Here is a 144,179-nt window from a genome sequence, read left to right as displayed (position 1 = left end):
GCTACCAAGGAAATAAAGAAGCATTGTCCTTCATATGTATAAAACATGAATTACCAATTAAAGATGCTATTGGCAAATTGCTCTACAATAAAAAACACAGAAATGTTGTTTAAGGCAATTAGAATAATTGTCGTGTGTTAATTATAGTTTGATGGATCTTGCACACTGCCAGTAATTATCTTTGGAGGATGAGTTTTTCTGAATAGAATCCAAATCCATAAAGCCACTGATATAATAAGAAATGCCTTCCTTGTTGGCACACCTCCTGCCTTCTGAGTGTCTCTTAAGGTTTGCAATTAGTTTTAATTAGGTTTCTAGAAGAAATGTTCTTCGTAGTTTTTTCATTAGCTCATCCTTAAAGAAGCTCACAACCGTTATTAAAAACAGAAACAATGGTTGGCTGAATCATAATGGTTTTCTCTTGAAAGATTGGAGATATCTTCTCATTTTTGAAGGTAAATGAAGTCGGGGTAAGATTGAAAACACAACTATCCAGAGGATCAGTATTATATCTGGGACTAGAAATATAAGTTTTTCCTTAAGTCACAATGATAATTTATGTTTATGGATGTGGTAGGGGCTCTATGCCTCGGGTCCAACCCTGTTTATGAAGCCTATGTAGGTAGGAATTTCCAGAAAGCTGAGATGCTGCAAAAACAAAACAATCCCCCACACACATACACACACACAAACCCTACAGCTTAGGGAGGAAATGAAGCAGATGTACTTTGAAGGACAAGGGAAGTAGGTTGTCCAATTTCTCTCTGTCTCTGTCCTGCCCTTGTCCACTAAAGATGAGTGAACTTTGGTGAAGACAGTTGGGAGTCCTGGCAGACACAGAGAAGAGAAGCCTTGGTTGACTCCAAGAGCTTCTGCCTATACTGAAGGTTCTCCTGAGACCCAGATCTAGACTGACTTTACTGGATACTGTGAGTCAATCATCATCTCAGAACTTGTAATGTGCCTCATATACTCCTTTGCCCACTCACAGAGACATAGCAGTGGGGAGCTAAGCAAATCTAGGAACTCCTGGAGTCAAAGCTACCTATGTATTGGTTGTGAGGAGTAGTGATTTTTATTCTTTTGATTGACTCTATACAAAAAGAGTAAAATTATATATGTATGTATGTGTATATAGATATATATATATACATATAATCCAAACATACTCATTTGTTCCCATTGAAGGCCAATTCCATTATGCCAAGATCACATGACTAGGAATTAATGAAAAAGAGTATATTTTGTAGGGGGGACATTTTGGTAGGTGGGGGCTAAGAGCTAATCTGACTGGGTATATCCACATTAGTCATACCTTTAGACTAATGAGACATCAAAACTGCCTCATAAGAGGCAGAGTTGGGGAATGAAGATGTCACAAACTTTCTGAGAATCATATAAATTGGGTGCTTCCCTAAGACTCCCCCTTCCCTACAGTTCAGTACGATGGAAGGGAATGAGTAACTTCCAGCAGGAGTGAGGGGCTTTTCAGGGCCTGATCCTTTTTGGGGAATACAATCAAGTAAGGGGCTAGCAATTCCACATGGAAGTTAAACACCTCATTTTGCTCTCAATAACACTGAAAAGTAGGTAGTGAAAGTAACCATACCCCCATTTTACAGATGAGAAAATTGAGGGTCAAAGGAGTCATTGGTCCAACGTCACACAACTAGTAAAGATGTGTGGCAGGATCAGCAGCTGGGTCTCATGACTCTGGGTTCATCATTTGATCCACAAAACCACATCACCTCTCATCTGGATACATCTTGTCATTGTCCAGATTTGTTATTTCTACTCATCCATCCTGTGAAAATGTTCCTAACGGTTACATGTAATTTGCAAGTAACTCACTGATACATTGGTAAAATAATTCACATTTATGTATCATGGCTTTATAAAAGTTTACTTTTTTTCCTCTTCTTGGGGGTATTTGCATTTTAATATATGAGTGATTGTAATCCAAAGAAATAGCTATCTAATGGTGGAATCTGAGGCACCATGGAAGGTCTGTGAGGAAGATTTGGGTGGGAGGAGGGGCAGGGAGGAAAGAGGAAGAGAGCATTACTTTTGCCACAAACTTTCAGTTGTACTATATGCATAGCTACCCACAATACCCACATAGAATCGGGTGTCTTAGGTCATCTAATCTAACTTTTCATTCCATTCAATGACTTTTTCTATAGCATCCCTGACAGGGGGCCATCCAGACTCTGATTAAACACTTCTAGCGATGGGGAGCTCACTAGCTTCTTCAGTGGCTCTTTCTCCATGAAGCTTCTCCTGATCCCTCAATATAAAGTAATATTTAAGAAGACTGACTGCAGTCAGAGGACCTGAGTTCAAATCCCACCTTTAGCACTTAATACTTGTGTGAGCTTAGAGGTATCACCTGACTCTTCCCAGACCTTCCTTTCTTTATTTATAGAGTGGGGATGTTGGCCTACTTGGCTTCTAGGGTTCTGTCCATCTCTGGAGCTATGATCCTCTGAATTCCCAAAGCACATGATGCCTCTTTTATTGAACTTCCTATATGCTGCCAATTATTCTAGATATTGATTTTGTCTTATTTCTCCTTTTACCTCCCATGTTTGAAGTGAGGATTAAATGAGATAATATTTGTACAGTGTTTAGCATCACGTCTGGCAGAGTAGGTGCTGTATAAATGTTAGCTGTCATTATTATCTATTATACTATAAACTCCTTGAGAATAGAGAACATTTCTTACCAATTCTTACGTCGGTCAATAAACATTTATTAAATATCTGCTATGTGGCAGGCACTGTGCTAAGCTCTTGGGATACAGAACAGAGCATACTAAACACCCAGAAAATATTTAAATAATGAATTCAATTAGATAAGCAGCTATTGAGTGCCTCTTGTAAACATGTGGTATGGTATATAACAAGACAGATAAAACGCTCCCTGCCCTCAAAGACTTATAATCCTCTGATTATTAAGTAAGTAAGAAGGGAACTCCTTATGTAGAAACTCTCTCCACCATGACCAGTCAGCAACTTGTCTGTAACTTAGAGGCTTAGAGAGTAGCCTCAGGCCTTGAGAGGTTACGGCTTTCCCCTTGTAAATCAATGATCACCCCTCCCCCACCCCCACAGGCTCAGTGAGTGTCGGGGCAAGGCTCGAACCTGACTCTTGTAGACTATAAAAGCAGTCAGTAGGCTGAACTGCCCCTCAGTAGGATAAGGTATGCATATTGATACACAATCCCCTGCTTCATAATATATATGTATATACATGTAATACAAAATGGATGATGATAGGTACAAGAGAAGGGCAAATTAGTCCTAGAGATCCAAGCAGAGAGAAGAAAATATTCGATCATTCTCCCATTCATTCCCAACATCACAAATGTTGACCTTGGTGGTCATCTACTCCAACCCATACATAAAAGGAGTCCTCCCTCAAACACACCTGGCAAGTGGTGATGCAGCCTCTGCTCAGAGACTTGGGATGAGAAAGAACTCTTTACTCCCTGAGTCAATCCATTCCATTAAGGAGGATAAGTACTAGGAAGGTCTACCTGAAATCAAACCTAATTTGCCTCTTTACAGCATTTGCCCATCTGTCCTGGTTCTGCCTTCTGGGGCCAAAGACAGTAAGTCAATTCCCTTTGATAAGACAATCTTTCAAATATTTGAAAATAGGCATCACTTTATGCACTGCCCTGTCCCATCCCCCACCCACCCACCAAGTCTGCTCCACGGTAACCATCCACAGTTACACCAGCCTATCTCACATGGATGGCATGGACCTGAGGCCTTTTACTAGTGTTATTACTCTCTTCTAGATGGTCTCCAAATTTTTCCATGTCCTTCCTGTGGTGCCAGAAGAAAGAAAGAAAGAAAGGAAGGAAGGAAGGAAGGAAGGAAGGAAGGAAGGAAGGAAGGAAGGAAGGAAGAAAGGAAGGAAGAGAAAAAAAGAAGAAAAGAAAAGTTCTGCCAGAATAGAATACATCAGGATTATCACCTCCTTTCTCCTAGAAGCTATGCCTCTCTTAATGGAGCCCCAGATTTCATTAGTTTTTATGGAATCATAGAATAATCAGTTTAGAGTTCCAAAAAAAAAAACAAGTATTTCAGAGACCATCCTATCCTTTATTTTACATATAAAGAAATGAGGACCATAAAGCTGCGATGACTGGTAGATAGATAGATAGATAGATTATAGATAGATAGAAGGATAGATGTCAATATACATAGAGATACAATACACACATATGTATGCATGTGTAAATACACACATATACATGTATGTGTATATACATATACATACATATATACATATATGTGTCAGTGATAGGATTTGAACTCAAGTCCTCTTACTTGGAGGCATTTTTTTTCCTTCTGCCCCACACTGAAACTTCTTTTTATTCATATTTATTCCTATTCATTCGTTTACTCAATAGCAATTTATTGTGTGCCTACTATGAGCAGAGTACTCTGTCAGGCACTGTGGGGAGATTCAGAGAGAATTAAGACATGATCCTTGAAAAGAGTTGAGAAAATATAGTTCATTCCCTTCTTTTCAGAGGTGGGGGGCTATGGGTATGGAATACTGTATATACTGTTAGACTTAGTTGGTGAGTTGGTTGATTTTCCTCAACTTTTTTCCATCTATTTTTAAATTCTTTGTTATAAGAAATGGCTGTAGGAGTAAGGTGGGAGTGTGAGAGATACATTCAGAAATAAACTGCATGAAAAACAAAAGATATCTATAACTTCTTTTTAAAGGCATAGTACCTAGCATGGGAGAAGAGGTAACAAGAATAATATATCAGATTTATAATAGCATATTACAGATTACAAAGCACCTTCTTCATAGTGACCCTCAGGTAGGTAATACAATTATATCATCTTTCTCTTTACAGATACGGAAACTGAGGTGCAAAAATTTTAAATGGCTGGCCCAGGTTGACAGAGTCACTAAATGTGAGAACTGAGATTAGAGCCCACATCTTTCCTGATTAGAATTCTAGAGCTTTTTTCACTATCCCACAGTAGGAGAAGGTGATGCTGGGCTAAAAAATTGAACTTAGTTCAACTTCCTTTTTATTGTGGTGGTAGAAATTGTTCTAGGGATTCTGCTCATTTCACTCTGTATCAGTTCATATAAGTCTTCTAAGGTTTCTCCAGAATGGTCCTTTTTCTCATTTTTTACAGTGCCATAATATCTCATTACATCTATATACCATAACTTACTCAACCATTCCCCTGAGTTTCCAGTTATTTGCTTTGACTAAAAGAGCCACTATAAATATTTTTAAAATTTTATTTTATTTTTTCAATTAACATGAATTTTTTTCTTTTTCATATTACCCACTTAAAAAAAGAAAAAAAAAACCCTTGTAATATGCTCACTCAAGCAAAACATACTGGCCATTACCAAAAATATATACTGTGTTCTGCATTCTGAGTTCATCACTTCTCTGTCAGGAGCTGGGTATCAGTCTTCTGAAATCGTTGCTGGATAGAGTTCTTAAGTCCTTTGAAATTTTTTACCTTTGAAATGCTGCTGTTATTATAACAATTTTCTCCTAATTCTACTTGCCTTACTCTGCATCAGTTCATTCAAGCATTCCAGGTATCTTTGAAAACATCCCTTTTGTCATTTCTAACTGCACTATAGTATTCCATTAAATTAATAAATCACAAATTGTCCAGTCATTCTCCAATTGATGAGCACCCCCTTGGTTTCCAGTCCTTTGCCACTACAAAAAAACTGCTATAAATATTTTTTGTACATTTAGAACTTTTCTCTTTCTTTTATCTCTTAGGGGATACAGACTTTGGTGCTATCACTAGACCAAATGGTATGCACAGTTTAGTAATTTCTTGGACAGTTTCAAATAGTTTTCTAGAATGACTGTCAATTCACAGCTTCTCTATGAGTGCAACAGTGTTTAGACTACTTCCTAATAATACAAATAATAATAGCTGACATTTATAAGAGTGCCTTAAAGTTTGCAAATCACTTTACATACATGATCTCATTATTCCAAGGTCAAGTCAATATTGGAGTTGAAACAAGGAAGAAATTCTCAATGAAGTTTCATGAAAGGGGTCAGGCTAGAAGACTGAGTAGGATTTGGGAAGATAGGGAGGAGTTTGGAGTGTTAGATGTCTGTGGTTTTGGAACTTCTTTGCCCTCCATCTCTCAGGAGTAAGCCATACAAAGAGTGGAAATGTTTCACAGCTAACAAATCCGTTTCCATACTTGAGTCAGAAAAAAAATTTCCAAACCATCAGAACTGTCCAACAGTGCAACAAGGCTGCTCTGGGAAAGAGCAGCCTCCCTCCCTCCCTCCCTGCTTCCTTCCTTCAGTTGGCCTTTAAGTAAGGGCAGGAAGGACCACTTGTTAATTATGTTGTAGTGGAACTTCTTTGGGGGCATTGGTTGGACTCGAAGAACGTTGAGGGTCCGGCCAACTCTGAATTCTGTGGTTCTGTGATACTTTTTTCCCCAAGAGCTCCTGGAGATTGCCTCATGAAGTGTCCTGGAACATGGCTTGGAAACCACTGCTTAGGTAAATGTACACAGTGTGTGAAATGTGTGAGTTGTGCCAAATCTCTTCCCCTTTTTCCATGGTTAGTCAGTTCTCTTACAAGAGACAGGTTTCAAAGAGTAACAATAGCTGACATTTACCTAAAGCTTTAAGATTTTCCATGTGTTTTCTTTGCAATAACCCTAGGAAGTAACAAATGTGAGCATTTTCACCTCTGTTTTACAGAAGGGGAAACTGAGATTCAGCTTTGGTGATTGCCTCTGGTTAGTCAGTCATGCAGCAAGTAGATGGAGGAGGTCCAAGATTTGAACCCAGGTCTCTCAACTTTAGGTCCAGTATTCTCACCACCACACCATACTGCCTTTGTGTTTTGAAGACTGATTTCATATAGTACAATCTTGTTTATCCTACCCCCTTTTCTCCTCCTGCACTTTGTGGCCGTTCTGCTCTTCCTGATAGCTGGGCAGCCTCTCTCAAGCCAGGGGAAATCCTCAACCTTATCTATTGATCTAGGAGGTATCAGTATTTCCTCTCTACTCTTTGCAATCAAGCTCTTGTTCACCCCCTTTGCCGTATTTATCACAGCATGAGTATCTCTCCAAACCTTTCTCCATCTTCTGTTCAATAAACAGGGAAGACAAAACTCAAATGGGGTAGATGATTTGCAGATATTTCTTATTGTGACGGGGGTACACCTGCCTAAAGGACAGCGCAATTGTCAATTTTTTTTTCATTCTAATTTCTTTTTTTTTTGCTTTTTTGGTGAGGCAATTGGGGTTAAGTGACTTGTCCAGGGTCACACAGCTAAGTAAGTGTCAAGTGTCTGAAGCCAGATTTGAACTCAAGTCCTCCTGACTCCGAGGCTGGAGCTTTGTCCACTGCACCACCTAGCTTCCCCTTTCATTCTAATTATTTTATTCTAATGGTCCACTGTATTTGTTTATTATGCTGTTAACAGAGGCCATAGAATTGCCCCCTTCTGATAGTGGACTGATAGCGTATATTCTCTCATGCAAATGTATAAATTAACAGTGAGGTTCTTAACATCCTGCAAGCTATATACGAATAAAGATGACAAATAGATACAGAGAATAGTATCTATCTAAGGTATTACAACTTAAAATGATATTAAGACTTTGGGGACACTTCTACATTGACTGATTATTTGGGCAGAGGGGAATACGTATTTTTAGCATACGTTTTCCCAACATACTCGTGCACAGCTTTCAATAAATATGCCAAGCGACCTTACTTGGGTCCATGGTGTAGTGGGTAGTATGCAAGACTTGGACACAGAAAGATCTGGGTTCAAATCCTGCCTCTGATGTTTCCTTGTATGTGACCACAGCAGGTCGTTTGCCTCTCTCTCTTCCCTATCTGTAAAGTGAGACAATAATTCTCTGAATTATTGGGGGGGGCTAGGTGGCTCAGTGAATGGAGCACTGGCCCTGGAGTCAAGAGGACCTGAGTTCAAATCCAGCCTCAGACACTTGAGGCTTCCTAGCTGTGTGACCCTGGGCAAGTCACTTAACCCTGATCGCCTCACAAAAACAAAACAAACAAAAAAAATCAATAATCCCCTGGAGACCTCCTTCACAGGGTCAAAAGAGAGAGTGGCTGGAAAGCACTTTGTAAATGGTCAAGTCTATTCCTTTGGTGCCGTGTTTATTATTACCATGATCCACAGATTCATGGAGAGGAGAGGGTCGCACAAAATCCATGCATTAATCAGAACCTTCATTCCCCAAGAACTTTAAACCTAGCCCTGGGACTCCATGGGATGCATCGAATCAAAGTCATTGGCTAATTGATGTCAAGAGGGTCAAATGATAGGGCTAATTTTTTACACTCCCAATGACAGGTTTTTTTTATTTTATGTTTGCAAGAAGTTCACTCCCACGTTTTACCACATTGTCTCCTGGCCCTGTTTGCCTCCTTGTAATCCAATCCATTGAGCTAGCTTCAAAAAAAATTGCAGACAACTGTAGATTTGTCTTTCTTTTGGGGGGTGAGGGGGAGGTAAGAGGGGCAGGGTGTGTAAAGGAATAACATTTTCTTGAATTATGTTCCAAAAATCCAAGAGGAGAGCCAGGAATTTCACGAGGGAATGAGGCTCATGAAATGCCTTTCATCCTGGGAGGAACCTTTTTAAGTGATATGGATGGTATATGGAAATGACATCGAGCAGCAGAGATAATTGTACGTATCTGTGACATGTGTTATCATCTTAACTGTTATTTTGGAAACAAATATAACTGGCCATAAAATACTCAGATGCTCCTGATTAGGACTGACTGCCCCAAAAAGAAAGAGAGAGTTCAAGTCTTAAGACACTTTAGCAAACCCCTGCTTCTAGGCAACATATGTTTCGAATGCTACTTGAGTTAGGGTCAATAACGGCGACCACATGCTTTCCTTTATTTTAGAAATTATTTTATTAAGGGCTTATGAAAATATGAAAAAGGAAAAAACCCACAAATGCATATAAAAAGCACACGGAGGACATAGGACAGATTCTGTCCGCATGGCTTCAATGGAAACAGCATCTCCATATGTGGAGGGCATGTGGTAGACACATAGTGAGGTGGCGGAAAAATACGTAGAATCGCCTCCCTCTCCGCCTTTGGGAGAGTCGGTGCTTATGTGTCAAGGCAAACACTAATGTGGTCTCTGTCAGCTTTGAATAACCTGACCTGGAGTTAGGAAACAGTGATTGATCTTAAATCTTGTCTCAGTTACTTATGAAGAGTTGCAAGGCTGGGCAAGTCCCTCTGAGCCTCAGTTTCCTCATCTGTCCTATGCGGAGGATAATCACTACCTCAAAGAGTTCTGTGAGGGGCAAATGAGATCATGTACTGTGCTTTGTAAATTTTGTAAAAGTGTTGTTTAAATGCTCCATGTTATTATTGCAATTAGTTTATTAACTGCAGAAGAAATTAGGGAAACACTAATAGAGGGAAAGAAGTGACTTGGGTTTCACTGTATGCTAAAGAGAGAGGCAGCCAGAATCAATTTATGATTACTTTCAGGGAGCTACTAGTTCAGATGGAATCAGTCATGTGATACCAAGTCCAAAACTGGGGGGAGGGGAATACGTATTTTTTAGCATACATTTTCCCAACATACTTACGCACATCTTTCAATAAATATGTCAAGCAACCTTACTTGGGTCTATGGTGTGGTGGGTAGCATGTAAGACTTTTACATTAAGATACACAGTGCAGGTAGGTGGTACGGTGGATAGAATGCTGGTCCTGGATTCAGATAGACTTGAGTTCAAATCTGGTCTCAGACACTCAGTAGCTGTGTGAGACCTGAGGCAAGTCACTTAACCTCTGCCTGCCTCAATTTCCTCAACTACAAAATGTGGATAACAACAGCACCCATCATGCAGAGTTAAAAAGCACTTAACACAGAGCCTGGCACAAAGTAAGTGCCCTTCTTCTCTTTCCCTTCCCTTGCCTAGTGTCCAGGATTATGGACTCTATTCTGCCCTGGTCAGGTCACATTTGGGGCAGCTTCTATAGTAAATAGTGTTTTCCACTTGGAATCAGAAGGACCTGAGTTTGAATCCTGCCTCAAACATTTAATAGCTGTGTGACCCTGGGTAAATCATTTAACCTTTTTGGGGCTGAGTTTCTTCTTTTGTAAAATGAGGGGGGTCAGATTTGATGACCTAAGGCCCCTTCCAGGTAAATCTAAATCTATAATTCTATGAGTGTTGTCTTCAGTTCCGGGCACCACATTTTAGGAAAGACACGACAAATCGGAGTGAGTAGAGAGGAGGACAATCACTTTCAGTGTAGCAAGGGTTTGTTTGTTTTTTTTAATCAATAAGCACTTATTAAGAATCTCTGATGTGCCAGGTACCAAGCTAAGTACCAGGGGAACAAAGGCAAAAATAAATGGAATAGGGGCTTACATTCTAAGGGAGAAACATGTACAAATATAAGAATAAGCAAAACAAATACAAGGTTATTCATGGAGCACTAACAGCTTGGGGGGTCATCAGGAAAGACTTGACAATAGGAGGTGCCATTTACATAGCTAAAGTCTTGTCACTCCCTTCACAGTTGTCACATCTGTCTCTCCCCACTCACTTGGCCACTACTTCTCAACGGTTTTAATAGAGCAACCTCCTAATCTGTCTTCTTGTCTCCTAGCTAACCCCTCTCCAGTCCAACCTCCACACAACTACCACAGGTCTGACCTCAAACTTCCCCTACTCAGGAAGCTCCAGGGACTCCCTATTGCCTTAGTATGAAATACAAACTTCTCTGTTTGGCATGTAAAAAGCCCACCACAGACAGTCCCCTTCCTCCCTCCCTCCCTTCCTTCCTTCCTTCCTTCCTTCCTTCCTTCCTTTTTTTCATGACAGATATTTATATAGTGGTTTGAAATCTGCAAAACACTTGAAATCCAAAGATTTGTCCTAGACCCTGCCAGGTGGATGTACATTTTGAATTACTTTGCTAGCGGTGGGGATGAATTTCTACTCTTTCCCCATATCTTGTCCTCATTTTTTAACTAGCAAGATGGTACCACAGAATCAGAAGGGCAGGCTGCTGTCCGGAAGAAGAGTGAAGGTAATTATTAGCTTAGGGCTACAATATTTACCTCCTTTGTTCTATCGTCTCATCAGCTAAGTTAAATGGACCTCTTGGCCCTTGGGCCAGGAGAGTAGAGTTTCTTCAGATTGAAAATTCATAGATTTATTGCAAACATGAAAAATGCGTGTGGGACTCCATTAGTGGATTTTCTCCATGTAGAGAACCCACTTAAAGTTCAAGTTTGAAACAAACAAAAAGAAGGACAAATGCCTAGACTCCATTTTCAATTTCACCATTCGACAGAGAGTTATTCAACGCTAGGCACTGTGACTACAAAGAGAAAAACTGAAAAGGTTCCTGCCCTTGTGGAGCTTATATTCTGCCTGGGGGAGGGGCAGTAAGTGGGAGGAGACAGAACATATACCCATATTTGTTGTTATTGTTATTGTTCAGTTGTGTCCAACTTTTCGTGACCCCATTTGGGGTTTTCTTGGCTGAGATACTAGAGTGGTTTGCCATTTCCTTTTCCAGCTCATTTTACAGATGAAAAAACAGAGGCAAACAGGGTTAAGTGACTTATCCAGGGTCACACAGCTAGTGTCTCAGCTCAGATTTGAGCTTGTCTTCCTGACTCCAGGCCTGGCACTCTTTCCACTGAGCCACTTAGAAGTAGAGACAAAATATATGCAGAGCAAATGCGAAGTAATTCCCTGAGGCTGGGTGGAGAAATAACGATTGCGGGGATTAGGAATGGACTAGGCTGGGAGGTGACATCCAATCTGACTCTTAAGAGGTCAGAGGATTCTAAGAGGGGGAGGTGAGGAGGAGGAAGAGTGTGGCTAAGCCTGGACATGGCTAAGCATGCAGGCAGAAGAGGGAAAGCTGGGCGTGGAGATTATCCAGAATGGACGCAATATAAGGGTATAAGGGAGAATCATGAAAAGGGACCTTTAACTTTTACCAAGGGAAACAAACCAAAATGTTTTCATTCCTGGTTAGTACCTCATCTACACAAGGTGGGAGTCTGAGTGTTATGGATTTCGAGTAGAGGAACTTGGGTTTGGATTCAAATTTTCCTCCCTGCTCTCTGAGTCTTCTTGGGCAAGCTCTCCGGATCTCAGCTTCATCACTGTATGAGGAAGGTGAGTGATGGATTGAGTCTGGGGATCTTTCTCCTTTTTATGAAGGAAGGCTCAGTATATCAGATGATCTTTGGTCATTAAGAGAGCCAACCTTCCCATTGTGTTCTCACTAATCAATATCTGCAGATTCTTGGAATGAAAAGGAACATTTCTTTTTCCAATGAGAAAAATGTAGAGTAGGGGCCAACACACCTAATGATGCTTCTTTATCCTCCCCATGCCCTCATTAAAAAAATCTTGGCTCAGCTGCTCCCCTCTGTCATGCCAGTCTTTATGACAAGATTGTTAAGAGGAGCTAATGAGTACACACCATTTTATTTTTCTTGATTGAAGACCTAACACAAACACAAAGTAGGGCGATCATCAGAACACAAGGGGATGGATGTGTAGGCAACTATTAGCCATTGGAGAAGACCAGGAAGCAAACTCAACTTTTGGGCATCTTCCATGTGTACTAAAGGCTGAACTCTCAATCCATCAATCAATCAACATTTATTAAGCACCTGCCATGTGCCAGGCAAGGATGGATCTGATGAATTCAAAGACCTATTTAGCTGTTTATCCCCAGCCTCCCTCCCCTTTTCAGGTTCGGTTTTGTGTGATGTCTTTCCTTATTACATTGTAAGCTTCTAGAGGGCAGTCATTGTCTTTCTTTTTGAATTTGTATCAGTGCCTAGCACATAGGAGGTAGTTAATAAATGTTTATTGACTATTAACTAAATGTCCATACACACCAGACATAGATGACAAATTTTCAAAGAATTCAAATACAATAAAATAGAAGCAATGATTAAAAAATATGGTATCCCAAAAGTAGTTGGGCACTTTCAAGCTATAAAAACTATAGCTTGAAACTGTCCTGTGATTAAGCTATAGCTTTTATAGCTTAAAGCTGCTCAACAACTTTTGGGACACCCTATCAAACACAGTTTAATCAGTGGAAAGAGCTGCGAAGTATAGAGGAAAGAGTACATCGAAAATCAAAGATCTGGGTTAAAATCCTATATTGGTCACTTATGTAACCTTTTACAAGGCTCTCTGGGCCTCAGTTTCTCCATTTGTAAAAGAAAATAGTTGGACTAAAGTCCCTTCCATTTCTAAATCTATGATTCTAAGATGCTGAAAACATTTCATAAAAATGTGTGATGTGTATTGATCAATCAATAAGTATTTATTAAGTATTATATCAGACATTGTGCTAGGGCACTGGGGAATTGAAATAGGAAGAATTCAACAACTCTTACTATCAAGGAGCATACACATACATGTGTATATGTGCATATATGCATAATGCATGTACATGTATTATATGTATAGACACATTTAAATGTAGAAGTATGTGATATATAATAAATACAAATACATACAACAGAATGAAATGAAAACAAATAAATACAAAGTAGTTAAATATAAGGTGATTTGAGATGGAGGTCACTAGCAGTTGGGGGAGAGGGGATCAGGAATGGCTTTCTGTAGAAGGTGATTTTTGAGTTCCATTTTGAAGGAAGAGAAGGATTCCATGAAGTGGATGGAGATATATTCTAAGCATGAGGGATGGTTGGTTCAAAGTCAGGGAGGTGGGGGATGAAGTACTGTGTGGAAGGTTTGGCTAGATTGCAGAGTGACAGAAGGAAAGTCATGAACAATGAAGCCAGAAATATAGTCAGTTTGTAAGGGACTTTAATTTAAACAATTGTCATTGTTGTTCTGTTGAGTTGGACTCTTCGTGACCGAGTTTGGGAGTTTTCTTGGCAGAGATACTGGAGTGGCTTGCCATTTCCTTCTCCAGCTCATTTCACAGATGAGGAAACTGAGGTAAACAGGGTTAGGTGACTTGCCCAGGATCACACAGACAGTAAGTGTCTGAGGCCACATTGAACTGGATCATCCTGACTCCAGGTCCAGCACTCTATCCACTGTGCCACCTAGCTGCCCATAATAGCTAAACAGAGGAATTTATATTTGCTCCTAGGGGCAATAGGGAGCCATTGGAGATGATTGAGTAGGGGAGTGAAGTGGACAGATCTGAACTTAAGGAAAATCACTTTGACAGCAGTGTGTGACCAGACTGGGGAGAGTCTTGAGGCAAAGAGGCCAATTAGGAGGCTTTTGAAATAGCCTACGTATGAAGTGATGAGCACCTGTCCTTAGATGGCAGCTGTTTTGAGATTTAAGAGAGGTAGTGGAGGATGGAATAGCAACATGGTGATTTACTGGATAGATGCGATGAAGCACAGTGAGGCGTTGTGGAGAATGCTAACGTCATCCTGGGAAAAGGTGGTACAAAAGAAATGAGGAGAAGTGTGGGGGAAGATGTTGACTTCTGTTTTAGACACGAGGAGTTGGAGATGTCTTTGGGAAATGCAATTTGAAATACCTAATAGCCACTCAGTGATGCAGGACTGAAGTTCGAGGGCTAGACAGAGCTGGGAGTCATCTGCATAAATAGTCAATAATGTGCCAAGCACCATGCTAAGCAATGGAGATACAAAGAAAGGCAAAAGACAGTTCCTGCCCTCAAGGAGCTCACAGTCTAAATAAGGGAGGCAATGTGCAAACACTGATGTATAAACAAGACATACATATATGTATATAGAATATATAGAAATATATGCATAAACATACACCCACATATACATATATACCGCAGATTAGAGCTAGCTGACAGAACAGCACTAGATTTAAGGGGGATCAGGAAAGGCTTCCTGTAGGACGTATGATTTTAGCTGGCACTTGACGGAAGCCAGGGAAGTCAGGAAGGAGGTGAGAAGGGAGAGAAATCCAGGTGTGGGAGATAGCCAGTGTTCGAGGAATTGGGGGATAGAGTGTCTTGTGTGAGGAACGGCAGGGAGGCTGGTGTCTCTAGATTGCAGAGCACACAGGGAGAAAGGTATCAGACACCTAGAAAGGTAAGAGGGGGTCAAGGCTACAAAAGGCTTTGAATGCCAGACACAAGAGTATAGAGTTGATCCTGGAGGTAATAGGGAGCCATTGGAGTCTATTAAATAGGTTAGAGAGAATTATTAAACCCAAAGGAACTGATGAAGCCACTAAGGGAGACTCTATAGAGGGAAGAGGGGCCAGGACAGAGCCTTCAGGAATAACCACAGTTAGGGGTATTCTGATTTCATGAAGGCCCTTTGTCAACCATAGAACACTAGATGAAGGGTCATTTATATGTGACTAGTGCTATTATTGTTAATAGTAATAATGATAATGATAAGCACTGAAACGTGTATAGTACTTTGGAGTTTCAGAAGTCCTTCACTTATGTTATCTGTTTGGATCTGTCCTGCCCAGACCCAATCCCTTGAGCTCAGTACCATATTGTTATTCCTGTTTTACAGAGGAGGAAATGGAAATTTACAGAGGAAAACTTAAATATTGTCACACAGCTAGGAAGTATTGGATTCCATACATGCCTGACCCCAAGCCCAACAGCCCTTCCTCATTGCTTCTCCTAGGACATACCAGGCCAAGGTCTCCCACTGCATCCTGGGCCATCTGCAGTCATCCTGATCTATATCTGGCCACTGGACCCAGCAGGTTCCCGAGGAGAAAGTGAGGCTGGTGACTTTGCACTGCCCTCCCTCACTTAAACCAATTCACTTGCATGCCATGTCATCACCTCCCTGATGTCACTGATCTCTTTGAGAACAAAGGACAAACAACAATAACCCTAGAGATTAATAAATAAACAAACCCTTGCATCGGAAGAAAGGGAACAAGCATTTATTCAGGTCCTACTATGTGCCTGGCACTGTGCTAAACTCTTTACAAATAATATTTCATTTGATCTTCATGCCAACCCTAGGAGGTCAGTACTGTTATTATGCCTATTTTACAATTCAGGAAACTGAGGCAGACAGAAATCAAGTGGCTCACCCAGGCTCACACAGTTACTAAATGTCTGAGGCTATACTTGAACTCAGGTCTTCCTGACTCCAGGCCTGGTGCTCTCTCCACTTTGACATCTAGGAACCCTATCAGATTTTCCATTTATCATTTTGATTCCCTTTATAAAAGGAAAGGCCAATAGGGCATCAGGGAGAGCTCTGGTTATTTGGACTTTCTGCTTGTCATCTGTTCATTCATTCATTTTAAAAAATTGTAATATTTTTACAATTGATTGGATTTTGGATACCTGGGAGCTTATTGTGATGGGGTCAGAAAGGAGCTGCGATGATTTCATTCAAAAGACACCCTTGGGTCCCTCCTGATGCAGAATTAAATTTCCTTCTATAGGCTGGATGGTGTACCAAGATCAGGAAAGAATTGGCCAATTTGATTCTAATCAATTCCATTTCCTTCAAAGACTAGGTCCTGATATTAATCAGGACAAATCCCCTGAAGTAGTCACATTTATTCTAATTCATACTGCATATTTCCACCAGCCAGGCATCAATTACCATTATTTTACATAATCCTAACTTTGAATAGTGTGAATTTGAACATTTGAGACCATTTTTGTGGCACTAATCAGGACCTAGCTGTACTTCCGACTAATGACAGTCCAGCTAGAGACTTAGCTGAAATAACTTATAACCAGTTAAAGTTGTTAAAACATTGTCCAGGAGAGGAGAAGCTGTAGGTAGCCCAGCAATCCAACTGTGTTGATCCAGGGAGGGCTTTTCTCCCCAGCGGCCCATAGAATTCGAGGTTCAGGCACTTAAACCTGGCCTGTAGACCCCTAAACCCTATCATTTCCAAGCCTTTGGTTCTTAGGGTGATGCCATTTGGGCTCAATTACAGGTCATTTCCCCCTGTGCAGGGCCATGACTGTTCTCTCAGCAAATACTCAAAGCAATCAGAAGTAGGCCATTAGTGGGTGGGCAAAGTTCCACAGATGGTATGAGGAGTAGACATGACTTCATTGCTGTACCATAGACTAGGGGAGCTGCCAAAGCCTCACTCCTCTCCCCCCCACCCCTGCCCCCACCCCAGTGTTATGGGAGAGATCCTAGCTTTTTAATAGCATACCCCTGCTTTACCATAACAAGACCACTAGAGTCACTTAAACTTAATAATTTGGGAACATCGTCAAGTTTGTGATTTCTGCTAGCTAGAGGTTTTCATAGAATTGAGTTCTCTGACTTCTGGATGCCCAATATTTCTGTTGAAAAGCACAAAACCAAAATACCTCATTTTCTTTCTTTTTTTATTTCCTTTTTTTTATAAAGTTATTATCAGGTGGAGGGGCTGGCCTTGGTGTTAGAAAAATCTTGCTCAAATTCAGCCTCACATTTATGGTGTGGTCACGGACAAGTCACATTACCTGGCAGTGGCAACAGGTAACTCTCTAAGACATAATGAGTGGCTGAGCTGTATCGGTGGGAGGAGTCTCTACACAAAGAAGTCGCTGACACTGCTTAAATTATGGGTTCAGCCCTTCCCCCAGCCAAAGGTACATCATGAAAGTGCTATAGAGACAATACCTAGATTCAGGAAAGCTTCTGACAAAGTCTCTCACACTATCCTTAAACTTTCTTAAGGTCACTCACGCCTGGACACTCTCTGGAATTCTCACCTTGCACATCTCCCTTTCTGGTTCCCCTTTATGTACTGTATTTTCCCTTTTAGAATGTAACCTCCTTGAGGTCAGAGACTGTCCTGCTTGCTTCTGTGTATATCCCTAGCACTTACCAGTATCTGGTATATCATTATTGTTTAGTCGTTTCAGCGGCATTCAACTCTTTGTGACCCCATTCAGGGTTTTCTTGGCAAAGATACTGGAATGGTTTGCCATTTCCTTCTCCAGATCATTTTACAGATGAGGAAACTGAGTCAGAGAGGATGAAGTGACTTGCCCAGGGTCACACAGTTAATAAGTATCTGAGACCAGATTTGTACTTAGGAAGATGAATCTTCCTGACTTCAGACTGGACACTTTATCCACTGTACCACCTAGCTGCCCTACCTCTGGTATGTAGTATGCCCTTAATACTTTTTTTTTCTCTCTTTCCTTCTCTCTCTCACCTCCTTACCTGTCTACTTGTCTGTCTGTCTATCTATCTATCTATCCATCATGGTATATAAGATGGAAGGATGTGGGCTAAGCAATAGTTAGGTGTGCTTGGGAGTAGTTGAATGACTGGCCCCAAAGAGAAGCCATTAAAGTCTTGATATCAGCTTGGAGGAAGGTCCCTAGCAGAATGTCCCAGGAATTTTTCCTTGGCCTCTTGCCTATCAATGCCTTAGTGGAAGGCATAGATAGTTTGCTTATCAAATGTCCATGTGACACAGGATTGGGAGGGATTGATTGGTGGAGGAGAGAATCAGGCCCAAGAAAGATTTCAAAAGGCCAAATCTAAGGAAATGAAATATAATTGGGATAAGTATAAACTCCTGCATTAGTGGGTTAAAAAAAAAAAAGCCACTTCAAAAGACAAGATGGTAGAGATGTGACTAGGCAGTTGCTCATTTAATAGGCTACAAACTCAACAGGAGCCAATAGTAAAATACAGCAGTCTAGGAGGAAAGGTGATCCTTTGGAGAATTCACAGAGGCTCCAGTGTCCAGAATGAGGAAGGTGTTGGTCCCACTGAAATCTCTCTGCTCTGGGCAGACCACAACCGGGATATTGTGATCACATCTGGGTGCCGAATTTTAGGAAGGATGTTGATAAGGATCAAATGAGATAATACATGGAAAGCTCTTGGCAGCTTTAAGGCTCAAGGGATACATATATGCCAGCTATTAACTTTTAAAAATAAGATTGAGTGTCCAGGGGCTGCAACCAAGCAACCATGATATCAACAGAATCATAGGTTTAGAACAAGAAGGTGACCTTAGACATCCTTCAGTCCAACCTCCTTATTTTACAGAGGAGGAAACCAGAGGAGCACCAGGGAGGTAAGAGGATGACAGATCTATACCCCCATTTTAAAGATAAAGAAACTGAGGCCCAAGGGTATGACGTGACTTCTTCAAGGTCATCCAGGTATTAAGTGCCAGAGATGAGATTTGAAGCCTAGGCTTCTTCCTCCATTCCTCCCCACCCCCCCCAATCAGTGAATGCTCATGCCAATATGAGGAATTGTTCAAGGAACTGGAGACATTTATCCTGCAGAAGAGAAGAGTTACAGGGGACTTGTCACATGTGACAATCCTACATGTGTTCTATTTGGTCCCAAAGAATAAGGAGCAGTGAGGAGAAGCTGCCAAAGGACCAGATTTAGCTTTGGCCTAAGGAAAAACGTTCTCACTCGTGTAGTGGTCAAGGGTTAGGGTAAGCTGAACAGTGGAAGAGGTGGTGGATTCCCCTTTGGCGGGGGCTATCAAGTGAAGGTGGGATGGCCTCTTGTTGGATATGTGGCAGAGGAGATCCCTGCTCAAGTAGGGATGGACTCTTCTGGTTCTGAGATTCTGTCATGTGTTTATCTGCGTATCTAGTTACTTACATGTCTTTTCCAGTAGAAAACTGAGCTCCTCAAAGGCAGAGAACAGCCTTTGCGTCCTCATCCCTTAGCACAGTACCTGGTACATATAGTGGCTGGGCCTGGAGTCACGAAGACTCCAGTTCAAATCTGGCCTCAGATATTTAATAGAGTTGAGACCCTGGCCAAGTCACTTAGCCTCTGTTTGCCATTTTTTCATGCTGATGATACTGCACAGACCTGCCTCACTTAGATCCAATTCACTTGCAAGTCAAGACATCACCCTTCTGATGTCATTGAACGAATAACAACAATCTGTGAGGATTCCATGTGCATAGAGCCTAGCACATAGTAAGCGCTGCATAAATGTTAGCTATTGTTAATTATTATTATTGTACATGCTAATTGACTGACTGGAGGTTCCCAGTGCTGGGGATACAAGGACAAAAACGAACAGTCCTGTCCTCAAGGACCTTACAGTTTATCAGGGGTGTTACTATATGTATTCAGTTAAATAAAAAGCAATTTCAAGAACTAGTGATGGTATCACAAACGGACAGAAATGCTTTTAATTGGATTACCAGGAAGAGATGGGGTGTGTGTGTGTGTGTGTGTATGTTAAACCTGAGAGGCAAGCCTATGACAGTGGGGAATTCCATGTATTTTGTATGTTCCCTTAAAGCAGACTCTGGGGGTAAAGCTAGAAAATTAACCACAGGAGGACTGCTTTTTTACTTGCAGCGGAGCTGAGCTTGTCTCACTAAGATTTAATCTGCAGAAACAAATGTTTTTCAACAGACATAACCTGCTTATTTTCAATATTTATATGTAAACAGCAAATTATGACGGTGTGCAGTTATGCTGGAAACGTGCATCCTCGGGGGATGGATGTGAGACACTAGAGGAAGCCAAATATCTGGAGGCGGAGATGATATATACACACGACGGAGTGGGTGCCTTAACAAAATCTGTGTGTTTTTTAATTTGCTGTTGTAGCACATGGCTACTCCATCCAGACCTGTACTAAAGTTAGAAACCGCCTCCAAGAAACTGCGCTTTCTTCTTTGATACCTTCTTTATTACAAGCACTGTTATCTAGTCTTCTCCAGAGCTGGTGGAGAACTGGATTTTTTTTTTTTACTAGGGTTCGGAGAAATATCCTACAGCTAAGACTTAGAAGGGGGAGGGGGGTAACCGCGGTCTAGACTTGGTTTCTGCAGCACAAGCTGATTATGCAAATCCAGTCCCCTTGTAAATCATGGAAATATGATTGGGTTTCAAACGCTTAGCAAGTTGGAAACAAAGCCAGCCTCCGGGACCAACTACGATTTATGTGGCGCTTCACCCCCACACAAGCACAAAGAAACAAACAGAACCGGACCCAACGCCCTCAACCAAGGCCAAGGGGCCATAAACACGTGGCCTCGACCCCCCCCCCCATGGTGGGCACCTGGAAGGTGGGGAAGGGGCAGGCTCGTTACATATTTCGGGAGCTGCTCCTCTGGGAAGGAGGAAGAGGCGGGGGTCTGGGGGCCTCCACAGATTGCATCCAGCCGCAAGAGTTTTGCCTACTTTCCCAACTTTGCAGGTCTCCCAGACCTGGAGGAGGACTCTAGGAGGGACTCCCCCGGGCCCCAGTCCTCCGCCTAACATCACCGGGCTGAGCCTGCGATTCTCCTTTAAGAAGCAGGGGGTGGGGATGGGGGAGAGTCCCTCCCCATTCCCCAGCCTTTCACACCTTGGGTGGGAAAAGAGAATGGGGGCTCCGAGACCCAAGGTGGGGAAGGGAGGGGGTGGGGCTCTGGCCGGGTGGGGCGGAATCGGCGCCCGTGCCCGGGCCAATCGGACGGCCCTGGGACGCGGCGGCCTCAGGACCCTCTGCCCTGGGCCAATGGGGAGCGAGCTGGGGGGCGGAGCCAGAGCATGTTGCAATGTATCCAACGTGGGCCCGGCCCGGGCGCGCGGCGGCGGCGTTTGCGGCGGAGGGGGCGGGGCTGCGGTGACCTGGGAGAGTTGGGAGAGCGATTGTTTGGGCGCGCGGGGCTAGCGCAGCGGGGCTGGAGCTGAGCGGTGCGAGGATCTGAGCCGTGCAGAGCGGTGCAGAAAGGAGCTGAGCGGCGCGGAGCCGTGCTCGGAGCGGAGCTGAGCCTAACTGAGTGGTGCAGACCCGTGCACCGCCGAGGCGAGCGGTGAGCCGTGAGCGCTGTAAAGTCGAGCTGTGCCAGGAGCGGAGCGGAGCTGAGCTGAGCCGTGCAGAGCCCGGTCCGGGGTCGAGCGGATCGGAGCTGAGTTGAGCGGTGCAGAGCGGAGCCAAGCCCGGCCCGGGGCTCTGTCGCTAAGAGAGGCGAGGCGTGCGTGCCCGACGGCCGGGCTGGAGCCGAGAGCCTGCGCGCGGAGCGAGGCGATGCCCGTAGCAGCTGGGCAGCTGCGGGGCTGAGCCACTTGTGCGGGGGCCCTGTCGGACGCAGGAAGGGGACGAGGACCGGCATTCGCCCACTCCGTTTGCAGCAGCTTGTGCTGGGGACTACCCTGCCCGGATGGGCGCGGACCACCCCCCTTGCCCGAGGCGGTGGGCTAGTTGAGCGGCGGAGCCACTGAAGCAGCCCCGGGAGGAAGAAGCAGCAGAGGAAGAGGAGGAGGAGGAGGGCGCGGATCCCGCCCCCGCATCCAGCCTCGCTTGCTCGCTCTGACTCCGGGCACTCCGGCCCGGCCACAGAACTTAGGTCCGGCGGAGATGCTGGGCGCTTAGCGCCAAGGGGCCGAGCCACAGACCTCCCAGCAGCCCTCCCGTCCGCCCCAGACCTGTGCCTGCGCTCCCCCGCGAGCTTCCCGAAGTTCCCACCGGCCGCCCCCCACCCCCGCCGGGCCGGACCGGACCGCGCCGAAGCCAAGATGGCGGGGCGCAGTTGGGGAGGCCTCGGGGCCCCGCGGTGGCCGCTCCCCCGCCTGCTACTGGCTCTCGGCTTGCGGCTGCTGTTGGCCGCGGCCGCCCCGGGGCCCGACGCTCCCTGCGCCTCCAACTGCACTTGCACCGGGGCCCTGCTGGACTGCAGCGGGCTGGGGCTGGCCGCGCTGCCCGAGGAGCTCCCCGCGTGGACCGTCACACTGTAAGTGCCCCCTGTTCCCCGCCACGGGCAGTGAGGGTGGGGCCCACGGGGGTGCAAACGTGTGTGCATGCAAGTGTGAGTGTGTGCGCGTGTCTGTTCGACTGTCTGTGGCTCCTGTAACCCGACCTTGCTTGTTCCGCTAGTGGGTAATGAATCAGGGTCACCCTACTCTTCCCCACCCCACTCCCCTTTTACATTATTTATTAGAGCGTGACTGCGTCTCTCTGGATTAGTGGAAGCGGGCGCCTTGATTTAGGGCTGGGGGTTGCACGTCCCAGAGACTGCGAGCTTCCCTGGTCCGGGACTGCGTCCCCGCCCCAGTGATGATGAGATGATGACTCCTTAGGGTCCTTTACTCTAAGGTGGGTGTCCCCCTTTCAGTGTTCTGCTGGTTAGTTTCATGCTCTGTCCTGGACAGCTGTGACTCTGCTAATTTAAGTCTGTTGTCCCGCAAAGAAAGTTGTCTCTTCTCCTTTCTAGATGGTACCCTGACGCCGCGGGGAGGTTATAGAGAGGTTGCTGGCTGATTCGTGACCCCTGTTAATGATCTCCCTCAAGGCCGATTGAAACTTAAGGGGGTATAGCTGTAAAATGAAAAAAAAATCCATATGAATGGGAGCAAAGGCTTGCTTTAGCTTTAAGAAAAAAAAATCTTCCATCATCTGGGGTTGAATGCTGATGCCCTAATCACCAGTACTTGGCATTTCTATAGTTACCTCTATTCTCTGAATGGTTCAGCCCTTGGGTAAACTGGCTAACTTGCCATGTACCTATTCTTCTCTGGAATGGATTGAAACATTTTCTTGAATATAAAAAGAGGTGCTAATAGAAATTCCTATCCACTCCACATTCGTATATTTAGCAGCTTCTGGCTGAGGGAACGAACTCGGTGCCAGAAACTCAAAGACAACCCCCCCCCCAAACAAACAAACAAACAAACAAAAAACAGAAACCTGATTTTTTTTTTTAAATGGAAGCAGAGTTTTAACACCTGTAGATCGACCTGAGAGAAAGTCTTAGTGTGATGGGGAATAAAAAGTGTTTCTAGAGGTAATCTGAAATGGAACGCCCAGTTAAGTCTGGAGAAGTTAGAGTCAGTCAGGGGAGTACTGTCCTGGTATTCCCAGTAGTGCTTGAACTATTGACTCACTGAATTCTACCGAGAATTCAGTAATTATGTAAATTATGTAAATTATCTCTCATATATACATGTATGTATGTGTGTATGCCATGCATGCATGAATATATACAAATAGATACAAATAAATGATAACTAACATTTAAGAGTTTATAAAAACCCTGTGAGGTGTATAGGGCAAATCTTAATCCCATTTCACAGAAGAGAAAACTGAGGCACAGAAGTTAATGCCCAACTCTTGAGTGTTAAGAGTCAGGACTTAAATCCAGGTCCTTCTTGTAGTCTTTTAAAAATAATGTGTTTGTGAAGAGACAGGGAGTGCAGGGGAGAGTTGAAACCGTGCAAAGGCTAGACTTAACTAAAGACATCTTCCCCACTCCTGCAGAAATGACCAGTCCATTGAACTGTGCCCCTCACCTTTGGCTCCTGATCCAGTACCCCTTTGCAGCATGCCAAAATGACTTTCAATTTGGGTTTGTGTTAAATAAAGTGAAGTAAAACGCACCTTTATTTCTTCCATATCTGTGTTCATGTCCAGGTCATCTCAATAATAAGTATTGAATATCTTTTGTTGTTTACTTGGGTCTTGCTTTCTGCACACATAGTTAAGTGAGCAGTTAGGCTTCTGGAGCAGCCAGCCATCCATCCATCCATCTAGCAAATGACTTGAATCCTAAGTTCAGTTTGCTCTCTTTGGCGAGATGCCGGCTGGCCAGCCCAGCAAGCATATATTAATCAGTGACTGTGTGTAAGAGGCTTCACTTATGTGCTGAGAACTCAAGCACCTGCTTCTCTGATAGAGAGAGAGAGAGAGAGAGAGAGAGAGAGAGAGAGAGAGAGAGAGAGAGAGAGAGAGAGAGAGAGTGTGTGTGTGTGTGTGTGTGTGTGTGTGTGTGTGTGTGTGTGTGTCTCAGTTGCTGGGGGCGGGGAATGCCTCCAACCCGGAGGAAAGATGAGTCATAATTAAGGGCATAGGAGGTCAAAGAGCAAGGGATCACTTATAGCCTGAGAGCTGGAAGGAACAGATCAGGAAACTGAGGTCAGGAGACGAGGGACTTGATTAAGATGACACAGGTAACAATTAAAGCCAGGATCTGAACTCAGGTCCTTTGACTCCAAATATTGTCCATTACCTGGGGGAACAGGGCATGCCATAGTTGTTAGGTTTTTTAAAATTATTTTTAAAAAATGAAACAGAGTTTGCAAAATTGATGCTAATTTACTTGGTTTGACACCTGGCATAGTGCAAAATACCTGTTTGATCTTGGGTTAGGAGGACATCAGCTTAAAAGAAAAGTTTCGTGTGATCACAAGACTTACTCTGGTCACGCCTTGTCCATTTAATTTTAGAATAAACCACAATTATGTCCAATAGCTCAGGGGTGTCATTCATGACACAAATATCTGTTAACATTTTTTTTTAAAGTCTCAGTTTTCAATGCCTGGTAGTGTGGCAGTAAGGATAGAGGACTGGCCATGACTCCAATCTATGATGCTAACTGCCTAACTGTCTCTCCCTAGTGTCCCACTAAGCTCTCTTGGCCATAAATTTCCCAGGGTTTGCTGACCTTCCTCCTTCAGGACTAGTCCTTACGCTTCGATAGCTACTGGCAGTTGTGGCCACGTGGAAGCCATATTCTGGACTTGAGAGTCTGGAATAAAAGGTCTGGGTTCTAATTGTACCTCTGAGATTTTTAATAGCTGTGTGATCATGGGCCAGTCTGGAGCAGTGCAGACTGGATTTGGAGGGACCCCTGGGTTCAAAATTGGCTCAGTCTCATACTCCCTTGTGTAACCTTGGGCCACAGTTCAGCCTTTTTGGCCTCAGTTTCCTCATCTGTGAAAAGGAGGATTGATTAGATGGCCTCTGAGCTCTTTCCAACCTTAAATTTTATTTTCCTCCAATTTCAAACCACTGACACCCAGAGCCCTTATCTACTACATTAAATTATTGCTATCGTACTTGGTGAAGACCACACATTGACTCTCAATAATAGCTCCTATTTAAATGGCACTTCGGTACAGGTCTATTATCTTTATTTCACACCTGAAGAAACTGAGACTCGATTAAGTTGTATGTTCCCATAGTTACCCACTTAGTAAGGAATTGATTTAGGCCTTTCTACCAAAGCCTTTCTGGCTCCAAAACTGGGACAGGGCTTTCTGACGTTAAGTTTTTGTTTCGTTTTAAGTGGGTTGGTGGGTTTTTCTTTTTTTTTTTTTGGCAGAAAAAAAGGGAGGTGGTTTTACCCTATGTTATCTGTCTTGATTAGACTGTAAGTTCACAAGTAGTTTTTTTTAAAAAGCCACTTTCTGAAATTTTCAATGTATAGTTCATAATCTTGTTCTTTAAGCAAGCTCGTGACAGCACCTAATTTAGGAAGGGATTAAAACAGTAGAATTGTCTGTGAGGAGTTATTCTCAGCAGCTAATAGTAGTTATCTGTAATGTCATAGTTATCTTCTACTATGCTATGACTTTACACCCTTGAAAGCCTTGTGTCCGAAGAGGCTTGGAGCTGGTTTATAAGCTCGAAATTCCTTTTACAGTCACTCAGGCAAACAGTCCAGAGGCTATGGGTCAGAAACAGCAGGGGCCTCATGAATCTTTGGACTTTGGCAAAGACTGCATTTCGAGTTAGGAGGGAAGATTGGGCCCATGGAAAGAGCTGAAGGATTGGGAGTCAGAGGGACCCAGTTCAAGTCTGGACTGTGGCATTTAATGCCCATCTGACTTTGGGCAAGTAATTTGAACCTCTCTGGGTCTCAGTTTCCAAATCTGGAATTAAACTCCAAGGTCTCTCAATGATCTTATTAAGGAAAGTAAAACTTGCCTTACTAATAGAAAAATGAAGGGGCAGCTAGGTGGCGCAGTGGATAGAGCACCTGCCCTGAAGTCAGGAGGACCCGAGTTCAAATGTGTCCTCAGACCAAACACTTGACATGTACTAGCTGTGTGACCTTGGGCAAGTCACTTAACCCCATTTGCCTCACTTAAAAAATAAAAAAAATAGAAAAATGAGATATCAAAAGGGGTTGTGTGTGTGTATGAATTGGTATAATGAAAAGCTTATATGTATTTCTGATTTCCTGAGGGACTGACTGTGACCTTTGTAATCATGCTACATTCTTAGGGGTCAGGAAGACCTGTTTAAAATCTGAGCCTCAGTTTCCCCATCTGTCCTATAGAAGGCAGTATCTTTTGCTTTTCCCAGTCTTTAGCAGTGCCTGGCACGTAGTAGGGGCTTACTGACTGACTGAATAAGAAAGCTGACCTTCAGACCCACTTGTGACATCTTTTGTGTCAGAATGAATAGCTCTTGTGAGGATCAAATGTGATGTGACTACAGGGTTTTGCCAGCCTTAAAGAGTTAAATAAATGCCAGCTGTTAGTAGTAATCACTTTGTGGTTTTTCTTACACTTTCTAAAAATGTTGATGCTTTTTCTCTCATCCCAGTCATTTCAGAGAAGTCTACCTTTTCACTCCAGAGGGAACTTTGAATGAATGAGATGAATGAAAAAGGCATTTATTATAAGCACTGAGGTCTGGGAAAGAAAAGCAAATACATAGAAATACCCTACATACTATATTTCTTTGCATCTTGTGATTTTCATCTGTCTGAAAACTATTCTCACCAACTTGATTTGAACTCAGGTCTTTCTCTGATAACAAATAATAATAGCTTATATTATTAATGGTGCAATAGTAGCATTATAATAGGAACAGGGACCTTGCACAAAGTAAGTGATTAATAAATTTTTTTGTTGTTGTTGTTTAGTCATTTTTCAGTTGTCTCTGACTCTTTGTGACTCCATTTGGGATTTTCTTGGCAAAGATACAGGAGTGCTCTGCCATTTCCTTCCCCAGCTCATTTTACAGATGAGGAAACTGAGGCAGCGAGGGTGAAGTGACTTTTCCAGGGTCACCTAGCTAGTAAGTGTCTGAGGCCAGAGACCAACTTTGAACTCTGGAAGATGGGTCTTCCTGACTCCAGGCCCAGCACTCTACCCACTGTGCCACCTAGTTGCTCCTAATAAATGCTAGTTGATTGATTTTTAATTACCAGGAAACTAAATCTGTGGAATGAAAGACTTATGAAAAAGAGAGATCTAGCAGAAGTCATAAGAATTGTGTAGGAATATGGTGAGGCACATATAATCTTTGACTTTCTGCCTGCTATGGAAGTTGGTGTGGTACTTTTAGTGAACCTACATATTTCCCAGCCACCAAAAAGTAATTTTGTCCACCTGTGTCTACAGTACATCAACTGTGGAAGAAAAAGAGCCAGACAGCAGCTTGTTCCCCAGGACGTTTGAACTGTATTGTAAAAGATTGGAACTAGATGAGTAGCAGTAATGGTGATGATAAGAACTTGTAGCGAATGAGTGAACGTGGTTCACGCGTACACACACATACCCATACTGTTCCTTCAAACAGGCTGGCAGAACCAAACAGGCCAAGGAATCACTGACCCTGGGCAGGAAGCCAGTGGCCAGACTTCTTCTCAGAACTTGGGAAGCGGCTGAACTACTCAGCCTGTTGAATAATTGGACTTGAAGCTCTTCTTTCTAGCACTCACTTTGAAGCTGCTTGATAGGACGACTTCAAAAGCTATTTAATAACTCCTGAGTCTGATTCACATTAGAACACTATCTGTGGTTGTAAGCTTCAGTGCTGAGCTCTGAGTAGCAAAGGCTTTTTACTTAAATATGCCAGGTGCAGATGTGATGAGCTCTCTGAACCGGGTCGGGGGCTGGAGTCCTGAGCAAACCCCACTCTCTGTTTCTGATTAAAGACAGAGCTTAAGGACAGGATTTCTACACAAGTTCACTTTGGGGAGATGACATTGAAAGTAAACATTTGTGAATTTCATCAACGCTGCATGAGTTCCTGCTGTAACAGTGCATTCAAATGAAAGAAAAGCCCTAGTGGAAATGTCTGTATTTTAAAAGTACTTAAATGCCTTCAGGCAGCTAGGTGGCTCAGTGGATAGAGTTACCCTCCTGGTCTTCCTGAGTTCAGATCTTGCTTCAGACATTTGCTAGCTGGGTGACCCTGGGCAAGTCACTTAATGCTGCTTGCCTCAGTTTCCCCATCCGTAAAATGAGCTGGAGAAGGAAATGGCAAAACCACTCCAGTGTCTCTGCCAAGAAAATCCAAAATGAGGTCACGAAGTGTCAGATACGGCTGAAATAACCGAACAACAAATAAATGCCTTCACCCCCGTTGTCCGTGATGTTACAGAATCTTAGATTTGGAGCTGGAAGGCCATCTAATGGTCCATCTCCCTCATTTTGCAGATGAGGAAACTGAGGCCCTGAGAGATTTGAGTGACTTGCCCAAAGTCATGCAAGTATTTAGTGGTCTAGCTAAAATGTGAACCCAGGTCCTCTTTCTGACTCCATGTTTTCTACTGCATGCCTCTGGTGTGGCTGGATTGCTAATGAACAAATGAATGAGAAAACTCGAGTCCTAGAGAGGACAAATGACTTACCCCAGAGGTAGGAAGAGAATAGTCAACGGCAGAACCAGAATTCAAAGCCTGGTTAAATTTGGACACCTCTCCTTTTTAAAAACGGTTCTTAACTGTTTCCACCTCTGCAATAGCTCTGCAGATTACTATTTGAAACAGGTGTTTGTCTGAAATTTCAGTTCTAGTTAAGAGGCAGAGCAACCTTCAGTCTTTCAGATGGGCTAAATGGGTATGAAGGTATGAATGGAGGGGGTTTAGAAGATTGCTACATTGTTCCAAACCTTGCTACATTGTTCCTAACCGTCAATTGAGGTTTTGCTTTAAACAGTTGCTCTCTGGGATGACTTTCTGTGGGGAATTGGTTTAGGCATCACTTTGAAATATAGTTTCTCAAAGTAAGTTAGGGGGAAAAATCAGCTGCTCCACTCTTAACCCACCTTTCCTAACTTAATTATACAGACTCTCCTTTCTTGTTCTAGAGCTGAGTGGGAGGGCATTCTCGGGTATAGGGGAAGGTGCAGAGTGGGCACCCCCACCATTTCTGTTAGGGGATTGTCAGCTCACCTCCTCTGTGCCTTGCCATCACGCCATCATCAAATTCTACCTTCCATGTGAAGTTGCCCTTTCCCCAGTTCATTTATTTTGTATTTTGCATATATGAAGTTCCTTATATATGTTGTTTTCTGATAGAATGTAAGCTTCTTGAAGGCAGGGAATGTTTCATTTTCGTTTTCGTATTCCCAAGCCCCTCGTAGGTGCTTGAGAAATGATTGCTAATGGATTGATTAGGAGGAGATGCTCTCCAACCTTTGGGAAGCCTCAGGTCCAAGAGCAGAGCCACTTTGGAAAAGTGGATAAAACCCATTTCAGTCTAAAAGGTGTCTCCGCTTGTGGATTGATTCGGTGTCTCTGGGGTCACCCTGCTGTGTGTGAGAGTGCAAGCCACCCATGATATGTATTCTAGAGCCTTCTGTAAGACTGGGAGAAAATGAAGAAATGCCCCAAGGCTTGGGACACAGTACAAATTGGCCGACTTTCCTTTGGCAAACAAAATTGCTTCTTTCCCCAGTTGTTACCGCCTCCTTTCTACTCCCTAAGTGTTTTCGTTGTTGTTGTTTTCTCTTTGTATAAGACCAAACACTGGGGTCTGACTCCTAAGAATCCACAGGAGTTTGGAGACCTGGGAGTCCCAGCAGTGAAACTTTGGGCAGATCCCTTAACTGCTGGGAGCCTCACCTGTCCTGCCGAAGGTGTTGGCTGGCTAGATGAGCCCTTTAAGCTCTGGGCTCTAGGATTCTGAATTGGGTGCAGCCAGCCCCTGCTGTGCTGAAGGGTCAAGGTCTGAAATGTAAATGTGTTCCTTGTCAATCCACTAAACCCCTTTGGATTTTAGATGATGACAGAAATGATATACCATTTACTAGTAGAGTTTGTAAAATCTGTACCTTTTATCGCTGATTCTCTTTGAAAGAATCTCAGCCCAGCTTCCAGAGATAGGCCCCACAGTTCTAATTAACCCTAACAGATAAGAAAACTAATTGAGGCTTAATTAAAGCGGTAAAATGGCTAACCCAGGGGATCACTCAATGTATACTCTTTGTACGCTCCTTGAAGGCAGACCCAGTGTTTTTGTTTTTGTTTTCTGTTGGTTTGTTTTTGGCCTCTCTTAGAATCCCTAATTCAGTGGTGTAGTGTAAGTGTTCAATAAATGCTTGTGGAGGGGCTGACTAGTTAGCAAGCATGGGAGCAGGATTCAGACCCAGGCCCTGCTGACATCAAACCCCACACTGTCTCCCGTATGCAAGTAGCTCGGTGACTGGAATGCTGGCCGTGTTCAGCTTCAGTTTCCTTATATGTAAAAATGGGGATGATAGGGTTCTTGTGAGGATCAAATAAGGTAACATATGTAAAGTGCTTTGCAAACCTTAAACTCTATTTAAATAAGAGCTTGCTTTGTCTTTAGGTTCCTCAGTTGCTTGTGTGTCTTGGCCTCAATATTCCTCATCTGTAAAATGGAGGGCTCAGATTAGTTTAGTTAGCTGGTTAGTTACCTGCTCTAACGCTAATCCTTGTGATGGAGATAAAATGAGATATTTGTTAAGCTCCCTGCAAACCTTAAAGTACTATGTAAATGCTAGCTATTATTATTGTTGTTATTCTAGAGAACTGAATAATCTATTGGAGGGAATCCAAATACCTTTGCTGTTAGAGGCCACGACACAATGTTGAACAAGACTGAGAATTCCTTCTGATTTCAGTTCTTAGGTCAATGACCTTGCTGGGTTAACTTTTTACCAGTTTGTGTGGTCATTAGAAACAAATTTTAAGATCTGTTACTTGCCCCATTCTCTCCTAGAAATAAACACAAAATCCTGGCACATTCCAAATACTAGGAACTAGGAAGACTGGGAAGGGGTGGTGAAATGTTGGGACATTAAGGATATTAGGTTTTTAGAGGTGAGATTTTTTTTTGAGGGGGAAAGGATGAACTGGAGAAGGGGGAGGAGAGTCAGAAGTCCATGTGGCTGGCCTGGGGGAGACCTGAGCGAGACCTGAGCAGTAACTAGTGACCAGTTGGATGATTATGTGATGGAAACCATTGGAGAGGTTTTTTTGGGGGAGGGGCAGCACAGCCTTGGTACCCAGCTAGGGTAAAAAAAAAAATTTGGGAAATAGTGAGAAGTGACTTTGTGGATGGTGTTGACTGAGATACTAATTTGTGTTTAGGGTATATATTTTTCCATCTCTATACAATGTTCTTTCTCTGTTACTTTTTTTCCCCCCTCTCTCCTGTAACAGAAGTAATGAAAAACTGGAATTTACTATAATTATAGCATTCATTTATGTAGTGAGGTATTTGGTAATTTGCAAAGCACTTTACTTACCGCCCTGTGAAGTAGAGAGTGTAAGAATTTTTCTCTTCATCCACAAAAGATGAGGAAACTGGGACCCAGGAGGGTCAAGTGACTTGCTGAAAGTCAAGCTGCTTTTGAGTGGTGGGATAGGGAGGGACGATGGGGAGAGGACTCACTTCCAAGTCTCAGGGTCAGAGATTTAGAGTTGGAATCCATTTAGTCCAAAATCCTCATTTTATCTCAGCTGAGGGAAACTGAGGCCCAGGTCTACAAAGGTAGACAGCAGCTGCCCACTCCCATGCTCTTTCATGAGGCTTCTCCCTCAGACAGCAGGTTGCGTCTCTGGGAAAGTCATTATGCTTTGAGATATTCTGTCCTCTCTATCCCTTCCTTTCTTGGCCATATCTCTTTTATGTTTTCCCTCTCATGTCTGCTTTTTCCTTCTGCTTATTTCATCAGTTGGGCCTTACAGGGTAGCTTTCAAGTCTGGCCTGATACAGTGGAAACCAAAACGGGGCTAGAGTCGACACCTGGCTTCAGATTTGGGCTTGTTCAGTTCAGCGTGACTCTGTGGGCAAGTCCTTCGTGGGGCCACATTTCCTCTGTGATCTCCTGGATGGTGTGTCCGGCTGAGGATTCTATGACTGCATCTTTGTTAAGTTCATCTGGAACATGAATAAAGGGGGAGGTTTTTGTTTGTACTCTGTGCAGGTCCGAGCTCCTCTTCCTGTTGGTGTCAGGGTGGTAGCCCCCTGCTGTTGGGCCTGAGGGGACAACACCTCATATCCTTGGCAAATAAGTGGATGGCGTTTCAAGGCAGAGTCCCAGGGAGAGCCAGGGACTCCCCGTGTCATATATTGTCAGTGGCCTGTCTCCCATAGGCAGTTTTCAACTTGTTGACAAAGGGGAAGCGTAGCGCTTAGAACGTTGAGGACTTGTTTCTCTTGGGACATTCTGGGCTGGAAACCCAGGCAGGCTTTTTCCGTAAGTGATTTAATATCTAAAGAGAGGGAAAAAATAACCCCAAACAAAACTTCTCAGGGCCCTTTGTTGGAAATCTGGCAAAGAGCAGAGGAGTTATGGACTATTGTAGTGAAGCATAATGCTGTTGGCTATCCCTTGTTTGGTGCTTGAAGGCCTGCAATGCGCTTTATTGACTTTAATCTTCAACAATCCTGTGAGGTGTTCTTATTGAAATGGAAACTCTTGGACAATGCAGATTGCTTCTTTCCTTTCCTTTGCATCCTCAGAGCCTAGCACAATGCTTGGTTACATAGTAGACCCTTACTAAATCCTCTTGGTTGATTGATTATCCGTATTTTACAGATGAGGAAAGTGAGACTCTGAGAGGATGACTGCTTGTGATTACAACCCACCAATTGTAAGGGAGGGCTTTTAGGTGAGATTTGGATTCAGGTCTTTCTCATTCACAAGTCCCTCTCTTTCCACTGATTGGGCAGGGGGTCTTTTTAAAGATCTACTATTTGAGGGAGGGGAATCATATGTCTCTGGCTTTCCTCTTACCATTGCCTAGGTCGATATGGGTATTTTAGTTTGTTTTTTTTTTTTTTTTTTCCTTGGTGGATGGCCACAGTAGGGAACTCTACCTCATGTAATGGGGTAGTGTTCTGCACCTCCCTCCTGTTTTTTAACCTGGCATAACTGGTGTAAAGCCCAAGGTACAAAACTGATTGGGGCATTACAATAAATGTTTGTCTTCTTCTGAGCCAGGATGCAGATGGCCATCAGTGCTCTCTGGTAGCTTGTTTTGGCAGGAATGGAAACTCAGAAGATTGAATGGAACTGTGTGATACCTCTTAATTGTAAATATCTGCTGTTTATCACTTTTTAAAGTGGACTTTTGGGGTATTCTGATCTAATCTTTTACAATCTTTGAATGTTTTTCTAAAGGTTTCAAAATGCTGGGGGGAAATGAATGAAGTAAGTAAATTTATATCATGTAAGCAGAATTAGTTGAGCTCAAAGAAGCTTTATCCCCAAGACAAGCTTTTTAAACTGCTATTTAAAAAGCACCTGTTCTAAAGCATTCGACCCTGAGCATTTGGGAATGATTCCTGGTGCACTCTTGAATTCCTAAATAGCCACTTAGGGACTATGTCTGTTTCCTTAGTTTCAATGTAAATTTCACTGGCATCTCTCAGCTATTTTTGTGGGAAAAGCACAGGACCTAGAATTAGAGGTCCCACAAAGTCTTGCCTTTGTTATATGCTCCCCACCCGAAGTTGGACAAGGTTTTATCTTTTTGGGTGGACAGTTCATGGAAAATGATTTAGATTTAGAGCTGGAAGGGCCTTCCGAAGCTACCAAGTCTACGGGTCTCTTCTAGCTCTACATCTGTAGTCTGTGATAGACTTTTTCCTGATCCAAGTAGCTAAGTATGTTGCATTGCTTTTTTTTTTTTAAAATAAGCTTGCTATCTATGTACCCCTGAATCCTGAATGGCTTCTGCCTCTCTTAGTAGAATGGAAGCTCCTTGAGGGCAGGGGCCATTTTTTCATTTTCTTTTGTACCCCGAGGCCTAGCACTACACTTTTAATCTCAATAAATGGATGATCTAATAAATATTTGAACTGAACATAGATGACAGATATTCTCCCCCCCCCCCCGTATTGAAGAAGTGAAGATTTATTGTGCTGTGACACATACCTACTGCATAGCATTCTACTGAAAATTCTAATTTCTCTCTCCTTGTTGGGGAAATTGCAGTTAGCATGTTGTTTCTCTCCTGATAAATTAAAAGAAAATTTTTTCTCAAATAAGAAAAATCTTTATTTTCTCTCTCCTACCCCACTCGCTCACCTTAGAAAAAGAAAAGTAAAAACAAAACCCATGTAACAAATACACAGGTAAAACAAATTCCTTAATTGATGATGTCTAAAACAATGTCTCATTCTATACACCTTGAGTCTCACCTCTCATAGCATGAGGTTAACAAATTGTTTGTCCTTGGAGTATGCAATGACAGCAGCCCACTAATTTTAAGCCCTTGAATTTAGGGATGACAGTTCCATATGAGAAGATCTGAAAGCCTATTTTTTATTCCTAAATGGTTCCGTAGGTAACAGTGGCCTCATTAATAGATAGTTAAATGGCCAAACAGATGAGCAACTGCCATTCCTGGGCATGGTGTTAAGTGCCAGTCTTCTGCCGTAGCAGCTGAATGAATGATCTGCTCTTTAAGTATACATTTTTAATGAAGTACTTACTGGTCAGGGTAGCTTTGATTAGCTGGGGATTCATTAAGCCCTTCTAACCAAGTAGGAAAAACAACATGCTTTTGTTTAAATTCTCTGCCCCAGAAAACTATGAATTTTCACTCGAGTGCTGCTACACATTTGAATCCCCCATAAACTTTCCTGGCTCTCTGGGCAGCTGTTAGTTGGTTTTTCTGTTGCTTTATTAATTGTTTGAAATCCATTAGCAAACAATAAATGCAATTAGGGTTTTTTAAAAAATGAAACTTTAAAAATGAAGCTTTGAGAGATGCCTGGTTAAATAAATCTTAGTTTAAGTAAGTGCTGCTGGTCTTTTGTCAGTGTGGGGTTTGAGGGGAATTAAATGTGGTTGACCATCCAACTAGGGGTGCTTGAAATTGAGCTGTAACTGAGAATAATTGACAAAAGGTACAAACTAGCATTGTAGGGTTAGAGCTGACAAGGACTTTAGAGACCACTGGGTCTGATCCCCTCGTTTCACAGATGGGGGAACTGAGGCTCACACATGAGGAAAGCAACTTGTCCTCTTAGGGACAGGGGCAGGATTTGAATCTGGATCTTCTGATAGTAAATCTCTAATACCATGCAAATGGGGGCTACTGGAAATGACAAGGCTTTCAACACGTTCGTTTTGAAAATGCTTTTAAGTGGCAGACGAACCTTAATGTTCTGTTTATTTCTCTGTCTCTGCCTCTCCATCTTTCTCTCCTTCTCTGTTTCTCCATCTGTCTCTACCTCTTCATCTGTGTGTCTCTGTCCTTTCTTCTGTTTCTGACTCTGCCTCTCCATTTATTTCTCTCTTCTCTGTCTGTTTCTGTCTCTGTCCATTTGTCTCTGTCTCTGCCTCTTCATCTATCTCTATCTCTTCCTTTCCATCTCTCTGTTTGTCTCTGTCTCTGCTTCTCCATCTGTCTCTGTCCTTCCCTCTCTTTGTCTCTCTTCCTCTCTTTCTGTCTCTGTCTCTCCACCTGTCTCTCTCTGTCTCTTTTCATCTTTCTTTCTGCCTCTCCATTTGTCTGTCGCTGTTTCTGTCTCTCTCTCTTTGTCCATTTCTCTCTGTCTCTCTTCTTTTCCATCTCTGTTTCTGCCTCTCTTGTCTCTGTCCTTCACTCTATTTGTCTCTCTTTCTGTCTCCATCTCTCTCGCTCTCTTTCTCTTCATTTGTCTGTCTCTGTCTCTACCTCTCTGTCTCTCAAGTTTATCACAGTCTGCAGATTGCTTTAATTTGACATAGCTCTGTTAGAAACAGGGCGGGAGTTTGCTTGTACAAGTTCCAATTACTTCCACTCTGGTTTCCTGCTTAAATCGGACTCGTTGGTTTTGCAAGCTGTCTTTAACAGGACACAGGAAGCCCCCGCCCTCGCCGGGGGACGATGGGATTTTCCCGACGTCTTCTAACTCTTCTGCCATTTTCTCCACCTGGGGTAGGTTGTGCTCCTAGCCTGTGGGGAGTCTTCTAGCACAAACTCTTCCCAAAGCTTTGAGAGCTTGTAAACAACCAAAGGAGGAGAGACTGTTCCTTCCAGGAAATTGGTTTGTTGATGCTGGGCTGCGATCGACATCAGACGCCCAGTCTTGAGTTGGCCTGGCCGGTGTTTCATTAGGTCTTTGAAGAGTGGTCAGAGACAGACAGATGGAGAGGCAGAGACAGAGAGACAGTGAAAGTGCACCCAAAATACCAAGGAAATGTTCTGGGCCAGCCACCTCCCAAATCCTTTTCCTAGTGAGCCCTGCCTTGGTTTCTGCATTCCTTTATCTTTCAAAGTACCCAAAGAAAACTTGCTTTGGGAAAGGAATCTTCCCTGGGAAGAAAGCAGGACTCCTGGAGATGTGGGTACTCTTGCAGGGGTTCAGTTGAGAATGCAAACTCAAACTTGATTTCATTAACTTGGGATTAATCCCTGTCAGCCACAATTCCTTTTTTTCCTCACCATTCATAGGATGATAGGTCCTGAAGGGACCTTAAAGATCATCCAATACAGAGGATCTCAAAGTGTGGTCCTTGAGACGTTTCTGAGCCATCTGGGCTGTCCAAACTGTTTTCATGATGATGCTGAGATGCAATTTGCCAATGAAAATACTGCCTTTTCCAACTATCTGTCTGTGTGAAGGATATCTCAACAGATAGATGCAGAAGCAGATAGGAGAATTCAACTGTTTTTTAAATCAGACAGTAAAGATATTTGTAAATATATGTAATGTTTTTGTCTAGAAAAATCATTTTTTTGTGTTATATTGACAAATATGTTATTTATATTGACATGTAGTGGGTTTATTGTTATTTTTAACGGAATAAATATTTTAAAAATATGTTATTTATATTGACATGTAATGGGGTTTATTATTTTTAACTGAATTAATATTTTAAAAAAGTATCAGTTTTAATTTCTAACCCACATAAACAAAAACTCTCTGAGGTCCTCATTAACTTTTAAGAGTCTAAAGGGTCCTGATATCAAAAAGTTTTAGAATTGCTGATCTAATCCACACCTGCCCCCAATTTTTACCATTATCCCTGAAGGTAACTAACATTTATGTATGTATACTATATATGTATACTATACTATATACTTATGTATATTGTAACATTTATATATGTATACTATACTATATGTATACTATATACTATTTATACTATATACTATTTATATGTGTATATTATACAATATACTATTTATATATGTATATTATAACATTTATATTTGTATACTATCATTGATATTATTAAATGAGATAATAGATGTCAAAGTGTTTTGCAAAGCTGGAAACAATATCTGAAATTTAGACATCATTCTTACATTTAAAAAAAAAATCATGAACTTGACTGCCATTAACAAAAAAGAACATTTCCATATACAGCAGTCTGGCACAATTCATAGAATGCACTCAGATCCTGCCCAAGACATTTACTAGATGTGTGACCCTGGTAAAATCACTGAACTGCCTTCTGCCTCAGTGTTCTCATCTTTTAAATGGGGATCATGATAACAACTTTCTCCCAGGGCTGTTGTGAGGATCAAGTGAGATAACAGTTGTAAAATACACTGTATAAATTCTAGTTATTATGTAGTGGCTTCTACAAGACACGGAACTCTCCCTTGGCTCTAATTATAGTGTTAGTACTAGGAAGTTACCAAGTAGCTTTCATTCGTGGCCACCATAATAATTACTGTAAGGGCCCATGTTTCTCTAGTGCTTTGTTTACAAACTTAGTCACGAGTATGTAGCCTGAACCAAGATTGGATTGCTGGTTTAAGCTTGGAAAGAGACCTTGGAGAGCCCAGGCAGTGGCCACTCTCGAATGGCAACCTGACCCCACCATTTTTTTATCTGGGAAGTTGATTGGCATTTTTGACTCTTCATTCGGACACCTTTGAGAACCTGTCCTTCCATGGAATATTTTCAGAGAAAGTGAAATGATGGGTAGGAAGATTTACTGCTCACTCTGTCAAGATTGGCTATTCCAGTGAGTGAAGAAATATTTACATGCCAAGGGCTGGTCTGAGGGGATACAAAGACAAAAATTGAAAGTTTCTGCCCAACACTCAAAATTTTCTTTTCTTTTAACATTATTATAGTCATTGTATGCATTTTCTGATGATTTTTATCCTGTATCAGTTCATAGAAACCTTTCCAGTTTTTCCCTGAATCTCAGCCATTTGCCATTACTTATATCATGATAATCTTCCATTATATTCATGTACCACAGTTTATTCAGACAATGTTTCCCCCATTTTTTATTACCACAAAAAGTGTGGCTTTGAGTAGCTTGGCATAGATATGGATGGGACCTTTCTTTCTGACTTATTTCTTGGGCCTATATGTCTGCTACAGAATAGGATCTTTACCCTTCCTGGGCCATGTTCCCTTGGTAGTCAGACCCACAGAGGCGGCTGGCTCACACAGAATCCTGACGTTAGACCTTTGGTTCTAACTTTTTACGAGTGTAGGTCGAGGAAGGAAAAATAAATGAGAAGTGTGGTCCTTCCTTATCCAATTAAATGTAAAAGTCTCCTTCAGGTTCGGCTCGCATGTGCCAAGTCTACCATTATTACAGGATTTCCTGTTGGCTGTAAGAGATCTGGAAAAGCCAACTCATCCTTGTGACTGTGCTTCTGAAGAGATGCTTATTCAACAGTCATTGGCTCATGGATCTCTTTAAAAATAAAACAAAACAATGTATGGTTCGCTCTGGAGTTGCTGGAGCATTTAGGGGGAAATCTTGGAGTTCTACCCCTACTCTCAACTTATAAACCTTTGCAAAATAGAGTCATTGGATTTATTTTTCAGAGTTTTGCAGCTGGAATGCAGAAGGGGGCTACAGCAATGTTTCAGCACTCCGAGGATTTGGGAATCATAACAATTAGGAACTGGTTTAGGATAACCCAGAATTTGGATTTAACAATTTGTTCTTATGCTACCCCAAAATCAAAGTTGAAATAATCCTTTAGGCTTGGAATAAAGGGTTATTTAATAGACCCAGGCCTTAAATTAATCTTGAAATGCCATTTTTTTTTTCAGGGTAAAGGTGAGTGTGACTCAATATAAATTTAAAGGACACTTTATTTGGTGTTAGAGGACCTTAATTAAAATCTTGGCCAATACCATATGCTACCCTTTGTGACCTTGGATAAGTCTTTTTACCTCCAGGGAGAGAGGAGGATGGGGAGGAATTGAACTAGCTTTAAGGTTCTTTTCAACTCTGATTCTATGATCCTGTAAAAATCTATATTTTAAGGACATCATTTATGTCTCCAACCCTGTTCTTTTTTATCATTGATAATAATTTTAATATCATTATTACTTTTTGATGGCATTTGATGACTAATGTTTCAAATCACAAACCGTCCCTTTAAAAAATTTTGTCATGCAAGAGAAAACAGCACTATGACCACATCTGACAACATATGTATGGCTTCTCCAACTCTGTTCTTTATAAATTCTAGTAGTTAGGGCATGCTGAGACCAGGGGAGGAGGTTATAGTGAGCCCATGGAACATCAAAAGGCTCTTTGATTTCCTAGGTTCCAGTCAATTCGATTCAATAAATATTTATTAAATGCCTGCTGTGTGCCAGGTATTATGCTAAGTGCTGGGGATACAAAAAGAAGCAAAAGATAATCCCTGCCCTCAAGGAGCTTAGCAAGGAGTCCTTCCAGGAACTGGAGGAAGGCACTTTGGCTGAAGAATTCACCTGGTAACAGGCAGCTAGGTGGTGCAGTGGATAGAGCACCGGCCCTGGAATCAGGAGGACCTGAGTTCAAATTCGGCCTCAGACACTTGACACTTAGTAACTGTGTGACCCTGGGCAAGTCACTTAACCCCATTGCCTAGCCAAAAAAAAAAAAAAAAGAATTCACCTGGTACTTAGTGATGAGTTGCTTTCGATTTATGTGGGCTGGTCCTTAGTTGGGACCCGTATAGTCTTGTCTTTGGGCAGACTTGCACTTACTGGCATAGAGTCCAGGGTCAACCCCGTGATACCAGGAGGTATCTGTAGGGCTTTAGTGGAGGAATCAGTTTGAAAACAAGCAAAAAAAAAAATTCACTTTGAGGTTTATGTGTTGCTCCAAATTATTGTGACCCCTTGCATTTTGGTCAGATGTCCATTTTAATATGCTGGTTTCCTCTCCTGCCCTCTGATTTTGTCCAATACATGAAGGGAACTGTGCAATAAAACGTTGACCCATAGAAACCCTTCTCCCTGTGCTACCAGAGAGAGAAGAGCAGGTGCTTGTGCTTTTCCGTGCTCCTGACCTTTGGCCTTCTTAGAATTTCTTCTTTCTGTTCTGCCCCCAGCCCGGTCTTGTTAGCCTATTCAGAAATCTTACCTTTCAAGGCCGTAGGTCAGAGTGAGCTTTCCTGGATTACTGATTCAGAGCGAGCTCTTCCCTGACTTCCATAGAACTAGAAGAATTCTATCCAGGCCACATCCCCCCTCCATTTTTAGCAAGGGAATCAAGAGTGGTTAAGTGCCTTGCGCCAAGGTCAAGTACCTTACCCCAAGGTCAAGTCCAGCCCAGATTTGAACTGAAGGGCTTGACTACCAAGTGTCCTTTCTACGTCACTGCCATCCTGTGACTTAATGTCACTCTCCTTTGGAATTGATCACACACCATTCTGTGGCATCTGGTATTGTTTTTCTCTAACTGATATTTATTCCTCATCTTAAGGCAGAAACACATGAAAAGTATTTCTCTAAGCTCAGGGTCCTCTAATCAATCCTTGATTACAATTTTCAATTTAATTGAATATTATTCTGAGGAGGGATCTCTAGGCTTCACCAGATCTGCCAAAGGTGGGTGGGGTCCAGGTCACACAAAAAGGTGAAGAAGCCTGAAGTAAGTCCTAGGTCCCTGGGGGATACTTCTTTGTATAATTTCTCCCCATTCCTTTCCCCTCTCCCCTCCAGAAAAAGAGGACGGGGCCTTATAGTAGTAAACACTCAATAAATATTTGTGAGTATGTGGCTACTTTACCAGAAGTCTTTTGGGATCCAGATGTTTCATCAAGGCAACCAGGAAGCTGTGGGGCTGGCCTCTTGGAAGGAGCTTGTGTCATGGGGGCCATTCCTTGCTTGCCCTGGACCTTGGACCAAGAGAGCCTCCTGTGTGGGGACTCTGTCCAGCTTTAAATCCATGATCCTGTGAACCCTGTTGACAGCAGAGTCAGCTGATTATGGGCGGTGGATGTGGCTAGAATTCAGTAGATTCTTCTGTAGCCAGGCCTCTCCTATTGAAGAGCCTAGATTTAGAGCTGGAAGAGGGACCTCAGAGATGATTAATTCCCAACACCTTTTGATTTTACTGATGAAGAAACTGAGGCCCAGAGAGGTCCTCAGATTCCAAATCCTGTACTCTTTTCACCACTATAGGGTCACAGAAATAATGGTCTGCTTAGACATCATTGCCTGATTTTCCGTATGTCATAGTCTGGACTTGAAGCTGAAAAAATTAGCATTTGCAGAAAGATTTGACTTAGAATAAAATTTGCTGATTGTTCTCCCTCCCACAGTCCCATTCCTTCCCTTCCCTCCCCCCCCCCCCCCCCCCCCCCCCACACTCTGTTTAAATTGAGAACCACTTCAAAGTGTCGGATGTGTCGGTGCCAGACGCCATGCAGTTATTGTTAAAAAGAATTTGGAAATCTAATTGAAAACAAACTTTTTTTTTTTTTTTGTTGAGCAAAGCAGATCAGGTTGAGCTTTTGCTCTGGAAGGAGATTCCAAGTTTGTCCTCCACTTGGAGCTGATGTCTACACACTTGTCCTGAGAGATGAATCATCCGTACATTCTCCTACATCTGGTAACTGTTTGCAGAGTTCAGAAATGCAAGCTAAAGAGACAGACCAGGCTTAAAGGGACCGGGTGTTTGCAAGGTTCTTCCCAGGCTTGAATTTAAAAAAAAAATGGGCTGACCCAGAATTGGCAGAATTGGTCAGGAGTTTCCTTCTAGATGCCCTCTTTTTTTATAAAGCACATAACAGCAACAGAAAATGGAGTAGCCTCACTTATTTTTTGAGGCTCCCCCTCTTCTGTATTTTGAGGCAATACTTATCCATTAAAAGTAAATGTCATTTTTAGGTTTTGAATTCATTTGAACTTTTGTTATATGTCTTTTGTAAGTTGAATTAAGACCCTAGGCAGACATTGGTGAGCAAAGAAGTCATGGGACTATAAAAATAATAAGAAGAACAACATCAGTAATAATAACATTAAGAATTGACCTTTATTCATACGATGCTTAAATGCTTGCCCAGAGCTACACATACATCTTCTTACAACCCTTTAAGGGGAGGTGCTGTACGGATATTATTCACATAGGAATCAGAGATGAAGTGAGTCCCTTTGGTTTCCACAGCCAGGAGCAATTATACATGGTTTAGTTTTCCTTGTTAGAAAACATCAACAGACTTCATGGAAGAGTTATTTTATGTTGGTCACTCCCTTCCAGCTAATCCAATGTAAAACTCCTTGAGGGTAGGGCTTGTGGTCTTTTTGGACTTTTGTATCTCATTGTTCCTGGCCAGGGTTGAGCCCATAGCAAGAGCTAAAGAAATACTTAATGCGTGGAACTCTCATCCTGAAGTGCTGATTTCTTCCCCGGCAGTTATGTGTCAGAATCCCTCTTGGGTCTGCCTCGTTGGTGTGGGGTACTGGAACTGTAAAAGCATATGGCTTACCATCTGCTGTTTATTGTTTCTGTTAGGTTGTGGTTTGCATTCACATACGGTATTTCTTTGGTTTCTGCAGCAACTGAGAATATTATATGCTTGGGGATCAAAAAAATGTAAACTATTTATAAATGGTGAAGTATTCTTGGGGTTGGGAAGTGTTGTTTTTCTCAAATGTGTGTATATTTGGCGGCTTTACGATAATCTCCCTGATGTAGCCTTTGCAGATCATGGCACTGTTGGGATGGACCGGTCATGTGATGACCTTGTGTAATGAAGAGAGCAAACAGCCTTGGTCATCAAACACTGGGGGTTAACTTTGCACTGCCCGGGTGTGTGGGTTGTGAATTAAAGAATATTTATTTGGGCAGGTTAGTCGTCTGGCACAGTTCATTCTTGCCCGGTCTTCGTAGGATCTCATCACAATTCTTCGTGAGATGGCCCTGTGGAGTTTCTCTTATCAGTTTGCAACTCATTTAAAAAAACTAGAGGCTGACAAATCAGTGCTTGAAACTCAATGGAGGAAGTTTTTTTGGGGGGGGGGTTTGTGTGATTGTTGGTAATTTGCTTATATATTGGGAACAGCTCTTGGTCTTACATTTTAATTTCCCTATGTATCTTGAATGAATGAAAAAAAAACCACATTTATTCAGTGCTTATTGTGTACCTTTAATTAGAAGCAAACATTTTTTTTTGTTTCCTGCTGATCAATTTCTTTTTCTAGTTATATTGTTTTTGTTCATGCTACGTGGAACTTTGAAGCCACCAAAAAACTTGAGAGCATCTAATTCAGTCCTTAACTTAATAGAAAAATAAGGCTTGGAGAGTTGAGTGCTTGTGGGGCTGGGATTAGGGGGCTGTGATGTTAAATGCTCTTTTCTTCTGGTTTCTACATTTGTATATGATCAGGTTTTGTCAAATAGACTCTTATTTGAAATCTTCTAAGCGACCTAGGTATACTGAAGTAACACAACCTTCTGTCAGGCAAATACTTCTCTCCCTCTCCCATGATCTCTTTTCAGTCTAGATTTTTATGTATTGGAGTTGCTTAAAGTGAAGTCTATGGAGGTTATAGCATGGCACTGTGGAGAGAATGTTGATTTTGGAGTTGGAAGATGTTGCGTTCAAATCCTAGCTCTGCTCTTTGCTGCTTGAATGACTGTCAGTAAGTTGCCTTCTCTGGGCCTCAGTTGCCTCTTTTGTAAAAGGATTTGATTTACTTGAGGTCCTCTTCTAGCTCTAAAATCAGGGTCCTATGATGGCACAACTAGGGTTTTATACACCTGGACCTGCCACTGTGTCCTTGGGCATTTGCCATCTGATTTCATTAGATTCAAATGAGATTTGGCTCCAAGACCTGAATTCTCCTCTAGCTCCTGTCTTCTGCCTTCGCACTTGGCTCTTGTATGTGGTTATGTATCTAATCCCTATTTTTAGATGCTCTTGTTTGAGCTTTCTTTACCCATTGTTTTTCAGTCGTGTCTTAATCTTTATGACCCCATTTGGGATTTTCTTGGCAAAGATACTGGAGTGGTTTGCCATTTCCTTCTCCAACTCATTTTACAGATGAGGAAACTGAGGCAGAGTTAAGTGACTTGCCCAGGGTCACACTAGTAAGTGTCTGAGGCTAGATTTGAACTCAGGAAGAGTAGTCTTCCTGATTCCAGGCCCAGCATTTTATCCACTGTGTTACCTACCTGCCCACAAGGGCCCTTTTTATGCATACAGGTGCGTGGAGTTTCTTTTATGGAGACAGTCTTTATTGGCATCTCCCCCCACCCAAATACTGTTGGCCTCTTTCTTCCCCTTCAGACATTTGAGGTAGCCCCATGGTCAAGGTCTGCCTTTGGCTGTTTTTGGCATGAGAGACTAGGGAGAGCTCCATTCCTCAGTGTCGCATTTGGCAGGTGAGCCTTCCCTGCCCTTCCCAGCTGTTGACACAGGCTCTCAGCCTCCGCTTATGTCCGAAGGAGGGGTCACTTTTTACTGAGGGAGGCTCAGGTTTAAGTTTGTCTAGACACATTTCCCCTCTGAGGTTAAGACGCTAAGTCATTGCCTGATGCAGGTTTCTGGTTGGCTGGTGGTCTTCATTGTTTTTCTTCACACCCCAGCAGAATAACTTTCTCAGCCACTTCTGTAGTCTTATTGAAGGGCCTATTTGCCCCAAGGCAGGTCCCCCCAAACTCCTAATCACAGACTGATGTACTCGAAGAGTAGGGATAGGGATAAGGACCGAACTTGCAATTTCATCAGTGTAGAGAACTCCCAGAGGAGAAAACCCCTTCCACCACTGCAGATTGGTACCTCTGAAAATTTCTGGTTACACAGTTGACTAGAACACTGAGACATTAAGTGACTTGTCCAGAGTCACACTAACCCAGTTCTTCCTTGGCTGTAAGATCATCACTCTACCCACTTTGCCAGACTGCCCTATGTGTGGAGTTCTGTTGATAAAGCTCTCTAAACCCTAAACCCCAGTTTAACCTGCTACCTGCCTTTTCCAGTGCAAAGTCCCTCCATCTCCCCCTCTCCTTTGTGTGTCAGAGTCCTAGAATTCTGGAATATATATCTAGCCCTTCCTCGGCCTACTGAGGTGAGTAGTAACCCTCCACATACTTCTTTCTTTTCTAGTTTAATGAACAGTGTGTCTTCCCTAAGGCTCACAGAGCTACTTTCTTGGATTTTAAAGGATTAAACATTTAATAATTACAGACCCCTCTAGCACTGAATGTTGCAGAGCTGAGACAATTTAAGCCAGGGGTGGGGTGGTTTGTGTGACTGTCTATAGTGTTCAGCCGTTTTGTGGTCTCCGCCAGCATTGTTCACTCAGCGGCATACACATAAAATTTCTTGGCCATTGGTGGAATACTTTTTAATCAGGGTGTGGGAAAACTGTGAAAGGTCTATACATTCAGTGTTAGTCCTGGGTTTCCCATTTATAGCTCCTCCCTTAGAAAAGCTTAGGACTATTCCAAAAGGTATGTGTGGAGGGCTGGAGTTGAAATTAGCCATTTCTATTTCAGAGGTGATACTGACTTTGAAGAGGCTTTTCCCTCCCACTTTCCACTCCCTCCACAGCTTCAGAATGGTAGCAGCTGGTAGGAATCAGGTCAGATTAGTGTGGGATAGAACCCTTCAGAAACTGCTCCCAGCAAATGGAAATTATTTTAAAACAAATTGATGTGGTTCTTCCCCGCCCCCCCCCCCCCAATCAAACCTAGTTGGAGGGTAAACAAGGCTGGATTCTGTGTGCCGCCTCCCCTGTCCACAAGACTTACTGAGAAAGTAGCTTCAAAATACTAAGCTAAACCTCTTAATTATGTTTTAAACAAAAGCGGTTAAACTGACTTGAAACATTCATTCAACAAACCCCCAACTCTGTCAGTCACTGCTAGGTGTCTGGGATACAGCTACAAAACTGTCCCCAAAACATTGTTTACTTTCCCTCTTTACAGATAAAAACTTTCGCTGTACTTACAAATGAGTCAAGTGGGGTATAGTGAAAGGACTGTCTTATACCTTCTAACTTTATCCCCATCGCTCTGCACAGTGCCTGAAATGTACTAGGTGCTTAGTAAATGCTTGCTGACTGAATGACTTACCTTTGTGACCTTGGGAAGTTACAATATTTTGGAGCCTCAGTTTCCTTCTGTGTAAAATAAGGGAGGTCGGACTTCTAAGGATCCATCTAGCCCTAACTCTTAATTTGCTTAAGAGATTGGTGAAATTAATTGAGAATAATTTGGTATTGTAGGGGTTAAAATACCATGTCAATGTCTGTAACTGAATACAACCCTTATTTTTCTTTTGCTTTTTGGGGGTATATTATTTAAGATATTAAAATTATATAAGATATAATTACATATCCTATACAGACATACTGCACATTTGACTTGTTAGTTTTAAGGTAATGTTGGCTAGTCCCTTTCCCCTTCCCCCCCACCCCATCCCCTTCTTTACCTCCTTCCCCTTTCCCTCCCCCTCCATTACCTGCTAGGACAATTCAAGCTTTATCCTAGTCTCCCTGAAAGGTGAAACAAAGCTTTTAATGTTCTGATTGTATATTAATGAACAACCAGGCCAAGGGGCAGTTGCCAAAAAGCAGCAAAGTGAGACAGCCACCAGTATCAGTGTGAACTTTGCACTCTGGAAGTGTGAAATGATGTTGGGTGAAAGGAGTTTATTGCACAAGGAAAGCCCTGGAATCTCTTTGATGCTTGAATCCCAGCCCTAGCAGAGGAATAAAAATCCATTGATTGACTGATGATTAGAATCTTGGACTTTCCAATTAACCACATCCCCGCTGGAAAGGGGACAGACTTGCTGTATAATGCCTGCCCGGCATCCAGCTGGTGCATGGCTCTTTGTATGGAGCAAACACCCTTTCTTTAGTGCACCAGCTGGTCTGGAGAGCAACGCTGTACCTGGGGAGCATGAGAATTTAGTATGGACGTCTGGTTTTGATCACCTTTAGCAACTCGTAATGAAAAACTGAATCGTGCAAATGGCCTCCTTTCCCTTCTCGGTCTTTTTCTCCTTCTTGGGTCTTTTCTCAAATGTTAACTTTTCAGAACTCTTCCTGGAGGAGCTAAACATATGGGGTTGGTGCCACGTCTGTTGTTTTACATGACTGCCTTTAAAAGGAAAAAAAAAAACTCAACCCTTTTCAGTAAGAGTGACCTGCATGATTCTGTGGAAAGGAAAGAGTATATCGAACTTGGGGTCAGAGGACCTGGGTTTGAATCAGATCATTAATTTAGAGATGAAATAGAACCTTCCAGATCATTCAGTCCAGTCCTCTTAGTTTATAGTTGAGGAACCCGAGGCCAGAGATCCTGTTGTGTGATCCTGGGCAATTCACTTAACTGCTTTATGATTTAGTTTCCTTATCTGTAATAGAAGATTATAATACTTGCAGCACCTACCTCAAGAAACCTGTGGTCAGGAACAAATGAGATTTTGTATAAAAAAAATTTTAAAAAACTACCTAGTTCTATATTATATAATAATAGCTAGCACTTTCATAGTGCTTTAGGGTTTACAAAGCACTTTACAAATGTTTTCTCAAATGTCATCACTGGTAGCAGTGTTTGAACTGAAAAGAAATCATAAGGTCATATGGAATGGGGATCTTAAAGGTCATTTTGGCTAACCCTTTCATTTTTTACAGATGAAGAAACTGAGGCTCAGGGAGGCTTAGTTAGTGATTTGTCCAAGGTTACCCAAATAGTAAATACTGGAATCAGGACTTAAATTGAGATCCTTTCTAAATCCCCTACTCTTTCTTTTATACTAATCTTTTCTGTAGGTGTTTGAAAAGAGTTGGGAAAGTATGCAAGCCAGCACTGATGGGGGCTTTTTACTAGTAAGTGGGAACTGATGTCAGTTATGTATATTTTCTAGTATAAGAAGCAGCGTGGCCTAGATGATAGAGGCCTTGGAGCCGGGAAGACCTGGGTTCAGATTCTGACCATGACACATAATAGCTGTGTGACTCTGGGCAATCCATGAACCCTAAGTTGCAAAGAATATGCCAGTGTACATTGGTGGGGGGATTTTCCTTACCTGGGCTTTCCGTATGTCAATAAAACTACAAGTGAAGTGTCAAATCCTCAAATCCCTCCTAGTATCTAGTTGGTAAACTCTGCCCTTTTTGGATGAATGTAGTTCTTTTTCTTTATGTCAGAACCAGTGGAAGGCAAAAACACCTCACCTATCTTTCCTCTCCCACCCCACCAAAGGGAAGAAAGAAAGTCTTAGGTTGACTGAATATCCGTGGTGGTTCATAGCCTCCATAGCTTTCTTGTTAACTTTTATGACCCAGTGTTCACTGTTAGTGGGGAAATAACAAAATCTGCTGTGTTGTAGCCTGGGCAGCTCCCAGTATTAGAGTATTTATAGTTTTGAGTCTGTTGTTTCAGTGGGTCCCTGAGTTTTCTTTGCTCCAGGGCTAGCTTGCTGTTGGCTCTTACTGCTCTGGGGCCATAAATTAGACAAATTCTCTTCTGGGATCCTCTCAGCCAGGGCAGGGTCATTGCTCTGGACAGGTTTACTACCAGGAGGTGTGAAGAGCCTGTTGTCTGTGTGAGCCTTGCAGAGCTGGAAGAAAAGAAGGGGGAGGGGAGACCGTTGAACTTGAGTTGCTGGAAGGGTCTGCTGAGATAACTTATTGAAAACTGCCTTGTGGGTCTTAATGGAAAGGGAAGTTGGGGAGGTGGTGGGTCCGAAGCTTGGGATATGGACTTGCTCATTCATTTTAAAGTAAGAGAACGCTAGCTTTGTGGAAGTTTGAGTCTTCTGAAATCCTTTCTCATTTAATTACCCCATGAATAATTTAGCACTAACTTAGTGCTTCATGCATCCCCCCCCCAACAAGACCACCTCAAACCGAAAAAGAACCCCCACCTCAGTCTTTCTGTCGACAAAAGAATTCATTTGGTGAGTTGGAATTCAATTTGGAAGTTTTAAGAAAAATTCAAAGTGAACCATCCAATGTCAACTCTTTGATTGTCTGCCTTCGGATGCTCACAGTAAGGCTCTGCCTCTAGTGGAATTATTTTAAAAATCGTTTTATTGATGAAGTTTTACTTTTTATATCACTTCAGAACGCCTCCCCCTTTGTTACCCCCCCCCCAATTCTCCTTTGTTACAAACAAGTATAGTTAACCAGAACAAATCAGTATCTTAGCCAGGTCTGACATTGTATGGTAGGTTGAGAAACTGTAGCCTACCACTTCTAAATTTAAAAATAATTTTTAAAAAATGGAGGGAAACATGTTTTACCGTGAAGTCTTTTGGCCCCTACATTGACCAGAGTCTTGCTTATATTGTTTTCCTAAATAATTTTTGCAGTCGTTATGTGAATCTGTCTCTCCAATCTGCTTATTTGAGTGCACACCAGTACCTTTGGGTCTTTCAGATTTCCCTGAATTCTTCATGTCTTATGGTGTTGTAGTAGTCATAGTCTGTGAAGTGCAGATTTTTTCCTTGTTTGGCTACACCTGAGTTCCCTTTCCCAGTTCTGATCCACTACTTCTTGTTTAAGAGCACCTTTCTCTCTCTTTTTTTCCTTCTTCTTTTTTTGGTTAGGTATCTGGGGGTACTCAAGACTTGCCTAGTGTCTCACACAAAGATTTTTCAGAAATCTCCCTGGCAGATCTAAACAGATGGGGTTGGCACCATACCTATTATTTCACCTGACTGCTTTAAAAAAAAAAAAGCCTTATAATAAGGGTGACCTGTTTATAGGAAGCGGCATAGGACTGTGTAAAGGAAGGAACTTCCTCTACCTGGATGAGGAGGTCATAGTCCTGCTCTGCTCTACTCAGGTCAGATCATAGCTGATCCTTAGTCTCTCAATAGGGGCTTTGGAGTCAGGTTTGAATAGCTGGATCATACTCGTAGAGATGGGGAAAAAAAACTTCCATATCATTAAGTCCAATCCCTTCAGTTTATAGCTGAGAGGAAATTTGAATGATTTGCCATGCAACACAATTCATTTTTAATCCTAAAGCACTATTCTTACATCTGTATAATGAGTTTTTAATCGAATGGATGAATGAATGAATAGACAAACTGTTTATTAGGTTTCTGGGCTAAGCTCTGCCAGTGTTGGGATTGACTGTACTTAAAAATGTAATTTTTGGGGGGTGGCTGCTCCTTTGGAGTGAATTAATTGCTTAAAAAGAAAGGAAAATTAAAGCATTTCTTTTCTTCCTCTTCTGCCTTGGATATGGCACCCAAGAAATCAAATGCAGTTTTAAGTTGTATTAAGAGAGGCAGAGAGCAGGTGATGGACAAGGGAGGTCACGGTCCGCTGTACTCTGCTCAGATCAGACAGTGTCTGGGGCCTTAGTCTCAATATTGGGTGGTCACATTTTAGGAAGGATATTGACAAGTTGGAGGGTGTGCAGACGAGGTGCAGCCAGGGTGGTCAAGAGCCTCAAAATTATCTCATGAAAACTGAAAGAACTGAGTGTGTTTGTTCTGGGGAAGATTTGGGAGAGATGCGAGACTCTGAAATAAGGGTGATTGTGGAAGAGGAATTGAATGTGTTCTTGGCCTCAGATGACAGAACTGGAAATAGTTTGTAGGGCTGGAAGTAGCCAAAAGGAAATTTGGGCTTGATGTCTGTAAATACTTCCTAGGTGGAGGAAGGGTCCCCCCCTCACTCCATTCTTCAGCCAGCCCAAGGCCAGATGACCCCTGGTTGCTGGTGTTGGAAACTGGAACTTTCCCTCAGTCAGGCGCTGGTCAGGCTTGGTGGCCCCTGGCGCTTTCTGTGAGAGTGTTGTTAGACCCTAGCACTGTGCAGGGGAGTTGTTGAGTTAACTTTTTCACTAGAAGTTGGCAGAGGTTGGCTATAAAAAGGTAGGCAGATAATAGAGGTGATAGGATCATCCTTGAGGTGTACAATGGTTAATGTGTAACCCAGTTAATAAGGCTGATGGGGACATTTTATGTGTTCTCACAGCAATAGAGGTTCATAAATATACGTGGTTTATTGTCTGTTTATAATAAATCGACAGCTTTCTAGCCTCCATGCAGCTCCAAGGGCTTGGTTTTCCTTCTGTTTGCATACTTATATCTGGTCTTGTCCCCTTCTTTCTGATGTTGGGAACAAACCTGAAAAACACTTGGAAAGCGTGTGGCCGATTTGCTTTTCTCTCCTCCCCTTATTGTTTTGAACTTTAGACTCTCATCGTGGACCATACTATTGCCATGAAGGTGGCTGGCTGCCTTCAGGGGAGAAGGGACCAATTCTGGGATTGTCGGATCATGGAGTTAGAGCTGGAAGGTATTTAGAGGGATCATCTTGAGGAAGAAGTGGAAGATGAAGCTGAGGATTGCACAATTACTAAGTGTCTGAGGCAGGATTTCAACCCATTTCTTCCTGACTCCAGTCATCAGAAGGGAGAACAGTATCGTTTGAGGGAAAACTATTCTGGAGTGGGGGAGATAGTAGATTAGCTTCCTTTCCTCTTTGGGCAGCTACTAATGATGATTTCAGACTGATTCCCTAATAAGAGGACCAGTTGCCGGGCAATTCCCCATAAAGATTTTGGGGAATGATCAGTGCTTCCTTCTCCAGACTTCCCTTGACCCAGGTATATCCCTCTGCTCTCTACTCCTGTGACCTGTGAGGAGGGTGACTTCTCTTTTTGGAAGAGGTCATTTCAGGATCTCTCCTTGTTATTTCTAAGTTTTAAAACTTAACACTCAATTCAGTCTGGCCTAAATTCTTCCAAACTTGTTTGTATTCAAGGTTCCGGGGATCATAAATTTAGAACTGGAAAGGACCCTAGGCCAGACCTGATTTTAAAAACAATGTTTTTATATCACCTACATTTCTCATTGTATCCCTCTTCCCAGAGAGCTGTCTCATATAATTAAAAAAAAAAAAGAGGGGAAAAATAAAGCCAGACTAACCAAAAAATGGAAATATCTACATGTCATGTTCCACACCCATGGTCCTCTACCTCCAAAAAGAAGGAGAGGGAAAGGGAAGAAGGTGTTTTCAAAAAAAAAAAAATCTCTTCCGCCTCCTAATTTTATAGTGGGGTTAAACACCTTTCCCAGGGTCGAATAGGTAGTCAGAGTTGGAATTTGAACTCGGGTCCTTAGAGTGTAGCTTTAGGACTCCCTGTTAAAACTATCCCATCCTCAGTGGTTAAATTTCCCCGTTATTCTCCTAGGCTGATTCTTTTCCAGTTTATTCATGAATATGAATATGATTCTCCATTATTTTTCTTATATTCCGTCAGAAGGGCTTTTAACTCTTGACACCTCAACAACTCCCCTCACTGGCCCACTTCCAGAGTATACCACATTGTGCTCGTAGCAGTTAGGAGATCGTGATGATTTGTAATCTCAGGTTCGTAGAGTTATAAAGCTGAAAGATCCCTGTACCCCTTATTTTATCCAGTGACTTTCCGGATAGCCAAGTATGGCAGAGATAGTCTAGAAGCCAGGGTATAAATATAGACCCGTGTAGTCCTCACCTCCCTTTCCCTCACTAGTCCAAGGGCTGTATTAGTATTAAGACTAGGGGTCTTCTTGTACAAAATGACTAATATGGAATTGTTATACATGATTGCTCACGTTTAAACTATATCAAATTGCATACCGTCTCAGGGAGGGGGAAAGGGAGGGATAGAGTGAGGGAGGGTTAGAATTCAGAACTCAAAACTTTAAAAAAACTTTTTAAATTGTTTTAATGTGTAATTGGGGAAAATATCGTATTAAAAAAAGTAGGGGTCTGTTTTGTTTCAATTTTGTCTCTGTAGACCTTGTATCTGGCTCTGGTGCTGGCATATGTAGTAGGAGCTTAATAAATGTGTATTGATTTGCTTGCTTAAAGATTACATGGTTTCCCAGGTCCCCTCCAGGTCTAGATCTACGATCTGTTGGCAAAATGATATGTATTGAGTGGGGTCATCCAACGTTTTACATGCTACACTTGGTGGATTGTGTTTGGGAGGGGAGGAAAGCCAGTGCGTGCAGCCTGGTGAGTAAGGGGTGCAGGTCAGCTCCGGTGTTTGAATAGCCAGTTGTGCGTTCTTTTGGATATCCCATACGTCTTGGGTATCACTTGCCTCTCCTAATCCTACCATGAGTAAGTCACACATACACATTGAAATATTTGGGCACTGTGCCTAGGTTTAAGTTACTGCAAGACTTAAAAAGTTTGAAAAAAAATTTTTTTTGTGGTGTAAAAAATGGATGTGCAATAGAATTGAAGAAGTATCTTTGTTTCCCCTCTTCTCTTGCTTATGATTGGGAGCTATGAGATTTGATCTAGGCAATTGTAAGGTCCCCTGAGGCCCTGGGGATTATTGATGACGGGTCAGGAGGCCCCTCCCTCCATCAACCACCTTCTTCATGAGGTAGAGAGAGAAAGAGAGAAATTCTAGCTGTAATGAGGAATATCTGTTTCTCCTTTGTAGTGGTGAATTATTTGAATGGGTGAATTGAAAAAACTGCCTGGTTTATGCAACCCTCTGTACACACAGCCTTGGACAAATATTGACACCAGAAATCAGGGCAGGCCTGCCATTTCTCTGATGCCCCTGGGAAGAAAAGCTCTTTGCTGTGGCCCTCACAACCTTTTGAAACACTCTAACAAGTTTGTGCAGGTGATTTTTTGGTACAGTAATTCTTAGAGGAAGGGAGGGGAGTTGATGCTAGGTTAGTGTGGTTGTGTTTAAACTTAACAGCATGAATCCTCCTCCTCTCCCTCTCCTTTCTGCACCCCTTTTATGGGTAGCAGTTGCGTTTGAGTCCGCTGTGGAAAAAGAAAATGGAGGTGCACTACGTTTAGTTTTGCCAGATCGTTCTTGTGTGATGGAGAGTGGTTGGAAATTGATTCCATTTTCGAAATGCCTCAGTGCCTCTTTGGGGACCTCTGGCAGGTGAGGAAAGAAGAGAGGGAGAATCGGAGGTAAAGTATAGTGAAAACACTAGTAATTCAGCCTTTTCATCCCTGCCGGGTAATGAAAGTTTCATCAGGTTGATCCCAGGCCAGTGCCGCATCCACCCATCTCCTCTGTCTTCTCCTTCTCCAGCGTAGATCCTTGAGGACTGGGTTCAGGAATCTTAGAATCTCACCACTGGAAGGGACCTGAAAGGCCATCCAATCCAATTCCTCCATTTTACAGATGAAACTGAAGACCGAGAAAGTTCACGTTCACCCAAAGGAGTAAACCCAAACATCAGCTGCTTTAGAACGAAGTCTGATCTCTCTTTTCCCTGAATCGTTCCAGGACTTGAAGACAGCTAGACCCCCTCTCTTCTTTGGTCTCATTATTTCCAGGTTCAGTCCCTTTACCCAGGTTTCCCTGTTGGGTGCTCTCCAGAGCACCCCCATCAGTATCTTCCTAAAATATGGCACCTGCCCAAACACAGTACATAAGGTGGGCTGTGGCCGTGGCAGTGCATAGCAGTTTCTGAGTCCTGGAAGCTCTGCCCCTCTGTCGCCTAATACAGCCCAACAGCACCCAAGTGGCTTCTCCCAAAAGTTAGGGTTGTGTTAGTTTTGCTAGACCCCCTGGAGAGGATTCTGGTATGTCCAGTGGATAGCGTACTGGACTTGGAGTCAGGAAGACCCAAAGTTGAGGCCTTCCTCAGATACTTCTGAGCAAAGCGGGCAAAGGGACCTAAACCTCTCTCTGCCTCAGCCTCCTCAGCTATAAAATAGCATGAATGTCTGTTACTCTGGTCGACTGTAAGTGAAGGGAATTAAAGCAGTCTTCAGCCTGATTCTCTGCTTCTCCCCCCAGTTCCCAGGGTTTGGTTATACTGAGGGTATGATGGGGTTAGAAGCCTAGCGTCTGCCCAAAGGCTCTCCTGCCGCTCTTACATTTTGGCAGATGAAGTAGAAGAAAAGAGTTTGGAGCTTCTGCCGTGACCTGGAGTGCCCTGTCTCTGTGTAATGTGAGGTGGCCTCTTGTTGATTTGGCTGGGGTAGCCTTGGTGGGGGATGACAAGCTGAGCTGTACCCAAGATCTCTAGGAATTTTTCACTTAATTTCATCGTGCAAGAAGAAGGACCATTGGTTGGCAACCTCGCCTGCTGTCCAGATGCAGGTGGCCTTCTTCCTCAGCTGGAGCTCCTGAGCCCACCCGTCCTCCTGCCTCAATTACTCTGCAGCAGTGGGCACTTCTGATCACTTCCCCCTTACTGATATTCTGTCCTCCGGGCAGACTGGTTTTCCTGCCTCTCCTTTTCCTGGATTCTTGTCTCTTTTTTTTTTTTTTTTTTTTTGGTGAGGGCAGTCGGGGTTTAGTGACTTGCCCAGGGTCACGCAGCTTGTGAGTGTTAGGTGTCTGAGGCTAGATTTGAACTCAGGTCCTCCTGACTCCAGGGCTGGTGCTCTATCCACTGCACCACCTAGCTGCCCCTGGATTCTTGTCTTCTTTCTACCTCTTAAGATGGATGTCCCACAGTGTTGTGTCCTCAGCCTTCTCACTCATCTTGCCCTCAGTGATCTCTGTTCCTATGGCTTGTTATCAACTCTGTGCAGATAGTTCCCAAATTATCATTTTCTAGCTTATTTTTGGTGGTTGTCAACACCAACTAAAATGGACATTTGCATATAACAGATATTCTAGCACTTGAGCATTGTGCTTGGCAAACAGTAGGCATTTAATAAATGCTAGGTGAATGACATACGGGAGAAACTGAGGATTGCTCTGTAAACTTTGGTTCTCTTACGTACGGCTTGTTTTTTCTTTTAAAATATGTAAAAAATCCAACCTGTAGCTTGTCTATGCTTTTTCTGGCCTGCCTTCTGTCCTCATCTGTGAAGGCTTTTGTTTTTAAGTACATCTGTGAGTTTTTAAAAACAGATGCCTCAGTGACTCTTTCTCTCTTCTTTTTTTTGCTACCCTATACTTCTCCCTCTCACCTGCCCATTGCTGGGGGGGGCGGGGTGGGGAGGAGAAGGGAAGGTAAAACCAAAGCCCTTGGGACAGATATGCAGAGCTAAGGGAAACAGTTTGCCAGATCTCTTAATTACACTTATTTCCTGCTTGCTAGTATCACCTTGTTGCCTCAAATTCACCATGTCCAAAACTTTCCGATTAGGTGCTCTCCCCCTACCTGCTTCATCCCCACCTCCCTTTCTTCCTTGATTCCAGCTAAATGTAGACACCCCCTCCTTTCCTCCCTCCTTCTGATAGAATTGAATTGGCAAGGCTGTCCAGTTTTGGGGCATTTCCTTGCCTGGCCCATGTTTTGCTCAATTCTTGCCTATTTCTGGAACAAGGGTGGGACGTAAGAGTATTTAGGGATAAGAAAGAAATTTCAATTATCAGTTGAATTTCCCAAAGGTCACATCAGCCTTTTTTGGTCATTTTGTCCTTCAGAGACTCTGGGCTGGTCAATGAGATTGTAAACAGAGTAATTATTATTGGGACTTGGGTTTTAGACTGTGATTTTTGGTGACCTTTGTCAGTTCCTGTTCAGTTAAAAACATATATGAATCCCAGGCGTTAAATACTCATTTTTTGGGGTTTAGATAACATATTTTAGTGAGTAAAATGTTCCAGCTAGACTTAACCCTGTAGGAAAGATTAAGTGAGCAGGAATTTCGAGTGGTTAAGAGACAGGAAGTTGCATTTTCTTTTAAACATTGTGTAATCCACTGGGTCTTATTGGGTCGATGTGAATCACTTGGAAGAGGTAGGTCATTTTTCTTTAGATCTTGGTGAACAACCCTAACCTAAGGACGAAAGGAATGATAATAAGTCCAATAATCAGCAATCATAAAGTGTCAACTGTGGGCCGTTCCCCAGTGGGATATGAAGACGGAAAGATGGGAGATGGTTCCATGCTTTCAAATCTGCTGATGCTGATAATAATAATACCTGGGGTGATCAGTGCCATGATGTAGTTAGTTGTCTCTGATATATACTTGGCTGTGTGACCTTGTGTTTAATCTGAACCTCTCACTGCTCCAGGTAACCAGAGGTGTCAAATTCTACCAGATTAAAATGTAATTGGGATATGTTTAACAAAATAAATAAAAATACTATACAATGTAGATAATGTTAAATTGTGGTTTTAAAAAAAATCAGTGTGTGGCTGGTAGGATCCATTTCTATTTGAGTTTGATGTTTCTGCTGTAGTCCAGAGCACTGAGTCACTCCTTTCTCCCTCTAACCCCCCAAAGAAAGGAAGAACAACAACAAGCAGGAGTATAACAGATTTGGGGCTTCAAGGTTTGCTGTATGTTTTTCATACATTATTTTATTTATGAGTACATCTCCTCAAATCCCTGTGAGATATTACAATTATTATTGCTATTTTACATCCAATCAATAAACATTTATTAAGCATCTACTATGTACTAGGCATTGTACTGAGGATACAAAGAAAGGCAAAAGATTCCTTGCCCTTGAGGAGCTTACAATCTAATGGGAAGATAAATAGAGACTCAGAAAGGAGAAGTTATAATTCCTTTTTTACAGAGAAGCAGTAAACATTTATTAGACCCATATTAAGTGCTAGGTCCTGTATTGGGGATACAAAGAAAGGCAAAAGACTATCTCTAGCCTCAAGGAGCTTACAGTCTAAAGGAAAGATAAGAAAATAGAAACTCAGAAAAAAAGTTGCCTGGGGTCACACAGGTTTTGAGCTCCAATTTTTCTAACTCCATGGCCAGTGCTCTGTCCCATGCATCTGCTTTTCCTGTGGAAATCAGTAAATATTTAATCTTTTTAATTATGTAAGCTACATAGAATTCTTTGAAGCTGTACTTTTCTTCTGGATTATAAGAGAAGGGCCTCATTTTCCTTCTCTTTGCCTTTATAGCCCTGGCACCAGTACCTGGTACATAGTAGGTGTTTGAATTGAATTGTCCATACATAGTAAATGCTGACAATATACTATAGATTAGGGTTCTTAACCTGGGTCTTGTACATTTGTCTTAAAAATATTTTAATAACTGTAATTTAATATAATTGGTTTCTTTTGTAATTTTTGTATTTTATTTCTTGCCAGTAAAAACATTGTTCAGAGAAGGTAGCAGTACAATTATCCTGTGGTGAGGATTCACCAGACTATGCCCCATGGTGTCCATGACACACACAAAAAAGTTAAGAACCTTTACTTTAAACTTGGAGTCGAGACCTTATCCAAACAATTTCAACAACTCTGACAGGAACAAAGAAACAAAAAACTTCCTAGGCCCCTTTAGTGCTGGGGAGTGGGTGTCTTCTGAGTTAGCCGAGGGGTTTTTCTTAGCTTTTCAGTTGGCTTCTGAAGCATTTCATGAGTGATTTCATATATAAAGTTTCAGAAACCTAATGGAAAAGTTGACAGGATGAGATCCCCAGTCGATAAGTGGATTTGGCTGTGCTGGCCAGCGTGGAGACCTTTTCAGTCTGGATTTGTGTTTTATCCCCAGTGTCCACTTATGGGTGGAACTCACTTGACAGAAGAGCTGTGTTCCTGAAAAGTTGTGGCCAAATTCAATTTCTGCAAATTGGATGTCTTCTCTTTTCCTCTCCCTTTGACTTTATAATTCCACAGGGTCTTCATCTTTATCTCTGAGTAGCCTTCATCTTTAAATTTCTGAGACTGAACTGGGAGAGCCAACCAGAACCACTCTGTCAGGTACTTAATGGCCTTTGGAGGCATCCACAAATACAGACCACTTCAGTCTTTTTGTGATGCAGATCAGTCAATTTAGTAAAAATATCTATTTTCATCTGGGTTTTCTTAGGGCATAAGTATATTTATGTCTGTATCTTGGCAAAGGATGGTAGAAATGAGTCCCTGTAGAAGACTTGGTTTAAAGGGGTTTAGTTTACCAAGCATCTTATGTGACTTTAAATTAACTCATTGTGATGGCTGCTCTTCAGCCAAATGAACCAGACACCCCAAATGTTCATGGTGCGATCCTGTATTCAAAGCTAGAACGAGGTCTTTTAGAGACTGTGTGGTCTAACCTCCTCATTTTATTTATCTATAAAATAGATAAAACAAATAATAAAAAAAAGATGAATATAAAATGAGATCCAAAAAAAATGGTTAAAGTGACCTGTCCAGGATCACACAAGGAGTAAGTGGCAGATCTGAGATTGGCCCATTTCTCTGACGTAACATCCAGTTTTCTGTCCATTCAAATGGGCTGATCTTTGTAAAGTACTTGGCCACAGTGCTGGGCACACTTCATAAATGTTTGTTCCCTACCTCCCCCAAACTGATGTAATCTTTGTTCATAAAATAACAATATTCTGTGAAACCAAGAAATGTAGTTTCAAGTCAGAGGGCATTTGGATGCCAGTCCCGGATGTCGTCTTCATAATAATCATTATGGATAGGATCCATAGTTTTAGCTGAAAGAGGGGAAGTTGGAGCTCAGCCAGGCCAACTTCCTCATTTTACAGATATGGGCACCACATTTCTCTCACGAAGAAGGAGGCGTGTACCCCATCCATCATGTCACATCACATCACATCACCGTCTTCTCTAGTCCCAATTGGTAGCCTCGTTGACCAGCCTTGGGAAGTCTTTCGTGGTTGTTTTCCATTACATTCTTGTGATCAAGATGTACAATCCATTTATCCCTTTTGTTTCTTCTTCCAGAAGTTTTTGTTGATGTGGAGAAGAGTCTTTTTGTTTTGTTTTTATTTTTCGAATGCACTTTTGAGTTGGGCTCTGAAAGCCGTAATTTGGAAACGCTGGCAGCACTCCATTTCTTCTGCTCCACTTGGGTAGTCAAGAGGATCTACAAACTTTGGTTTCTGTCTTAATTAAAAGGCTAGTGAAGGAAAGAGTTTTTGCACCTGGGTGTTCTGTTCCTTAATATCACAACATGTGGCTGTGGATGAGTCGCTGAACCTTGGTTTCCCAGAGTCCAAAAGTATAGAGAAGGGTGACCTCCCAGCCCCCTTGCAGTAGAGATTCCAGATGGAAGGTTGCAAAGGCTGCCTCAGAACTACCCTTCCGGAAGTTAGGAGGATTAAGGTTTGGAAAGGGCCTTAGTAAATGAGTATCATTTGATAAGATGCATTTCGCAAGCCAGAGGTGGTTTCACAGGTGGCTAGCCTACCTGAGTGAGCACCTGCGGAAGGTTTGGGAGGGAGGGAGACAGTCAAGGAAGCTGTGTGACCCGAGGAGACCTTGGCAAACCTGAAGGCTGCATTCATACACGATAGAGAGTGTCTCAGATTTGCAGTGCCATTCACTGCCTGGCTGGGTTTCGCTGCTGCAGAGCGTGGGTGATAGCTTTGTGTCCCTTTCCCCAGTAGCCCTCTCTGAGTAATAAGGGGGTGAGGGGGTCGGGGGAGGATTCTGTACAAGTCAAAAGCCTGAACTCTGCTCAAAAGAATGAATGATGAGTGCTTTCACAGACCTGGGTAAAGAGATCCATTGGGAGAGTTTTGTCTTTCATTCTGTCTTCTAACCCAATGTCCCCATGGTTGCTGGGCCAACAAATGTAGGTGCCTTGGATGCACATGATTGAGGAATGGTAATTTTTGATAGAGTTGGAAAGCACTGTGGAGGTAAATGCTGTTCTTTTTGGCTAATGGCATGGTTTAATTTCTCTCAAAGTGGTCGGAGAACTAGGGATAATGCGATGGATTATCTATGAATCTGCACTGTGTACTGTGTAAGAGTTGGATTGGAACCTTTATTAAGCATGGGGCAGGGTTTATAGTAGCAAGCTTCAGAAAGTACATGCTTCTTTCTTGATACTCCAGGCTTGATTCATCTTTCCTGTAGTGTGGGGGATGGGAAAGGACCCAGATTTTGGAGAGAGATAAAGACCTGGGTTCAAATTCAGCTTCTACTTACTTCCTATATCACCTCGGTGGGTAATTTCACCACCCTGGGCCTCAGTTTCTCCATTTGTGAATGAGGGGGTTGGACTAGAAGGTGTCTCACTAGTACTAAATCTATGCTTTTATGAGAGTCAGTTGAGAAGTTTGCCTAGCATTTTTCTAGCCTGTAAAGGGCCAAATGAATGACATAGTACTACAGATAAGGGAACAAACTCAGAAGGGAAATTACTTGCCCAAGGCCAAGCAGCCACATTTTGTTGATTTCCTTATCTATAGTTACAGCTGTATTAGCAAAGTTCTCACTTTTCAAGGTTTACAAAACATTTGCAAACATTCTCTCCTTGGGTCCTCACAACTTTAAGGAGAGAGGTGCCGTTCTTATCCCATTTTATTTTATTTTTAGGTAATTGAGATTAAGTGACTTGCCCAGGGTCACACAGCTAGTAAGTGTCAAATGTTTGGTCTGAGGCCGGATTTGAACTCAGGTGTTCCTGACTCCAGGGCCAGTGCTGTATCCACTGTGCCACCCAGCTGCCCCTTATCCCCATTTTATAGATGAGGAAACTGAGGCCAAGTAAGCTGGTCACTGGATTCAAACTGATGTCTTTCTGACTCCACACCCAGAGCTCTTCCTTATTTTCGCCCGCAGCAGCTACCATCTTGCTCTTCCATCCAGAGACACTGGCCTCTGCTGTTTCTCATGAAAGATATTCCCTCTCTGGACTGAGAGCATTTTCACTGGCTGTCCCCTCATGCCCCAAACCCTCTCCCTCCTTGGTGCTGCCTGCCTTAAGTCTCAGCCCCAATCCTGTGTTCTTAATTCCTTCTTCTCTCCATCGGTTAGCTCCGGTTTATCTCATCTAAGGCTTGTTTGTTCATAGTTGCTTACTGTTGTCTCCCCTGTGACCTTTCTGTTGGGGGTCACAAAGCTGAGGCCCTCTGCTGCAGGGCTCTCCTAAAAAGTGAGTCATTGGAACTCGGATCTTCCCTGACTCCCAGGTCCTGCTCTCATAACACTCTGTCAAGGTGAATTAAGAAGGAAAAATGCCCAAATTCACACAGTATTTAAAGTGAGAGCATTTATTTATCTGAATGACTCTGACAGCTAGCTAAGGGTTAAGTGGTTTTCTCCATTTGGCTTTGTAAGCTTTTGATGTAAACATTGATTCTAGGGATTCCCAGGATAAGGTCATTGCTGAGAATCAATGCTCAACACTATTGATCTAGATTGATTGTGAATGAACCTTTTGAAGGTGTGTAAAGACGCTCAAAATACTCATCGCTCTCAGAACTGGGTGATTTTTGGTTCCTGGAGAAGCCTTGTCTAAAAGAATGGCTGCAGGATACATAAAATAATCAGAATGTGCTTAAGCATCCTTCCTGTGCCACGTCCTGTGCTCGGCTCAGGGCATACAAAGATGGCGGTAGCACAAATACTATTTTCCCCATTTTTATAGATGGAGAAACTGAGGCTCAGAAAGTTTAATTAACCTCCTGAGGCCTGCACAGCTAGGTGGGATTTGAAATCAAGTCCTTCCTGATCCAGCCAAATCTTCAGCATTCTTGTCAGTCATCAGACATTTATTAAGCATTCAGCTCGCTGTCAGACCCTGAGCTCTGCTGTCTCTCTGGAGCAGTTCTTAACCTTTTTTATATCATAACCCCCTTTGGCAGTCTGGTGAAGTTGGTGGGCCCCTTCCAGAATGTTTTATGTGCATGAAATAAAATACATGATTATGAAGGAAACCAATTCTAGTGAAATGCCATTAATGAAATAAATAAATAAATATATATATATGTATATATATATATATATTTCGTTAACGGCATACATATATATATATGTATGTATGTATGTATGTATATAAACAAAAAAAAACCCAAGTTCAGGGACCCCAGGTTAAGAACCTGTGCTCTAGGGAAATGCTAGGATTTGCTCTAAAGGGAGAATATATAACTCAAATAACACTCATTTTATTCAGTGTGACAACTTTCTCTTCAGGAACCTTCCTTCGGGGCAAATGCCAGACTTTCAGTGGGGCAGGCTAGGGCATTTCCTTCACGTATGGCCACAGCCAACCTCTCTGGCCCTTTCTTACTCCATTCCCTTATGTGAACCCTGTTCACGGCAGACCGAGGCTGGAGCCAGGCACTACCTGTGGCAGATACTGTGCTTATGGCTCCTCGAGGTCATGGAGTCTCCTAGCTCTGGATCTGGAGATTCAGGGCCCTATAGGCCAGTCCTCTCATTTTCCCAATGAGGTGGCAGCAGACCTCACTTAATTTTTCTCTTTTTTTATTCCTCATGATCTATCTAATGGAAGGAGTGTGGTATTTGGGAGTCAGAGGAGATGTGAGTTCTGGTCAGCAAGTCATTTCCCCATCTGTAAAAATGTTTTTTTTTTTTTTGTTGTTGTTGTTGTTTTTTTGTTTTTGTTTTTCCAGGACAGTTAGATGGCACAGTGGATAGAGCACTGGGCCTAGAGTCAGGAAAGCTCACCTTCCTGAGTTCAAATCCAGGCTTAGACACTTACTAGCTGTGTGACCCTGGGCAAGTCATTTAACCCTGTCTGCCTCAGTTTCCTCATTTGTAAAATGAGCTGGAGAAGGAAACTGCAAACCACTCTAATATCTTTGCCAAGAAAACCCCAAATGGGGTCATGAAGAGTCAGACATGACTGAAATAACTGAACAACAACAAAAATAGGGTTAATGATGCATTGTTTTAGGGGGAAATGGCTTAGAAATATGAACTTCTGTCATTATGCATTTTTCTTTATGGCCTTTTCTCTTTCTAACTTGTTTACACCTGTCTCTGTCTAACCAGTTCAAATCCCATTTTTCTTTTCTTCCAAAGAGGATCTCTCTCCACGTGGTGATAAGAATGGAAAGTTCATATTGGGGGACCTGGGTTCAAATCCTGGTCATGCCACTTACTCTGGAAGGTTGGCTAACTCTGGACTTTAACTTTCTCCTCTATAAAATGGGAAGATTGGAGTAGATGAGCTCTTAATAAGTTTCCTTCTGGCTCTAACTCTGTGGTCTTGGCTGAGCAAGTCAAAAAGTACATTTTGTTAGTGTCCACTTCAGCGCAGGGAAGGGTAGTGCTTTCCCAGGATCTCCCTGCTATTACCACGGATCTGGAATTGAGCTCGACTCTCTTTGTGACTGTGAGCCCCCAGCCCATCTGATTTTTGGACATTCTGCTGAGAGGAATAATGCCAGCAATTCTCACTTTGTTCTGATTCTACAGCTCCTGGTCTCAATAGTGGTGCCCTCTCCTCTGACTTGAGTAGCAGATCATTTCTGGAAGAGAGAAGAAATGTACTCATGTAACGTGATGCTTTCTAGTAATTAATTGCAGGCTCTCTAGAGGCTGGTAATTACTTTGTCAAAACGAGGGAGGAAATATATATTGAGTGAATGATCATATCTCCTGTTTCCTACTTTCTTTCCAGGATGAGTTTCTTCTTTTTAGAATGGGGAGCTTAGAATAAGGACTAACCATTAGCTCTGGGGAATTAAGGTGATGAATTGTTTTTCCATGTGCCATAAACATGGAAAAAAAAAATCCCTTTGCCATCTTGGCTTCCATGGCATCTTTAACAGATAGTTTCAGTTTGGATTCAGGCTCTGGGTGTGAATCCCAGCTCTATACCTTTAACCTTGGGTAAATCAATCCACTTTTGTGGACTATTTGCTCTTTTGTAAAATAGGAGGAGGGCTCAGCAGCTTCTACGGTTCCTTGCAGTTGTGGACCAAAGATTGTGCTTATTAATGGGAGGCCATGGTCAAGAAGGTGAGGATGACAGGGTATGGTCAGTGGAATCCATAGAGGGAGGAGGTACTTTGAACTCTACCCATAGAATCCAACAAATGTACAAAAGCCTGTTGTGTGAAAGATATGAATTTGGGGTAAGAAAAAAAAAGGGGGAGTTAGTTTGATAACTAAGCTTTGGAAAGTGGCCCTCCTTCCCTTCCTCCCTCCCTCCCTCCATCTCTCCTTTCTTCTAAACAGATATGTCCCCTGTCTAGATCTGCTGTCCTGTAGTACCCAGCCCAGTGCACTAACAGAGCAGATGCCTGATGGAAACATGCATTGGAAATGACTACAATGGTGAAGGGGGATGGGTGGCAGCAGTGACTTGGAACCCAAAGGACATTTTCCCTTGCCCCAAGAAAGCTACTCCAAAGAAGAGAAAATAGATTTTGAAGGCTGAAGTTGAAGTCATTTCGAGGGACTCAATTGGATTGTGCTTTACCAACATCAAAGCCAGCGAAAGTGTTTTCACCTGTAATCCGGGAAGGTGTTGGGTGTATTATGTACATGCTGATAAAATTTATGGAATTATAGTTCTGGAGGGGAAGTAAAAGGAAGTGTGGTATTTCCTGGTGTAGGGGGGCTTTATGGTTACCAAGTAGATAGGAATAAGATTGAAAACTTGGTTCCCAGTGAAAACAAAGGCTATCTGTATATAGGAGGCTTTAAAAAAAAAAAAAAAGGCATGCAAGGTCAGAAAGGTTTGTGTATTTTCACAGCATTTGAGACAAATGTGGCCGGGACCTGCGAATTCTCAGGGTGGAAATTTCTCTTCACCCATTCAGACCCACAACTCTTCTGTAACTTGGATCAAAGCTAGAGAAGTAGGTTTAAACTAGAAGATATTTTATAGGTCATCCAGCCCCTTCATTTTACAGATGAGGAAACTGAGGCTCAGAGCCCCCCTACACCAAGGTTAGGGGGAATTGAGGTAGAAATACAAGACTCTTGAGACCCTGAGAGATGTCACTTAGAACTAGTGTGTGTGTCAGGATACAGCCTTCCCCATGACTAATATACTTCTTTAAAGAATTAAAAGAAAAAGCAAAACTCACACCTTGAATTTTGGGGAAAACTCAAATTTTCAAATCCAAAAATCTTTTCTGAATCAGGATGTCAGTTAAAATGGGTTTTCTATAGTGGGGAATGAGCTAAAACACATTCACATGTGCACATACAAGTCAATCTGGAAATTTTTTTTAAAAAAACTTGGTGCTGGGGATGGCATGTCCAGGCTGGAATAGACATGGTGCTCTGCCTGCCTGCCTGCCTCCCTCAACCTCTCGAACTTGCTGTGTGTTCTGTACTTACCTCTGGACAGATTAGCCAGAAGGATTTCCGTGGCAGGTCCAGATTGTTCAGGGCTCTGCCCACCCTTTGTGTCCTGGCCATTCAGATGTGTGTTATGACAGTGGATGACAAAATGTTTAATGAAAGCAGGCTTGGCTGTAACTGAATTCCCAAACTCTTCCTTGGGCCTTTCTACTGGTTGCTGAAAGGTTCAGAAATGCTTCTGACAAAGTCTACTCTGCTGACAGATAAATTGTTTTGACAGGAGAATCTGAAACCTGCAACTGAACAAAAATTTAACTATTGAACCTGGAGAGGGGGAACTCGGTGTGAGCAGGAAAAAAAAAATGTACTTCAAAAGGTTTTTTTCAGGTATTTGTCTTGCTACTTGAAATATGAATCTTTTAAAATTGTCAAGGTAAACCCTTCATTCTCTACCCCTCCCCCATTCACCCTGAGCTCCATGCATGTGGCATTCCATTTCAGGAAATCAGTTTTAAGAGCCGTGGCCTGGGAAACATCTTGGTACCAGGAGGAAGAGACATAGATTTGGAGTCATTTTGGTGTTGCCTTTACATAGCTGTGTGACATTGGGCAAGGTATTTTCCATCTCTGGGCCTCAGTTTCCTCATCTGTAAAATAAGGGTTTGAGATTAGATGATGCTAAATATTTTCCAGCTCCAGGTCTTTGATCGTGCATAAGTTCTTTCAAACTTGAATGGTAACATCCTGACTTAGAAAGCCACGAATTAACATTATCTATGTTTTATTTTATTTTCATTTATTTTCTCAAATATTTCCCAGTTACATTTTAATCTGGCTGTATGACACTTAAGCATATTGTAGGCAGAATGTTTGACACCTTTGCCCTGTATCTTAAGCAGTAGAATACTCATTGGGTTAAAAAAAAAATCTGAATTTCCTACTTAGTTCTCTTCACGGAGGATTTGCCAAGCATCCTGGAGGACTTTCTTCATTTTATTTAAGAATAAATTTTTATTAACAATCTTTTGTTTTTGTATCACCTACTTTTCACATAGTATTCTTCTACTTCTTTCCCAGAGAGCCATTTCTTATAATAAATTTTTAAAAAAAGAGGAAGGAAGAAAAAATTTTTTCTCCAGAACTAACATAACAAGCAAACAAACAAATAAAAAGTCTTGATATTATATGTAGTGTCCCACACCCATGGTCCCCTCATTCTGCAAAGAAGCTTGCCTGGGATAGTATCTTCTTGCTATTCTTTGTATCCACACATGGTCATTGTAATTTCATAAAATTCCATTTTGATTGTTTTTGTTCTATAAAGATTGTTGTCATTTTGTATCTTGTTTCCTTGGTTCTGCTTATTTTGCATCAGTTCATATGAGTCTTTTCGTGATTCTTTTTATTCTTTGCATTCATGATTTCCTAAGAAGGGAAATGTTTACGTTCCACTGGACCTTAAAAGACCACCATTGGTCTTTTAGCATTTTGTAGAAACGGTGTAACCCGTCTATCTCTTGATATTGCTGTATATTCTGCTGACCTTTTTCACATCATTCATGGGAATGTTGGAGTGTTAGTATTTTGAATTGGAAAGAATATAGTGTCCACGGGGATCTGCTGGATTTCCCACAAGTGGTCACACCTCCTTTTGCTTGGAGACCTGAGGAGGGAACCCACTACCTCTTGAGGTATCCCATCGAATTTCTTTATGTCTACCTTTCTATTACTTGTGTTTTCTCCTCTATGGTACGTCTTCTGCTTCTTCCCTTTGATCTCTGAACAAGGAAAACAACAATCATGTCATTTTTCCATCTTCTCTACTCTAGGCTAAACACTTTCAATTCCTTCATCTGATTGTTATTTGAAATGTTGGCAACATTCTGTTTGCCCTTCCTGGATTGTGTCCAGTTTGTCCTCTCTAAAATGTGAATACTTAAGAAGAATACAGTATTAACAAAGGCCATCTGAGCAGGATAGATGATCAGCCAGACTGTTACCTCCTTTTCTGGAGATTCCATTAGTCTTCTTGACTGCTGTTGTTCATAAATGCCTTTTGGAGAGGCTGCTCATTCTGTCTGTTCTAATTTCACATAGCTGGCCTGTCCAGTGGCCAACTTCTTCAGCTCATCCCCCTGAAAAACTTTGCCAGATTCTTTGCTGGTGAACTATGTTTACTTTATCTCCTGGTTAACTAGTCTGGTACCCTGCTACAAAGTGAAGTGAGGGCAGTATGGCATGACCTGTTCTTGATGAAGCCTTGCTGTTTTTTAAAATGATGATTGCTTTCCTTTCTATTTGTCAACAACCCTTCCCTTTAATGATAGATCTTAGAATTTGACCAGAAATTGTGGCAAAGTCTCTGGACCCAGTTTACATATTCTCACGCTTCCTAAAAAAAAAAATCTATCCATTTACCCTTCTCCATTCCTAAAGCACCTTTCTCTCATCCTTGACAATCTTACAAGATTGCCAAGTTTTATAATAGCACAGACCCAAGCAAAGCAGTAACCTGCTTTCTGTTCCGTAGAGTGACTTTTCTGGGACTGATAAAAGTCACTGTCTAGCTGCATTTGCTTTCCTGTTGTTTGGTTTGAGTTGACTCACAGTGCTTTGGGATTTTCTTTTATAAACACAACCTCTGTTGAGTTCTGGGACCCTTTAATAAGAGCCCTGAGCTTTAGACAAGCTCAAACCTGACTTTTACTATGTGATTAAAAACAAAAAAACAAAAACACAGCTCCCTCTGTCTGCTTCCCCCTTCCTCCCTACCTCCAACGAAAGCAGTAAGCAGCCTCTATCTTTATAGTAATATAATCTCCAGACAAATTGTGCTTTAATTCTAGTTGTGCTGTGAACGTGGACTTGACTTTTAAATGTACTGCTGGCTTAAAGCGCAGGGTGACTTTTATTTAGGTGAATGTCTTTGAGTTGTGGTGGAACAGATAACTGCTGGAGGCCAGTATTGATTTCAGAAGTCCCTGGAGTACAATTAAAAGAAGTAGGGCCCTCTGGCAGGCCATACTCTTAAAAAGCTAGATTCTTGTGTGGAAGGGCAGGCACAATATATTGCCAGTGGTGGTCAGGGTGGCCAGGTAAGTCGATTTGGTGCATTAGGTGAAATTGAAGAAGCTTTGGAAAGGAGGAGCAATCAGAAGAAAAGTCAGACTTGACCTTTTGGTGGTGATCTTGGAAAATAAGGGCTTGAACTAAAAGGGTGGTGGGAGGTTGGGCCTTCCATTTGTATGTGGTGGGACAAGCATTGAAGAAGGATTTGGGTGGAATGTCCATGGGGTGAGTGTGCTGTGGTGGAAGAGGCCCTGGATTTGGAAGTTACGTGGTGGACCTGAGTTCAAATCCAGAGGACTGCAGCTTCCTGTATGACTTTGGGAAAGTTCCTCCCCATCAAGATTTCTCATTGCTAATGTCATTGGACTCAAGCAAACTTGGACATTTCCAAGTAACGTGGATAATTAAAATACTTGAGTGCTCTCTAGCTCTTGGTACGATGCCTGATATATAGTAGGCACTTTATAAATGTTTATTGAATTGAATTCAGGGTTACAAAGTCCCTTACACACATATGCTGCCATCCTGTTAACCCTTTTGTTTAATTGGTTATTAGTTATAAAGGCAGAGTGGTGGGGAGACTTTGTAGGTGGGCTCCCCCCACCCCATTCAATATGGCCAGATCAATTGACTAGAGCAATATAGCTGCAGCAATAGACCAGGGGGAGAAGAGCTGAGTTTTGGGCTCTCTTTGGAGTCAGGACAACCCTGGGTTCAAATCCTGCTTCTGACACATTCTGGTTGTAGAAGTTGTAGTATTTTAGATAGTAGATAAATCACTTATAAGTAGTTGAGACTGACTGCAGCATCTGTCCAGTGTTTTTTGTCCTGACCCCAAATAACTAAGAAATTAATAGTACCATAAATTTAGTGGGAGAAGGGATCTTGGGAGTAAATCTAAGCTAATCCCTTCATTTTACTGATGAAGAACCCAAGGTCAAGGGTCACATAGGCAGAGTTAGGGTCTAACTAAACCCAATTCTGACTCCCAATCCAGGACTCTGATCTACTGGCATATTGATGAATTTCCCCCCTTTTAGTCTGTAATTATTACCTTCAGTCTTTATTAATGGGGGTCTAAGATTCCATACCAAATATTACTCATTCTGTAAGACAGCAGGCTTCCTCTCCTCTGAGATTTTATCCATCTGGTCATCTTCACTTGGCCAGCCCCTAATCCATTCTTCTGATCCTCCCCCCTTCCCTTTACACCAGATGATACCTACTATGATGGCTTTCAAACCAAAGGCTTTGCATTAATTAGTCCCTGGACTTGTTGATAAAACCAAAGATCTAGTAAAAATACTTTCATGTGCAGACTGAAGGTTGTAGCCAGTATCATCCTGAATGAATTTGGTAAGGAAGATAAGTGATGAAATGGTGCTTGAGAGAGATGGGGCTTATGGGAGAGGATGAAGGAGCTGAGGGGTCTGGACACTCAGCCTTAGGTTAGCCAGTCAAGGACTGGGGTGAGTGATGACATCATAAGGGCTAGTAGAAAGCTGGTATATATCAGTACACCTTTACATTTAAAAAAAAAGTCTCAACAACTTGTTAGTATTAGCTAAAAGGAAACCATTTACTTTTTTTTGTTTTGTTTTTGAAAGGAAGGATTAAGTTAGGTTTAGAGAAAAAAAAGCATGTCTTGGTATAATCCTATTAAAACCTTGGGGCACGTTCTGGTTGTAAGCAAGGAGGGGGGTGGGGATGATGTTGTTAGGAATAGTAGTAATAATAATAATTTGAATCATATAGCACTTTGTAAGTTTTGAAAAGCACTTTACCCACATTATTCCGTTTGGGGCTTATATCCAGTTCTGTTATTCCCTATTTTCCAGATAGGGAAACTGAGGCTCCCTTTGGTTCATTCAGCTAGGAAGTGTCTGAGGTGGAATTTGCACCCGCCTCATCCTTAACTCCAGCTCCAGCCACTGGAAGTCTGCTGTAACTGATTTTTTTTTTAGGCAGTTGGGGTTAAGTGACTTGCCCAGGGTCACACAGCTAGTAAGTGTCAAGTGTTTAGTCTGGGGCCAGATTTGAACTCAGGTCCTCCTGACTTTCTGTAACCGATTCTAATACCATTTTTTTTCTTTCTTTTTATAGAAACCTGAGCAACAACAAGTTGACAGAAGTCAATCCTGCTGCTTTTGAGCACTTGGTGAACCTCCAGGAAGTGTGAGTCTGGCTTGGGGGGTGGGTGGAGCAGTGTCCTGTACCCCTTGGTAGATGAGGGAAGCGTCTGAATCCCTGTTCAGAATAGTATTTTTAAGTGGATAACGTAAAAATCCATGGAATTGAAAAAGGAAACCAATTACATTGACATAAAGTTGTCAGATAGCTTTAAAAAGCAAGTTCATGGACCTCAGGTTCAGAACTCTTGATCTCTTGGGTGACCCATGATGCCCTCTACTGTAGCTAGCTCAGACCAGTAACCGTCCCTCTTTTGCTCCAGTGTGGTTTCTTCGCGCCTCTAATGTTTATTTCTTCCCTCTTCCTTTGCTGCCCACCCCACTCAGGCACGGGCCACCCCTTCATAGCATTGCATTTAAATTTGGTGTCAGCCTCCCTGGCAATTAGTGATGGGGAGAGATGGAGCTTGGCTTCATGCAAAGCTCTGTGGGAATGATTCAGTTAACACACCTGGCCTTGTCAGGTTCCCTGCTGAAAGGAAATTGCTCTTGTGGAGGTAGGAGGGGATACTCCCGGGTGATATTCTATGCCAGCCCACCTCTTATCTCCCAGGAAACAAAGGTGTAGTGTAATGCACCAGAGGGGCTTAACTAGGCCTCCTCCTCCTCCTCCTGCTCAAAACAATGTTAATAATAATGCTTTTGGAAGTGGCAATCTGTTGGGCTCTTCAAGAAGCCAGCCTTGACCTGAGACTGTGTTTGTGTGGCTTCCCCCACTAGGGCATTTTTTAAACTCCTTATTCCTTATAAAGAAACCTGTTGAGGATAGTTTTAAAAAAAAAAAAGTCTTTTGCTTACTTCTAAGTTGTGAGTTTGTGAAATACTTGTCTTGGTTTGACTTAGGTAATTTCAGGACCTTTTGTTGGGGGGGGTGGATTTTTAAAAAGGAAAGGGCTCAGATTTCCAACAGTTGGGATGTTAAATTTGTGGAGCCTCAATTTTGAAAGCTTAATTACTTATATCAAGCTTTTCTAAGGAGGGAGTAGCAGATCAAAACTTCCAGGATGAAGTCCTTGGGATTTCATTGGCGTATTGAACTCCCAGGTGAGTAAAGGCCAAAACCCAATTTCGACTAATATCATCTCTGTAACTTTTAGAGAGCTCCCTAGTGCAAAGGTGTCAGACATGTAGCCCCAACCCTTCTGAGTGGGCCTGAGTGAGATTAAAATGGAATTGGGAAGAATTTATCAAAATAAGTAAAAATACGATAAACATAGATAATATTAGTTTGTGGTTTTCTAAGTCAATATGCAGCCTTTAGGGATCCTTGTGTAAGGTTTAGTGGCCCCCATTTTTCTATTTGAGCTGAACATCACTGACCTGGAACACTCACTGTTTGGCCCAGAGTTATTCAGCCAGGATGGGTCACAGGTAGGACTCATTGGTTGATTCTAAGTGATTCTTACATGTGTGTTAGGTAATGAGAAGATAGAGATCAAAAAAGGGGAAGAAAATAGTAGTCCTTGCCCTCAAGGAGTTTCCACTCTCTCAGGGCAGCTTACATTTCTCTTGCCCTTTGACGGTGCTTGCTTTGTATGAGTTATTTATGGAGTGCCTCAGAAAGCCTCAGACTAGGGAAAGGCAGACACTCAGTTGTTATTTCTTCCTCCTTTGAAGAAATTCTAGGAAGGGGTGAACGATGGGTGTTTTGTGGTGGCGTTCCATCATTCTCTGTTACGGGTGCTGCTGTGGTCCCTTCTAAGTGATTTAGCAACAAATGGATCCTGAAATGGCAATGATACAGAAAAGATGAGCATGGTCCCTGGAAAAGACTGCCGTGCAGCTTTGTGAAGTGTTAGTTTTATTATGTTATTCTGTGTTCCATCCAGACCTTTGCGCACGCTGTCTCCGGTGCCTAGAATGCACTCTTGCCGCAACTCTGCCTTCACTTATCGTGCTTAGCTCAGTTGCCACTTCCTACCGGAAAGCCTTCCTGATCTCCTCAGCAGCTAGAAAATCACTATGTAGATTGTTTGAATTTCATTTTCTATGTACATATTTTTCCCCACTTAAAATTTTAGTTGTTTGAAGACAGGCAGTGTTTTGTTTTTGTTTTAATGTCTCCTTTAAAAAAAAAGAAAAAGACAGCTATTGAATGAGTGAATCTTCAAGACCAGTTCAAACACAGGAAATCTTTCTTGACTAGCCTCCTGCATCATGGCCTGGCTCATTTCCCTTTGCCTTTTCACATCTTCTCCTCCCAGTTAAGAGTGCAAGCTCCTTGAGGACCGGGGACCACGTTTTAGTGTTAGTTCAGTCCAGCCATTCTGGAAACTGATTTGACCTTACACAAGAAATCTTATTAAACTGTTCTGTACCCTTTGACCCACTGGTAAGTGGGTCACTACTAGGGAAATACCTCCAAGGAAGTCAAAGAGAGAGGTCCCAGGTGTAGAAAAACACTCAGAGCAACTCCACAGGGACCTGATGCACTTCTGACAACGAGACGTTGTTGGCCTGTGTTGGAGGGAGGAAGGGAGAGAAGGTGGTATTCTCCAAATCAAGTAGAACTCCGTAGTGGTAAAGACCTGGTGTTTTCCCAGAGGGAACTAGATCGAATGATGAAGAGAGAAGAGGGGTCCGATGGGGGCAGTGAATGGGAGCTGACACAGAACCACTTCCAAACAAAGTGGGTTTTAATGTTTCTTGAGAGTGACGGTTCTCTATGAAACCGTCAGATGTTGGAGCCAGTGAGGGTGGGGGTGGGGAACGAGAGGCTGAGCCAGGCAGCCTGGTGGTGGTTTGCCTTGCAGAAGTGCTTGCAGCCACAGCCCGTCAGGGACTGGCTGGAAGCAGATTGAATGATGCCTCGTTTCAGGCTGTCATTGCTTTAGTCCTGGTCAGTCTTTGCAAGTCTCGGAGGTCCAGCCAAGCCAAGCCACGGTGCATTTAAAAATAACTCATCCCTCCCCTCTCCCTTCCCCCAAGTCTCCCAGTAACTCCCATTATTAGGGAATGGTGGCCAGGAAGGTCTACTCTATTAATATGAGGGTTATTTATATATTCCTTTTTTCTGCGTTTGGCTCATGTTACTGTTGCATTCCCTTTCAGATGTGTGATGTGGGTGGCATGTGCTTTCACAGGGGCAGTGAGTGACCTAAGATGTTTCCTTATAAAATGAGCAGGCCACAAATATGCCCTGGGTTTGGGCATCTAGATTATATAGCCCTTGTCTAGATAGATAAGGTATCTAGGAAGCACTTTGAGCATGTATGGAGCCCCTACTAGGTGCCAGGCACTGTGCTGAGTGCTGGGAATACAATACAAGTCAGCTGGGCAGTCTGTACCCTGAAGGAGCTTATGCTCTAATGGGGGAAGATGGTATCTAGCTGGTATTGGAGTGGGAGGGGTGGGCAAGACTGCTAGGGAGGAGCTGGAGGAGGCCGGAGGGTTAGGAGCAGGGATGGAGAAAAGACAACTTAGATGGTCCTGGGCACTTGAATGAATAAGCAGCTTGGGAGGTGGGGGTGGGGGCTGGCTGCAAGGCTTTCTGTATACCTGGAGTATGAGATGCTGCATAGCAAGAGCGTCCCCCCAAAAAATCTTGGGCCCCAAAATGGTCCAGATCTCTACGTGTGGTCCCCTGGACTTGGACCCAGTTCAGATACGGCTATAATGATTGCCAGCTGTGTGACCCTAGGCAAGTCACTTAACTACTATCTACATTAGTTTCCTCATCTGTAAAATAGGGATGGTAATAGCACCTACCTTTCAAGGTGGTCAGGAGGATCGAACAAGGTACGATGAAGACTGTTGTGAACCTTAAAGCACTATAGAAGGACTAGCTCTCATTAGTTTTGTTCTTCTTGGGCTGGAGGACCTATGATTGAGCTGGTTCAATCTGAGAGAAGCCATCTTTGCCAACCATCAGGTGGGCTTCTCAAACTCATTTGGTCTTAGAAGATGTAGAAGCTTGAAAGACCCTATAAAATGCTGCCTTCTCCTATATAAACGCTTCTCTCTCTTCCGTTGTCATTAGCAGTATCTGCCTCTCCTTGCCCCCTCCCCCCCGAATGCTTTGTGTTTATTTCTCTGTTTACTTGTAGAATGAAACCTTTTTTTTTTTTTTTTTTTTTGGCAATTGGGGTTAAGTGACTTGCCCAGGGTCACACAGCTAGTTAGTGACAAGTGTTTGGTCTGAGGCAGGATTTGAACTCAGGTCCTCCTGACTTCAGGACCGGTGCTCTATCCACTGCGCCACCTAGCTGAATGAAACCTTCTTGAGGGCAGGGATTGCTTTGATCTGTGCCCCCAATACCTCATACTGTTTGACTCACACTTGGCAATAATTGATTGCTTTATTTTTTTGAAATGCTTTTTTTGGGGGTTGCATAGGCAGGGTTCAGGCAGTTAGAATATGTATTTTTTGGGGGGGGTGGGGAGAAGCCAGATCTAGAACTTTGTCAAGGAAAGAGTGGAAAAACAGTTTTGATGTGGAATTCCATCACCCAGATTCCAATCCTAATTCAGATCCAGGCTCTATTTCTTATTACTTCCAACCTTTGGCAAGTCATTCTTTTTGGGCCTCACTTTCCTCAAATGTAAAATGAGAGGATTGGATTAGATGGACCTCTAAATCTGTGATCCAGTTGGGGAACTAGTCTCCCAAATCAAGCAGATTAGCACCCTAACCCTAACTGGCTCACTTTTTTGAGAATTGCCTGGGCACGTTCACCTGGCTTGTATTTGTCTAAGTCAGGTTTTGGTCCCAGATGTCCTGACTGTCCTCTGGGCCATACTGCCTTAAATATTGCTGAGGAAAGGCAGAAGTTGGAGGAAGGAGAAAATGGGGAGTTGGGGATGGTAGGAAACATAGAGCAAACAGGAGAGCTTGTTTTCACCCCTAGTTTCTCCATGTTGCATTTTTCACACATAATTTCACTTTGTATCTTTTCGAAAGGGAAGATGCTGTTAGTATTAATTTTTCAGCAGTATCTCATGGTACACATAGGTTTAAGGAAGTGGTGTCTTATGTTTTGTTAAGAATCACGCATCTAAATGTAGTTGTAGGGACAGTCATGGGTCTTTGTCTTTATCTTAATATGGAGGCAGAAACAGGAAAACTCATTTCTTTAAAAACAAACTTTAAAAAAGGCCCTCCCCCCTTTTAATTCTCTCCCCTCTCCCGCCTCATAACTACCAAGGCTAAAAAGATCCCACCCCCCCACAGGTGGTCAGAGCTGGTGACATTCCATGTGACCCAGCCCAGGGCCCACCCACCTCCTTCCCTGCTATTTTTAGGGACCTAGGCTGGAAGACAGTGAGCAAGGGATCATTTTCAAGATGGGAGTGATTATTCCTGTAAGACTAGGTGGGATTCCTGGCTCTCTGGCAGGAAGCGTGACAGACGGACCAAGGTGACGAGTCATACATCATCCTTTGGATGGGCTCTGGGGGCCTGATGACCTAGTTTTTAGGACGAGGAAATAGAGTATGTTCCTTTTAATATAAAATACATGGGGGGGGGAAACGCTGTTTCTGGGACTAATATTTTCCTTTGTGCATTGTAACTGTGGAGTGGTGTTTGAAAAGAGCTTGGCAGTGAGAGACTGAACATTTTGCATGTTTTACAAGCAAAGCCTCATTTCTCCTGCTTACTTTATTGTCCTTTCCCTTTATCACAAAGAAGCAAAAGACAAGAAAACAACACCTTGTATTTATTTCTCTCAAAAAGCAAATCTTGGAGTAGAGGCCAAAGTCAGCCCAAGGCCTCTTCCCAAGACCCTTAACCTCGCTGAGGAGGATGCTTGTGATGTGATGTCTGTTCATAGCCCTTATGCCAACAGGATCCAGGAAAGCCAGCATCAAGCCCAAACGGGCTCATGCAGTTATGTTAGGGAGATATTTGCACAATCTCGGGTAGAAACGAAAAGGGGAGTTTTGTTTTAACACCTCAGATAATGAGCATTTCACCCACGGTTCTGTGAGACCCTGGACGAGTCATCTAACTTTTCTCTTTGTATTTTTTAAAATTAAATTTCATTTTTTCCAATAAATAAATATCTGTTTTCTTTCCCCTCCAATGATGAAAAATAAAGAAAAACAAAATATTTTTTAACAAATAATGTGTAGTCAAGGAAAACATTCTCAGATTGTATCAGTCTTCCCCCCCACCTCCCCTCCTTCCTCTCCTCCCTCTTTCTTTTTCTCTTTTTCCTCCCTTCATCTCCTTTTCCATCTCTTCTCCTCTTTCCTCTCTCTTTGCTTTGTTTCTTCCTTTCTTTTTTCTTTCTTCCTTCCCTTCTTTCCTTTTTCTTTTCTCCTCCCATCTCCCTCCTTTCCTTTTCCTCCCTCCCTCCTTCATATGCTTCATCTGTCACCTAACTCTTTCTGAGCCTCAGTTTTAGCATCAGAGAATGGGGATAAAAACCATATTTCTTTGACAGGGCTATAGAGTGTCTCCAGTAAAATCCAGGAAGGACTTTAGGGGCCTTACCAATAAGCTGCTCTGCTTTCCTGATTCTTCTGGGTAATGGGGTCTCTGAGTACTTCCCAAGGGCCTTTCCCAGAAGGTCCTCACTGGTATTATTTTGTACCCAGTTCTGCATTTCAGCCTGGCACCTGGGCTCTAGATCTTTCCCCTGTAGCTGTGCCCCACTCCCCTGCCATCCCAGGGTGCTGGGCTTCCTTTTACCAAAGGGGCTTGGGAGGCAGACAGCTCAGCAGACCCACCAGCAAACTGGACAGACTTTTTGTGTAGCTCATCTCCCTAATTAACCAGCCTCTCCTTTCAGCTTCCCCTGTCGTAACCAGGGAATGGGATTTCAGAAGAAACTTGGTTTCCTTGTGTCCTTGGAACCTTGTTTACACCTACCTGTACGCTTGTCTTCTACCACCCTGGTGGTGGAGATTGGGAACATAGCCATGTGTGTTGTTGTGTCCCCTCCCCCCCACATTATTTTGGGGGAGGGGGGGCTGGTTAATGATGTTAATGTAAAACTGGGTGGAGTCCTCTTGGAGCATACTTGAATTACCATTGAGTAGAGCTCTCTACTAGGGTTTGGGAGTTTTCGTTTGTTCAGTTCCCATTTTTATTTGCTCTGGGGTTGAAATGCAGGTCCGTTATTAGTCCAACGCCCTGACTTCACTTCGCATCTGTCAGGGGAGCAGCCTGGTGAGTGTCCTAGGCCACCCTTCTCCTCGCCTCCTTCCTTGGTCCCTGGGGGCTGGCTGGGCTTCATTCACTCTTAGCTCAGCTGATCAGGGAGACCCTGGATCCTGCCCTCAGGAATGGTCAGCTGGGGACTTCTGTGGTCTAGCTTCTGTGGCTGGGGCCAGTGGGATTGCTTTCCCCTTCCTTTTCCTCTTCCCAAAGCTCCCCTGTCCCAGTGCGGTTGACCTACCTGGTTAGGATCTTCTTCCTTGTCCTAGGCCTCGTCTGCACTGAGCCCCTCCACCCGTATCCCAACTAGAGACCTTTTTGGAAAGCCTGAGAACTCTGTGGCTAGTGCATGGCTGACCTGGCCTCTGACCCCTGGTTCTCCACTTTTCTCTAATGAATTGGGAGGATTCCATTTTTACAGCAAATAAATTGGCACTTAATGACAAGAGCTTGTTAGCAGGGAGCAGGTTATGCCCAAGTTCCGGAGAAAAGAGCCCACCCTTTTTGGATGGAACACCAGGATGGAGGAAAAGGAGGGAGAAAACCAGCTCTTAATTTGGGGGGAGCAGTTAAACCAGCGCCTGTTAGAGTAATTAATGGGCTAATTCAGTGCCTAAACAAGGCTTCGTTTTCATTCTTCCAGATGCTTCAGACAACAGGCTGCTAGAACAGGCATCGATGAAGCCCATCTAAGAGGAATGGCAAAAACCTTCTTAATGGGCTTGGCTCGGGGGAGTATGGAAGAATAATTGTGGAGGGAGAGAGAGAGATATTGAGAGATTGAGATTAAAATGGCAGGGTTGCTTCAGCTTAGCCAATCCAGAGTGCTGGACATAACTACACAGGCAGCTTGCCTAGTTTGTAGAAGTTAAAACTGTGATTTTTGGTGTTAGATTCCCCTTTCTCCCTTTTTTAAAAAATAGGCATCAGCATGCCAGAATTAGCTTTACATGTGTTGATTCTCTTCGATGAAATGCATTTCTCCATGGGAAAGAGAGAGCTGGTAATCTACATTTTTGTCATTTAGTCTAGGTTCCCTCATCCTAATCCAAGCCAATAATCCAATAAGAATTTATTAAGTGCCTACTGTGTGCCAGGCACTGTGCTATTCTCTATCAATAAATAACTCAAGGAATCGTAAAAATGGAATTCAGATCATTCTAATACTTCATTTTACAGATGAGGAAACTGAGGCCAGAGAGGTGGAGGCAACTGAAGCCAAATCATGTGCCTGGAGTTAGGACTATAACGCAGATTCTCTGAAGTTGCACCTTCCTGGGTTTTCTGCTCCTCCTCATGGTTTGGGGGAGAAATAAAGAACTCCTGCTCAAAACACCTAGGTTCAAATGCCAACACTGTTACTCAGGAGCTGCTGAGATTTGTCACCAAACTCTGGGAGCTTTTGTTTCCTTCTATAAAATGAAGGCATTAGATTAGGAGGCATCAGAAATCCTCTACATTTGTAAGTCTGTGGAAATCGGACGTATTTGTTAAAATTTAAATTATTTGTTAAACTTACCTAAATTAGGCAAAGGAATGAAATTTAGGTAGATGAAAACTGCACACATTTATTAAAATTAAAATGATTAAAATTACATAAAATTAGGTAAAGGAATAAAATTTAGGTCTATAAAAACTGGACACATTTATTAAAATTAGGTAAAGGAATGAAACTTTCTCCATGAAGTTTTTCCTAGTATATACTATTCCAGGTTGAACTGTATCCTTTCTCTGAATTAACTGTTAACTGGTATGGCAGGCCTTTTTGGGTGGCCTGGCTTATGATTTCTTCAGTGAGGGAGACTCCCGGAATGAAAAACCCTTTCTCCTCACCAGGAAGGCAAGAGCACTAGGGCCCCGAAGGGTCCAGAGAGGATTTTGGTGCCACAAATGTTTAGTTTCAGATCTCTCCTTTAAAAACCTCATTGCTGGAAAGATTTTAGCTAATCCTGGAAGCTGGTGCCACGTGGTTAGCTGGCTGTATTTATCAAATGGACAAAGAAGGGCTTTCTCGTGAGAGTATGTGTAATTTTAGGTTGCCTGTTTAACTAATTTTTTTTTCTTTTTGCAGGCACCTGAATAACAATGAGCTAACAATCATCCCTTCCCTGGGCACTGCCTCCTCCCGAATCTTGTCTCTCTATCTGTAAGTGAACTCGTATTGTCGGCTTTGGATTTGGGCGAGGGGGACGCTGTGGGTGTGATGTTGACTGTTTTACGTAATTGTGAAATAACTTGATTTTTTTATAGCTGTCGTACAAATCCAGCAGCCTTGTTACACCTAACTGATTGGATTGAAGTATTTCAGCTTGAGAATCTTTAGGGGGGGATCTCTTAGAACCACATGCAAAGATGAATAGATCTGCGGAAGACTTTCTGGAGAGCCACGTCACAGTCAGGATGGAACTTTGCAGCGATCCAGTCTCAGGATGACAGATTTCCAGCTGGCAGAGGCCATGCTGCTCAGTGATCTTTTACCCATGCCATTGTTTTACAGATGGAGAAACTAGAGATGAATTGACCTCATCTCACTTCAGACAGAGCCCAGAGCTCCCTAACTTGGGTCTTCTGACTTCCATGGCCTCTTCCCACCATGCTGGGTGTCCTCATTAGCTGAATGGACCTTCTGTTCCACTTTACCAATGGGATAGGCAGGGTTCACAGAACTAAAGAATGATAGTGTCGGAATTAGAACCCAGGCCTCCGGATAGTTCTAGCCTACTGCTTTTTCTATCCTGAGCTTAGTTCCTGGCAGATAGTAGGTATGTAATAAATGTTTAAAATTATTATGAAATGATAGATGTCTGTGATTTCCACCAGGCATGAGTGAGCCTAGAAGGCCAACTCAATGAACTTGGGCATTTAAGCTGTATTAAGGATTTTCATCAAATTTTCATTTACGGTTTAATTTTATTTGGAAACCTCTTTCCTAGGCCTCTTCAAAATGGGTGCAAAGTTCCTGCAGACTTTCCCCAGATTATTCATTGGATAGCATGTAAGCTTCTTGAGGGAAGAATATGTGCCATCTTTGTTTTTGCATCCTAAGTGCTCAGCACAGTGCCCACACATAGTAGGTGCTTAATAAATGTTTAGTCGGTGATAGTGTCAGTAAAATAGATAGCTAAATAGACAGCTCTGTAGGTTCTGGGCTTGACTTAGTCCCCATCTTTAAGGAATCTTTCAGGAAAAATAGCATGTCAATGTAAAAGTAGGTAAAATGCATTCAAATTAATTTTGGGGGGTTTGGAGGACTTGAGCATTCTCGCAATGCTTTAAAAATATAATCTAGATTGTCTCTATTGGGACAGGCAGGTAAAATCCATTCTGTCAGTGCTGTTGTTGGCTCTACAGTGACCCACCCTGAAACAGTGCCCGTGTTGAGCGGGAGGGGTCTCCCCGGGGCCCGCTGAGCCTCCTCTTTGGTTGAGGAAGGCAGGCGCTTTGGGAAATCTAGGTGGATTCCAGCAGGCAGCAGAAGGGTTTGATTTTTGTACTGTAGGAGATAGTTCTGGGTCCGCAGAGAGCCGGGGAAGTGGATGGACCGGCTGGAGATGTGTAAGTTCATAGAGGGGGGACCGGGTCCAACAGGGTGGGGGCTCCGAGTTGTGTCCAGAGTTACTAGTTCTTCGTGGAATTGTGCATGTTCACTCACCTGCCTCTCAGGAGGTTAAAAAAAGGGCTTGGCAAATAAAACACGATATAAAAAATTCCACATCCCATTTAAATGAAAAAAGAAAAAAAGAAAGCAAACTGTGGTGTCCCTCCTCCCATTGCCCCCAGCTTGAGGATCCTGGTTGGTTGGAGCCTTCAATAAGGACCTTTTCCCAAGGCTAAGCACCAGGCACTAACCTTGAGCCTTTCCAGGGGCTGGTTCCTCCTCACCCTTCCCATGAACATGGTGGCTTGTTTGAAAAAGCCCCTCCCAGAGATTTATTCACACGACCCAGTCCTGAGTCCAGGAGCCCCTCAGACCAATGTTGGATGGCCAGTAGGAGGAGTGAATTCCTGCCTGCCATGCCCTCCCCCTCCTTTCCAAATTTCTTTTTTTCTTTAGGATGATGTGGGGAGCTTTATAACCCGTTTGTTCACCTGTGTGTATCTTTCTGTGAAATTGAGGCTCAGCGGTCAGTGTGGAGGGACTTGGCAGGAGCTGGCTATTAATAAGATTGTGGGTGTAGCTTGCAGCTCTCAGATTTGGGCTGGCAGTGGGCCCTGTGTTCAGAAGGTACCGTGTCCTTGCCAACTCAGCCTTGCGTCAGCTTAACCCTTTTTAAGGTCAGTAGCTTAGTTAGTAAGGGGAGATAGTAGGGAGCTAGTTTCTACCTCCTCCGTCATCTCCAGGGGCTGAGTTGGACTCCTGTATTTGGCACTATAGATAGATACGCCGGACTTGGGGTGAGGGAGATAGCAGGTTTAAACTTGCCTTGGACAGTTGTGGCAACCTGGGATGACCCTGGGCAAATCACTTAGTCTCAGTTTCCCCATCTGTGAAATGGAGATAATAACTTTGCCTCACAGGGTGTTTGGGTAGCTAGTGCCAACACAGGACTTTGTAAATCTTGTGTCCACAGCCTAGTATAGTGGGGAGATTGCTGACATGAAGCCCGGAGATGTGCATTTGAATCCTGGCTCTGCTGGTAATCAGGGGCAAGTCGGAACTAGTTGGATTTCAGTTTCCTCTTCAGTAAAGTGCGTGCATTGGCCCAGGAGGACCCGAGGTCTCTTTCTGCTCCAAATCTAGGATTTTATCAGTCACTTCCCCTCTCTCGGTGACTTCTCGCAGATGCCCGCCAGCTCTCAGCCTGCGATTGGCTTCTCGTGACCCTAGAATGGGGAGAGAGATGGTTTTGGGCTCTGACAAAGAGCAGAGGCCTCAGTGAATGAAAAGAGCTGGAACAGCCATGGTTTCTTCTGACTTTTGATTTATCATTTTCAGTAGAATGTAAGCTTCTGGAGGGCAGGATCTGTGTATCCTTCTTGTCGTGGTTCCTCCAGCTCCTAGCAAAGGGCCTAGCACAGAATAGTGCTATATAATATAAATAAATATATAAAATATTTATAAATAAATGAATAAATAAATAAATGCCTTTTGTAAGTGAGTTAAATTGAATTCCAGTAATACCCAGGGGAGGGGGGAAGGAAAAAGCCAGCAGCCAGCTTTGCACTGTTTAGTTCTTAAAAGAAAATCAGTACTTTGTTCTTGGGGTAACTTCACTCCATCATCCTGGCCAGTGATGCTTGTGGCTTGTTATGGGGCCTTCTTAAGTGGGTTGCTCTGTTCCCTCTGTCTGATACTTCCCTACAGACTGAGAGTGGAGCCCCTGGCAGGGGTGGGGGCGGGGAGAAGAGGAAAGGAGAGACCACCATGGGTCCCCTTACTTCATTTAGGCCACCTGGTGTTTAATCACTGTTTATTGATTGATTCATGTGGTGGCTGGACGTCACCCTGGCCCTGCTGTTTCTCTTCCTGCCCTGCTGCCCCTGTGGCCCCATTCTCCAGGTCTCCTTCCCTTCACATTTTTCTCAGGAGAGGGAAGGGTGACCGTTCTCTATTACTTGGGCCTGGCGGCAATCCCCTGTGGAACTTGTGTAGCTTTGAGACAGCGTCCTCTGACTGACTGAAAATATATTTCTTCTGTGACTCTGGCCCAGCGCAGGGCAACATGGGACAGATTGGCTTTATTCCTGCTATTCCATTAGGCGGTGTTAAAATATGTAAAGTTAGGGAGGAAAAAAAAAGGAAAAGAAAAGAAAAGAAAGCTCAGACCTGAACTGCCTCCACTTTGAATACAGCTTGGAAAGGGCAGGTGAATGTTGGCGGCCGCAGCTCCGTCTTGGGTGTGGATCCAGTTTATGTCTTATTTGATAAATTATTCTTTCGAAATGGTTGAGGGGAGGGAGAGGCAAGAAGAGAACAGTATTTAGGATCTCTGACTTCCTTTTCTGTTTGGAACATGCTCCCAGGGTAGTGAGGGGGCTGAGCTTAGCCCCCAGAAAGAACCAGTCAGGGAGTCTTCACCTTTTTTGTATTCTAGACCCCTTTGGCAGTCTGAAATCTATGGACTCCTCAGAATACTGTTTTTCAATACGTAAAATAAAATACTTAGGATTACAAAAGAAACCAATTGCATTGAAACACCATAAACCAAAAAGATTAATTTTTTTTTAAAGTACATGGGTCTGTTCTATATGATAAGTCCAAGACCTTTTGAGTGCCAGTGACCGAAATGTTGCTTACCCTTGAGGTCATTCCTGGAATGCTCTTCCAATTTAGCTAGTCTGATCCTTAGCTGGGCCCACACTTGAATCTTTTTCAGCTTGGTGGGACTGCTTAAAATAATTTATTCATTGCTTTCCTAGGACATAATTATCTTCGAGAAAGAACCACAGCCTGAGGCCTCATCACATTCCTTATGTTAGTCCAATAATCCAATTCACCAAATATTTATGGATGGCTTTCTGGGTGTAAGGCACTGTGGGGAATAGTTAGAGACTTAATACCCCGGGAGCTTGGAGCGCCAAGTAAAAGTTGCCTCCATTCTCCACTGAACTGCCAGTGGAAATCCTTGGGTATGTTAATACACATTTTAGAGATGGAAAAACTGAGGGCAGGTTAGAAGATTTCAGCCTTGCTTGACTTAATGGGGGTATAATGGGGGAAAGGGGAAAGGACCTGTCCCAGCCTTGGGATGAAATAGCCCAGGCATCCTTCCCAATTGGCAAGCAGCAGATATAGCTCATTTGAGTGGTGGAAAAAGTTACAGGGAATAAAGAAGTGTTTCCTTTTATTGAGAAGAGGCAACAGCAGAGGTGTTGTGATAGATGGAATGTGGAACCCCGGGGTCACAGTCTCATGTCTGATGCTTGTTATTTGGGTGGCCATGGCAGAGGCGCTTAGCTTCGATATTTTGGACTTCCGGGCTGAGGGTTAAGCTGGATTTAGAAATAGCCGGTTTTTTCCCCTGGCTCCTGTAGTCTTGACTGGTGACGACTCCTTTCTCTCCTTTACTTTCTCCCTCCCGACTTGGTGGGGGGAGTGACCTCATAGTGACCTCATGTCTCAGTACCTGGCGCTCACACCAGAGCCCAAGATTTGAGTGAGATGGAAACAAACCCCCCCTGAAGTGAAGAAGGATGAATGGAAACCAGAATCGTTTCCTCTGAAAATCCGGAGGGTCCGCAAAGCAGAAGCATCTGCTTTTGCCAAGTCAGGACAGAAAATAACTTGGAATGCCGGGGCTGGTCTGTCTTTGCCCTCCCACAAGATGGCTTCTGCCATGATGGCGCCACAGCCATGGCGGAGGACTGTCCTCTCTCTGCATCCATACTGATGCCCGTCATTTTTCCCAGTTGAGCTGATGCTGGTCATTTGGTCCATATGTTTATTGCTGCTCTTCAGAATGAATGATGTAATGGCAAGATTTTGCTCTGGAATGTCAGCTTTGTTCTCACCAAGAGATCCTTTCCTCTGACATCCCAGACAGCTTCCCACTGGGCTCTCAGCATTGCTGGGGATTTTCTCCCAGACTTGTATCCTGTTTGGAGAAGATGAGTATCCAGGGACTTTCACTGCTGAACCCTGAGTTTGTTGGCTGTGATGGCAGGCGGAGCTTAAAGGACTGTGGGGTGCTGACCCCCGTGGTGGTATCCTAGCCCAGAGGGGCTGGGGCAGGGTTGGGGGGGTGCAGCAGGGTCCCATCTCTCTACAGGGTGAGAGATACTGACTTAGACAAGACCTCAGACACCACCGAGGCTGTCCTTTTCATTATACAAAGGAGGAAAGGCAGAATTTGAACCCACATCCCACTCTCTTGCTCAGAGCAATAGTCTGTGGGAAACATGCCATAAAATAATGTGCAGTGGACCTGGAATTAGGGGACGTCAGTTCTGGACCTGTCTCTGCTACTTTGACTGCCCTGGGCAGGTGTCTCCTCTCTGAGCCTCAGTTGTAGATTTGCAAAGTGGGGGTGGCACGAGATGGTTCAACCTAGATGGTATCTAAGGCTCCTTCCATCTGTAAAACTGTGGTTTTATGATGCTTACTTGAAGAGTTAGCCTGCTACTAACTTTCTCTTTATGGTCACTTATGATCACTTTTCCTTCTTCCTTACCTTTTATTTTTTGTCCACTTTTATCTACAAAGTTGTAAGAGTTTGCATTTTGGGAGAGTATGTATGCGTCCATATGTATACGTGATCTGTGACGCGGCAGCTAGGTGGCACAGTGAATAGAGTGCTGGGCATGGAGTTAGGAGGACCTGAGTTCAAATCAGCCCCAGACACTGATAAGCTGTGTGCCCTTGGGCAAGTCACTTCACCCTGTTTGCCTCAGTTCCTCATCTGTAAAATGAGCTGGAGAAGGAGATGACAAACCACTCCAGCATTTCTGCTGGGTAAACCCCAAATGGGGCTGAGAAGAGTTGGACACGACTGAAAAAAGACTGAACAACAAAATCTGGCACGTCCATACATCACCCACATACTTAGTCTGGAAATCACTTGTTTTAATCTCCAGGGGCCTTTATCATCAAACCAACTGTCTGATTCTTCTCCTTCTTCTTCTTTTTGTTTGTTTGTTTGTTTGTTTTTGGCTAGGCAATGGGGTTAAGTGACTTGCCCAGGGTCACACAGCTATTACGTGTTACGTGTCTGAGGCCTCATTTGAACTCAGGTCCTTCTGAATCCAGAGCCCTTGCTCTATCCACAGCGCCACCTAGCTGCCCCTTGATTCTTCTTTTGGTAAATGGTTGTGACCCCCTTGATGGGGTTGGAGAAATTAGTTTTGCTCATAATATTAAAAGGCAGGGTCTAAAATTTATCTGAAAAGAGCTGCAGACCTGGCCGTCCCTAATTCTGTGCTCCCTTTAAGGAAACTGGATGGCGACTCTTACAGGCCTTACTTCAATTAAGCTATTTGTAAGAGAGCGCATTAATTTGAAAGTAATGTCAAAGGCTTATACACAGTCTTTAACAGCAAGCTTAAGGCTTTTAATAGGAATCTTGCCCTCCCTTTTCCTTCCGCCACTTTGTTATGGGTCCCGTGTGTAGAAGGCTGGTAGCCCCAAATTATGAGTCTAGCAAAAATCTTTTTTAAAAAATGAGTGTCTTTTCAGTTGTGGGGGGAAACCAGCCGGTATCTTTAGAGTTGAGTTTTATACGTGAAATTCAGTGACCGTAATTTTGTTTTCACTTTGGCTTTTTCCCTGGAGTATGTTTGCATAGAGTTGGGGGCAGGGTTGGTTTCTGTGGAAATCCAAACTTTGAATTTCCTGAGTCGTGGGTGTTTAAAAAAAAAAAAGCTCTGCTGTAATATTGACCTCAGCGGTCTTTGTTTTTAATTTCCTCTGCTTAAAGCAAGTGCCTTCATTAGTCTGCTAGGCCAGATGCACTAAACATCATTGTTTTATAGCCTCTCGTTCGATGGGATAACACATTCTGTTCATTCCTTGTTGGTTGGTGCACTGAGTTATCCACTTATATTTTTCAAGGTGCTTTCCTTAAGCAAGGGGTATTTCTTTTAAAAAAAAAAACCAAAAAACAGAATACCACCCATGCCACTCCCAAAGAAAATTAGAAGGAGGTGATTTCTTAACCAACTTTTCGTGAATAGTAGACAGTCATGGATTACCATTCATATTAGGGACACGGATTTATCTCTGAAAGTATTTTCTTTCTAGAGATTGTATGGGGATGATGAAAGAAGGTCTGGCTTCTCATACTAAGTGCCTTGTGTGACCATAGTCAAATCACTTAACCCCTCAGTTTACCAGGCAGCTAAGTCTGTAGGTTGTCAAGAAAGTACCAATTTGGGCTATACCAGGGAGTTGACTCTAGGTGCTCCCTAGGCAGATAAAATTGTAGGACTAGACAAAAAGGGAAAAAAAAACCATTCTATTGATCTCAGTAAATGTGTATATGTATGTACACCTACATATCCCTCAACGTTTTGTCAGAACAAAGGCACCGATAATGTGACATTTAATGTTTCCATATTGTTTTGAATCCGTTCTCCCAGGTTTTCACAATTTTCCTTGGCTGTCCCCAGTGCCTGGAATCCTCTCCCTCCATGTCTCCTTCTAGCTTCCCTGGCTTCCTTCGAGTCTCATCTAAAGTCCCACCATCCACAAGAAGCTTTTCCCAGTCCTTCTTAAAATTCAGTGCCTTCCCTTAGAGACTGTCCTCTCAGTTTATCTTGTCTGTGTTTTATTTGTGTGTTATGGTTTGTATGTTGTCTCCATCATTAGATTGTGAGCTCTTGGAGAGCATGGACCCTCTTGATTTTCATTGTATCCCAAGTGCTTAGTATAGTGTGCGGCACACAGTAGGTGCTTTACAAAATCTAGTTTTAAAAAAAATCCTGGGAAGTATTTCAGATATCCTTTTTTTCATCTTATAGATGAAGAAACTGAGGCATAGAGAGATTAGCTAGTAAGTCTTTGAAATGTGATTCAAAAGTAGGTGACTTAGTAAAAAAGCATTTATTAAGTGCCTAATGTGTGCCAGAGAACTATGCTAAGTGCTGGGGATGCAAAGAAAAGTAGGAGACAGCCCCTGCTCTTAAGAAGCTCAGTGTGTAATGATGGAAGCCACAGGTACACTGTCCAAAATGTACAAATAAAATATACAGGATAAATTTGAGATAATCACCAAGGGAGGGACTCTTAGCAAGGCAGCACTGCTTTCTCTCAAGGCTTATCTCCTTCAGTTAACATAATCACTTGTTGGTTTTACTAAAATCTGAGAAGGGAAATAGGTGACCCTTGTGTTTTGAAAATCCCTTTTGCAACTCTACAAAACAAACACAGAAAGAAAAAAAAAATCCAACCCAAAACAGGATAGAGTTCTCAATCACAATTCCTCTCTTGTGGTCCACCTGGCCTGTGATCCTTCTCTGAGTGTGTTAAGTCTGGGTAGTTGAGGGGGGGGGCATGGATGGGATTTTAGGAGCATGGAGTGGAAAATAGGATTAACCAGTTCCTATAAAAGACCCCTACAGCGTTTCTAAGCTGTATTTGCTCATGAAATAAAATCAATAACACTACTTACCTGTTAAACTGTGCAGAAAACTCTTTTCTTTCCCCTGCCCCCAAGAACAGATTTAGTTATCTGTACAGTCTCTTTGAATTCACATTAATCTCTAATTAAAGTGAGCCTTTTTTTTTTTTTCTTTGAGGCACTGGGGAACATAGTCAGGAGGTGAATTATGTTGTACTCCAGTACAGGTGTACTTCCACCTGAAGATCAGTAGAGACCAAGGAAAACTGGCCTGTGGAAATACTGGAATTTAGCAACTCACATTCTTAAGGAAGAGTAAGCTTTAATCTGAATTGAAATTTCAGTGACTGATGGGTTGTCTTGTCAATAGAGTGCCTGACAGTAGATGGAATTAGACTGAAGTGAAAGGGTTTGTGCCCTTCCAGCCATTATCCTTGGTGGTCGATGGGGTGGGAGAGAGCAGTGCCCTTGAAATAGAGCTTCTTGCCAAGACCCTTGACGTATACTGTGTTTCTGATGGACTGACCCTTAACCAACTTACTATAAGTCCATTACTACTGTAGGATAACATAGAGTTTTGTAAGCGTTGATAGCCCAGCCACTTGGAAAATTATAGGCATATGTAGAAAAATTTATCTGGAAACACTTTTGAAGTTACATTGCATGTGAAGGGGATGGTTTTTATCTGAGAAGCAGCGCTTCACCTTAATCTGATCCTTTCTTTTGTTATTCTTAATAATTATAAGATAATTAATAATCATTAGATTCATCTTGTCCTCCATTGAGAAACAGCTTGGTGGTGTGGATGTATTCAAGGTCTGCTTCTGCCACACCGGCTACTTCTGTTTTTACCAGGGGCACTGAGGAATAAAAGCATAGGCCCACAAAAGCTGTAAAGTGAATTTCTAATCAGCCTTGGTGGAAAGAGTTTCCATATTGGGAGTTACTCCGTACTGTTGAAATCACAAGGTTTTCTTCCCTTCCTTCCAAAAGAAAGAGAAAAGGATTTAAAGCATTGATGTCAATGTTTCACAAATTGCTTGCTTGTTTCTATGGTCTATAACTGGTTATTATATTTCAAAATGAATATCAAGTTAATTATATCTTTAGGCATTGTGGAATAAATTAGCGTTAGCTATCAAATTAACAAGCTTCTTTTTGAGGCCTCAGGCAAACTGGTCAGGCATTTCTTTCCCTTTTTTTGAATTTCTTAAATTTCATGCTGGCGAAGTACTGGAAACAAAGTAGATGCCCATTGTTTGGGAAATAGCCAAGTGGTACCTGAAACAGCCAAGTGGTTCCTGAACACAGTGGACTGTTACTGTTCTGTGAGAAGCGATGTCTGTTACCAGTACAGAGAAGTGTGGGAGACTTGAGCAGATGCACACGTGAAGTGAGCAGAACCAGGAAAACGGCATCCACTGTGGCTACAATAATGTAAATGGAAAGAATGAGGACAAAGATAGTGAATACTTTCTAAATATAATGACAGAGCTTTTCCTTGAAGAGGACATTAGAACGAACACCTCTCTGAAAGGCTCAGGTTTGGAACATCTTATATCCTGACACACTCCTTTGGTTAGTTTAAAGGAACCATTCCCCTCTTATGCTTCCTCCCCTTCATTTTTTGTTACCGTGAATGGTTTGTTAGATTGGATAGTGGATGGAGAAGTGAAAGTGTTGTAAAAACAAAATATATCCATAAAAAACAACCTATACTTAGAGACCACTGTGAACCATAAATCTCATGTGGAATTAATTAAATTGCGTTATAAAGCTCTAAAACTATAGTGGGCTTGACATTTTTTTAAAAAAAGTTGATTTTATTTGTTGGTTGATTGTGTTGTCCTTGCAAAACTTTCTCCTGGAAATAAAAGGACAATAAATGTTCACACTTAACACATTTGGCCATAAACTGTCAGCCCTTGGTCCTCAGATGTGGAACCTTAAGTTTTACTGCTGTTGTAAATTTGCTTAATTTATTATTATCTATCAATGGTGGTTTTGTTTCCACATGAGCCACCACCAGCTATCATCAAGAAAATATCCCATCGAATGCCATTCTGGTGTTCCTGGCTGTTATCTGCAGAGAACTGGCTATTAATTGAGGTCTGATGACCATTTGAAACAGGCAGAGGAGCTAAGTCAATGCTCCATGTTTTAGAGTGGATTGGGTTACCAGTTCTAATCATCAGAAAACTCTTTGCCCTCAAGCTGAAACATGAATGCCCCCTTTTTGCGGAAGGTAGAAATGCGGAAGGTAGAAATACGGCAGGTTGTCAGGAGAGCAGGGAATTCTCAGACCTCCCATCGAGGAAGCAAAATCAAAATATCTACATTGCCACAATGGAATTTTATATTGTTGTTTAGTCATTTGAGTCCTGCTCTTCGTGACGCCATTTGGGGTTCTCTTGGCAAAGATACTAGAGTGGCTTGCCATTTCCTTCTCATTTTACGGATGAGGAAACTGAGGCATATAGGGTAAAGTCGGGTCACACAGTTAGTGTCTGAGGCCAGATTTGAACTCAGGAAGATAAGTCTTCCTGATTCCAGGTCCAGAGCTTTGGGCACTATCGCGCCACCTACTTGAAATTGTGTAGTTGATGCCATTGTTCTCGACCTGATTGTCTAAGAGTAGATGCATCTTTAGTGCTATCCAGTTCTTTTCTTACCAGTTAGTAATGATGGGTGGAGGGAACTGAAATCTAACCCAGTTTATTTCTTGACCTCGTTAGCAGTTCTTCTGGTGAAGAGAAGAGGTGAGAGCTAAGGGTTTGCATAAAGTGTTGATTGTAGATTTTGCTTAGCTGGAACTTCCTGTTGACTTGGTTCACCAGCTAGTGTAGTGGGATTGGTCTTGGAGTCAGAAGACCTGACTTCAAAGCCTGGACCTCTGCCCTCCTCCCTGTGGTGTCTCAGGCAAGTCATATCTCTGGGCCTCAGTGTTCCTCATCTGTAAAATGAGGGGTTTGGAGTAGAGGCTGACCAGTGCCTTCCAAACCTTCATCTCTGACCCTAAGAATCTGGGAATCTGTTAGAGAATGAGGTCGCGCATGACAAATGCTGAGGTGGATGGTCACAAATGGACTGTGGGCGTGACTTCAGTAACTAAAACCTTCTTCCAAGTTTTCTTTTTGCTTGTTGTGGGAAAACTCATTAAGGTCAAATGCCAGGGGCACATCTGGGACGGCAGAAGGCTCTGCTGTCGGGGATCTGAGTGTATTCAGATTGCAGTCTCATCAGATGCCTCTGTGTGCACAGATGAGTCACACAAGGCGATAGCCAGGAAGACTAGCTTTTCAACATCCCATTTAGGAAGGAAAAACCACTTACTTTCCCTGGAACTCTTCGTGATTTTTGCAATGCATGCAGTATTTCTGAACCCCTTTGAGCAATACAGCCAGAGTCTTCCTTCTGCCAAATTACCCAGAGTAATGACTTGTCATTTTCTTTCCCTTTTTGGGGGTGGGGTGGGGTGGGGAGAGAGGAAAAGGAACACATCTGCAAGTTGTTTACTGAGAAAGTGAAGAGAACACCAGCTGTATGAGGGATGAAATGGAGAAGAGGGAGACTCAGTGGTCATTAGGCTTCCTTGCCTCCTCCCTTTGCTTTTCTCATTTCCATTGGGAGCTCAGGAGCCCCACACCTCTGGGCCTTTCATCCTTGTTGGGACTTTTTTCTGATAAACACTCAAGGTTTTAAATACGGTTCTAGACCTAAAGGAGAGAGAGCAGTGGCCAAGTCTTGGTGCCCAGTTAGACGGCCGTTCCAGGGAAGCTCATATATTCTTATATTCTTTATGAATGTAATATAGGCATCATTCCTGTATACATACCTATGTAATTTAGATATATATCCCTATATTCTCTGGCAATGTAATATAGGTATTATTTCTGTAGATAAACCTATGTAATATACATCCCTTTATTCTCTGTTAATATAACATAGCTATGATTTCTGTAGATAAAGTATCTTTTGGGGGTTTTCTTGGCAGAGATACTGGAGTGGTTTGCCATTTCCTTCTCCAGCTCATTTTATAGATGAGGAAACTGAGGCAAACAGGGTTAAGTGACTTGCCCAGGGTCTCGTAGTTAGTAAGTGTCTGAGGCCAAATCAAGCTCAGGAAGATGAGTCTTCCTGACTCTGGGACTAGTGCTTTCTTCACTGAGTCATCTAGGTGCCCTCTATAGTATTATAATATAGGTCTTATTCCTGTAGCTATACTTATATAATATAGATAATATATTCCTATATTGATATAATATAGCTATTATTTCTGTGTATATATTCCTATATAACATAGACATATAGTTTTATATTCTATATTAATATAATACAGGTATTATTCCTGTCAATATACCTATATAATATATTATGATATCATTGTAATATATTAAAATATGTATATAATATAGTATTACATCATCATAATATGTAATGATAATATAGGATGATATATAATATAATAAAATATTAGAATATAATATTAATATAATATAGGTGTGGTTTCTATATGTGTATATCTATATTATGTAGATATATTCTTATATTTGATATTAATTTAGATATTCTTATATGTGATTTCTAAATATAATTTTATCTACCCAATACAGCCATATTAGAATATAGGTATTGTTCTACATATTCCTATATGTAATTATACTTATATAAAATATAGGTATATGTTCCTATAGTCTGTTAATAGATTCTAGGTATTCCTACGTTCTGCAGAGGCTCAAAGAAGCACAGAGACCACACGTTCATGCCCTCCAGGGCATGCAGTCACACAATACACAGAGCGGGGCGTTTACTAGAGGAGGTGGCTGTCCAGTTGGGCCTTCAAGGACAGGTAGAAAGATTATCAAGATGGACAGTGGAAGGCCATCCCAAGTGCCAGGCGATGAGATGCCTGCCTACAGGGGTGGGGAGTGATCGTGATTAGTCCCTTTTAGTTGGCGCAGAGAGTGTGGGAAGGGCAGAGACAGATCATGAGAGGACTTTGGATGTCTGACTAAGAATTTTAAAATTTTTTGCTTGTGGCAGTTTGGAGCTACGCGGTTGGGGGTGATGTGGATGGATGGCTCTGAGGGTCAGTGATGAACTGGAGAGAGAGAAGGGGATGGATAAAAAAGATATGGAAATAGACTCACAGATGTGGACTTAACAGGAGAGGTGATGGAGAAAGAAGATTTTGAAACTGATGTTTCAAACGTGAGAAAACTGGGTGACTAGCTGTGTGGTACCCATCTCCAGAGACAGTGGAGTCAGAAGGAGGAACCAGTTTAGAGAAACAAGGGGAGGCTGAGTTTTGGACCTAGTGGGTCCAGGAGGAGATGTCTCAGAGTCAGCTGTACTCGGGTCTGTGGAGCTTTGGAGAGCAGGCATCAGTTCCATTTTGTTGTGAGGACGTTACGGGGGGAGAAGTGGTGGTAGGCAGCCCCTTTGAGGACTGCCCTTACGGGGTTGGGAAGATGATGATCACCCAGGGAAGGAGTTTTTAGTGGGGTAGATGGGAAACCAGTTCATCGAGCAAACATTTATTAAGTGCTTACTAGGGATTGGGAATAGAGTGACAACAGATGTCGCCACTCCGAAGGAGAATTCGGCCCGTCAGAAGCCCAGGGTGGAGGAGAGTGTCCCAAGGATAAGGGCACTGGACATTTGAGAGAGGTCACAGGGCAGTGTAGTGCTGGAAGGCAATGTAGAGGTCACATGTTGTGCCCTCTGTGGAGAAGGGAGCCAAGGTCTGTACAGGTGAGATGCCTTGCCTCAAGTCACCAGGCAGCAGAGCCAGGATTCTAAGTGAGGACCTCTCCCTCCAGATCCTATACTTTGAAAAACGATGTCTTCAGAGAATTTAAGTTAACGGGCACACATGGGACTCTTCTCAGGAAGCCATGTGGTCCTGGGGAGAAAGCACAGACTTGGGTTCAAATCTCCTCTTGGTACTTACCGACATGACTTGGTAAGCCACTTTCTTTGACAAGATGGTTCTCTCCAGGTCTTGATCAGTGGGGCCTCTTATTAATAGATCCCTTACCTCACAGGGGTTTCTTGAGCAGCAGTGATGAGCATAGTTTTTGTTTCTAGAAAAAGCTGACTTGAAATGCTGTCTGCCATTTACAAACACATAACCATTTCAAAGGAGCTGAGTTTTTCCCTGGGGAATGAGTAGTATTTGTTAGGGGAGAACACACATGCACACGCATGCACCCACATTTGAGCAGCAAGAGCGAGCTATTTTTCCTCCCAAGGAGAGGTTTGCCCTGATCCAAAGAGAATAGGAGTGATCTTGGGGAGTGGGCCCCTGGAATTGTTGAATTCCCGCTGAGGCTTGATGGCAAATGCTTTATTAAGAGCCTACTATGTGCCAGGCACAGTGCTAAGAGCAGGGTTTGCAAAAAGAGGCAAAAGAAAGTCCCTGCCCTCAGGGAGCTTATCGGGGAGAACAGACATCCCGAATTGTCAGCAGTGACAGATCTTTGCTTCATTGCTTAGCCGATTTTTGTTGAGGGACTTAGTATTTTTTATGAAAGAAACCCTACAGTGTCTTATGTAAATAGCTGAAAATAAAAAAAAGAGTAGAATGACCTTTCCCCCTACCATAAATCAGTCAGGGGTCCCCTGGCCAGAGAAATGGGGCCAGTTGTTCAGGGCACCGGGAGAAACAGAGTTTCATAGTTGGGCCTCTGCAGAGTCAGGCTTCCCATCTGCCAACAGATGCTGAGGTTGGAGACCCACCGCTCTAAAACGTCCCATCCAAGGAGCAATCTCGTCTGCTTCCTTCCTGCAGCAGCTGAGGTAAAGGTGCCAATTTGTGCTTTCCAGTGGAGCTCTGGGGCTGGGGAGTTCCTTCTGACTCCAGAGGAGAAACTTGAGTACACACGCCTGCTGAACAGCAGGGAAGGGGCCCTCTCTGACCGGCACACGGGCGTTTTTCTTTTTTGTGGTGGCTGGTTTGGACCAAAAAATGCCTGTTCTGGAAGCACCCGGGGGCATGTGCTAGGAAGCTGTTCCTCATTCAGGCTTCTGCGTAGCAGGAACAGCCCCAGACAGCCAATGCCTGCGTCTTTCTTGCTCCCAATTCCTTTTGGAGCCAGTGTTGAAATGTTCTCCTTTTGTCTGGGGGGAGGAGGGGCTCTCACAGTTTGGTCATTTCTAGGACTGGAGATGTTCTCTCTTCTTGCATCTTATAAAAGTACAGCAGCATTCTCAATTTTTTTTTGCTTAAAACTTTTCATTTTAATCCTCCCCCTGCCATTTAATTCTTCCCAAACCTCGTGTGTTGATTTCATTCTCTTTCCCTCCTACTCTTTTAATCATAACTAATAATGATTTAATCATAACTAACAAAAATCGATTCCTGTTTCTTCTCTATATTAATGTAGCTATAGGCAATAAAATTTTAATTGGTCAGGAAAAGCAATGAGCCTGGATAACCTGCAAATTGAATAACTGAGGGTAACGAGTTCTCTTCACCTCATCCTTTGATAATTAATTGTGGAACCTCGGATTATTGGACATCTGATTAGACCTGAGTACAAAGAAGTCCCACCCTACTGGCTAACCTAGGGGTAAATACATAGAAGTTGTTGGCAGACAGTTCTCCCCTTTTCCTTTAGTGCTAAAGTTTGTGACTCAGGGCTACATTTGCCAACCTGTATTATCAGAACAAATGACTTGTTTTAAATGGAGAGGATGAGGGTGGAGATGCACAGGGCATATCTGTCCTTTCCAGTGCAAGAATCAGCAAGCATTTTCCATTTCCACAAGTAGTAGAATTAGCCAATTACCCTTTTCAGTAGTAATTTGGTAAATATTTGACGGTTTTGGGGAAAGTTGGCAATTATCTGTTAATATTAGATGTTAACTGTTAATAATAGAACTCTAGTGTGCTTTTCTTATAATTTGGGAATTCTTCTCCCCTGCCCCCATTCCCCTTCTTTAAAAGAAAAAATATTTTATTGCTAGTCTTTTCTTTTTACATACCATGGATGTCCCCTGTATCCCTCCCCACCCACTCTCAGTCATCCTTTATAAGAAAAAAATTTTTTAAAGGAAGAAGAAAAGAAAATCAGTAGTACTAATCAGTACATTGAAAAAGCCTGCCGTTATATACACATTTCTATACCCAAGACCCTTTCACCTTTGCAAAGAAGATTGATATCATCTTATGTCTCTTTTTTGGAGCCAAGCTTGTTTTTTTTTATAGTTTTACAATATTCATTTTAGGTCATTTTGTGTTTCTTTCCTGTTACATTGAGAATAAATAATTCAATTCAATAAACATTAGGTGCCTACTATGTGCCGGGTACGGTGCTAAGTGCTAAGACAGTCCTTGTCTTCAAGGAGCTTACAGTCTAGCGGAGGAAGACAATGCACAAAAGGAAGTTGGAAAGGTGGGGTGGACACCAGGGGTAGTGTGGGGGCAGTCACGTTCCCTGAGCAGAGCTGCAGATGGAAAGTGGAGAGTGAGCTGGGAGGTCCAGGGCCAGCCGTCTGGAGAGGTAAGCTTTGGCAAAAGTTGGTGCTGCACCCTTCAGCCCTCCAATCAGAGGAGAGTGGAGGCTGTGAGGGAGTTGGGAAGGTGTTGGGCATGATGGTGAGATTTCAGGTGATCAGCTTACCCTGGGAAGGGCATCCCATTTGGTGGAGTTTGAACCAAGAGAGAGACAAAACTTTGGCAAGTTGTTTATGGCCATGAGGGCTGTCTAACACCTCAGACAGTCATCCACTCCAGAAGGCCTTTATTTTACAGGCTTTACTGAAGCCAAAGGGGTAAGGTGACTTGCATAAGGGAGCAAGTAGCTAAGGTAGCATTAGAACCCAGGACCTTTGTTTCATAATGTAGCCTTCTTTATAATGTACCATGTCACCCTCATAGAGCATCTTCTTCTTAGATTTAACTCCTTGGAAAAATTTGTGACTTCTTGAAAATGATGCGTAGACTGATGACAAGGGTGTGTGTGGGGGAGTAATTTTAGAATCTGGGGGTGAGGGAAAGAAGAGAATCTTTTTCTAGACTTGAGAGGTTTGTGAAGACTTTTTTACAGAATCTTCTAGATGGCCTTCAGTCTCTGTCGTGACGCTCGCTGACCCAAGGGAATCTTGGTCTCTTTCGAAAGACTCATGAGGACCCCCAGAGAAGTCTTGTGCCTGGCTGTCCCCTTTCCTGGTGTCTTGGCTGAAAATAATGACAAAGCTTTTTAGCACAAGAAGCCTGGGGTTCCTTTTAGGGACAGACTGGTCATCTGGCCTTTCATCTCAATTGTGTGACTGGTGTTACTAGGAAACTTGACGTGGTGGATATTGGACAAATGTTCCATAACAAGGAACAGTTTAATTGTTCGCTGTCTGTTTCTGTCTCTCTCTCTCTCTCTCTCTCTCTCTCTCTCTCTCTCTCTGTGTCTTGTCCTAGAAGATTACGTAACTGGTTCAGATGTAAGTGAAGCAAACATGTAGAGTCAACAGTTTGTTATAAACAATGTGGTGTTAGTGGGATGGGTCTTGGGTTTTGAGGCGATTGTCCTGGATTCGAATCTTGGCTCATTTCCTACTGGGTGGGATAGCTTTGGGCAGCTTCCCTATTAGTGCAGTGAAGGGGTTCATAGTGATCATAACAGCAATAATTAACATTTACAGAATGCTTGAAGGTTTGCAAAATACTTTCCATACGCTACGTCATTTGATCTTCACAGCAAACTTGGGAGGCAGGCATTATTATTATCCCTATTTTTATAGATGGGGAAACTGAGGCTGGGAAGAGGTTAACAGTCACATAGCTAGGAAGTGTTTGAGGCTGGATTTGAATTCAAGTCTTACTCACTCCAAGTTTCCCACACTATCTACTGTGCTACCAAAGAGATTTATCAATAAATTGTGATAAGAACTGTTGATGTAAAACATTCATTCCAAACCTACCCTTCCACATGCAAGGTTCTTGAGGAGAGCAGGCTCAAACCTTAACTACGTGTTTTGTGTACAGAGAATGACCCCAGGAGGCGAAGGGTTAGAGAAGTGAGATTCTCAATCTCAGAGTTTTCTTACAGGGGGATTGTTCTCTGACAACATCATTGTAGTACTCAAGATGACCTTATCATAGCTTCAGAGCCAGGAGGGAATCTTAGAGGCCAGGTACTCCAGTCCCCTCATTTTACAGATGAGGAAACTAAGGCCCAGAGACAAATGACTCACTCAAGGTCACCATGCTTTGAGGTAGTTAGTGTCCTATCACCTGAGGCCTTGAGGCAGAGACTGGAGGGTAACTTATTTGGAATATTGGTATTGGAATTGGAATTCATTTTTTTGGAGTTGTGACTGGAGATGAGCTTCCAATTTAAATGCAGGAGTACAGGAAGCTAGCAGCTGTGACCCTGATAATGAAAGATTTTTGAATTCTGTGTGTATATGTGTGTGTGTGTGTGTGTGTGTGTGTGTGTGTGTGAGAGAGAGAGAGAGAGAGAGAGGCAAAGACAGAGAGACAGACAGAGAGGAGGGAAAGGGAGAGAGTGGGGAGGGAGGGAGAGACAGAGAGAAAAGGCGTTATTTTCCCAAAACATAATTCTTGACCAGGCCAAACAATTATACTTCTCCCCAAAGTGCTTGGGTGCATCCATACATGTGTATACAACATATTCTCCTTCCCAGTGCCTCCACACTTTTCTTCTCCCTCACTCTGTCCCCTTCCATTCTTCTCCCTACCCCATTTCCCAGAAGTTATTTTGTGTAAATTGAAAGCAAAATTCGTTAAATGATCCACTCATGTCCCCAACAGAGAATCAGAGAAACCCCAGAGCCTGGCTATTAGTGGTCTGAGATTCTTTAACCCAGAAATGATTGGGATTCGGGTGTTTTATAAGAGAGGAGAGAAGCTCAAGGCCAAAAGGGAATTAGCCTATCTTGTTTATGATAAGGTTTTAAAAACAGCCAAAGATTCTGTGCCTAGAAAAAAGGGAGCAAGTGTTTAGCTCCTCAGGGCCTATGGTTTTAGAGCGGAGTAACAAAAGAAGACTGTTCCGATTGGCTGAGCAGCAGGGGGCTGCCGGTGAGATGTGCTTTGATGTTATAACAGGTTTATCGTCAACTGGGGAGATAAGACAGCCTGCATTAAGGGGCCAACTCCCTAATCCTGCCCATCACCTCCCTACTTCTCTTCAGAGCCTATGCTGGAGGCTTGGGAAATTGCCCATTGGAAATGACATTCAAAATCTTAGACTGGCTAGATCAAAAATTTTAGAGTCTAGGTGGGAAAAAAGACTATTGGTTTTTTTTTTTTGGTCACTTTGGAGGTGGAGGAAAAAGCTCATCTCTGAGCTTCTGACCATATTCTGAAATGGTCTTCTTTCTGTCTCTGTTTCTCTGTCTCTGCTTTTCTCTATGTCTGTCTCTGTCTCCCTGTGTCTCTCGCTGTCTTTCTATCTCTCTTTGTCTTCTCTCTCTGTCTCTCTTTCTTTGTCTCTGTCTCTCTCTTCCCTGGAACCCTGTACTGCTCTTCACAGCAGATAATTGACATTATTAAATATTGCTTCATTTGCTAGTGGGGCCTAGAAGACCAGACAGGTAGTTGGGAAGGAGAATCTAGGTACTTTTGGGCTTTTGTAATTCTTGGGCAGAATTCTAGGGGTATTCCTGCTCCAAGAAGTCCCCTCTCCTGACTTCCCAGCCTCCTCTTGCCCAGGAGAGCTTGTGGTCCATGAAGGAGGGTTTGGGACAATCACTTACAGACAATCTCATGTCCCTGGGTGCCCTCCTCCTCTTAGGGTTCAGGACTGCCAGAAATTGCCGTCTGGGCAGGGAATGTCTCCTGTATTTTATATCTTAGGATGCTTGGTATCAGAAGAAGCAGACGGTTCACTTTCTCACGTTTGTTTTAAGATTTAGAGGGTGAAGTACAATGTTATTTTAAAAAAGAAATAAGGGTTTGGTCTTAATAAGGGGGTGTGTGTGTGTGTGTGTGTGTGTGTGTGTGTGTGTGTGTGTGTGTTTATATCCAGTGGGATGAAAAAAGAAGAAACGTCAAATTGTTGGGAGCTGAGAGCTTCTGGGCTAAGGCCTGGGTATCTGAGGATGCACATGTAGCTATAGAAACATGATGTCATCAGGTTATAGCTTGTGCCATGAAAATGGGTCGTCCGAGAAAGGAAAACCAGCAGAGGAGCCCAGGGTGCTAAACTGAGGTGCTCCGTCCCTCTTCTTGGTTTCAGAGTGGGGCAGGAAGGCATCAGGAGGAGATGATGGAGGGAGTACTGGGCTCAGAGGCCAGCTTCAGCCTGAGTTTCTGGGCTGCAAGCTATGAGAGCCAGAAACAGCGAATGGGGGTCTTTGGCCTTTGACAGGTGTGGCTTCCAGGGACAAGGAGGGGCTAGAATGTTGTGGTACCCTGCCCCGGTCACATTCCACCAGGAGTACTGCCTCCAGTTTGGGGCACCACAGTCCAGAAAGGTCATTGATAAACTGCAGCACATAGAAAAGGCAGAAAAGCAGGATGAAACGGGGCTGATGGAGAGGATGAAACCAAAATGACCGAGTCGATGTCATCTCAGAATTAGCTGAAGGAAGGGTCTGGGGACATTTTGCCCATGCCCATGGGACATGATGGCGGTCTTGAAATTTTTGAAGGGCTGGCATCTGGAAGAGGGTCATTAAACATGTTCTGCTAGACCCCAGATGTCAGAACCAGCAGCAGCAATGGGTAGGAGCTGCCAATAGGCAAATTCTAGATGGATGTGGGGGTGGGGGGACAACAATTGAGCTGTAGAGAGGAAGAGTGGGTTTGCTTGAGAGTCTTTAAGTAGAGGCTGACTGAAGGAAAATGCTTGTTCAGATTTGAGTGGGACCAGGCCACCACGAGAATCGTGCCTTCCAACTTGAAAATTCTCTGATTCTGTGAATTCTTTCTTCTTAAGATTTTTTTTTAAATAATATTTTATTTTTTCCAATTACACGTGAAATGGTTTTTAACATTTGTTACTAGCTGTGGAACCCTGGGCAAGTCATTTCACCCTGTTTGCCTCAGTGTCCTCATCTGTAAAGTGAGCTGGAAAAGGAAATGGCAGACGTTCCAGCAGCTCTGCCAGGAAGATCCCAAATAAAGTCATGAAGAGTCAGACACAATTGTAAAATGACACCACAACACAACTCTGGGAGGCAGGTGCTATTATTACCCCCATTTTACAGATGAGGAAACTGAGGCAGACAGTGATTAAGTGACTTTCCTAGGCTAACACAGCTAGTAAGTGTCTGAGGCCAGATTTGAAATTCTTCATTGTACCACCTGACTGCCTCAAGCCGGTGTATTTAAACAGTCTTTAAGGGGCAGCTAGGTGGTGCAGTGGTTAGAGCTCTGGCCTTGGAATCAGGAGGACCTGAGTTCAAATCTGGCCTCAGACACTTGATGCTTACTAGCTGTGTGACCCTGGGCAAGTCACTTAACCTTGATTGCCTCACCAAAAAAAAAAGAAAAAGTCTTTATTCCTTTAGGAAGGTATGTTAATTAGACTTCTTTGCTGTCTTGTTTTAGAGAGAAGTATATGAGTGTTTGTGTGTGTGAGGGGGAATGTCCTTATTTGCTGATGATCTATGAAAATTCTTTGCAAGTAAAGCCCCCTCCCATTAGAATGTCAGCTAGCTGAGGGCTAGGGTCATTTTTTTCATGGGCATTCTTTGTATCCATACTGTTTGATATAGTGACTGGCTCATAAATGTTTGGTAAATGCTGGCTTATGAATGTGATTCTATTCAGTATTCTCTAATTGGAAGTAGAAACTTTCAGACTCAGGCATCATTTTTGCCACTGTTGGGATTCATTCCCTAGCGTCTCTCATCCCTGGGCTATAGGGGGTGGTGACTTCTCAGGGGGGCCCCAAGGACCGTGAGCAGCTTCTCTCCTATTAATAGCAACAGATAGGTACCAGTTCCCCCATGGGGCTGCAAAGGCAACCTCGGTGTTCCTGGAATGTCACAGATTCTCTAGAAAGCCATCTGTCCCCCATGTTTTCTCTTGACTTTCATAAACTTTTCTACCCCTCATTTGGATTCTTGGACTCTAGAGGGAACTCATTTCCAAGGTGGGGTAGCAGATGGAGTTGGGGGGGACCCTCCTTCCTGTGCTGCCCTACCAAGTCATTTTGGGGAGTAATATTTCTGTTCATCAGTGGCGGTCCATCGACTAACTGGGGAAGCGTGACTTCTCACACCTGTGGCAAATGGGCTTGCTCGAGCTAGGCTTCCATGTTGCCTAAGTCCATCTGTGTGCAATGTATTTCCCCTTGCTTGGGAGGCATACTAGTGGTTCTGTTCCAGTGATATCTTCTGACTTGGTAGCGATGGGATCTTAGGGAGGGAGCATCACACGCACACACATACACACGCACACACACACACGCGCACACACACACACACACACACACACACACACACACGCGCGCGCGTCAAGGGAATGTAATTAGAGAAAAAGCCGGGGCGGCCCTCTGGGTTTCCATCATAGTAATTGGTGGCTGACAGTGGTTGGAGCTGATGATGCAACCCACCTAGATGGCGCAATCCATTGACACCCAGGCACAAACACTGTTGTGGAGGGAGACCTTGTGATGCAGTGTGTCTGTGTGAGGAGTGTGGAGAGGGAAGCCGCTTGCTGCTTTATGAGGGCGTGGTGGAGAGTAGGTCATTTTTTCTCGTTGCTTGCTTCCTTTAGGAATGTTTCATTAAAAATAGCGTTGAATGGCTATACACATTAACTTGCAGGTTATAAAGTGTCATTCCCACTTACTTCCCATCAGAATGCCTTTGCCCACAATTCCTAGAAGTTAGGTGGTAACAGCGTAGACAGCAGCGTCAGACTTTGGAATTAGGAAGACCTGGGTTCAAATCCTGCCTTGGATACTTAGCTCTTTGACCCTGGGCAAGTCACCTGACTTCTCAACTTAAGTTTCCTTTTTTGTGAAATGGGGATAAAAATGGCACCTACCTTATAGGGTTGTTGTGAGGATCAACATATGGAAGTGCTTTGCAAACATTAAAGCAATAGATAAATGTTATCTCTTAATAATAGTGATGATGCTCGCTTGTGTGATCCTGGGCAAGTGACTTAATCTCTGCCTCAGTTTCCTCGTTGTAAATGGTGTATATTACCTTAGGGCCATTGTAAGTATCAAATGAGATAAAATAAGTAAATCTTTTTGTCAGCCTTATAGCGCTATATAAATGTGAGGCATTTATTATTGTTATTAATAATAATTAGTATTAATAATAATTAATATTATAATTAATTCTCATTGACTTCTTCTGTGGTCACTTTACATTATTTCATAAAGACCTTTCTAGATTTCCTTGGAAAAGAAGAGATTGCTCACGCTTGTCAGTCTCTGTTAAACTCGCCAGGCTTATCTTGCCTCGGTGTGCCGTGGTTTATTTAGCACTTCCCTCCTTGCTGGACATTTAGGTGGTTTCCAGTTTTGTGACTCCTTATTCTGCTCCTGTGAAAGTCTTTGAGCTGGTGGCTGATTTCTGTTTTGCTTTGAATAATACTTTGGGGGGATGTATTGTCAGCAATGGAATTATTGGATCAGAGGGAGATGCTTGTTTGACAGTAATGGTTGCTGACATTTGCAGCCATGCTTTCAGATTTCCAAAGCCCTTTCCATACGTTATCTAACGTTAGCTTCACAAAATCCCCGTGAGGCAAGCACGACAGATATTTTCATTCATACCCATTTTATATATGAAGAAACTGAGGCCAAGAGATCTAGTAACTTGATAATAATCACACATTGTATCAGAAGCAGAAGCAAAATATGAGAGAGAGAGAGAGAATATATCCTGACCCTAAGTTTGTTAAATTCTTTGGACCTCAGTTTCCTCATCTGGACAACGGGGATAATGATAGTACCTACCTCACAAGGTAGTTGGAGATGATTTATGTAAAGTGCTTTGCAGCCCTTAAAGCACATTCTAGAACATCCTCATTGTCATTTTTGTTGTTGCTCTGGTTAACCCGGTTGTTTGGCAGTTTATAAAGCTGGCATGTTTTTTTCTCCTTGGCACCCACATGCCGTGAGGTCCCTTTCTCCCCTTCCCCATCTAAGGACAGGTAGGACCAGTGTAGTGAAAGACTTGTGGCTGATGTGAGAAAGCAAGTCACCAAGAAGTGATGAAGTACTTAGCGGGTCCCAGACCCCTGTGTTAAAAGCCTTGGTGATGAAGAAAGGACCCCTGCCCTCAGGGACCTTACATTCTACTGGGATGGAAGAACAGATAATAAAGGTATAGGCATGGTTTATAGAAGGCAGTTTGAGAGGAGAAGGCATTAAGAGCTCTCTGTAGCGTGGAAAGAAAGGCCGATGCCAAAGGTGGGATTTGTGTGTCTGGAAGGAAGTCGGGATAACTGGATAGTGGCGAGGAGAGAGTGAGTGAACCCCAGCATTGTTGGATCATAGGCGTGGAAGGGAGGTAAGTTCATTCAGACTGCAGACACATGTAGGGTCTGGGTTATGAAGAGCTTTCAATGACATAGTTGATGCTGAAGGCACCAGGGAGGCACAATGGCCAGAAACTATCCATTCATCGTCAGATGCCTCAGAAGACCTCCCGTGGGTGAACAGTCCACTCCCACAGACCATCTGGCCACAGCCGGCTTGTCTTCTGATATTGCCTCTTGTTATTATTTCTGCGATCACTCCTTATATTATTCTCTGTGCTCAGCCTTTTGGTGTGTGTGGGGAGGGGTGTGGTGGGGGGAAGCTATGGTCGGGGGAACCAAATGTCTCCATGTTGGATGCAAACCACATGTAGACCAAAAAACTTCCTCCTTCTAGCAAGGTTGATTTAAACTGGGCTTGTGTTGACCCCCTTGACCCCCTTATTCTGGGTCTCTGTTAATCAGAAAACATGTTGCTGAAAATCTCTCAAAACTTGGAAAATCCCCTTTCTGCCTTACTGAGGAAAGCAGACACCCCAGGTAGAATTGCTTATTGGCCAAATGGGGATCATGTCCTCCCTGGCCTTTAGGGTCCCCCTTTGGGACACACCTTGGTGCTGAGCACAGAACATCTTTTTACCCTAGAATTTTATTTTATTTTATTTTATTTTACTTTTTTAGGCAATTGGGGTTAAGTGACTTGCCCAGGGTCACACAGCTAGTAACTGTCAAGTGTTTGGTCTGAGGTCAGATTTGAACTCAGGTCCTCCTGACTTCAGGGCTGGTGCTCTATCCACTGCACCACCTAGCTGCCCCCTATTTTTTTTTTGACTAAATCTTTGATATCATTGTGCTTCCTAGAATTATTGCTAAGATAGAATGTGAGCTTCTGGATTCAGGGATTATTATTATTATTATTATTATTATTATTATTATTATTATTTTTAGGTTATGGTATCTCTAAATGCTTAGCCTATTGCCTGCTTGGCATGGAGCAGGTGCCTAGAAATCTGTATTCATTGGCTGGTATAAAGCCAGTCTGTGGGTTCAGATCTTTGCTCTTTGCCTCCCACTGCCTGTGTCACCTGGGAGAAGTCCCTCAGTTTCTCTGGTTCTCATTTTACTCGTCTGCCAAAGAAGCGGGTGGTGTTAGGTAAGTTCCCATGCAGCAGGAGCCCCAAGCATGTGGGGAGCTGGGAGGGCTGCTTGGTCCTGCCTTCCTCAGGGCTGACCCAGGCTTACTACACCCTTGGCTCCCAAGGCCTCTCTATCTCACCACTGCTCAGCTCTTGTTTTCTATCCGATCCCCACCTGAATAAACATGACCAAAACGTCATGGGCAGCCAGCCTGAGAATCTGCCAAAATTCCCCGGGGAACTGGTGATTCACCAGCAGGGGAAAGAGAGAATGGGAGACAGACAGACCTTCTAGTTCAGATAATGCATTTCCTGCCCAAGAAATGACCAGACCATTTCTTTCTTAAAAGATAACTGTTTCCTTTAGGCAGATGATGCCCACCCCACCCCACCCCCAATCTCCTGGTTAAAGGGAACACAAGGCTTGCTTTGAGATGGTGATGATGCTTTCATTCAGGAAGGAAAATTCTGTTGACCAGCCAGACCTAGAAAAGCTTTTGAAAGCTGGCTTCTTTACCTCTTTTCTCACTTCTCACTCAAACTTTTTCTTTCCTCATCCTTGGACAGTTGGTCAGTCTGTGTCTTACACAGTGGATGCTCTTAAGACAACCAAAATACCTCCCCCCACCCTCATTGGATCACCATTTCTACTCACACCATCAAGTTCGGCCTTTCAGTTGGGTTCAGAGAGTCGCTCTTTGTACCTTGGCTAGCTCAGTTGGCCGCATTGGTGTCCTAAGAAGGCCAAAGCTGTGGACTTGAGCCCAGCGAGGGCCAGTTACCTTTGCTGTGATCAGTGGCACACACATTGTATTCCTAACCCCATTAGTCATCTTGGGGACTTGGTGAAAGAAGATGGGTGAAATGAGGAGAAAAATCTACCCGTCCTTATTAGGGAAGCAATACAGGGATAAGGTGATCCAGGGAGAACGGAACTAGATTTTAAAATTTAAGTAATTTTTTGACTTAAAAAAAACAAACTATTTTCCCTCCCACCTCCCCTATCTTGTTAGGGGAGAGCAGGGAATCAGTGTCTGTTTAGTGCCTACTATGTGTCTGGAACTGTGCTAAGCACTTTACAAATATCTCATTTGATGCTCACATTTATCCTGCCAGGTAGGTGCTGTTATTTCCATTTTAGAGTTGAGGATGCTGAGGCCAGTGGGGGTTAAGTGACTTTGGTAAGTGTCTAAGGCTGGATTTGAATTCAGGTCTTCCTGACTCCAGGGTCACCTAGCTGCCTCACGGAGGAATAGAAAAACAAAAACCCCTGTAATTAACATGTATTGTCAAGCAAAAATAAATTCCTTCATTGGCCATACTGAAAAACATATGTTTCCATCTATAGTCTTAGTCTGTCATCTCCCTTGAGGTTTTTGGTTTGATCAGAGTTCTGAATCTTTACAGTGTTGTTACCGTGTAAATTGTTCTTCTGACTCAGCTCACTTTACTGTGCATCAGTTCATACAAGTCTTCCCGGGTTTCTCCTTTTATACCATTACATTCAAGTACCACACAGTTTGTCCAGCCAGTCCCAAAGGGATGGACGCAGCCCTAGTTTGAGTCCTGGCTTTCTCATCAGAGCGTTTGCATTTATTAAGTGCCTCCAAAGACCAGTGAAAAGTCCTTGTTTTCATGGAGCTTAGGGTCTAGGCAGGAGAGGGACAGCATGTGCGTATATAGGGGGTATATATGTACACATATATGTGTGTATTAATGTATTAAAATATATTTATGTAGGGTGTTCCAAAAGTCTTGGTGTAGTGGTGAGCTTTAATAGCCAAGACTTTTGGAATACCGTATATAAAATGGCAGCTTTGGGAGGGAGGGTCATAGGAGCTTGGAGACCAGGAAAGGCTCTGTGAAGAAGACGGCTCTTGAGCTGAGCTCGGAAGGAAACTAGTCTGCCTTGAACTCTTGGTATTCAATGGTTTGGGCAGAGATGAAGATAGCGGGGAAGTTTGTCTTAGTTATTCTCTTTATTATACAGCTCGATTTGCTTTTCAATGTTGATTGACCTATTTGAGGAAAGAGTTGGCTTACAATAATAATCATAGCAACACTGATAACAGGTTTATGTAGCTGATCTTTTTATAAACACCCTTAACACTTATTTAATAATAATGATGATGATAATAACATCTCCACAACAGCCCTGGGCAGGGGGGTGTGAGTATTATCCCCATTTTATGGATGAGGAAACTGAGGCAAACAGTGGAAGTGACTTGCCCAAGGTCACACAGCTAGTAAATGTCTGATTCTGGATTTGAACTTGAGCCTTCTTCAACTGCCTAGAGCAGCGAGGTATATAAAAAGGGTTGCATTCCTGTGCTGTTGTATAGATGTGCACACTGAGATGATCCCAGAGGAGAGCGAAAGCCAGGAGTAGCCTTTGTGCCTTTTGAACCCCACCCTGGGGAGCCCAGCCCTGTTAAGGTCGGCTGCTAACTAAGCTCTATGATTTTAGGGGAGCCGCTGTCTTCTCTCTGATCTGCTTTGGGCCGTGCTGGCTTTTGTTTTGTTTTGTCTCTAAAAAAAAATCCGTCATCAAGTGAGTCCTTTCTCCCTGGCCTTTTTCTGTGACACCAGATCTTGTCCACTCCTGAAGGGCCCCCCTCTGAAGCTGGCCCTGCTTGGGGGGGGGGTAGCATTTTTAACTGGTGGTTTCAAATGCCTCCATCTGTCTTACTGTCTAATTTAACATCAACTCGGAAAATATAGCCAAGTGGGAGAGCTTCTCCGGCGTGCTCTCCCTGCCTTTGAAGCCAGATTTTATTTTTGATGCCTGGAACAGGTGCTGGTTTAATAGAGTTTTGCTGTGTGAAGTCCTCTCCCCTCCACCCCGCAATGGCTAGCACTGTAAATTGACACCACGGATGAAGGAGAACCATGTGACACGCCCTCCCTCCAATCTTTCCTCACTGACACCCCAACTGCAGGACCCACCAGGCGATAGTAATTTGGCAGTAAGGGAAGGCAGAAATGTTCCTTTGACTCCTGCCAGCAAGAAATAGCTTCAAAGCCCTGCCTTGTGCCCTATTCCCATGGTGGTGGCTTTGCCCTAAACACGGGATTGGGTCTGCAGTCCCATTCCAGGGTCTCAGTGGGCTTTCGGAGGTCACCCAAGGATTTTGCTGGCAACCCAACATGAGCAGATCACAATCCCCACCCACCTTGGTGGTTTGGACCAGGCTAAGAAAGGCTGTGATTGAATTTTGATCTGCTGCCAATCTGTGTGGTTGCTGTCTGAGGACCAGGCCGGAGAAGTTCTGAGGTGTGGGGAACCAGAGGCCTGGCCACCAGCTAATGGGGCTTTTTCTGTCTTTAGCCATTATAGCTCATGAAGGCTGTCTGCTGGTGGTCAGGACTAGGCAGAGAGAGTAGGGGAGTGCCCACAGTGAGGAAATCGTGGGCCCATAGAGAGATGGAAAAGCAGGTTTGGACCTACCAAGGTCTGGTCTTGAAATGATTGATAACCACAGTAACAGCACATTTATATAGTCCATCTTGTTATAAAAACTCTTACAGCTTGTTTTAATAATAATAATAATTATAATAATGATAGGAATAACAATAACACTAGTCTATCTCTCGAAGAGTCAGTCAATAAGCATTTTTAAGCACCTATGTGCCAATCAGTGTGCTTAGTACTAGGGATACAGAGGCATAATACTAGCAAGCTTTTGAGGTTTGCAAAGCATTTACTTACGGGATTTCATAGGATCCTCACAATCCCTCTGAAGTGGGTACTGTTATTAGGTCCATTTTATAGATGAGGAAGCTTAGCGTGACAGAGGTTAAGTGAATGTCTAAGGCAGAACTTGAACTCTGGTCTTCCTGCCCAGCTGCTTAATGACATGAATATAAAAGTTCCTTCCCTAAAAGAGTGGCCCTTCTCCAGGGGGAGGCTGGGGAGGACAGTAGATGCTGGGGTGATCGGGAAAGGCGAGGTAAGAAGTGGGTGATTCCAGCCATGGGGATTCTCTCTGGATTCTCAGATTGAGCAAGTTGCCCAAAGTCACAACAGGTAGTAAGTGACTGAGCCAGGATTCAAACCCCAGTCCTCTGTAAATCAGCAGTCGTTACTACCACGCCAGCCAACTTCTTGTAAGTTCATAAGAATTTAGCTTCATTTACCTCATTTGCTTTGATTTTGAGTCTTGAACAAAGCTGTAAAAATTCATCACTCAAAATGAATGGGAAGCTGGTTGAGATCAGCTTAATGGGACTGAAACCATTGAGAGTTTTTTAGGGATGAGTCTAGAAATCCAGATTTGGGTAAACTGGGCAGAAAGTTGGTGTGTCCTGTGTGTGACCCTCCCTTTGCATTCTTTTAGGTGCTCCCCAAAAGGAGATTGGGGCACAATTTGAAGACTTTGGGATCAATATAGGGGCAGTGAGGCCTGGTAGAGAGATGGCCAGCATTGAGTCATGGCAGTCTGTGTTTTATGTACATACTGACTCTGTGAACTTTGCTAAGTCTTAAATTCTAAGCCCCCTGGGGCGATTCTTTTAAGAGTATGAGTTACACAATGGTTGTGACATTGGGGCAGTCACAGCTTTAGTACTGTGGTGTGAGCTTGTGCTCACCCCCCAAATTCTCCAAGGAAGAGGGGGAGGGATATGTTATTATCTAGTGGTTGTAGACATTTGTTTTATATTGATTGAGTTTCTTAGACCTCAGTGCTCTATAGACTTTGTAGAATATTTGAAAAGCATGAAACAAACACTAGAAAACTGACCACAGTCGTCAGTCCATTGGCCTGCCAAGAGATCAGGGCTCATGGAGTTGGGGGATCCTTCAGAGGCCAGCTAGTTCAATCCCCTTATTGACCAAAGAATGTTTTCTACAACACCCCTAAGAAATAAGTCATTGCCTATTTAAAAATAATACCTCGTTTCTCTGCACTAGTAGAAATCAACTTGTTCTAGTTGGAAAACCCACATAAAAAAATGTTAGAAGAGTTTGTATTTGAGGGGAAACCAAGGGGATGGGCAGGTGCAAGGTTGAAGGGTTCTGTCTGATGGGAAGAGTTAATCAGAGTCTGCATTGTCTAAATGAAAACTCCTCTAAGGAAGGAACGAAACAGAGAATGTAATCAAGCTGGCTAGGGTTTGGAATAAATCGTATTTATATCCCATGCTGTGTATAGGAGAAGTCACTTGGAAAGGTTTTGTTTTGAAGTTCAGTTCTCTGAGATGGTGCAGCTCTGGAAGTGAGCAGTTTTGACAGTCTCCAGCTGGAACCAGTTGGCTTTGGTGGTGAGACCTGAGAATTACGATTGGAATCTGTTGGGAGCTGGGTCTGACTCTGTGTTTGGAGGATACCAAAGGGACTATACCAGTGGCTTCCTGATGCCACAAAAGTGCCTGATGAATGATAAAAAGTTTGCCCCAAATGGTCACCTTTGGATAGAACCAACGGAATTGCCATTATACTGGTTTGCCCTCTTCAGTATTAGGCTGACTGTCTTGGTGAAAGAATGGTGAATTTGGAGCCAGAGGCCCTGGAACCTCTACTGTTTACTACATTGGCCAAGTCACTTAGCATCACTGGGTCTTCTATTTCCTCATCTGTGAAATGAGAGCATTAGTGTAGGTAACCTCTAAGGTCCCTTCCAGTTCCAAATCTCATCTTCCTTGGTGAAAATCAGGTCTGTGATAGATAGCAATTTGTTCTTTGGTTCCTCCAGAAGGCAGAGAGTTAGGGAAAATCAAGAAAATTGGAGCAATAGGACATAAAATTGGGAGAGGTAGGTTGGTGCCACAATCATGAATTTCTATTTTATTACTCTGTTGGTTGGGATTGAAGCTTTTTTAAATAGAAGAATAGCATGACCAGATCTGTGAATGATGAGGAAAGTTACTTGGAGTATTGGTTAAAAGTGATAACCTGGAATGAGAGAGAGAGTCTAATTAGGAAGTTGTTACGATAATGTAGGCCAAAAGGTATGAGGATATGCCAGTATCCTGTGGGAGTGGTCAGGGACGGGATCAATGTTAGAGAGACTGAGGTGATGGAATTGTCAGAACCTAATAAATTGTCTGAGAGAGCAAAGGGTTCAGAGGTAGATAGCACATTGAGCTCAAATGATCACCCTGATGAGTTGGAAGATGACCATGTCATCAGCGGGTGTGGACGTTAAGGGACAGAGAAGAAGGGGCTGACAGGATATCCAGGTGGATTATCTAGTCAGCAGTTAGAAAAGGAGTGACTTGAATCCTTGGGAGAACTGTATGTGCATATAGTTGAAAATTGGACATCACGGAAATGGAAGAGAGAGGGCTAAAGGTAGTGCTTTTCAGAGGGGACACGCCCATATTTAAGGGAGAGAAGGAAGACGAGGAACTAGGGAAAGAGACAATGAATGGTCAGAGAGAAGATGAGTCAGTCAGTTGAGGGGCATTCAACGACCACTTCTTACGGGCTAGGCACCAGGGAGGGAGCCACGGCAAAGCAGAAAACAATTCCAACTTCCAAAAAGCTTTCATGCTGATGGGGGAGATAGCAGTTACATTTGTAAGTAGATACAGGATAAATACAAATTATTACAAGATAGTGAAATAGGATAACATCAGAGGCAGGATGACATGAGTTGATTCTGGAAGGAAGAGGCAGATTCTAAGAAGAAGAGGGAAGGAAGGAAAACCATGGGGTTGGCGGCTTCTCCTGAAATGGGGAGTAGTTAGTAAGAGTATCAAATGCTATTAAAAGAAAAAAAGGTAAAAGAAGTGACAAGGAAAGAAAATGGCCATTGGCTGTGGGCCGTTGGATTGAAAACACTTCATACCAGTTTTAGAAGCAAAGAGCTGGGAGATTTGGAAGAGGAGCAGGTGTAGAACCAAATGGCCTGGGCTAATTAGCAAATAGTAGCTGATTTGCCTAAATTGAAAAAGGGCTTGAACTACTTGAAACATTTCATCAGAACTGTGAAAGAATACTTGAAAAGGTGAATTTTTTCCTTATTAAAAAAAGTTGTCGTCTTAATTAACTTCTTTTTGGGCAGAGCTTTCACTGGGTCATGGGAATGCCGTCTCCATAGAGTATTGTCAGCTCAGACCAGATTATGAAGAGTTGAGGTGTACAGGTATTTGCTGGGAAGGTGCAGATAATAGAAGGGGTCTAGGGAAGGTGGTGCTTCTTTGCTTCTCTGGATGGGGGAGACTAGAGCATGTCTGTATTCTGAGCTGAAGGGGTTAGGACGGACACAATCTGAAGACCAAGTGAGGACTTTGTCCTCTTCCCCAAAGGCTGGAGCCCCAGCTCCAGCATGTAAGGGTTACATGCTTTTGGGGGATAGCACTGTAGATTTAGAGCTAGAAACGACCTTTGCCCATTTAGTCTGGGGGTCACTAACTTTTTTTGTGCTATCGACTCTTTTGGCAGTTTGGTGAAGTCTATGGATCCCCTTCTTAGAATATTTTTAAGTGAATCAAATAAAAAACAGAATTAGAATGGAAACCAATTGTGGTGAAATAAAGCTATCACATTTTTTTTTTAAAGAAAACTTCATGGACCCCAGTGATCTAGTCCAACCTCTTCATTTTACAGATGCAGAAGCTGAGGCCCAGAGAGATGGTCACTTTCCCAAGATGATAAAGATGGCAAATGACAGAGGCAGGATCCTCAGGCTCTACCCTTACCCATTATGGGTGTAGATAAGAAGAGTAAATGACTTGAAGGACTCTGGTGAAGACCTCCAGTTAGCTTGTCCACATGATGTGGGGAAGCATTCTTTTGCTTCCAGATTCTCCCCTTTATCCATCTTCCCTCATCCCCACTCCTGTGATGAGAGGCTCAGTAACTGTGGAGCATCATCTTAATAGAGAATCTTAAGGAAGCTTACAAATGACACTCTTTACCAGGGCCCTGAAAGGAAGCATAAGGAAGACTGCCTCCATTCTAGAGGTTAGGAAGCTGCAGCTGAGAGCACAGCTCATCGGTGCCAGAGTCAGGCCTCTCACCTAGACACCTTCCCCTTTTCTTCAACAATCAGTACATCAGTCAGCATTTAGTGTCTACTATGTGCCAGGCACTGTGTTAACTCAAATGCTTTATTACACATTCTTCTTACCTTGCTGCACACAAACACCCACATACATACATGCACGCACACATGCGCTTGCACACACAGGTGCGCACACCCTAAAGGAGTTTCTGAGCTCATTTTTTTTTACAGTACAGTTTTCACATACACATACACCCGGAGGAGCTTCTTGTAAAGAACTGGAAATGCTTTTCTGACTCAAGGGAAGAGTGGTTGGCCTCCCTTGGGTCAGACGACGTGTTTTAAAAGGGAAAGGGAGGTGATGAGGGAAATCGGACCTTTCTCCATATGATTCATGTTCCCCAGGTACATGGAATGGTGCCTTTTCCTCTGTGGGTTTGGAGCTCTGGGCCCTGCAAGACTTTTGAAAAAAACAAGGGGTGAGGAAGAGAAGGCCCAGAACTTCTGGGAAAGAAGTAACTTGTTTATACCCGTTGGATCTGATTTGTTCAAGTGTTTGTTTAAAAGAAATGCCACTTTGTAAGAGGCGGCCTAGGTTCCTTGTTCTGTGTGCAAGAATGCTTTGATTGGCCAAAGACTCTGACACTGTTTACTCAGAAACTCCCCATTGAGCAGCCCGGACCCCCCTGGACAGAGTCTCTTTCATTAGTCAGCAGGTTCTCAAGTGTCCAGAATTGGCTCTTGAGAGTGACGGGGGCCCTGGGGGCCTCGGCCTGCAGAACCAGGGAGCCCTGAGCTCACCGGCCTCCTGGAGCATCTGGTTTGCTTCTCCCCAGCCAGTGCTTGGTGGTTATGAACCCTGTGGGCTTGCCAGAAAAAGGGATTAAAGAAGCAAACAAATCTTTTGTGGGAAAACAAGCTCTTAGAGGGGCAAACACTTTCTGCAGCCTTGGAAGTTGGAATAAAACAAGTGGAAACAAAGTGAGGCCATTTCGAGCTTTTTTAATGGGGAAAAGTAGTCACATGGTTAAACCTTGGTCCCATATCCTCCTCTAAGCTTTTGTCTTAGGCCAGAAATTCAGTTCAGTTATACGCGTTAAGCACTGGCTGTATGCGTAAGACACTGAGTATATGAAACGGTGGCTTACGGTCATCATTTTCATCAGTAAACTGATACCTGTCTCTGAGGGGTAGAACCACACGCAGAAGTCTGAGATATATAATTATTGTCCTCGGAGAGCTTACAAAGACACTCATAAAGATGTCATCCAAGTCGTAAAATGACAAGCTATAAATTCAGAGAAAATATGGCAGTGCCTGGCACATAGTAAGTGCTTTATAAATGCTTAGGAATTGATGAGTTAATTTCATGAGTTGTGTAGTAGGAAGGAAGGGCTAAATTATTGGTTCTCTTCATAATTTCCTAGGTCATGTTGACAGTGGCTATTGCCTCATCCTAACTGGTGTCTCTATCTCCGATGTCCCTTCTACCCCAATCCATCCTGTGTGCCAACACCAGGCTTTTCTAGGATACTTCCATAAAGATAGCTAGTGGGCACAGTGCTGGTTTTGGAATCATGAGAAGTCTGGAGTTCTAATCCTACCTCAGATACTTTAGAGTTTAGTGACCCTGGGCTAGTCACTTAATTTTTTAGCATCGCTTTCCTTGTCTTTGTGTGTCCTCCATGCCTGGCACATAGTTTTGCTTAGTAAATAAATGCTCATTGGGATTGATTCTTAAGTCTGCTAGTCCATAACTACTTCGTAGATGGTCTGCCCAGCTTACAAGAGATGTTCTTTTTTGTCTTTTAACATTTCCTGGGTACCAACACAACACCCAAGCTGTTTCTTCTCCTTTTTTTTTTTTTTTTTTTGCTCGCTACTTTGTTTTCTCATTGTGAAGTTTTTATGCTACTTTTTGTGGGCAAACCATTTACATTATTAGTACACAGACTACTTTCTAGTGCCCATCCAATCAGGTCTAAATCTCATGCTGAGGCCCTCCATCATCTGACCTCACTTTGCGCTTTCTAATTTATTTCCCAGCACGTATCTCTTCTAGCCACCCTCTTCTCATTATTGTCATGTTATCCATTGTGTTTGTCAGGGTATTCTTGTCTTTGTCTGTGCTGTCATTCTTTCTTTCTTTTCTTTTTTTTTTTAAGATAACTTTTTCTTTCGTTTTTTTTGACTAGGCAGTGGGGTTAAGTGACTTGCCCAGGGTCACACAGCTGGTGAATGTTTTGTGTCTGAGGGCAGATTTGAACTCAGGTCCTCTTGAGTCCAGGGCCGGTGCTGTATCCACTGAGCCACCTAGCTACCCCGTTGTCATTCTTTCTTAAATGTGCTATAAACCCTTCAGTCTTTATTCCCTTCCCAAGGCCCATTTGGAATCCCACCTTCTCCATATAGCCCTCCTGTCCCTCAGCTATTCCAACCAGCATTAGTCTCTACCTTCCCTGAACTTCTGTATGGTTTTCCACGTGCATAATTGGTTTGGACACTTGCTTATAGCCAGTAGTATGTTTTGCTCTGTAATGTCTATATTCTTTATTTGTTTGCTCTTTGTAAATCTCATTGCTATAGACTTAAAAACATTATTCTTCTCCCCAGTGGTCGTTTAATTCAGTTGTTCAGTTGTTTTTTTTTTTTTTTCACTTGTGACCCCATTTGGGGTTTTCTTGGCAAGTATACTGGAATGGTTTGGCATTTCTTCTCTAGCTCATTTTACAGATGAGGAAACTGAGGCAAACAGGGTTAAGTGACTTGCCCAGAGTTAGCCAGCTAGTAAGTATTTGAGGCCAGATTTGAACTCAGGAAGGCGAGCCTTCCTGACTCCAGGCCTGGCACAATAGGAAATCAATAAATTCACAGAATTTGAATCAGACATATTCCCTGATGCTGCTTCTTCTGACCCACATTTGCCTAGACACCCTTTGTAAGTTATCACCAAACAAATGGGTATTCAATCTCTGTTTGATCCCTCTACCCCTCAAAACCTGCTGTCTCCTTGATGTAGCCCTGCTGTGCTTTGGGATAGCCCTCCACAGATAGAGACCATCCGTTGTCAATGTCAGTGTTGAGGGTATTGGAACTGGAACTGATATGCGTTCAGCTCTTTGCTGATCTTAGACAGTCACACCCCTTCTGTTGGACTAGATCTGAGGTCCTCTGAACCAGCTTAAAAAGTAACTGGGAAATAGTTAACAAAATAAATACGAATACAATAGAACATAGATAGCATTATATATGAAAACTAAGTCACTGTAGCCCACAGGGATCCTTACGTGCAGATTAATGCCTCCCATTGGTGCTGAGGTATATATCACTGGACCAGATGACCTGTCTCTGGGTCCCTTCCAGCCCCAGATCTCTGATCCTGTGCATCTTCTCTAACATTCTGTACTTCAGCATCTCTCTCCTTATGATCTGTGGTCTCATCGCTGTCTTGGAGGGAGAGGTGGTCCTTCTTGTTAAGACAGACTTCTCTCTGTGTGCCCTCAACCACATGCCTTGTGATTGTTATTAGCAATCTTTTCATTGAGCCTCTATCTGCTTCTCTGTAGTTTACATGACGAATTGAATTGTCGTCTTGCAAGAATAGGTTGTAATCCCCATATCAGGAACTATATTCTAGATTGAGTTGAGACGAGGACACATTGTTATCATTCATTGGTGACACTGTAGCTGTTAGCTGTGTGTGTGTGTGTGTGTGTGTGTGTGTGTGTGTGTGTATGTGTGTGTGTGTGCGCGTGTGAGATATGTAGGCTCATAGATGTAGAACTGGTTGGGGTTTTAGTGGTCATTTATTCCAAACCCCTCTTTTTACACACAAGGAAACTGAGGCCAGAGAAGAGTGCCTTATGCAATGTATAATAATAACTAGCTTAGTTTGGGATTTGAACTTGTGTGCTCCAAATCCAAATCTTAACCTGCATATACTTTCTACACATTATAAAACATTCTGCACACTATATAATGTTGTGATACCCTATGACATGTTTTATTGAATATTTGGCAAATTCGGCCCAAACTTGGTTAATATGATGATACTGATTAAACAAATAAGGGACCATGTAAGTGGCTTGTTAGAATAGTTCTTTTTCTCTGAAAGACCCAAGGAAGGATCTGCTTGCAGAGCATGATGTGGGGAAAAATAATGGGGTCACATATTAATTTAGAAAACCAAACTTTATATCTACTTTTTCTCCCCCCACTTCTCTCCCCCTCGCTTCCTCTCTCTCTCTCTCTCTCTCTCTCTCTCTGCCTCTCTCTCTCCGCAGTGTGGAAGGGAATCAGCTGAAACCTTACATTTCCCTGCAAACACTGGACCTGAGTTCCAATAACATCACTGAAGTACGAAACACTTGTTTTCCTCATGGACTGCACATAAAAGAACTGTAAGTTTCTTCTGACCAAATGACATTTTCACTGCGGTTTGGGGAGCGAGCAGCTCTCCTTGGGCCCTGCTGCCATACCAGAGCTTTTGTGGCATTGACCTCAACGCCCCTTATATTAGGGCGTTACATTCCCAAGTGATCTGGGAATAGTTCCTTCTACCTCGTGGAAAATGGTGGCCATTTGTTAGCAGGGTGGGTTGGTGGAAGAAATTGGTAGGAACATATTGGCAGGAAAATTCTTCAGAAAAGTCTGTTACCTAAGTAATTAACATGTTTTACTGGTCCACTCATCTGTTGGTTTCAGTCAGCGTTGGATCATTCAGCTCGGGGAGGGGAACCAGTGACCTTGAGGCCACACGCAGCCACGAGGCCACAAGTTCCCCACCTCTGATCCAGCCTGTGTGTTATCTGTTGGATGGTGGTAGTGGTGATAGTGGGGGTTCTTTTGTCCAATTCAGTTCTCATCTAACTCAGCCTTGAGACATTATGGAGAAGAGAGAGAATTTCAGCCAACATCCATCAAGCACAATTCTGTGTGTAAGATGTGTTGGCCGGTGGGATGAAGTCATAGAACATCCAGATTGGAAGGTGTGAGTGGCATCCAGTCCAGCTCATGAGTGTGACCGCTCTCTGCCAGATAGTGGATGACTTGTGGTCACCTCTCGAATTCCTCAGGGAGCCTATTGTACCTGGGGGCAGCTTCACAGGGAAGTTTTCCTGTACCTCAAATCTAAGTCTTCTTTGGCTCCAGGTTCTACCCTCTGGGGGCATCAGTCCATTTTCCAGCTTGTTTTCAATGAAAGGTTGGGTAGAGGAGAAGGGAGAAAACTTACTGGTCAAAAAGAGATTTCTGGATTTTATTCAATTACAAAATACTGAGTGCCCACAGTATTCCCATAGACGGTCTCTGTCTTCAAGAGGCTTATATTCTATTGGGAGAGACAACATATGTACATAATCTATACCAAATAAAATCAAGGTAGTTTTGGGGAGTGAGAAGGCACCACTGGGGAGACAAGGGTTAGGAAAAGGCCTCAGTGCACCTTTATGTGGACATTAATGCCCTCCACACGATACCTGATGACTTGTGGTCACTCAAGTCAACTCCATGTAGCCATTTGTGGTGAAAATGTTTGGACAGGAATTCATGACATTGCCTTTCCAGGATGCTCAGTGGTAGCGTTTATAGATGCCCAAGTGAGACTTAGGGACAGAATACTGTTTCTGTGCTTAGAGTAAACATGGGTGGTTTTTAGCCCTGGGCCCTTGTAAACCTGATGGGGCAGATTTCTGTCCTGGCTGAAAGCCAGGCAAGGGGGCTGCTAGTTGTATTTAGCTTAGGTAGAGACAATGACCGAAGGCAAGAGGGCACAGCAGTGGCCCCTTTTCCCCAAACCTCACAAGGGTAGTTTTGAGGGTTAAATGAGATAACATATAAAGTACTATTATTGATGTTATTATTTCTATTGTCACCATTATTATTTTTATGATGATGATGATGATGTTACTATTATATGTTGAGAGTCCAGACTGTCCAGTGTTGGCATCAGAGGAGGCCTTTCTATTCTGGTCTAGAGCAGCCAGCACATTTTTATCAGACTGCCCTATTTAATCTGAAGTGTTGGGAACAAATAATCCAGCAGAATTTGCGAGGGGTCTCTGTGTGCCATCTTTTTGACTCTCTTGTCATGTAGGAGAGAGGTTGTTTTTTTGACACAGCCATCTTACAAACAACCCCGCTGTCTGACCTCTCTCCTCTTCCTTTTGTCCAGAAAGTCGGCATTTGTGTACAGATAGGAATAAAGAAAGCCATGAGGAATAGTACAACTTCTTAGTCTCTGAGACCTTGTATTTGCTCCTCTGGCTTAAAAAATAATCTGCCGTAACATACTTGGTAGTTGTAGATGCAATCCCAGTTCAAAAAACTGGGGGAGGGAGGGTGTTTAAGTAATTTACAAACTACGTGAATGGGGCTTTACTTGCTACTTCAGGTTTTGTTTTTTTAATTTACAGAAAGATTCCTTCAGAGAGTTTCCTTTTAAAGAGGATGCTTTCTCATTGCATTGGAAAATAGGATTCAGTTTCTAAAAATTTCAGCCCCTCACTGCTGCTAGAACTTACCTTTGATGCAGGTTGTAAAATGAGGTCTACCCTTTCTTAGAGAAGGCTGTTTCTCCCAGTTACTGGATTCCTGATGGAACCCACTGGTTCAGAACTCACTTCCTGTTTTGGGTTATCTGGAGAATGTGCCTTGTGTCATTGGAGAGAATGGCACCTCATTGAGTCTACAGGTGACCCTGGGGGCCATGACATAGAGCTCAGCCCAGTGTTGGACAGTATGTGAGTTTTGGCTTCTGCAGTTATTCTGACCACAAATTGTCTCACAAGCAAACCTTTACCCAAGGCAGATCCTTTTCTGATTTTGCCACATGTTTTGGAAGGTTCTAATGCTAGAACGTTGAGGGCTGTCTCTGCAGGAGACAGAGAACAGTTGAAAAACTGTGCAAGCAGACAAGAACCATTTCAGAAAGAGCCCTATTCATGTCTGCAGATAACTAATCAAGTGCAGCTCAGGCCATTGATCCCTGGAAGGTGCCAGGCACTGTGAAAAGCGCCAGACGGGCCTTGTTCTCAGGGAGCACGCAGTCTAACGAGGGAGCCAAGGTGGAAATGACTTTGTGCAGGATGAATTGGAGGTGATCAGTAGAGGGAGGCGCTAGAATTAATTAGGGGTCGGGAAAGGTTAAGGGTGATATTTTAGCTGGGATCTGAAGGAAGCCAGGAGGTGGAGGCGTGAGGAGGGAAGCATTCTAGGGATGGGAGACAGCCAGTGAAAATGCCTGGAGTTGGAAGATGCGAGTGTCAAGGAGGCCGGTCGGTGCCCCTAGAGGGATGAGGGTGTAAAGAGGTGGAAAAAGTGATGGGAGGACCTGAGGTTATGAAGGCCTTGGATGCAGGAGTATTCCTATCGATCCCGCTGGGAGAGGCTGCTGTGTGACACAAGGGGGACCTGGTCCCGCCGCTCAGTTTTCTGTTCTGAATTATTGCAGCCACCTGGGGAGCAATCGCATTAGTTCCCTGGAGCCGGGAGCATTTGATGGCCTCTCCCGGTCCCTGCTCACCCTCCGCCTGAGCAAAAACAGAATCACCCAGCTTCCTGTCAAAGCCTTCAAGCTGCCCCGGCTGACACAACTGTGAGTAGTAACTGGGCACTTTAATTAAGGTTAGCCAAACTTTTACAGAGACAAAATTTCCCCAAGGACCCTCGCCTCCCGTGCAGCCCTTCCTCCCTTGCTGGGCATCTCTCAGACTTCGTGTAAACTCTTATTAACAGGCCTGCGGTGACACCCAATAAAAACAAATTAGGAGTTTGGTCTAGAATGTGTTGGCGGCCTGAGATTGACGAGAGAAAGATCAATTGTGTGTGTGATTGGTCATTCTTGTGGGCATTCTCTGTAATGAAACCTAGACCTCCAACTTTAAATACTCACTTGGCTCTGGCTGGGGCAGATTGGTTTCCATTGTGTTTTCTTTGCAAGGTTGGGGGGTGGGGGGTGAGGGGTGGGGCTGGTGGTGGGAACAGTTCTCTGCTTTCATTTTAATATCTGCCGGGCCACACAGTTCCCTTTTAAAGGGCCATAAAATGTAACGAGGGTAGACGGCCACAATGAGTGGCAATGTCTGGGGAAACATTCCAGGCATGAGAGTGTTAGGATGGCGGGGTTTCGATCATCAGTTATACCCAGTTTGGCTAAAATAATTCCTAGAAAAAACATGACCCAGGTTGAAGTGGATGGAACCTTGACAATTGCAGGAGGTTTATTTTATTTTTAAGTATTTAATCTTGGATGTGGCTGCTGAAAGAAAATATCTTTTCTTTTTAAATAAGGTTTATTGACCACCAGCCTTGTGTGAGACAGTATATATACTGGGTACAAGAAGCCTGTTTATATAGAAAACACTTTAAAGTTTTCAAAGGGCTTTTCATGCATTATTTCATTTGATTTTCAGGTCTATGCTTAGAACTCAGATCATCTGTTGTGCTCACCCCCACCTTACACACATACACACACACACACGTATTCAGTAGGCCATATTTGAGTCTGGCAGATAGAAATCTTCATTTAAGGATGATTTGGGCTTCACAGAGCTTTGTTCATTAACCCTTCATATGAACTAAGACAACAAAGTGAATTGGAACATTTCCTTTTAGTTTAGTTGAGGTTTTATTAGGCTGTATTAAAAAACCAGGCCAATGAGATTATGGATTGTAGATTGTAAAAGCTGGAAAGAATCATAGATATCCTAAATTCAGAACCTTTCCACTTAACAGATGAGGAAACTGTGACCCATAAAAAAGACCTGAGGACACAGGCTAAGAAATTGCCCAGCCCAAGTCCAAAGCTTGGGTGTATGATTCCACATTCAAGGCTGTGTCATCTGCCACGAGTTTCTGTCTTTCAAGAGCTTCCCTAAACATAATTTTTTTTTTCATTTAAAAGGGGAGCTGTGGGTGGGGTTTTGGTGTCCCTTTCCTTTCTATGGGTGGGTGGCAAGGTCAGGATGTAAGGTGGATTATCGCTATATGACCCACCTGGCCACTCTTCTCCCTCCTTCTGGACTCAGGCTTCCAATCTTGAACGAAACAAACCCCAGGGTAGAGTTCATCCTGCTGAATTAGAGCAGCCTTAGAGGAAAGCCTTCTGACCACAGTCGGAACCCCCTCTTCATTCGTTGTCATGAATGGCGCCTCTGAAATTTAGCAGATGAAATGTGAGAGCTGAGCTCATTCAGGGGCCGAGGGGAAATGGTTGATCAGGGCCTTATCAGAAGAGAGCATCTGTGCATTATTGCTTCATTCATCACTAATGGTCTATCTTCAGTGTCATTCCCTCCGATGCCAGTCTGAGGCCGGGTCTGTCTCCCTGGCCGTGGGCATGTATTGAATACTCCGTTCCTCGGGATCCAGTGGGATTTCAGTTTCCCCAAGTTTTCATGATCTCCTTGCAAGCTCTCACCGATGACCCCGTCCTGCCCTGCCGCAGAAACTGCAAGGAGGCTCCTCATGTATTTTCTTGGTTTTCCTCACCAGGGAGCTGAACCGGAATCGAATTCGCCTTATCGAGGGGCTGACTTTTCAAGGGCTTGATAATTTGGATGTGTTGAAGCTGCAACGCAATAATATTAGCAAGCTGACAGATGGGGCTTTCTGGGGTCTGTCCAAGATGCAAGTATTGTAAGTAGGAGACAGGAGTTGTGCTTCCTGTCAGTAGGAGGGACCCCAAATGGGGAAGGGCCTTCAGTGACCCTGCAGGCCCTTTTCTCTTGGTTGATTTGGGTCTTCAACTTATGGGCCACCATTCTTGACTCATGAGAATTCCTGTAACTTTGGATAGAAGGAGCCTTGGCCAAAACCTGATGCTTCTTTCAACACGTTGTTTCTAAGTTTTGGAAAAAAAACTCAGTGTGTGGACCAATGTTCAGGATTTATATATTCAGGGAGCAAAGGTAGCCCTGCTCCTCTCCCCAGCTCCCCCACCCCCTAGATCATGCTTATGTTTCTGTCTCCTTTAAGGACGAACCACCGAATGGTCACCTCCCTCCTTCTTACATCCTCTCCCTGACCTTCCTCACACCCTCCAGCCAGATGGGGTTTTAGGGTTTTGGAGTTATCTTTGGTCTCCAGGTGGGCTTGTAACATAGAGTTTGTTTTGAGAGATTTATTTGTGTCATACATTTCCTATGTTAATCATGACTGTCAAGCCATTGCAGATGTCTTACTTTCTATCAGAGGAGCTTTGTCCTTTACCAGATATTTACAACTGGAAAGCTCATTTGTTTGTTTTTGTTTTAAGTAACTAGGGAAGAAATATACTAAATGAAAAAAAAACTCACTTATTTTTGACTTATAAACATTTATTAAGTACCTGCTGTGTGCTAGGTACTGTGCTAAATGCTGGGGATACAAAAAGAGGCAAAAGACAGGCCCTGCCCTCAAGGAGCTTACAATCTACTAAGCCCTTACAATCCAAAATACTAGTGATGCTTTTGCCCTGAGCAAGAGATAAAGGGAGAACCTGGTTCTCCCAAACCCTGATCTGGGGTAAAGGGATATCTTTGTTCTCGACTTAAAAGAAGCTTTGTGTGTGTGTCTTGGTTCTCTGATTGATTCTGCCCTTGGACATCCCGTAGGCACCTGGAATACAACAGCCTCACGGAAGTAAACAGCGGCTCGCTCTACGGCCTCACTGCCCTGCACCAGCTTCACCTGAGCAACAACTCCATCTCGAGGATTAACCGGGACGGCTGGAGCTTCTGCCAGAAGTTACACGAACTGTGAGTGCCACCGCTGCTGTCGTTGGGGTGGGGCCACGGGCTTTCTTAGTGAGCTCCCTCAGATAATAGGGGTCTGGTGGCTGCAGGGGGAAAGGAAGTCCTGGTTGTTTTTATGTCAGGACCTCAGTACTCCGAGAGTCAGATTAGGAAACGCGTCCTTCCCTGTGCTGAGGAAGGCTCGTGCCTCCCCGGTGCTGTGCCCCAGTGCCAGAGAGGCTGTTCTCTGCCATGAAGCCCGTGCCCCAGAGGGTTTTGTGAGCTGCTTCTCCCCCATCATGGATGAGAAGGTGACTTTATATAGGCCCACGGGCTCATTCTGCTGCTGTGTAATGGGGAGGGAATTCTAGGCTGTGTAACGGGGGCATGATTTAGTTCCCAAACCCGGGGGGGGGGGGGGGGAAGGATACAGCAAGGGAACCTGGGACCTGACATATGGACTTGGAATGTAACTTGGAGTCCTTGCTTCTCTTCCTCCACACCTGTTGCTGATTGAATTATCTCCTCTGTCTCCAGCGGCGCTCTTCTGTTTTGTGGTTGGGTTTTAAAGTAGATAGGAGGGCAGCTAGACTCCCGGAGTCAGGAGGACCTGAGTTTAAATCTGGCCTCAGACACATAACACTTACTAGCTGGGGAAGTCCCTTAACCCCATTGCCTAGCAAAAAAAAGAAAAAACAAGTAGATAGGAGGGTCTCCCTTAAGTGGAGAATGAGGGTTCAAACCCTTCCTTAAAAGATACATACTTAACCCCCAGTTTCAGAGGCAGGCAGGTATGTAACATGGGAATAGTATTAATACCCATTGAGCATATCTCACAGACACCTATCAGATGACATGACTTCTGTAAGGCATTATATCAGTGTGACCTTTTATTAAGGTGCCTACTCCCCTGTTGTCCCAGGTAACACCCAGGGGGAGAGTGGATGAGGCCGTCCCCAGGGAAGGCCCGGCCTTGTAGGACGTCTGTTTGGGTGCCCAGGCTATATGTGGACACGAAGGCCTGCTAGAAATCACTAACAGTCTTATAAAAGTGAATGTTGAAAACTAAATAAATAAATATTAAGGAGGGAAAAAAGAAATTATTTTTAAAAATCACTAGCAACCATCCCACATATCACACAGAATAAAGTACCACAAACATCCCCTTTCTTTGATCACTTCCACTCTATATATTCCCTGCATTTAAAACACTTTTCTCCCTAAAAGAATGTCAAATAAGGGATTTTCCAGCTTTCCTTCCGTTACCTGAGATGGAGAATCCTTTATTCCCTAGGAGTCTTGGTAACGTTTTCTGGGGGATGACTCACAGAAGCACAGAATATTATTAATACATAAGGGGACCTTAAAATTCATTTTAGCCCAGTTCCTTCATTTTCCAGATGAGGAAACTGAGGCATGACAGCTTGTCCAAGGTCCTAGCCAAAGGCGAGATCTTGACCATTTTAAAAGACACCTGCCATGTTCTAGACACCGTTAGGTGAAGCCCTTGAGACATAAAGACACAAATGAAACAATCTTGCCCTCAACTAGATTACGTTTTATTGGAATGATGGATCCAGAATTCTGGATCCCCTGGGGTTGTGGTAATGGGGATCCTTTGGATTAGTGATTCCACAAACACTGCTTAGTCTGTGCCAGGCATTATACTGAACACTGGGGACTCAAAAGCAAACATGTTCCCTGTCCTCCTAGAGTTTACATTCTGATGGGGGAGAAGATGTGGAGACAATGGCAAGCAGTAAGCATTTATTAAGTGCCGCTGATGTATGAGGCACTGGCCTGGGCCAGGAATACAAAGGAAGGCAGAGGCAGAGGAGACGGAGATGGTGTACGGGATACAGAGCGGATGGAAGGTGGCATCGAGGCAGAGGAGGTGTCTCGGGGGGAGGCCCTTTCCTGCTCGGCCGCACACGGCCTCCGGTTGTGATTTCTGGGTGGTCTTTTTGCTTTTGGCTCTTCACAGCCTCATTCTCCTCTATTAGCAATGATAACCAGCCTTTTATAACCGTCTTACATGGCCAGCATCATTCCGTTAGGACCTGGGTAAAGGAGGGAACCATGAGAGATTCCCCCCCCAGAATCTCGGCCAACTTTTCCTGCTCGTTCTCTGGGTGATACAGCCTCGTGATCACCATCTTTGCACCTTCCCATTTTCATCACCGTAAGGCCCCTGGAGCTCTCCCCAGACTTCCCACAGCTCGATTTTCTGCTCTCACTGAGAACTGTATCAAAGGCTTTTTTCACACTCTAGCAATTTCCTTATCAGTAATACGTACCCCCCAAGGAAGGAGACCCACTTATTCAGCTTGGTGATTGACTGAAAGGAACACAAGATCGTAGATGTGATTCTTACTTTTTAATTCTTGGGGGGGGCATCTTTATGTGTATCTGTTTCTGGATAAGATTATTTGTATTTCACCATGTGCATCATTACCTAATGTAAAAATCATCAAATCTGATGTTTTTCACCGAGTGGTTATTCTGCCTGGATATATTTAGGTTAACCCTTTCTGTTTATTGTTATGTCTTTCCAATAGTCCCAGATTGTTTTCTCTGTGTATACATCTATGAGTGTATGTATCTTCATGTATGCATGTGTATACGTATATACATATATGTATGTAAGTGTATGTCTATTTATAGAGACTGTGAAAAGACCCCCTTACTGCGTGAGTTAAGTTACTAGGAAGCTTGCTCCATGGTGCTTTTGAGAACTTAGAGCATTCAGAATCTTGGCTCTGCCTACTGTGTAACAGAACTCCAAGCAAGGCTTCTCACCTCTTGGGGCCTCTGTTCCTTCATCTTTTAAACGAGGGTCTTGGCCTGGGTGGCCTTGGAGGTGCTTGTGGGCTCTTAGTGCTGGGAAGAAGAAGGTTGGGGAACCAGAGATGTGTCTACAGGACCACTCCTGCCATGGTCCCCCCCTCCCCCCGGAGAACGGGGGTCTTAGAGCTTTCCAGGCTGTCCCAGGTTTGCTGATTCTTACAGAGCAGCGAAGAGAGCCGGGGGCCCACAGAGCTTCATCTGATGACGTTTTCCGGTGGTTGTGACAGAGACGGCAGGTAGATCCTCCAAAGCTGACCATTGTCCCCCTTTTGGAAAGCAGCAGGTGAGCGTGCCTTTGCCAGGCGTAGCAGGGAGGCCCCTTTGCACGGTTTCAAAGTGCGCTCACGGCCGGCCTTCACGTGACTTTCTTCAGGCCAGATTCTTTCATTGTAGGTGAGGACATGGTTTTGATCCTCTGCCAGGTCTGTATGACTTGATGCTGCAACTTCTCTAGGAGGGAAAGAATGTGGTTCCACGACTCCTTCAGACACGTTCGTCTTGCCTGAATCCCCTCCCCCCACCTTCCCGCAACACACTCTGTCTCTGTCCCTCTGTCTCTGTCTCTTTCTCCCACTTGCACTCACACACACACACACACACTCACACACACTCACACATGCTCTCACACAAACTCACTCTCTGTCACACTCACACACACACACATACTCTCACACACACTCTGTCTCTCACTCACACACACAAACAGCTTAAGGACAAAATAAGTGCTAAGTGTATCAAGTAAACAGCACTTGGTGTGTAGGAATGTGCATTGTTGTTACTTCTGGTGTCTTTATATTGCATGGAGGGAGGAAGGCCATGTGTGTTGCTGTGGCAAAAAAGCTGACTTTGAGGTCTGCTGAGCTAGGGTCGCTTCCCAGCTATGTTGTTGCCCAGGTGTGGGATGACTTTGGGCAGATCGCTTTCCTTCCCTGGCATCAGATTCGTTGTATTTTGTGGTCTTTTTTAGCTCTCTGCTGTTCTGAGCCTTCCTAATCTAAAACCCTGATGTCAAGGCTTCTGTTCTTATCAGTAGTGAGACTGGGCTAGCCTGGGCCAGATAGGGAGAGCCAATCTAGTAACAATTAATTATTATTTAATTAATTTAAATTTAAGTAATTAATAATAATTGTTACAATTATGATAACAACTGTAGTGATGATAATGCTAGTGCCAATGATAACAATAACAGATGAGGAGGAGGAGGTAGAGGAGGACATATTCATATATGTTGAAGATGCTTTCTGTGCAGTATCTGTCCTTCTTTGGAGGGTGCCCTGCACACCTGAGAGTGTTGACTCTGGAAGGGGCCTTGGAAATGCCCTTACTTTCCAGAGGCTCCCAGCAGTCAGGAGAGGCCTGCTCAGTGAGTGGGCAGGCTCTGGCTACCCTAGGCACATGCACGTCTTTTATACCTGGCTCTCTTCTCTGATGTGAGGTGGGCTAGGTGTTTGCGCCAGGTGATGGCTGGTGGTGTAAACACTGGCGCCCTCTGCTGGTTGCTTCAGGGAGTCTTGAGTCTGATCAGCTTCCAGTGTTGTGTAAGGCCAGTCCCATGTGTTATGCCTTGTCTTTGGTCTCCCGTTGCACATGGGCAGTCTGTCCTGTCTAGAGCTTGTTTGTACCGGGTTGCTGTCTCCCTCGTTGGACGGTGGGCTCCCTGAGAGAAAGCCTGTCTCTTTACCTTTCTTTGTGTCCTCAGGGTGCCTGGTGCATAGTAGGGCTTTCCTACTTTTTGACTTGACTCTGCTGTGAAAAGCAGCTTAGGATCACCGAATGATGACAGTAAATCTGTTTTTCACATTCCCCTCCGTGCAGTCAGCACTCCTGATCTCATTGGTCTGGCCAGGGAGCCTTGTGAAGGAGGGGATGCCCACGTCACACCTAGAGTAGGTTTGCCGAGGGACGGATTGGTAAAGCATCCTACCCCAGATCTCACAGCTAGTCACCCACCGTGGCTGAGCATAATGAAAGGAGGCCCTGTGGATAGGGTGTGGATGCTTGGTGGATGTCCCCTTCTCATCTCCTAAGTCACTGGCATTTAGTTGGCTGTGCCTGACCACAGGCAGGGGAATCCCACCCAGTGCATGCTTTCCACGAACTGAGAGGCTTTGGTGAAATGCCAGCCGAATCTCGGGAAGACTAGCCTGCTGGTTTCCTTGTGGCCTGGTTTGTCTTGGGTCTGGAGGGGATACCGAAGGCACCATTCCTCCTGAGGGCCTGGGGAGATCTACGTGAGGGATAGTGAAGAGAAGAGGACTGGTCTGATTGGCTTTTGTTATCTTTCCTCCCTCCACCCCCTCTCCCCCGCACCCCTCCCCCACCATCCTCTTTTCTCAGGATCCTGTCCTTCAACAACCTCACCCGACTTGATGAGGAGAACCTCGCTGACCTGAGCAGCTTACAGATCTTGCGTCTGAACCACAATTCTATCAACCACATTGCAGAAGGCGCCTTCAAGGGACTCAAAAACTTGCGGGTCTTGTAAGTGTTTTTTAATATCTGGGTTGTGGAGCACTTTTGGCTCCAGAGGCCAGTGCCCTGTTGGATGCTGAAAGACAGGGGGGAAACAGAGGAAGGAAGCTCTTCATTTTGGTGTGTCCTGGCCCTCGAAGTTCACACCCACTTCTTAGACTTCTCCCTGGCCTCCTTCAGAGCTTGCTCAAGGGTTCTTACATGAAGCCTTTCTTGATTTCCCCAGCTGCTAGTGCCTCCTGCACTACCCCCAATCACGTGGGTTTACTCTCCATTTCTGCTATCCATTTATTTTGTTTTCCCTGATAGAATGGAAGCTACTTGAGGGCAGGGACAATTTCCTCTCTTCCCTCCCCACCCTTAAATGACTGGCATGTAGTAGGCAGGATCAAAACCCGGACCTGGGATTGTTTCCTTTTTTTCTTCATATCCCTAATGCCTAGCACAATCTCTGGGATGTCGTAGGCACGTTTTAAATGTTTCTGGATTGATAGGCCAGGTGATCAAAATCCTGGCCTGGGGCACGCTTTGTAGAAGTCCTTCACTCCATGGGCATGTTTGGAAAGTAACCTGTCGAGAGCCAGAAGTATTTAGCATTTCCCCAAGGGTTGTCGGCTCTGCTGATGACTCTTGGAAGTTGATCAGAATTCCCAAAGTCCCCTTGGCCTGGTGGTGGGCTCTTTGTAGCGTTGGTGGTATCTTCCAGGTTCCGGTCATGGACCCCTTCCACCATCTGGATGAATAAGTTGGCCCAGAGTGAAGTGGGCTTAGGGCCTGGCTCTCACGGTCTTCTTGCTGCTGGGTCTCTCCCTGTTGTCATTTGGTTTCTAAGACCTAGAGAATTTCCATTCAGTCCAAAGTATACTGGGGCTATTTTGTGTGTTCTCTTCCTGACCTTTCCAGAGGAGCACTGTGCTCTGAATTGGTGGGAAACCACCACCGTCCAAACTAGATGGCTGCTTGTGTGGGGAATTGGCCAGGGTTGGGGGCGGGGGTGTTCTCTCCAATTCACGGGGCCTCCCTCATTAATAGTGGACAAACAAAAGGAGGGGGAGGATGGCGTCTCCTTCCTGGGTTCCCGGGCTTGGGGATGCTGGTTTGCTCCTTTCTATTGTGTTTGGCTTGGAGGAAGTCACTGTTAGGCTTTTCTGGGGCCTTTCCCAAGCTGGCATTCAGTGGGGTACGTTCCTCCCAGGCAGCTGCCAATGGGAGCATTTGGAGAGTTCCAAAGAAATCGGGCGGTGGAGTTCGCAGCCCCCTTGCTTGGGCCTTGGTGCCCCCAGTGAGTTCCAGTAAAGAGAGAAGAGGAAACAAGTGTGTGGGGCGGGGAGGGCAGGGAGCCCCTTCTAATTCAGGCCTATTGGTTGGACACCTAGTGAAAAAAACAACTAGAGCCTGCTTTAATTACGGCCTATTGTGGAGGGAGCCTTTGGTGAGGGTGAAACTGCTGAAATGCTGAACCTTTACACAGAGGTCAGGCTTGGGACCCCCTGCAACCCAGGGAGGTGATTAGCAAGGCAGCCACATTCAGGTTCAGCAGGCCAGAAAAATTAGGAAATTGGCAGCGGGGCTGGGGGTGCCAGAGAAGAGAGCACAAAGGCAGGGCTGCTCAGGAGAGCCGGCTTTTCAGCAGGAGAGAATAGGGGGTGCCGGTGGCTAAAAGGAGCTCTCCCTTCCCAGCGGCGAGATGTCTCAGCTCCTTTTAGCAGGACAAAGATCGCCCCAGAGCTTTCCTTCTTGGGGCCTCCAAACACAGCCACAATTGGGATGGCTTGGCCCTCTTGGAGGGAACTGGCTTCAGTCCCTTGTGCTCAGGACCAAGTGACTGGAGACTCCCTTGACATGAAAGAAGATGGAGAAGAGGGGGGCCGTGGGAAAGGGGCTTCTCTTGGTCAGGATCAGAAGAAGGAACAAGGATTGAGGAAAGAATGGGCTTGGCTCACAGAACCGTAGATTGGGAGCTGAGAAAGGGACCCTCAGAAGTCAGTTCAGCCTCCTGGATTTGCAGGTGGAGAAACTGAGATCCAGAGAAGGGACATACCAAGAAGCAGGCCTGGCATTTGAACCCAGGTCCTTTAACTCCCAAGTGTCCCCACTATGAGCTGCACCACCATGTTTCCTGGCATGATCAGCAGAGCTCATTGAATGCCAATATAAATGTTCCCCAATTTGCCGTCTGCTTCCTTTTTCTAATTTTAGGAAGCCATCTTTGAAGCAGTCAGTAGAATTCTAGTTTGGAAAAGGAATGAAGTCAGTTAGTTTGCAAATGTGTTTCCTGAACAAGTTAAGGCAGACGCCAGGCCAGGCAGGGCACAGGTGGCCACTCCACCTATCCAAGGTGTCCCCACACTCCTGGTGTGGCTTTATGTTTACACACTAAGACTTTTGGGGTGCCCTGCATTACACTTTATGGACTCCTGAAAAGTTGGAGCGCTGGAAGAGCCTTCAGGGGCCCCTAAGCCTTGGCCACCTGTGTATGTTTTCCGCTGTCTGGTCACATTCCTATGTATGTTTCAGTTTGCAAAGGGGAAATGCTCTGTCAGCCTCTTCCCAATCCCTTTTCTGTCCTTTGGGAATGATAGATTCAGGCCTGAGAAATTGATTGTGAGCTTTCTTTTGTCTTCTCCCCAGGGATCTGAACCATAACGAGATTTCGGGCACAATAGAAGACACCAGTGGGGCGTTTACGGGACTAGACAGCCTGAACAAGCTGTGAGTATCTCAGCGTTTGAAGTCCCAATGATCCCCTCATCTGTGGAGAAGTTCCCTCCGCTCCCCTGGAATCCGCCTTTGTTCTGGGCTCGGCCGGAGAATGGCAGGCCTCCACATAGATCTTCTTTTGTGGGGGAGAAAATGGAGGAGAGAGAGGGGCCTGCATCTGCTGACTTCACCAATAGCCTTTAATAGGAGTCCATGTGTTGATTCCACTGGGACCAAGGGCCCCCGTATGGATGGAGCCAGTAGGTATTCTCTACACCTGAATTCATCAAGAGGGTCTCAAGGCCTTTAGACCATAAATGGCTGTTTTTCGTCTTGAGAAAGTCATCCCTCGATTTCTTCAGAGGATTCCTTTTGGCTCCAGCCTCAGTTTTTAGGGACCTGTGCACATACGTGTGTGGGAGCTGAGGGTGGGGTAGGGGCAGTAAATCTTAGTTCACTGTCTAGAGGCTAATTGGGGGCTGGGGAGACTAGCTTGCTTGTCTTTGTCTCACCCTTATTCTCGGCTTGCCAGTTATTATCTATTTCTTATTGATTATTATATTTATGTATTATTATCTGTCCTGACAACAGAGGTGACAGAGGGAGATAAGGAGTGAGAGATGAGTTGTATTGCTCCTTATCACCAGTTCTCACAAAGACGTTTGGAAGGTGAAATCACAAGTATTATACCAGTTTGTGGTGTGTTACCCAGTGAATTTGGGCTTGATTTTGAAAGCTCAAGGAAGGCTAATTTGAGTGCTCTTTCACCAAGTAAGAAGTAAGGAGGGGAAGGGCAAAGAGGCAAATTTAGCCTTGAGAGAAGGAAAGGTTTCCTAAGAATTAGAGTTACTCAAAGTGGCCGTCCCAAGGCCTTTGGCTGTGATGTCCTCTCCTCCCCTTGTTGATTATTTTGAGTCATGTCTGACTCATGACCCCTTTTGGGGTTCTCTTGGCAAAGATACTGGAGTGGTTTGCCATTTTCTTCTCCAACTCATTTTACAGGTGAGGAAACTGAGGCAGGGTTAAGTGACTTGCCCTGGATCACACAACTAGTAAGTGTCTGAGGCCACATTTGAACTCGGTCTTCCTGCCTGCAGGCCCAGCACTCTATCCGCTGTGCCACCTAGCTGCCCTAGGGGGCTTCAGTCCTTCAAACGCTGGGTTGCCGTGGTATCAGTTGGACAAGATGGCCTTTCTGGTCCTCTCAAGCTTTTGTGGTTCTTTGAATTAATTGTTGAGTCAGTCCCTTTGTCAGCTAGACCACTGTCACTCATTTGCTGAATTTAAACCAACTCCTTTAGAAAGCTTTGAGCTATTTCTGTCCCTTGTTTTGTGAGTGTTACTTGCCCCACATTGGCATTGCTGTAAGTGGCAGCTCACCTGGATTGCTGTAGGATGACATCATTTGGACTGTTTGTTCATAATTCATCTACGTAAGGCACTAAAGCTTGTTTTTGTCTCAAGGGCCTTATAAGGTGTATGTTGTGCAAGAATTATCCCCATTTTGCAGATGAAGAAAGTGCTTGGAGGTGAAGGGGTCTGCCCATGATCACAACATTAATAGTCCTGCAGACCCAGGTGTCCTGACACCAAGTCCAGCACACTTTCTACTCTGCCCTTTGATACTCCATTAATGCAGATAACTACATTTCCATTCTTGTACCCATTTCTTCCTTACCGACCTACTAGGCCCCCTTAATTTCTCTTTTAATGGTCTCAACTGGTTTTGTGTCTGCACGTGTTGGGATATCTTCTAGTCTTGTCAGGGAACACATGAAAAACATTCGGGAAAAGTTAGGAATGTCATGGAAAGCCTGTCTTTTAGGTAGAGTCAGTTCTAGCTCTGGGTAGAAAGTACTGTGGACAGATGCTATTCAGCCCAGTTCTGTAATGTATGTCCTCACGAGCCCATCTTCCAAGGTTAAAGATGGTAGGTACTTGAGCCCCAAGGTTGCCTGTGTGTGTTAAAGAGGGGTGGTTCTTTCAGGAACATGTGCAGTAACTTTCCCATCTGACTCTCCTCCATTATGTTCAGTCCCATGCCAGAATCCAGGGCCCCAGGTCTTCAGGGTACCAGTTTCCCACAGGTCTGTCCCTGGAATTCAGTAAAGAGGTGTGTCTGAACAGATACATTCCTACCGAAGAACCTAGAACTGAATGCTCTTGGGTATTTGTGATATATTGTAAATCAGGTTCTTCTTAGTAAAAGGGAGTCTCCTTAGTAGTTAGAGGACATTACATCTTTTTGTTTCTAGAGTTTTCTTCTCTGTCTTTGGCTGTGGGTTGAGCGAAGTGCCCAAAGAGCTCTGGAATCCGAGAAGACTGTCCACCCCACCTTCACTAATGTAGTCTTAGGATGTTAGGAGCATGTTGGGTACCTCTATGGCCAAACTCCTTGCATACAAGCAATACCCCTGATGGGTGATCTTTCATCATGGAGTGCTCACGGGTCAGCCGTAAGGATCATGAAATGGTTCCCTTGTCACCACCATTGGGAAAGGCAACCTAGAACTGGTGGCATCGTGAAGAAGGTGTTGGACTTTGTCTTGTTAGGAAGACTTGCCTGGATCTAAAGCCAGCTACAGATACTGACCTAGCTCAATCTTCACTGCCATGTCACAACCTCTCTGAGGTATCATTTCTTCATTTATAAAAATGGGAAACCTGCCTGTAGGTTTGACTGAGGTGATGCTGGGTGGCACCATGGTGTACAGGATGCCAGGCCTGGAGTCAGGAAGACTCTATTTTTTTAGTTCAAATCCAGCCTCAGACATTTACTGGCTGTGTGACCCTGGGCAAGTCATTTAACTCTGCCTCAGTTTCCTCATCTGTCAAATGAGCTGGAGAAGGAAATGGCAAACCATTCCAGTATTTCTGCTAAGAAAACCCCAAATGGAGTCACGAGGAATTGGATATGACTTAAAACATGACTGTCTCCTGACTGAGGTGATGTTTAAAAAAGCACTCTGAAAACCTTAAATTGTTGTAGTTATATGTAATAAGAATAATGGCAGTGCACACTTTATAGGTTTTCAAAGCACTTTGCAAATATTACCTCATATGATCCTCATACCAACCCTGGGAGGTAGATCTGTTCTTATCCCCATTTCACAGATGAGTACACTGAGACAGATGTTCCTGGGGTCACACAGTCGGCGTCTGAGGCTGGATTTGATTTCAGAACTTCCTGGCTCTAGGTCCTTGTTGCTACTAGTATTACTACAGTCTCATGTTCTTTTTTAACTCATTTTATACTGCTGCTGCCCCCCTAAATATCCCAACCTCCTCCCCCATAAAAACCACCACCACCAAATTATATTCCCAAATAGCCCTGGTGTCAGTCATAGTACTGAATACAGAAAGGCTTGGGAGCATTTTGGGATAGAAAATGGGGTCACTTTTGCAGAGAACCATTAGACGAATGAGCCAGTAGCACTCTACACAGGACGACAGTAGGACAGTATTTGTCTTTGAAAACCCTGAGCATTAGGTGCGGCTAAAAGAGGTGGGCAGAATGCACTCCTTCCCTCTTGCCAGACTTCACTGACTTTATCGAAGGACCCTGGTTTCTTCCCAGTCTACAGCAGGCCCGACCACCTTTCAAATATTCCCAGAAAGGGAAGACCACAAAAGGTGTGAGTAAAGACACCATGGGAGGGGGGGGAATTTCACCCTGATTTTTGTGGCTGTTGAATATGGTCATTTTAGATAATTCTTTCAACCGGAACATCTGGCCAGGTGAACGAGCTTTGCTTCCTCCTGACCGTGATGGCCGTTACTGGCCAGGCCAGTAACGTTTGTGTGTCCCACTGACGCACTCTTTTTGAACACCTGCTCATGGCCTGTATCATGTCACAAAAACACACAGTATGTGAGGAGGAAAAGGAGAATGGCGTGGACACCGAAATAACTGCTCATAGGCTCTCCTTACAGTAAGAGAGCAATTAGTCATGTGTCCCAATGGGTAATGACAAGTGCTTGCCTCTGAGTTCCATCTTACACTGCCACGTTCCACAGAGGGGAGTAATATTGAGTTACAGGTGGTAGGTATGAGGGGCTTGGGGAGAGGAGGAAAAGGAGTCTGGTAGGAAAAAAACAAAAACACTGTCAGTCTAGAATTCGATGATAAACCACTGTTTTTTTACCTTCATCTGGATAGAACTGTCTGGATTTAGATGCTTTCCCTACAGAGGAGGGGGTGAATTTCTACCCCCTGATCAGTGCCCACATAGGGGAAGAGAACAGGTTATTCTGCTCCAGGGCACACCGGTGGCAGACTTGCTCCCCAGAAGGCAGCCTAAGGGCCCACCATTATATCTACCCAACAATTGACAAAGATTGGTTTAGCTAAAGCCGAGGCTTTGGCAACCTCATGATTGTGTAAGGCTTACCACTGGTTTTGAGTTTCCATTTTGGATGGTGGGAGTATTGATAGATGGGGAATCCAAGCTGCTTTTAGTATGTGCAGTGTGTCTAAGTGACATTACGCCAGAGATGACTAGTCCTGATGGCTTCCGTGGATATCCATTTCCTTAGTCATGAAGTCAAGCCCACACTCCTCTCTGGGATATCTTGGGGTAGTCTGGGAGCCCTTGGGAGACCCTCAGATCCAGCCAAAGCCTTGGTTATCCATCATGAAAGGGAGAGAGAAGAGTGCAGACAGCTGAAATCCACATAATCCAGAAAACCACAGCATGGCCTAGGGTTTCAATTCTCATCCATTCAGCCTCTAACTGGAGTTGTGAACACACGGGAGAAGCCACTGGTCATTATTTAAACCCTGCTTCTTTCTTTCTCTTCGCTGCGCACTTTCTGGTGGAAATGTTAATGCTCAGTACCACATAAAGTTTGGGAGAAAATAGGACGCTGATTGATCTACCGACCGTATAATTTGAAGGGGGGATGGGGGACCTGAACCTGTAATTACATCAGCCTAAAGAACCCCTGGTGAGTAAACCCCCTACCAATGGAATGGTTGCCTGGGGTTGAAGTGACTTGCTTAGGTTTACTCAGCTATTGTGTGTCTGATGCAGGCCTTGAACAGAACAACTATTCCTTGAGTAATAGGGAATGGAATTGTTGTCCCCACTAGAAAGAAAAGCCTTCCCTCCATATAAAATAGGCTCCTGGAAGAAACATGTCAGTGAATGAAGTAAAACCCAGCTTAATCCTAGCGTGAGATTAGGCGACCTGTATTTACTGTTCCGTGGAAGCTCATTTTTAAGCATTTAGGGAGGGGTAAGTGAGGCAGCTGTGGTGTAGGGAAACAAACAGCCTGGATCCTGAATCAGAAGTCAACTGGGTTCAGGTCCTGGTTCCTCCATTTGCTGATCACATGATGGTGGGCAAACCACTTCATCTCTGAGCCTCAGTCTTTCCATCTCAAAAATGGAAGTCATAATGCTTGCCCTTATAAGACACCACAGACGTGTGCTACTGCTGTTTTTCTACACCATTGTCAGGGGAAGCAGTGTAGGTTTTCTCTTCTCCCTTGCTCTCCTCAGCCTTGCCTGAAAGTTAAGACTTGGATGGTGCTCTTTGGGCATCTTCTAAGTGGAGAAGCCAAGAACAGTAACCTTTTTCTTGTGATTTCTCCTCTCCTCTTTCCTTCTGCCCCTCTTTCTGAAGAAAGACGGATGCTTCAGGACTACCTTTGGGGCCATGTGGGACATGGGCCTCTGTAGCCCCTTACCTTGGGCCACCTTCGTCCCCTGAGTTGGGGGAGGAACCATATCATCCCACCCATACCCCTACAGGGTTAGAACTTGAAACCGTGATTAGACTGAATTTCACAAAAAGACGGACTTGTAGAGTTGGAAGGGGCCTTGGGGTCTCCCTAGTCAAAGTCTTTCCTGAAAAGGAAGAGCTTTAGCATATGACAAGTGGGCTTTGCCTGAAGACCTCCAGAGAAGGGCCACTTTGTCCTTCGGTCAGCCCTCTCTCCACTTGCTTCTTGGTGACTTCTGTCCTCAGAAGGAACTCTTAGGGACCTTTGCAGCCCTGCAGCCAGTGGCCATGCCCCCCATCTCCCTTGAGCCAGATTCCTTTATCTTCTCTAGGCTGCAGCTTGCCCTCACTCTTCCCTTAAAGTGAGCACCAGGTCTTCCTTTCCTCCCCGAGGATATCCATTACTAGCCGTCTTTGTGTGATCACCGAAGAGGCTGTGGTTTCCTCTCCTCACTAGCAGAGAAGAAGGGGCCAGAAGTAAATCAGAATGGTTACATGGAGAGTTTCTTTTTCCTTCAGTGTCCTCAGCTCTGTCCATGGGGGGTCCTTGGTGATCACCTCATGGGGCAGGACCCGAGGTGATTTTTAGCAGGTTGTCACTAGTAAATTCTAAGAAAGAAAAGAATTGCATTTCTTGATGGGGTGGGGGGAGTGCTGCATATATCGGCCCCTGGGGCTCAGCGCAGGTCGGATTCATGCTCCAGGATCAGATCTTGCCACTCTAACTAGGTTTTGTCTTTTTCCCATTTCCCGTTCCACCCACACACCCTTAGCTGGTTTTTTCTTTTTTTTTTGGGAGAGGGTAGTTTTCCTTTTGTTCATCTGGGTACTGTCTGTTTGGAAACTGCAGGACTCTGTTTGGAAACAAGATCAAATCCGTGGCCAAGAGAGCGTTCTCAGGGCTGGAAGGCCTGGAGCACCTGTGAGTACCCGCCATGCCTTGCTGGGTGGAGGGGCCTGCCAAGCAGGGCTGCCTGAGAAGTCTGCTAGCAATTTAATAGTGTCTTTGTAAACTGAGAAGGCAGGCTGTTGGGAGAGGCCAGCTGCTTCCTTCTCATTATAAGTCAGCTTCAACTTTGCCCTTTATTCGGTGGGTGCCAGGAAGGGCGCTTGAGAACATATGGCAAATTAGGGTGCTCTCAATTAATGGGATTGTATTGGAGTCCGTAATCTTCTCTCCTGCTCCCCTCCCTTCCTAGCCTCAGGATCTCACGGGGCTCCTCCCCGGGGCCAGGCTCCATTGCTAGCTCTCCCTAATGTCTGGTACTAGAAGGGACAGCTTTAGAGTAATGTTCTCTCTTGGCCCAGTTATCTTTGACCAGTTCTTCCCTCTGCCCCCAGGAGGTCAGAGCAAAAGCAGAGACGTCATTGCTGTCCGTACTTGAGATGCCTGCAGCAGTGGCTTTCTGACTACCTGTTCCCTTTTTGGAAGCCAGTCTAGTTCTTGAATTGTTCTGGGAGCTCTTAGCTAATGATTCAGTGAGGCCTTTCTTTTCCAGAAGAATAGAAGCTCCAGAGGGCAGGGACTGGTTTTCTTTTTTGTCTCTGCACATTCAGTGCCTGGCACCACACAAAGTAATTTTGCAGATGTTGAGTGATGACCTGTGGGTGACTCTCGGCAATTTTTACAGATTCTACAAGAGTTTAGTAAGCACCTCCATCAGATCGTGCTTCCCCCCAATTTAAGATGATGCTGATCTGTGCAAAGAAAAGAACTGAAAAGAGCTGGTCTTTCTTTGGACCAATGCAGCATCTGTTTTTTTTTCTTGTCCTTTTCAGGAACCTTGGAGAAAATGCAATAAGGTCCATCCAGTTTGATGCTTTTGCTAAGATGAAGAATCTTAAAGAGCTGTAAGTAATTTGGAATGGTGTGTGTGTGGGGGTGTGTGTGTGTGTGTGTGTGTGTGTGTGTGTAAGTAAGGGGAGGTGCCTCTGTGGGCTTTGGGTGGAAGGGCAGAGACAGATACAGAGAGACAGATTAATAATCAGAAAAGTTAAAATTAACTATATTCCATCATCATTGATTTTATTTGAATTTCTGTGCATTTAATTTTATCCCTTTAAAAACATCCCAAGAAGGGGTCCCTAGGTTTTACCAGATAGCTAAAAGGGTCCATCTCTCTCTCTCTTTCTCTCTCTCATTCACTCACACACACCCATTTGTTAATAATCTCTGTTTTTAGACATCTATGTTTTTGCCAGTCAAGTAGTTTATTTAAATGAGTCCCATTTGGAATCATCCAGTCAACGAAATAATCAGTTTTTCATTTATCTTTCGTCATGGATTGAATAAGCTTGCTGCCATACACAGCGAAGACTCCAAGAACCTAATTTTGTTTTTCTCTTTCTTTGCAAGTATGAGAGTCCCCGAAGCAGGGCCCAGGTTGGGGCTGTCATCCCATGTGTTGGCAGAGCAGGCTTCTTTTCTACTTGCTCCTATCTCTTATTTTCTACTTATGCCTTCTTTTTGGAGACTTTGAAAGATTCTTGATTTCACCAGTGTATCATCGACGGGAGTCACAGCTGTTTAAAACAGATTCAATTAGTGGCCAGTCTTTGAATGAATTAACCTTGTATCCAGGTCCCTGCAAATCCCATGATTCTAGATACAGCAAAACCAGTGTTATTTAGTGATGAGTGGAGTGAACCTGGTCCTTGCTGATGTAGCCTGAGTAGAGAATTCGTTAGCCTTTTACTCATTAGATCTTTTAAATGCATCGGAGCGCCAGATTCCTTCATCTGTGATTGGAACTTTGGAGGCTTTACTGGTGAGGACAAATTGATCCCCGAGCTAGTCAACCTGATTCCTAAAAGAATCTTCCTTTCTTCCTTCCTTCCTTCCTTCCTTCCTTTCTTCCTTCCTCCCCTCCCTTTTCCTTCCTTCCCCCCCTCCCTCTTTCCTCCCTCCCTCCCTTCCTTCCCTCCTTCCTTCCTTCCTTCCTCCCTCCCTTCCTTTCCTCCTTCCTTCCCTCCTTCCTTCTTCCCTCCTTCCCTTCCTTCCCTCCCTCCCTCTTCCTTCCTTCTCTTCTTCTCTCCCTCCCTCCTTCCTTCCTTCCTTCCTTCCTTCCTTCCTTCCTTCCTTCCAGGGTAAAGGGAGATATGTTAGCACAGTAGAGTGTTGGATTTGGAGTGAAAGGACTCGAGGACAGTCGACTCCTTCTGGGCCTCAGTTCTCCCATTTATAAAATGGAAGGGGATTGTGCCAGATGATGCCTGAGGGCCCCTTCTACTCTAGCTCTGTGATCCCAAGTTTTTTTGGTTTGAAGGTGATTTTCTCTTTCATCCTCTTCCTGATTCGGCTCCTCCAGCAGTGGGGACCACCAGTCATGTTTTGACCTGATTCTGGACCCCAGTCCTAGAGCTCTTGTCTGAGATTGCAGTGAGACCCTGCATTTCCCCAGCTTAGTGCTGACTCTGGCCTGAAACCAGCCTTCTGGTGGGGATTTAGCCACAAATTCTCCTTGCTCGTGTCCCCCTCCCTCCCCTCCACTTCTTGGTTGCAGGCAGGTTGTGCTGCCCGCTTAGTCATCCTCTGGGTAAATTTCCACAAGCAATGATTGGAAACACACTTCAAGTTGGAATCAGGAAAATGTATATTCTGGCCAGTGCAGTATTGGAATAGCTAGAGCGTTAGGCATCTCAAGGCAGTGCCTCTTAGCTGGGAGAGTGGTTGGCTGGGCTGCATTTTAAAACAATAGGATGAGGGGCAGCTAGGTGGTGCAGTGGATAGAGCACCGGCCCCGAAGTCAGGAGGACCTGAGTTCAAATCCGGCCTCAGACCAAACACTTGACACTAGCCATGTGACCCTGGGCAAGTCACTTAACCCCAATTGCCTGGAAACTAAAAAAAAAAAAACCAAAAAACAAACAAACAAAAAAACCCGATAGGATGGAAAGAGTCAGGGCTACCTTTG

General features: G+C 43.7%; 1 protein-coding gene, 1 long non-coding RNA gene and 1 other non-coding gene across 3 annotated transcripts in view; all 3 read left to right on the top strand.

Moving 5' to 3' along the window:
- Positions 1-22,619: 22,619 nt before the first annotated feature.
- LOC114044526 lies at positions 22,620-81,461 on the top strand. Its single transcript, XR_003569252.1, has 3 exons — positions 22,620-22,695; positions 72,127-72,198; positions 81,386-81,461. It is a non-coding gene; the product is annotated as an uncharacterized LOC114044526 (long non-coding RNA).
- On the top strand, positions 73,918-74,019 carry LOC114044572. Its single transcript, XR_003569263.1, has one exon. It is a non-coding gene; the product is annotated as a U6 spliceosomal RNA (small nuclear RNA).
- A 38,576-nt stretch (positions 81,462-120,037) lies between the features above and the next one.
- Positions 120,038-144,179, top strand: part of LRIG1 (leucine rich repeats and immunoglobulin like domains 1) — a gene marked incomplete at its 5' end in the record, with an annotated part of 37,589 nt that continues 13,447 nt past the window's right edge. Inside the window, 8 exons of the mRNA XM_027864080.1 lie at positions 120,038-120,207; positions 123,258-123,401; positions 125,300-125,443; positions 126,400-126,543; positions 131,704-131,847; positions 134,470-134,550; positions 141,116-141,187; positions 142,045-142,116. Of these exons, the coding sequence (XP_027719881.1) occupies positions 120,038-120,207; positions 123,258-123,401; positions 125,300-125,443; positions 126,400-126,543; positions 131,704-131,847; positions 134,470-134,550; positions 141,116-141,187; positions 142,045-142,116 (971 nt within the window). The remainder of the gene's footprint in view (positions 120,208-123,257; positions 123,402-125,299; positions 125,444-126,399; positions 126,544-131,703; positions 131,848-134,469; positions 134,551-141,115; positions 141,188-142,044; positions 142,117-144,179) is intronic.

The sequence above is a fragment of the Vombatus ursinus genome, unplaced genomic scaffold, assembly GCF_900497805.2.
Source record: "Vombatus ursinus unplaced genomic scaffold, bare-nosed wombat genome assembly UNPS02014773.1, whole genome shotgun sequence".
NCBI lineage: Eukaryota > Metazoa > Chordata > Mammalia > Diprotodontia > Vombatidae > Vombatus > Vombatus ursinus.
The sequence above is the reverse complement of the archived record's forward strand: the minus strand, read 5'-3'. Positions and strand labels throughout refer to the sequence as shown.